This window comes from Pangasianodon hypophthalmus, chromosome 27 (genome assembly GCF_027358585.1).
Source record: "Pangasianodon hypophthalmus isolate fPanHyp1 chromosome 27, fPanHyp1.pri, whole genome shotgun sequence".
Lineage (NCBI taxonomy): Eukaryota > Metazoa > Chordata > Actinopteri > Siluriformes > Pangasiidae > Pangasianodon > Pangasianodon hypophthalmus.
The window spans coordinates 4,748,097-4,875,282 of NC_069736.1; the positions used below are offsets into that span (position 1 = coordinate 4,748,097).

Consider the following 127,186-nt stretch of genomic DNA (forward strand, 5'->3'; position numbering starts at 1 on the left):
ACACACACACACACACACACACAGTCACAACAAGGAGATATGCTATCTCGACAATGTTCTAGCATTGAAATGCGAAAGCACTGCCTAACACTAAAACAGTGCAATAAAAGAGGCTCATCATATGACCAAATGACAACAGAGTCTCAGTTTAATAATTATACACACATCTCAGTGTGGAAAGAACACAATATAATGGTATCTTGTTTAGAGGCAGAAGTAATTGCACCCCAGATTCCTGCTAAATGCAGATGACAGCCAAAGAGCAAATTAATCTAAATGAAATATCAGTCAGCTAGGAGTGTGTGTGTGTGTTTTTAGTCTTTTGTGAGGACCAAATTGTCCTCAGAGGAATACATGAGACTTTTGAAGGTTGTGGGGACATTTGATTGGTTCTCGCAAAGCAAAATTAGTTTGTGCATTATTTAGCTACAGTAATACTGAAATCATTGGAAGGCCCTTAAATAGAAAATAAAACCTGTGTGTGTGTGTGTGTGTGTTTTCAGTTACTTTTTGGCTTCCTGTTGCCATGCAGATGAAAAAAAAAATGCAGATTTCTGCTAGAGATGAATATTCATCACAAGTTAAAAAAAAATGGTGAAAGCATAAAAGCATTCTGCTTCAACTAAATGGATTAATGCTCTATAGTAGATCCAGATTGGTACGAAAACAGCTCTGATAGTGGGTATGGCTGTAAATCACAGTTTTATATTAATACACTTAAACTAATGCTATTGTTTCTAAGTAACAGCTCATTTGCAGGGACTTGTATGGCAGACGCTCTACACAGATGGAAAAACATATGTAATTGTTGATATGTTGATTTGTTTCTGTAAGGAGATGTTTATTTAACATTGATAGAAGGAGTCTACAGTGTCAGAGCATTGTAACAATCAGAGGTAAAGCTGTAATCTTAAGTTTAGCAATCATGGATCATAAGACTCGGAAGGTAGAAGTAGTAGTAGTTGGCAAGACTTCACGATATCTGAATGTTCGAGTGTGCTTTAGAGTTTTCAGACATAGGAAAATCATCGGGACCTTTCAGGTTTCTCTGTAACATGACAAGCTGCATTTGTCATATGTAAAGCTCTACTACATTTTCTTACATGAGAAAGTCTTCAAGACAGAGGGCTTTGTGGTTTCTTGCGAACAAGCTGACAAGAACGTGTTTACCATAAGGGCAAATTTGAAAATAGCACAGCACGGGTTGATTTTTTTCACATCCTTTTTGCAGCACTACGTGCAGGTGAGCTCATATGCAACCAAATTAATAATATTCCAATTCTATTGTTTTGTTCTATTAGTTTCAATGATGCTTACGTCATACCTATTACAAAGCAATTGAACATTAATTGCTGTGGTTGACTAAATTGGGAAAGGCAGTACATTAGGCAAGTAAAAGTAATACAATCTTATGAAATCTTTAATCTGAATAAGTCAGCCAGGTTTTTCTAAAAAGAAATGCACACATTTGAAGGAAGGAAGGCAACATAGCTGGATTCTGTTAGATTTCCTATGAATGATGTCATAAGAAAAGGTATAAATGCTAACCCCGGCCACCTAAACCTAACGCTAACCCTAACCTTAACCTTCATTGCTATTAATACCAGTTAAGGTGAGTTTGCATCTGTTAAGCCATATTGGGCTTTGTTGTGTTTTCTGGAGTATTGTTTTCAATGGACCAGTTGAACACAGTTACAATGCCGTGTTACGTAGACAGCAGGAGGAATTTCACTGGACATTTAAAACCAGTCCTATTTAATAGAATCATCAATGATCTTCACTGTACTAAGCCTTTAAATGCTGCCCGTACAAACTCATCACATCATTCTCTTCAGAAAAACTTTCCCCCCCCAAACTATATCCTAACTATATCTTAGAATCGACAGAAAAGGCATTAGAAAGAAAAATCAGATACACGTGGCTCCCTGTGATCACGCACTGCGCATTAAGATTAGATTTTTTCCCCCAATATAATCCCAGCTTTTTAACATAATCATTAACTTAATCATTGCAGGAACAGCCGTATATTTGCGTGCTCTTTAATCAGCGAGTGGTCCATCAGCGGAACATGGAGGACTCTTCTGTGGCGTCTTTAGGAAAAAGAGCTTCAGTATGTTAGTGTGTGTATGTGTGTGTGTGCTCGTGTTTGTGTGTGGGAGGGCTTTTCATTATCAAAACAACGTTGCTTGGGAACATTTGGTCCATTCCATGTTCTTGTGATCTACTGGCAGTGTGGCAGGTTGAGTCATCGCAATAAGGCATGGTTCTTCAGAAAGGTCTCTTAAAGTGCTGTAAGAGAAAATAAACACTGAGAACAAGCAGACTTGTGAAGAACCTTGCAGATTCACTATGCATTATGGGATACCTGCTCCATCTTGTTTGTTTTAAAACAGTTCATGTTATTGATGGTATTCAAAGAGATCTTTTCAACTACCTCGTTGTTTAATTGTTTAATTGACCTCTATTTGTTTAATTGCAGTTACTCAATAATATACTTTAAGATGAACAACGGAACAATAAGGGTTAAAGAAGAAAGAAAACACCTGGGGGTGTGAAGTTAAAGGAAAATAATCAATCATGGGGTGGTGTGATGTGGCCTACTGTTACCACCCACAGCTGCGTTATTCAAAGTGTGTTTTTCCTCTTATGCCATTCTGCAATTTGCCAACTATTACAATATTTTATCAATTAAAGAATGAACTACTTTTTTATACATTTATAGTTACATTCAGTGTTGTGGGACATCCTGTAATCACTCACTTTATAGCAGCTATAAATATTCCCTCGCTAGCCACTCTTTCTCTCTCGCTTTTTAGGTTAATATGACAAAAAAAATGTAGCTTGTCATGTTGCAGAGAAACTGGAAAGCATAAACTCTTCTTTCCAGAAGAATTTCTCCACGTCAGAAAACGTTTTTAAAAGTTGCAGTTTTACTGTACCGCTGACTGTTCTAAGGTCTGACACTGGAGACTCCTTCCAAAAAGGAAACCTTCAACATATGAACAATTACACATTTGTAAAATTAGTTTATTTGGAAAATCCACCATACTGTGTAAGTCGCTACTATAGAACTACTTACGTCTTAGAATCGAGCACTCAACAACGCTGAGGTATGACTTTGTTTAATAATTAATGAAGAGTGTGAAATTAATATTCACGCCCTTTAAGGTTGGCTGTAATAAGTGTAAGAGATACATATTCAGCAAGAAGCCTTTTTAAGATCAGAAAAATGTCAGAGACTGAAAATGCTCAAAAGACGTAGCATGCTACATTAGGCACCAAAGATGGTAATCTGATTTCATGTATCCCATTTTGTCTACTTTCAAAACGGAAAACATATCCAGTAAGTTAAACAACGGTACAAAGACTACGCTTGTTGTTCTTGGAATAACATTCCTTCAAACATGATGTCATCAGCGTGACAACTATTCCTCTGAAGCTGCATGGCTAAGTTTAGTATTTTGTAAGCATAGCTAGCTTTAGATTAGAAAGTTTGATAGATACCAGTACAAACTACTCAGTTAACTTAATGGAAGAAGAGGTGTATCTGTAATATTTTTAATGTCTGCAAGTTTTTCATTTTTTTAATGAACTGAAATAAAGAGCTACGTAATGCTTCGAGAAGAAAGAACGTTTTGGAGTGGATAAAAATTTAAATGGCTCAGGTCATGTTAGCTAGCTACATGTACAGTCTGATATATATTTGTTATGGCTTAAAAGGTCACCTGCAGTTTTTATTTAATTTTATGCAATTTTATGTAATTTTATATAATTTTATAAACCAGAATGCAAAATCACACAGCTCTCTTGTCTAGAAAAGATGTCTCTGGAGGAGTAGGAGGTGCACAATGACATCAGATGGTTTAAATTGGTTAGAGGGAATGTTGCATCAGGAGTAAATTTGGTCGTACTTGAAGAAATCACATTCACAGTTTACTTTATTAATGTTACACTTTTTTTATCACTCATTCTTGCCTGTATTCACCGAAATGCCAATGTGAGTGCGTTAGTGCAATGTTGTGAATTAGATAATCACACACTCGCTAATATAGTAAAGATGAGGCCTGCAGGTCACAGAAGTTTAGCAGCTGTTTTTCTTATTAGATCATGCAGTTATTTCCCCTCAGACACATAAGCAATTACCCACAGTGGCCATGTCCCCCAGTGCTACACACACACACATACACACACATACACACACACACACACACACTCTTCACAAACCGACTACTAACTCCAAAAATATCAGCGATGCCTTTAGCAGTTTAGTGTAGCCAACATGTCTCTTGGCCCATGTTAAAACTTTAGCTCAGACTTTCCTCAAGTGCACAGTCTCAGATTTATTGCAATAAGCAATTGGATTTTAATTTCATGCCATATTCTGAGCTGTCTATTTATACTCAGAGGTACAGCTTGTACTTCTCCATCACAGCAGTGAATGGGTGCCAAAACTCTGAAGCCATGACTCCTGACTATCTCAAACTGGTTTCGTATGAATCTAAAGTAGCCAACTCATCTCAGGCTAATAAGTTACAGGCTGTGAGTTTTTATATGATGATAAGTACTTATAAGTACTCTCTTTAATAGGAACACCCGTACTTATGCTCATTCATGCAATTATCCAATCAGCCAATCATGTGGCAGTGGCAATGCAGTGCACATAATCATGCAGCTTCAGGTCAAGAGCTTCAGTTAATATTCAAATCAAATATCAGAAACCCTAGAGATACACAACAGACCCTAGAGTTTTCACAGAATTGTGCAGAAAATAAAAAACATCCAGCGAGTAGCAATTCTATGAGTAGTTTTTGTTTTCTGCACCATTCTGTGTAAACTCTCAAGCCTGAAAACATTTTATGAGCAATTCTATGAGTAGAAATGGCGTTTTGATGAGAGAGGCCAGAGGCCAAACTGCACTGAGCTGGTAATTCAAATAACCACTCTGTACACCCGTGGTAAGTAGAAATGCATCTCAGAACACACAAAATGTCGAACGTTGAGATGGATAGGCTACAATAGCAGAAAGATCACAGGAAGATCCACTCCTGTCAGCCAAGAACAGGAATCTGAGGCTACCGTGGACACAGGTTCACCCAAACTGGACAGCTGAAGATTGGAAAGAACGTCACCTGGCAGGTACACAGGTGTTCCTAATAAAGTGCTCAGTGACTTTACATAGTATAAAAAAGAATATCTAGCTTGATATTACTTTGGTTATAAAGAACTTGGGATTAATGTGGGAGGTACATTAGAAATAATTATGATGTAATGGTGCCTTTGTGTCATGCTTTCATTCAACCCATAATGTGTTAGATCTTCCCAATATGCAGCTTCCCTATATTAAATATCCACCAGCCATAAACATTTCAGCATATCAGTGATAAATAAACAACCAGGGAAATATCATACGCGTGTCAGTGTGGGAAAGTCCACGAACAGGAGAAGGAGCAGGAACAGGAGCAGGGTTTGGCTGGTCAAACACTATAAATCCATCACACTGGCAAGCAGCGTGTTTTTCCATTAACTTCCATTCAAATGTAACCGATTTGTCTGATGACAACAAAATAAAAATTAGCCCGTATTTGTTTCCTTCATTCTTTTATTCATTTTGAGAGGCATGTAACCATCAGGAAAATTTATTTCTTCCTAGTCTCCAGGCTTTTAGGTCACCGTAAATGCATGAGCAATTTGTTAGCGCGCCATTTGGTGATTCATGTAGCGTTTAAGGTCATCAGCTCAAATATTTAAAGGAAGTAAATCCTCATGAATTCAAGATGGCAGCACTCAAGACATATAAATAAATAATGGAAAATAATACTACAATAGGTCTTAGAATACAACCTTGAGGTACACCTGTTGGAATAATACTGTGTACTTGTGTAATAATTTGTTATTTCTTGTCAAAACATCATGAAAAGTTGTTGTTGTTGTCATTAACTAACAGATTTCTGTTAGACAAATTAGCCATTACACTTGCCTTTTGCTAACAATCTATCCTGTGTCCTAGCTAGTTCTATTCAACAGCTACCATGGGAGAAAAATACCCCAATTTGACAAATCAAGGTCCTTTGGATTTCAGTACATGAAGTTCAAATTATACCATGTGGAGGATTTTCCTAGCCTGCTAGTCATTGGCTCAGATGTTCCTAGGTAGTACGTCTTCATGACAACATATATTTCCATGGTACATGCATCCTTGAGGAAATCTTACTGAAATTAAATAACGGAAAAGAAATAATGTTATAATGTATCTTTATCATACTTACTTGGTGAAGTGATGTCGCCATTCAGAAATTTTGTAAACTAGCCAAACTAGCTGATGTCAGGTGGTAACAGTTACTGGGGAACTGCTGTAGTAATCATGAGTGGTGTATCTTTTCGATATCTGACCGATACCAGCGTTAAGGAGAACTTTTTCTTGCTCCTGTGTCACATGTAATTCTGCAAATTATATTTAAATCAGAATTTGAACCGAAAGTTCCTGCAAAAGAGGAATAAGTATTCAGGGAACATAAAGGATGAGATAAGATTCATTGTTTCCCTGATCACTGTCAGAGATCAGAATGAAGAGATCTCTAGTCATGTGGTTGGTTCTAAAGTCTCAAAACAAAAAGCAGGCATGTTTCCATTTCCATCGGTCGCTGAGTAACGCAAGAGAAGTGAAATATAAACTAACTGGTCGAGAGGTTATAGTATTGTCCACGTGTGTGGTACCAAGTCTGTTTAATGTTCACAGTGCTTCTCTGGATTTCTTCTATACACAACTATTCGCTTTATTTAGGGCTGATGTTTGCTGATTTATGGTTTTGCGACTTGAAGAGGAGCTGCCAAGGAAAATATTCAAAGCGGCAAATGATAACAAATGTCCCCATGCCTGTTTTAGAAAATGCTGAAACTTTTTTTTTTGCTTTAAGAGCGTTCTTGAGAGAGATCCTGTGACAAAAAGAGACATGCTTTTGCATTTCACACTTTAAATGCCGTTACCCAAACATATTGAAAAGAGGAAGGTGGAAGAGGCTAGTTTAATTCCTTTCCATGTTTTATGTTCTTTGTAAAATGATCAGATTTTTTTGGAGCGCTTCCTGAAAAGCATCATCGTCCTCTGTCAGGTAAATGATGTCTATATATAATGGAAATGTTTTGGCACAGCGATCTGTGGGTATCACGCTCCAGCTAAGTGAAACGTCCAACAATATTTATGTCTCCTAAATATAACCTTTCCAAGTAATGAGTTCAGAACCTGAAGGTCAAGGCAAAAGAAACCTTCTTATTGCAGGCTATGAAAAGAAATACTGGAAAGTGAGAGAAAGTGATAAGCTTTTAAAATTTCTGGCTGCAAAGATCGTGAAATCAACACCAAACAATTAGGACAATTAGCCTAATGCTAGGCAGACTGCAACTTTGCCTAGCTACGTACTAACATCAAATGCTACATTTGACTAAAGCTCATAACGTGAAATTTTCAACCTAGGAAAAAAAATAACGAAAATGCCCCCTCGACTTGGAATTCTACTCAGAAAGTCAGGGAGGCATCCTCAACCCCGAGTTTAGCATATCAATATGGCTGTTCACACTTCCAACAGTAAATAAAGTAGTATTTCTTTATATCAGTGAATGTATAGTACAAACAAATTAGTTTGTTTAATCTATAACATTGACTATACAATTAGCTTTTTTTGAAAAGGTAAAAGAAAGTAATCACTCCTATCACTAAAGTTAGCGGCGAGTTGTTGCTAACAAAAGACAAGCATTCATGGAGGCGCGGTTCAAGATTAGCACAGTGTTGTGTTTAGGTACATGGCTAGCTTAGTTAGTCTGTAAGTAATAAAACACACTTGCCAACATATACTAGCTTCATTGCCAAATGAAGAACATGTCATACTTTTTATTTGTTTAGAGTTGAGATGAATAACAATTAGTTCCTGTTATTTCTTATGTCATATCAGCTAAAACAGCCTCTCTTTTTTCCTTCTCTTGAAGTCTACAAACAAATGCAGCTTATGTTACAGAAATGATTACGTCCCTGTGTCTGAAAACTATAAAGCACACTCAAACATTCAGATATCGCGAAGTCTTGCCAACTACTACTACATGTAAGTTCCAAGCCTTATAAACCATAATCGCTAAACTTAAAATTACAGCTTTACCTCTGACTGTTACTAAGTGCTGACACTGGAAACTCTTTCCATCAATGTTAAATAAACATCTCCTTACGGAAAAACCTCACAACGTCAACAAGGTGTACAAACATTTTTACAAGTCCCTTTGTAAGCTGTTACTATAGAAACTATAATGTATTAGAATTAGCGCAGTAATATAAACCATGTCGAGCGCAGTCAAAGCTCAGACTCTTGTTGGTTTTTTCCATAACTCCAAAAGACAGTAGAGGCCATTGAATACACACATTTTCATGCGGAGACGTTGAGTTTATGCCCACCGCTGCAGAGGATGTTTAAGTTTGGGTCGGCTGCCAAGCATTACTTTGTCCCCAGGATAATATTCAACCCTTCAGAGGCTTTCTTCCTCATCCAGAGAAAGAGAAGTGGCCTGAACCCTGAATGAACCCTTTGTGCTATGATAGCCATCAGTTCGGGCGAGGGAACACAAAACAAATGTATTATTAAAAGACCATCTGTTTAGCTTCACACTATCTGATATCCTGTAGCCCAATTTCACCCTGTGTGTCCAAACAGTGTACCATCACAACGTGCCTAGGACTCCAACATATAACAGACCTGCTTTGTATTCACTTCCATGTCAAACAAGATTAGTCCTTGTGATTACACTCTCTGGTGTTTTAAATCATCTAAATATAAAAATCTGTCCAAATACCATCATCAAGTATGCTAAATTGGTCATGCATGACTCATTAAACATTAAAATGCACATAGTATATATATGCTGCCATACTTCACTTTCTTTCTAGTGTGAAAAACAGTTCGAAGCCATTTAGGGGCCTCTGTAGTCTCTAGGCAACAGTGAGAGAAAGAATAAGAGCTGTGTGCTGTTGGTGTGGGTGGCTTATTCATTAGACCAAGCTTTTTTTTTTTCTTATCGGAGCGCACTGGAGCCAGAGAAATTAACATCTTATTCAGGAACAGGCGAGCTATAATCTCCAAAGCATGTGCAGTTTCAAAGGGGGGCGGGGCCACTTCACGCAAGCTTGCGTGTCAGGGAGTAAGTGGGAGAAATCTGAGCAGCTGGAAAGCATGCAGGCGCTTTTCAGCTCAAGTCTGAACCTCGCCGCCACTGCTGTCGGCTCTTAGGACATAAATAAACACGAAAGCCCTGCTGGCACACGGGACAGTATACTGTATACTATACACTATGGAGGGGGGTCGTTAATGGGAGGGAACAGTCTATTGAGTGCATAGTTAAGTGTGTGGCCTTAGGAAAAAAGACCAAAAACAAAGAAATGTAATTAAAAGACATTTACGTGTTGGCTTTCACAGATGTCCCTGCATTATAACATAATCATAGCAGATTGCAGCTGTCTTTCTGAATGTGACATAATGTGATATTCTATAAGAACTTCACCTTTCACATCCTTCACCTTTAGAATTGCATCTCCACATTTACATTCCTGACTTTGTCTTTCGAACTAACTTTCTGTTGATTTTGCTTTATGTTTTGCCTGGTCGCACTTTTAACATTATTTATTACATTATCTATTTATAACATTATCTATTATTTGTAGATAAACTGAAGAATGGAGGTACACTTCCCTATTTTTCCACACAGAAACAAAGGGGGATGCAAACTTTTGCACTATATGTATGTCATGCACATTGACATGCATACTGTGGTGGCATGTTTGTGCTCATTGTTCATTTTCTTTTGACAAAACTTTCTCTTTAAATTGGAGTAACTGTTTAGTTGTGATTTATAGATTTGAGCTCATCTGACTCTGACTAAAATAGTTTAAGTAAAAAAAATATTAGTAAATAAAGTTTTTCCCCTGTGTTTAAGGTTTTCATAGTCACTACAGCCTTTATAAACTATTTATTCAACACAGCATTACACATTCCTATAACAACACATCCTAAAGTGTTTTATTCCCCTCATACCACAGCAATTTGCCAATGATTACAATTTTTTAAAGTTAACTACAGAATGACACTTACTTGTTTTCCTTTTATAGTTACGTGTAATGTTGTAGCACTTCCACAAAATACGTTAGTTCATGCTAACCTTTATTTATAGCAGCTATAAACAGTCTTTCCTTCACCAGACGCTCTTTTTCTCTGTCTTGAAGTTAATCAGACTAAAAAAATTGCAGCTTGTCATTGTTGTCATTACTTAGAAACAGGAAAACTTCTTGTTACAAAGCGCTGACACTGGAGACTCCTTCCACAAATGGTAAATAAACTTCTCCTCAGAGAAACTTTCACCATATCAATTATTATAACATCTTTCTTTGATTAAAAAAAAAACAGCTTTTGTTAAATTCGTTCAATATTAATTCTAGATTTTGTGGAACATCTACTATACAAGTCCCTGTGAATGAGTTGTTACTATTAGAATGTGAATTGCGATTAAATAATATGTTGTTCAGTCTTGATTTGTGTCATAATTATCCCTGGTTTTTGCAAGTTTATTATCTGTAATGTCATGCAACACTGCAACAAAGTCTAGATCACACCCAGAGCCCAGTTTCCCAAACACATCGTAAAGATAACTGGTAGAGAGAAAGTTTGCTTTGATGCTGGCCTTAATGTTTATGCTGAATGATACGGCAATGTTTTTGGGAAACTCAGCCCTGTTTGCTTCGTCTTTGTTGTCAGGAGAATTTATTTTGTTATTTTTAACAATTTGCGCTGATAGGTTTATTTATAAACCTTCACAAACTGTTTTTTCTGGGTTTTTAGTGCATCAGAATTGTCGTCATGATGTATTTTCATTTCATCCTATTTTCAGCATGATGAAACTAAAACACTTGATTTTGCTTTTGCCACACTGCAGATTTTTGTCTCGTTCTCATATCGTTTGCAGACTTAACTGTGCTGTTCGGAAAAATGATATGATCTCTCGATCTCGACTTTTTTTAAACGATTCTTCTGTGCGAAAAAATTCAGCGCGTGTTTGTGCAGGACTTGTGATAAAGTCTGTCGTTCCAGTCATTCTTTAAACAAAGAACGTACAGAGAAACTTGAACAGTTGGAAGTATTTCAGATAAAACATTGCTTGTAGATTAGTGCATCTGGGAGGATATTTTGGCAGTGTTTCTCTCTCTCAAACCACTCAGATGATGGTGATTCATGGCTTCCTGTGTGCCGTTTTCACCCCTGATCCATATCTGAATGAGGGAAAGCTGACACAACCTCAGAGGAGAGGAACTCTTTCTACAACCCGATTTTATCAAGGAATTTTGATTTGTAGGCTTAAGTTCAGGTCTTTAATTCATTATTTACTCTCACCCTGAGATTACTGCAAAGCTATAATTTGTGAGAGATAAAGTTAGATAACATACAACAGCACATCTTTCTTTTTTCCACTATTAAGGCTCAGAGCTTTTCAGCTTGCATGTGGCAAAACCATGACCTCCGTATTACACTCTAGGTTATTATACTCAACCCAGATAGTACCATATAATACTGTCAAGAAACGCTACAATCATCATTCATTTGTTGTTATACCACAAATGCTCCTGAATTCTCAATTCTGATTGGTCTTAAGGTGTTGATTAATCTTCTATGATAGCTGATCTGACAGTAGCACAGCTGCAAATCACAGGTTTATATGAATGCACTCGTTCTAACACGTTATCATTTCTATAGCAACAGCTCATTCACAGACTTGTATGGTGAATGCCTACATAAACCTATTAAAACTTTTGCATAATTGTTGATATGGATTTCTGCAATGAGACGTTTATGCAACATTTATGGAAGAAGTCTCCAGTGTCATTGGTATTTGACTATAACACACACTATTTTGTCTCTATCATAGCCCCCAAAAGGCTCTGTTTATGGACTGCGTTGAAGTTTGTATGTCCAGAGTAAACCAAATGGTTTTGACCAAATGTCTGTCAAAAGCCGATGCACTGATGGAGAAGAAACTTATGGATGAGATACTTTTCTGATAACAGAAACCCCATAGACAACTTTAACTAACCAAAAATCATCTAAGAATACAATTTACAAATAATAATACGCATTGATCACTAAGGAATAATAATCACACAATCAAGTAGCCATAAGAATCAAAATATGAGACAAATTTAGCACAAACATCTGCATAACCTACACTCAAAATTCTTAAGGGGTACTTTCAGTTTTTATTAGAACTGCTATTTGAGTCAAGTTCAGGAGTTATTGAACTTTAGTTTAAACCCCTTCCATTCAAGTGTCATTTAATTAGTCTTAGAATTTAGAGAAAAAATGGTTCCTCAACTTAACTTACCCTAAACATAGCAATCATGGAATGTAAGAGTGACGTAGTAGTTGGCAAGACTTCACAATATCTGAATGTTTAAGTATTTTTTAGATAGTCTGTAACTGTAAACAGGAAGTTGGGCTGTTAGTAGAAGTCATTAGTTCTCAGAGGAGAGGGCCCTTTGCAGGCATGGAGGTGGATGTGACACAAAGAACTTTTTAGACAGAACTGAGTGTAACTGATAAGTATGCTTTGTGCAAGACTGGATCTCTAAAAATCCAGGTGCTTGACAAACAACGAAAGTAATGAACCATTTGCAGTTCCAGTCTTTGCTAATAAGAAAATCCTAGTAAACAATACCAACAAGAAAATCCTAGACAAAATATAGTGTATGTCTGTGAACAAGACTGCTTTTTTCCCAGACTCATTAACTAGAGGATCCTCCATTTTTAACAACCAAATAGACCACAGTCCTACTCACTTGTTTTCTATTGGTTCCCATAACTAAGGCTTATGGATTCACCAGTCAGAGTTCACCCAGAAAAATTTGGAATGAAGTAACCACTACCAGAAGCAAATGCTTCTTTCACATCCTACATCATTTTCCCTTCAGTGAATTGACCTTTCTATCTACACTGATATGGAAGACACCTCTGTCTTTAGATGTCTCTAGATGTCCCCAATATTAGTCCATCAGATAAACATACAACTTCTTCCTGTTCTTCTTGATCAATTGAAGAATTTGCAACGTAATGCTGAGCAAAGTCATAATAAAGCCATACTAGTGCGCTTTCATGTGCAGTTCAATGCCCCGTCCTCACAGATGCTGCATGTGATAGTAATTGACACTTGAAGTACTACGCAGAGGGAAATAGACTGATACCACCTGTTGTTTTCCATCACAACGTCTGTTGGTACTTTCATTTAAGCCAGGAGGTCATAAAGCTCTCAGAGTATACAAGAGAATTTCAGGTTTGCTATCTAGGACATGTCCAGTCTATTTATAAAGGTACAAAACAACCACTAGCTTTTATTTCAGGTCACAACATTGCAAGTTGGATGATGAACGTGTCATCAATACTGCCCTGTTTAAACTTGCGTGCAAAGGTTTGCACCTCCATGTCACCCTAAATCTTGCAGTCCAGAATGTAAGGCAAACAAAAATCTTGGAAAGGGAAAATTTGCCATGAGTCACGTGAGTTTCCAGATATGATTTGAATCAGGTATAACAAATTAGTTATAACAAAAATACCATGAAAAATTGATGGGTAAAAGTTTGCCATACAATCTGTTAGAACAACACTAAACTTATTGCTGCTATAAATGACATTTATTTGTCTTAATTATTTTGTCCTAAGGGTATGCAAACTTTTGCACTAGAATGTATAGTCAAGTTTTTTTTCTGAGAATGGTACGAGCCATTTGTCAAGGAGATGACACTTTTTTTCAAATGATTTGATTTAAGTATAACACACTGAGGTAATTAAACTTTGTTTGTATTTAGCAATTTTCTTTAGTCAAATAGTCTTTATATACACAATATACTTTAGGTAATTCTGGTTACTCTGTGGAAAACCTTGATATGAATACTCATTATAAATATGCAAATATGAAAGCATAGTCTGAAGGATTTGGGCAGAAAATTATGCAGCGATTTCTCTAGAAGAATGATATCATGTGAAACCTCTCAGATTTTTCTCAGTTTCAACATTCTGATTATATCATTACTTGGAACAGGAGTTCTCAGACTTTGTGGAGCAAAAGTACTAAAAAGCCAAAGTGTTGTTATTTCATGAGTATAATCCAACTGCATGAATATAAGACAGAATAGTCAAACATGTATCATATTTATTTATTGGTGCCATTAGAACTTTTTATTCCTGAACTTTCCACACACCAAAACAAAACCAGTTACAAAAAAGTCAGAAGAGTTAGCATGTGACTGTGGTAGCTGTCTCGGTGCAGTGGTTGAGCTGCATTACTGGAAGATTTATCATACACCATGCTTTGGACACACTCTTTCACCATTTAGTCATCATTTTGCCATTTTCAGCTCTCTGCGAGCTTTGCCTTTTATGGAGGTTTGTGGGCGTGGCTAAATGTAAATCAGCTGTGCCTTGAACATACTTGATAATTTATGACTGATTGACATTTATCAACAGACACAAAATCAGCGTCATTGAAACTTTTGTTGGGAATTTTTAGCCCAGTTTGGCCTATGAAATACATTTACACACAACTTTACTACAAGACTGATTGATAAGTAAAACCCGCTGTTGCTTGTGTTTATCTTTCCAGGAAGCCTGTAGGTCAAACAAGGGATTGGTGTTTGATTTTGGTTTGACTTACAAAACATGTGATCCAAAGGTCGTTGAGACAAGATGGAAATAATGAGCATCTTACACTAATGATGCTCATTGGTGGCATTTCAGTGAAGCCCACACATCCATTTACCTACTCACTACAACAAACAGAAAACTTTGAGAACAGCACTCCACAGGAGCTTAGAACACGACCTTCTTTAAAAAGAAACTGCTCTTTTATTCAACATGAATAGTACCTTTTTGTCACTATGTCGTGAGGTCGATCATAATTGCTGATGCTCTGAGCAAGGCCACACGCTTGGCAGTTTCCATTTAACAATGGCTCATTAATGCCAAAGCTTTCAAAGCCTCTTTTACTAATGGCCAAGGCATGCTATCTCAGCCTCTGATGAAAGACGCAGCTGTGACCCACATGTCTTAATGTCAACCCATCTATGTAGGTTGGACTTTCTGTTAAACCAAATGCATTGTCCATTGCACTGGAATCCACTGTAGAAAAACTTTACAATTCTGCTAGAACCCTGCTGACCAGACTGATGGTCAGTGAGTGGCAGTAGGTGTATTAGCTATGATAAATTGCCCCTGTGTGTGAATGTGTGTGTGCATGGTGCCTCATCCAGGTGTATTCCCACCTCATGTCCAATGTTCCTGTCATAGACCTCAGATCCACCACAACCCTGATAAGTGATATATCTTTCAATTACAGCCAAATCTTTGAAATCTAAATTGTTTTTTAGGCATGTTTTGCTTGAGATATTAAAAAAAAGATGTCAACCAGAAAGAGCAGAACCGATCATTTCCATCCTCGCATTCCAGTCCAGACCTAAATCTTACTTTTAATACGTTTCTTTAAGACTATGTCTTGTCCCAAATATATAAGAATAGTATTTTGGAAAGCTATTAGACCTCTATAATGGGCTGGGAAGCATTAATTGGTTGAGATGGTTTCTTTTTTTTGTCCTCTCTCACAATTGCATGGAGAGTTTACAGAAATCCACAGTGGCCTGCTCCATCACTGATCATTTCTGGTGTGTGGTTGAAGAAACAGAAGGCTGAGGCTGAACTGGATCTGACCAGATGAAATCCTGCTGCTGTTATGTAACACAGGCTAGCTGAGGCCACTGATTATAAGGATCTGGCTTTACGTAATGGGCCGCCGTCTTTCTCTCTCTAAGTACAGGTTAGCGAACAGGGAGGGAGAATAAGCAGGAGGGAGAAAAGTGCACAGAAAAATGTTGTTGATGTGACTTAGTTGTTGTTGGGTGCTATTTTATATTATATATGACAGGAATGAATCTCTGAAGCACATTCTTTCACATTGTTTCATTTCTAATCGCTGAATTCAGGTAATTTCTTGTCTCTTATTTACTTGAACGGCTAACTGCCAACGATAATATATGCTGGCAGGCTTGAGAAAGCATAATTTGCAGCAGCTTTTACCGTGAAAATAAATCACCATAAATTGAGCTCTAATGCTGCATTTCAGGATCAGCAACTCAGCACAGAATTGATTGAATTTATTCATGTATTGAAGGGGATTATAGGAGTGCAACACTACACTGTGACATGATGAATGAAAATGGCAAATGCATTCATTTCCTCCTGTTCAATCAGAATAGTTTCCACTCACAACCTTAGCACAGTTCTGCACATGTCATGGTGCGGCTTTAACCTCTTAAACCCTATTCAGATTGGATTAGTTTCACACAAGGAGGTGGGGTAATGCCATTATTACTGAACATATCTCTGGGATTCTATGAGCTTTTTTATGATTTTTTTTCAACTTGGAAAGTTAAATGAATGACATCATTTTTCGGAATTCCGAATGACATCATTTTTCGACCTTTGTCCTTTCAAGCTAAAAAACCATGCATGCCCCCATGTTCATCTTTTTTTAGCAACAAGCTAGCCATGCAACTCTGATGAGTGATGTATATAGTATTTACCTCCTCAAAACTAGGCAATGTTATAAAATTGACAAGCGAATATATCAGTATGTTGACTGATCTAAAAGAAATACAGTTTAAGTCATTTGAAGATAAGAAGTGCTGCTTTGTTTACTGTTGATACTGTGGGCAGCCATGTTGATTTGACGTCACTTGCTGAACTTGGAGTTGAGGAGACTGTCCTGAGTTCTTGATGTTTTTTTTTTTTTACTAGTCGGAGGTAGGGTTCAATGTACAAGCTATAGTCGAATGCAGTATTAGTTCCGTCCAAAACTGTAATGTTAGCATTTTTTTTTACACACTGCGTTTTCATGCATCTGGAAAGATTATGCAATCTTTTGTAGGAGAAATAAACTCAAGTAACATATATCCTGTCCAAATTGACATGTTGGTAAAGATTACATTATATCCCATGGGAAAATTACATCCAATGGGTTTTTTACCAGGAAATGGTCTCTTCTCTCGTCTCCCAATTATTGACAGATTTTAAAATGCAGAACGATAAAAAAAAGCATTTAAAAGCACTTCTCAGAGAAGCGACACTTCCAGGGGTTTTAGGTAAGTTATTGAGTTCTTGGCACAGGTATAGCCAAATCCTCTGGACTGACCCTAATGTCATGCTCAGAGTCTTCCCCAGTGTCACGGCCTCAGAAGTATTGCAGTCAGGGAAGTGTTGCATGATCTGCACTAAGCCATGGGTCTTAATCCTGCTCAGCTTCCCACTAATACCTGCTGTGGGTCTACACTGGACCTTCTAACCTGAAAGCCTCATCTTCTTTGTCCTCTACATACTCCATCCTGTTTTGCTGTCTTCTCCCTGTGTCCTCTCCCTGTGTCCTCTTTCCCACCGCTGGTCCTAGGCATCTTCTGTATTACAGGAAGCTGAGATTCTGCTAGCATGACTGTAAAAAAAAAAAAAAAACAGGCTCATTCAGGGAAAAAATATCTGAAATATGATTATTAAGATTTGGATGTGCTTCACATCTGCCTGGGGTAAAAAACTTAAAAGATGCTTTAATTCAGTTCAAGTGATTCACTATGTCACTTAACTCAGGTGCTTTGTCATTTTGACACCAAAATTTGTTTACGTAGGTTTGTGTCAGTTGTCATAAAGTGCTTATAAAGGGGTCATGTAGCCTAATGAATTTTTATGAAAATTGAATATGAATAATTTTGTCATTATGGTGTCATGACATTGTCATACATTTACATACTAATATTATAAACTCACTTTGCTTATAGACCAGAGAAATTTTAACTTACAGTTTAATGACATTGACATTAGTTGTTATAACAATCTTATTAATAGCTAAATTTAACTAAAAGTGAATAAAATGTCATGGCATTGTTGAAGGTACTCATAGTGTCATGACATTCTATTGAAGATCATGCCATAAAGTGATATAATACAATAATTTTGTCAAACAAAACCCTATATCACTTATGATACCTTGACAACACAGTTGACAGAAAGGTCTTATGTGTTTGTCATTAAGCCTTATGAACACTTTTCTTCAGTAAATCTGTCCATAAAATGACATAAGACACCCTTATGTCAACAAAAATCTGTCACTTGACTAAGCCATATGTTCTTAGGTAAAAAAGTGACGTAACAATTTTATGTCAACAAACATCTGGTGTTAAGGTGTTATGACAACTTGACATCAGATAAATATATAGCAACTAACACATTCCTTAATGCTCAAGTAGGCTTATGTCAGTTGTCATGAAGGGCTTAGGTAGGTGTCATGAAGCCTTATGAACACTGTTCTTAAGTGAATCAGTCCATAAAGTGACTTAAGACAACTTTATGTTAAAACAAAAATCTGTTACTTGACTCGTGTTATGTCAACTTGACATCAGAATTGAAAAATATGTCTTTATGACAGCTGACAGTTCTTTATGTAGGTTTCTGTCAGCTGTAGTGGAGGGCTTAGGTGGTAGTCATGAAGCATTATGAGCACTGCTCTTAAGTAAATCAATCCATAAAGTGACATAAGACAATTTTATAGCAACAAAATTCTGTGTCACTTGAATCAGTGACATCATATATGTCTTTATGACAGTGGATGCACATGATACATGATATGTTTATGTAAGTTTATGTCAATTGTCATAAAGGGCTCATGTAAGCATTATGAAGCCTTATGAACACTGATCTAGCTGAAAATTGCTAGTAATATCCTTTGGTTAACTGGTTTATAATTATCAGCACTGAAGCGAAGGCACTGTCCTTATGGATGAATTATAATGATGTGTAGCCTTCTATTACCTTTCATTACTATACAAAAATCTACCTACTAGCTACTTGTTATAATTGGAGATTGGAGTTTCTGAGCTGATCCTGCAATTGCAGTTGCATAAAAATAATCAACGAAATACATTTTTGGATTTTAAAAAGACTGCCTAGAGCTTTTCTTATTATTACCTGTCAGGCCAGAGTGTGTTTTGAAAGAGTGAGTCGGATTTTTCGTTTTTGCAGAGCTCTGGCATGCTTATATTACTGTAGCCAAATACTCATGCCATGCTTTCATTAAAGTTTCTCTGCTTCCCAGGAAAGAGCAAGTCACTGGAAGGTCACTGTATGGCTTCCAAAGCTTAGATAAACAGGTTTTATTATGGTTTTATTTGGTCCATGGTACTTGAGACTGTAGAGGTCTCTATATACAGCTAATTTAGAACAGACATGGAGCAGAGGGTGGACTGATGTGGTTACGGCAGCACAGCTTTCCTCTACCTGCCCCTAAGGTGCTCCCACTTTTTAAAATTCCACCCACCAACAAAAGCAATTATGTTTTCCACACTCACGCAATTCACTTAGAATAGAGTTTTATAGGCGCTATCTAGGCAGTTACTAGGCAGCAAAGTATGTACGGAGGCTTTTGCAGAGGGTGAAACATTATTGCTGGCGGCTTTGGGTTGCTTCCAGTCAGGGAGGAAAATCGAGACGAGCTATTTTTTGGCGTGAGGGCAAAACCGGGCAAAACTCCAGACTTTTCACTGGCTGGACTGGTTTATCACAGTGATTCCAAGAAATCAGATGTTGGAAATAAGGTACTGCTGTGTAGAATCAGTGAGGTTTGTAGTGTAGTATGTGCAGTAAAGGGAATATGATAAAACATGCCAGTTTAGTCTTTCAGGATGATATCTGAGCTTCCATGCATATGGACGTGATACGCTCTGGAGGAAACTCAAGCCCCAACATGACCACTTTGATCTCTTTAGCATAGCGACACGCCACATGGAGTGCATGCTGATTTCAAAAGCAGTCAAAGATTTGCTGGAGTTTACATCTTCAAAGATATTTAATGATCAGAAATTTTAAAAGGCTTGGAAATGCAATATCCAGAAGCCAGTTCTAAATATTTCGAGAGCTTTGAATTACTTTCCACTAGGTACAGAAGCACATCTTTCTCGATTCTGACTGGTCAGAAGGTGTTGATTAGCTTTCTATAACAGCAGCTCCAAGAGCAGTTTTATCCCCAAGGCAGATCACAGTGCACTTGCTTTAATACATTATCGTTTGATTAATAACAAATTACACAAGGACTTGTATGGTGGACACTCAACATAGACTGATTTTAAAAAAGTGCGTAATCATGGATCTATAAGGAGATGTTTATTTAGCATTGTTGGAAGGAGTCTCCAGTTTCAGTGCTTTGAAACAGTCCGTGGTACAGCAGTAAATTTAAGTTCAGACACAGTCTTCAGGACAGAGGACTTTGGAGTTTGACGAGCTTCTTTTTTTGTCTTATTAACTTCAAGGCATATCTTCGCTAGTCACAAATCACAGGATGAAAGTAACATCTAATAAACAGAGAGGCCATGAGTAAGGCAAAAAAAAAAAGTTCTGCTGCTCTGAATCCTAAGATAAACAGTGGATGAGGGGGCGGGAGGGAGGTTTGGAGAATTCAGCCTCTGGAGAAATGTTGGGTGTTTATGTGTGTGTGTGTGTGTGTGAGTGTGTTTACCTCTTTATATGGACCAAATATTCAATAATGTTAATTATAGGAATATGTGACAGGGACACTTTGCCCATCCAGAAACTACAACTTTTATTTTTTAAAAAAAGCATCTGTAATGTTTTCATGTTGTCAGCACTCTCTGAGCACTCGGGCAAACCAAACACACACACACACACACACACACACACACACACACACACACACACACACACACACACACACAGCTTTAATCAGCCCTTTTCTTCTTCACTTCTTATTTCAAACAAAGTGTTAACTCAAGTTCACTTTCCTTTTTTCCCCACAACTTGCTACGTTTGTTCTTTTTCCATTCGTGTCAACTGGCCAGAGGTTTAACATTCAGAGCCCAGGCTTTGATAATTAATTGCAACATAGTGCTCAGGGGGCTCAGGGGCTGAGGTCTGGCCCTTGCACAAGTCACAAAATGTACTTGAACTAATTGCAACTGAAGTTAAAGCAGGCCAGAGAGGATTTATGCGCTTCTCAGATTGCCGAGCGTTCAACAGAACTGTGTCAGGAGGAAGTGCTGCAAGATTCCTCTGTTAAACCGTTCACTGTCTGAGAACTGCCTTTATACACAAATACCACAGTGAAGTGATCAGTTTTTTTTTTTTTTTTTGAGATTCTGCCTTAACAGCATATGAAATTCCAAAAGTGAAAGGGTGTTGCGCAATGTAAACATTTAGAGTACCTGATAAAGCTGATAAACTGATGAATCACCTTTTTTAGATAATAAACATTAATTCATGACCTGTATTATATATCAGTGTAATTAGTGTTTAATATATATCAGTGTAATAAGTGTTTATTATATGATAATAAAAGTCATGAATTATTATATTACAACACATCATTCATTCTATCCCAGGAACACTGGACGTGAGGCAGGAATACACCGCAACTCCAAACACACACACATTCATGCCTGGGGCAATTTAGAGTCGCTAACACACATTTTGGGGAGGTGGGAGAAAACCACAGAACCCACACACAGAGAGTAACCCAAGCCCAAGACTGAACCAGGGAGCTTACTGAAGACAATGTAGACCAATAAAACATGTTTATTGTGTTTTCCTAACCCATTTCATATTTTCTTCACTGACACCTATTTGTTCATATTATTTTAATCAAACTACTATCATAGCATCAGTGGACCTTCTGAAGGGCGTGGCCTAATAAAATATCACGTTTCTGTATTGGTGGGTGTGGTCTCTTCCAGGATAACTCCGCCCCCATCTGCATGGCATAAGGACTCACTGAATGGTTTGATGAGGCTAAATAATGATGTAAATCTTATGCTGTGGCCTCCACAGTCAACGGATCTCCACCGAATTGAACACCTATGGGAGATTTTAGAGTGATCACAGTAACTGAGGGAATATTTTTTGAAAAGATGGGGTTCATCGCTCCAGTACAGTTCCACAGACTTGTAGAATCTGAGCCAACAGCAAAGAAGCTGTTTTGGCAGGTCGTGGTGCTGTGACACATTACTAACACACTATACATTGTATTTTCCTTTAATCTGTCACATGAGCTAGATAGATAGATAGATAGATAGATAGATAGATAGATAGATTCGATAGATAGATAGATGATAATGAATGTGAAGGACATGAAATGGACAAATACTGAAGCTCAATTTAATAGAAGAGGTGATGGACCCATGTAGTTTTCTTTTTTATCGGCTGCTGCACGGAATTCGTTTCTGAATAACAGTATGTTCGAGGCTCCATAATATTATATTCATCCTTTTACATTCATCTTCAGTAACTGCTTTATCCTGGCCAGGGTCATGGTTGATCCAGAGCTAATGCCAGGGAACACTCAGCACAAGGTGGGCGAATGGGACGCTAGTCCATCAACACAACACCATGGACACACGCATTCATACCTAGGGGTAATTTAGCCAGTCCACCTACAGGCATGTTTTTAGAGAAAAAGACCTGGACGAAACGCACATGGACATGGGGAGAACATGCAAAACCCATCACAGACACTAACCTGAGCTCAGGACTGAACCAGGGACCCTGGAGCTGTGAGGTGAATACAGGAAATAAACTTTGTGTATTCGCTAATGTTTTCAGTCAAAGATTTCTGAGCACACACTAAAAAACACGTCTATCTCTGAAGCGTCCTTGGAGCTTAACCCAAACAGTCGCCTCAGGCCTGTGGGAAACGATTTTCTCCGGCAAAGTCACTCCTAATTGTATCTGGGGAACCAGGCCAGACTAGCTGATGCCACATAATGTTTATTATGGTCATGTTTATTATCTTTTCAATGGGTCAGCTTAACCAGCTTACCCCGATATGAGTGCGTGAGTGTGTTTTGGGTGTATAGAGGAGGGGCTGATGTATGTACGTTAAAACAGGAGAAAGGGTGAATTATGTGTATTTCATTCTGAGCATTCCGGACTGTAATGAAAAGAAGTGTGAGAATGATTTATGTTGGGTGGTGTGGTGGTGGCGGGGGAAAAGAGGGGCTCGCCAGAGGGGGTTCCTTTTTTTAGCAATGCGGGTTAGAAGATGCCTGCTGTCTGTCTTTGTTCATACCAGAGACCTTGGCCTCACACAGCCGCCGGTTAAACTGTAAGAAGTTTTTAAGCAGGGAAGATGGGGGGTCCACCAGTCTCATCCTGGAGGAAAACAAAAACACACACATGACCTAGTTATTCAGCTTGTTAGTATGACTAGATCTCATGGATGGAATTACAGGGCCTTCATAGTGAAAATCAACTTGTTGCTGTTTTTTGGACTATAACACTGAGATGTTTTTTTAGTATCTCTTCTGTTCATTTGAGTATCTCACTGTGATCAGCTCATGCACCACAATGGCACAAAGGCTGCTTCTGAAACTGTGTACTATCATTCTTAATAGAGCAATATAAAGAAACAGCACATGAAGCACTCTTTAGCGTGCTTAGCATGCAATTTGGGATGATACACACAGCTCTTTAGTTCGAGCAAGTGATGACATGAACTAAAAATGAGGAGTGAAAAGAGCCTGGAGAAATGAACCATTCCTGCTGCAAAGCTTCAAATAAATCTCCAACAATGATTTGTTACCCAAGCATAAATCTCTCCCTAATCAATGGTGTATCTCAAGTCATATAATGACATTTATACCACAGCACTATTAAATTCTCAAATCTGATTCATTTTTTATAACAGCAGCTTTGACAGTGATTCAAACAGTTGTCATTTGTATAGCAATAAATTACACAGGGACTTGCATAGCAGACGCTTTATGATAAAAAGTGTGTGTAAACACTGATAGGGAGGATTTTTCTGTAAGAATATGTTTATTTTATTTATGGAAGGAGTCTCCAGTGTCAGCGCTTTGTAACAGTCAGAGATAAAGCTGCAATTTTAGTTTAGCTGCAAGTTGTCCAATACAGGAAAGTCTTCAGTGTCTGTCGGGATGCATATTTTTTGTCGTATTAACTTTAAGTGAGAGAGAGGGGAAAAAAAGAGAGGCTGATAAAGGGATGACTATTTATAGCTGACAGAAGGAACTACCTTGTTCCTGGACAATCCACAACATTAAACATAAGTGTAAAATGATAAATAGTACAAAATGACATTCTTTAAATAAAACACTAAACACTAACATGTTATTATAGGAAAATAATCAACTTTGAAGTGGTAATAGTAAATCTGCTTCATCACGCCACACTGTTGTTGATTTGTTTCCTATAAGAGCACAGGAAAAGGTGTTTTATTCCTTACTAAGACAATAAGGATTGAAAAGTGGATTGCAGTTTTACTAATGAGGTGTTCATTGTTCATCGGTTTTGAATGGCATCGTCGTGCATCCTGCTCAAAATTATCCCTGAAAAAAACATAACACTTGTACTTAAATAGATCGCTTTTCTGCCCCACTTCATTTAGTGAAAAGAGAGAGGATGAGAGAGAGAGAGAGATTATACTTACTAACATGGTAAGTACAAGTGGGCTGGAGTGTATCTGCACGATCACGACTGTAGCGTACGTGGGCGCCTGGCTGTAGGGTGAACATGTTTTCTGAGTCACGACAAAAGGTGGGATGTTGTTACACTAAACTACTTAGAGGACAGTGGATAGATATCGTGACTGCGTGTTTTACAGGAAGAGCGAATAGGTGCATCTGTTTCTGATCATGTACTATGGAGAAATGATAACAAGGAAAAAGAAAATAAAGGTAAATGTTAACACAGATTTAACAGCTGTAATGAAGCACTTGAGTCATTTGCCCAGATGCAGTGGATACTGATGTATGATATTTATATATTAGACGTGTCACCAGCGGTGTTTCTACAGACAGCGGGGGCCTCAAGCAGGAGAAAACAAGAGGTCCTGCATTTTGTCTTCTTTACTGCCATTATGTTATCCAGATGCCTTTATAAAGAATCAGGAGAACTGTCTGAAGGTGTTAGGTGATAATCTGCAGGCTAGATGTAGTGCTAGATCAAGCTTCCCAATTAGATAAACCATTGTTATATCAGAACACCTTTGGTAAAGTATACTACTTTTAAAAAGACCAAGCTGTCAAACCTATTTGCGCAAAATGACAAATTCTACCAAGAAAGCTAGAAAGAAATCACCTTTCATTTTTAAGAACTAAGAACTAATTTTTTTAAAAATGTACCTCTTACTCTGTCTTTTCTCTCTCTCTACTCTTTTCTTCTTTTTGGAGAAACAGGCTGCATTTGTGTTAATGAAGAATTGCATGCTGTATAATAAAAATAGACTGAATCATGCTTAAACTAAATGTGCATAAATCACACGAAATACACACACCTTCTAGAGAAAAACATTGTAATGCAAATATATGAAGCCCTATTTACATTTGGTGAAGGGAATGATTAATGAAATGTATGCACAATATATCACACACAGCCATTAACTCCAGCGGCGTTAATACATAAAGCTGTTAAATCTCACGTCACATTCCCTGTATTAATCATTTAGCTGCAGTAAATATGCTCCCTTGCCTGATCTCCTGAAAAGTTTCGCTTTATTCATATGCAAAAGATCACGTCTGGCCTTTTTATCTGTCAGCTCAAAGGAATGTGGGACTGAGACGATCTCTCAGCTCACAGCCTGTACAGGATCGGAGTAAAGATGATGTGATCGTGCCCCCTGTTGGTAGATTGGTCTACAGCAGAGCGAGACATGAAGCCACACACACACACACACACACACACAGTTGTTCTACACTGCAGTTGTTCTACTGCATTTTGTGTGTGTGTGTGTGTGTGTGTGTGGAATGAAATCAGCCATTATGTCACCCAGCTTGTAGCATTTACATTCATCATCCACTCTGAAACACAACTTCATTAAATGACACCTAACCATTTTATTTCAGGAAGCGACACTGAAGAAGTGTTTCCTCTTACTTAAAACTCAGCTTTAAAATGTCCAAACAATAAACTTCCTTTTTTGTGTGTGTGTGGTGAGACACACAAGGGAAGCTAGTTGATTTTCATTGGGAATGATTTTAGTTTCAGGTTCTGCAATTCATCTCTGCAACATCTGTGAACAGCTCAAATACAAGGTGTTGTACAATTATTACTCGTTGAAGCACAATGGGAAGAGCATTATATATCTGCGTTGGAATTGGAATTTACTTCATATCGTGTATTGAGACGATACCTTGGATGAAGAAGCAATGCATACAGGTAAGCTTGCTTTATCTTCTTTAAGCTGCTGAAGTGCCATAAGCTTGTCTTAAATCTGGTTACATTTTCTGGTGAAAACACACACACACACACACACACACACATAAATTCATATCCTTGTGAGGAGCTTTCAGTGACATATTTATTAAGACAGTGATTTAATGCTATCTCTAAACCTGGATCTAGCACTAACCTTAACTACAGTAACTGTAAATGAATGAATGAATGAATGAATGAATGAGCAAGCAAGCGAACAGTTTTCCTTGTGACCTTGTGAGGACCAGCCAAATGTCCTCACAAGGTCAAAACTGTCAGATATTCCTATCCTTGTGAGGATATTTGGTCCACACCAAGATATAAAAACATGCACACACACAAACACACACATTAAAAAACCTTCAGGTTGTGTAGGTATATTACAAAAAAGTCGATGTAAGTATACTTTTATATAGGTATAGTAAATATAAGTTAATACTTGTACTTATTTTAGTAATACCATACTCAAAGTTATTATGGGCTGTTTCGTAGCTACATGTTGGAGCAAAATCAGTAAAATTCCTGGTAATTCCAGTAAAATATTTCATTTTTTTGCTAACTAGTATAGGATAGTATAGTATAGTATAGTATATATCATTATGTTGAAGCTGAAACACAATGGAAAAGGAAATGGTAAAATACAGGTTCTGCTTTTCTGTATTCCTTTTCTTCACCCTGCTTCTATCATTCCCTTTTGACTATTGAAACACTGACTTTAAATGGTCAAACTATAGAATATTCAGTTTTCCCACCATGTTTTAGAAACATAGCAGAATGTTAGCTAATTTTTTCACACTAATATTTTAAGAACATTAATTTAAAACATTAAAAGAAAAAAATTCTTAATGTTCCAATCACAGAATACTCATTTGCATGTTAAGAGAATGTTAAAATGACAGTTTTCGTGTTTTTTTTTTTGTTTTTTTTTGTAAATTAGCAGATTGTTTTGTAAAATGGTCCTGATTTCTGGTATTTTGAAAGTATTTTGCATAAGTAATAATAAATACATAGAGCCGCCTCTTTATTGGGTTGTGGATTGGAGTACGTAATAAACTCGGTGTGTAATATTGTGTGTAACTAACAGTTAGCACATAAAAATGAGAGAAAGTCAATGCTAACAGTATGGAAGACTTTTTTCTTTATTTATTAACAGTATGCTTATAATATACCTACAGTTTAGTGTCCAAGTATTCATTAGTATACTTGAACATACAGTATGTTATTATTCTACACTTTGATGAAAAATGGTGCTATTTCTGTCCTTTTTTTGGTTCCTTAGACTGCAGATAGTTCTGACTGCAGTGGTTTGGCCCTGCAGCTTGTACCAGACGAGATCCCAGATTCCATCAAAACTCTCGATTTCAGCTTCAACTACCTCCCAACGCTATACAACTCAACTTTCCAAAGACTGAGGAGTCTGGTTTCACTGGATTTAACAAGGTTAGAGGAAATGTTACCTCCTGAATCATGAAGTTTAGTGTACTGATTAAGATTTGACAAAATCACTTTTTTATTTGCATTTGTTTTTATTTGCACAGGTGCAGCATTAATTTCATATACGAGGACGTCTTTCAGTATCAGTTCAACCTCAAGAGTCTCATTTTGGTAGCAAACCCACTGAACTTCATATCAGACAGTGCTTTCTCAGGACTGCTGGCCCTAAAATACCTCAGTCTAGCTGGGTCAATGATACGCAGTCTCATGGAGATCCCGACAGCCCATCTTGAATTCTTGGAGATTCTGGATCTTAGAGGAAGTGACATTTACAGCTTAGATGGTCTGGAGAATTTCCCGTTGCACCAGATGAAGAAGCTTCTTCTAGATATGAATTTGATTGAGAAGATAAAAATGGCTGACATGGAGAAACTTCAGAGAACAAGCGGGCTGGAGATCAGCTTTAAGGGAAATGATCTCGTTGATGTCGAACCGAATGCTTTTCAGAACTTAGCCATGGGCAGCTTGGATTTTAGTGGTTGCTTCAAAAAAATGAACATTTCCGTACTGCTGAAGGGGTTAGAGGGAGTGAAAACTAACAAGCTTTACTTAGGGGTATATGAGGACAGCCCTAAGACCTACATCAAGCTGGCCGAGCTTCAGTCTTTCTGTAACATATCAGTGGTTGATGTAGATTTTCAGCTGCTACACTTTCGTGATCTCACAAACACAAGCTTTAGATGTTTCTCAGAAATTCAGAAGTTAGATTTAACCAGAGCACACCTTTCAGCATTTCCACCCAGCTTGTCCAACCTGTCCATGCTGTCTCACTTGGTACTAGATGAGAATTATTTTCATAACATGTGTGACATTAAAGCTGCAAGCTTCCCCATGGTGACGTATTTGTCCATGAGTGGAAACGGAAAATTTCTTAACTTCAATGAAAACTGTTTAGAACCTCTGTCCTATCTGGAGGAGCTACATCTTAGCCATAATAGCATGGGGACAGGACATTTCTGCTGCAACAAACAACTGACTGGTCTCAGAGAACTAAAATTCCTAAATCTCAGCTATAATTTTGTCATGAATTGGGAGCCACTGCCATTTAACACCACTCCAAACCTGAAGCATCTTGACTGCACCCACACCAAATACGTCCTCAACAGCAGCTCTCCATTTATCAATCTAGAAAATCTTCAAACTCTTAATCTTTCATTCACAAACTTAAAACTATTGGACAATGCTCACATACTGAAAGGCCTGACAAAGCTACGAGTGCTAAACCTAAAAGGGAACACTATACAGGGTGGCGTTCTTGCAAAAACAAAGAGCTTTGATTATGTTCCTCTTCTGGAGATCCTGGTTCTCTCTTCATGTGGCATCACAGAAATCCATGAAAATGTCTTTAAAAATCTTGCTAATCTCAAAAATGTAGATCTCAGCGAAAATCAGCTAGTTAAACTCAGCCTCACTGATTTCTACTCACTAAACCAGATCCAACTCAACTTTGCCAGCAATAAAATTACAGTCGTGGATGTTAAAATTGTTGAAGACTTAGGGACAAGCAGTAGCATTGATCTGAGCTCCAACCCACTGGCCTGCAATTGTACTAATTATCAGTTTATTCTGTGGGTTAAAGAAAATGTTAGCAAAATGAAACACATAGAAAAGACATGTTGTGATGCCACAAATGAGAAGATTATAGACGTAGATCTGCAGTGCATCTTTTCAAACAGAACATTGGGGATTGTCCTCGGAATTGCAATAGTGATCGTGATTATAATATCTCTGTTGTATTGTGTGAAGAAAATTCAGGCACGATACAGACCCTACTCAAGACTGTAGAAAAAATATGGTAGTAAATATACAGTATATCATGCCGTTATCACACTGGTGAAAAAGTTATTTGCAAATTTATGTTATTATACAAAATATATGTAAACTGATAATCCCTACCATGTAATCAAGCTTGCTAGTACCTGGTTTTAATTAAATTAAATGATACTTAGACTTAAATTAGCTAGCTTGCTAGTACCTTTTTTTAGTTAAATGATGCTTAGACTTAAATTAGCTAGCTTGCTAGTACCTTTTTTTAGTTAAATGATGCTTAGACTTAAATTAGCTAGCTTACTAGTACCTGATTTTAGTTAAATGTACTCACTTACATTAGCTTGCTTGCTAGATTTACATTCGCTAGCTTGCTAGTACCTGTTTTTCTTGAAATGATACTTAGACTTACATTAGCTAGCTTTTTAGCAAACTTGGCTAGCCACTAAAGTCAAATAGTTAATACTGGAGAGTTAATATTAGCTATGCTAAAATTTTTAGCTGACTATCCAGTGCTGTGTTTAGCTATCTGGCTAGGTATTAGGCATCTCTCAAAAAATTTAAATTAATTAATTAATTAATACTGATGAGATGGTGAAGTTAGCTTTTGCCAGTGTTTACCCTGGAATATATTTTTATATTCTTTCCAAGATTGTGCTACTAATAAACACACACTAAACCATCTTTTATATTACTGTAGCGAACATACAGTATCCCAATATTATATTAGTCCTTTCAATAAACTGTTCTGAAAAGTTTGTTTGTATATATTTTAAAGAAAATCTAAAAATTAAAAATGAAACATGCTGATTGTAGAATTATTTAAACCCCATACATAAATATACAGTAGACATTTTACTGTTACTTTGGTGTGTCCTGTCCTTGATCACTATTTTTCTTTAACAGCGCGTAAGTTATTGTTTTATTTTATACATTTGTTTTTATTACTATACATTTGAACTATGTATAACTGGTTTGGGGTTCTGTGTGTGGAATAAGAAACTCTAATGGCTCCAATAAATAAATATGGTAGCACAGATCTGCCTAATACTTGGCTGATTTTTATTTTTGCCCCGCCATCAAATATTTTAAATATTTTGAAAAAAATGTTCCCATTTTGAGTGATTAGAAATGATAAAATCATGTAGGGATAATAGGTAAGAGTTGATAGACATGTCATTTATGTATGTTTTTAAATAAACACTTATTTTTAAATAAACAATTATTTAAGCAGAAATGAGCAGTAATGATGGTTTATACCGCACTTCAAGGAAGACAGAAGCGTAATGTCATGCCTGTTTATTTTCAGAATTATACAATTTTTAGAAGTATAAATATTTGTATAGAATACAACATCTATGACATCCAAAGAGCTTCCATTGGGTGAAATACAAAACTCAAAACCACATTTCTTATTGCACAGATTCTAAAGACAGACAATGATGAAGACGATGAAGCAGGGCCATTTATACAAACACTAGCTTCACAGAATGGATGACAGAAAAGAAAATTTCAGAAAATATGCTGGACGCTTAAGACCCAACAGATTCACGATGGATAGATTGACTATACCATAGACTGACAATCTTAGACTGCACAACCTGCTGGAGAAGGACGCCATGCAAACACTACGATCGCAATGTCCTGTGACGTGGAACACAAATTTGGCAAATTAATAACACAATATTCAAAATATACATCCAGGAATTCGCTGTAAACAAAGAAATGTGCTTAATTAAGGATTTTACATTAGTCATCTGAATAAAAAGGCAAGGGGACTGAAAGACAATCTACTGAATAAACGTTTGTAGTTTGACCATATTTATGCCCTGTTAAACATTCACATTCCTTTAATGGTCTTGTCCTTCATTATTCGTTATCTTTTCGTCCAAATGCAAAGTAACATTAACGATAAGGTGCGTTTTGTCTCCTCATGCTACAAACACTACATTTGCGAAGCTTCATGAGGACTTCTGATTTTGCTAATACCGCTTAAAATCTCTCAAATTCATTAGTTTTTCTTAACATTAATCACTTTATAATTATAATTTCTTGACTTGTTTGACTTCACATTCAACTCCTAAGCATTGTATAGTTTTTGCAATCTACAGATAACTAGAATATCACTTTAATATAATAGATTAGACTATTTTACGGCAACGTCACTAAAATATCTTGTCAGTTAAGTTTATATGACATAAAGGACTGATTACTGTAGTCATTTCAGAGCACATATCACACACAAAAATGATCAAATAGCATCTTATTTAATGTTTCATGTCATTACTGTGCATGTGAAAGTGTTACAAAATGACTCAGGTGACTCAGAGACGATACACACATTACAGTCACATTTTAAACAGATGAATTTGACAGTATATTTCAGTCATGGACTTAAAGGTACAGCTAACGGACAGTGCAAAAACACTAGATTATTATTACACGTCCCACTTTTATAAGTATTATACATTGTACTTGACTGACTGCGCAACTTATGGGCAGTAAACGAGACAGGACACAGGAACACTAGCTGAACATCATGACTGTGAAAGTCCACCCTGACTGATCATAAACGTGGCCACCGTTTAACCCTCGAGATGTGGTTTACAGTTGCAGGTGGCCAAATGGAAAAAATAGCCCTAAAATCCTTACGTGAAAAATGTGTTGAAAAGGGGAAAATAATCATAATTATAATACACAGGGTTGCAAACTTTTTAACATTCACTTCTTTTTTTTTTTTTTTTTTTAAAAATAGAGCTTTTGCACTATTTAACATTCCTCTGTTCTATCATTTAGTTAATCAGCAACAATCAGAGGACATCTGAGGTGTTTTTAGCCTTTGCCTAAAACACAATTGCGTATGAGTGCGATTACTGCTTTTAGTGCCTGTGTAATTTCAAGTATAGATCATATCAGAGGCCAAGATCTTGCCTTTTTCTATATTTTGACTAGCTTATTTCAGATGGCATCGTGAAAATTTCGCTGAGCAACAAACATTACCGTATACAAACATATATGACATAGCAAAATATATACATATAAAACACACAACACTCATATTCAGAATCAAAGTCCTGATCTGACAGATCAGCGTTTGTACAATTAACATTGCTTTATGTACAGTACATTGCATAAAAATGAGTATTTAGTAAATGCATGTGAAAGGAATGTGAATTTTGACACAACCTGCTAAGAACAGCAAGCTGGACTGCCCAAAAATACTTTAAGGCCCCTTCCACTAGATATGAAACCAGAACCCTAAGATGATTCCATTATAAAATAGTTCTAGGTGAGAAGCACGGGATAAATGTGCATTCCCTCGGCCCAAAACAAACTTTGCCTTTAAGTAGGTCAAAGAAAACAAGAACGAGAATAACAACAATGAGACGAAAACAATGGGTGGCATTTTTTTTCTACTTGAAGAGTGAAGAGTGTGTGCTGATAGATCAGCACCATTGCTACAAATACTTCGTCTGTGGCTTTTTAAGTGTGAACAAAACCGTTGCAATTTACTTAACCTTCATATGGATTGAGAAATGCTTCTTATTTTTTAATGAATCGAAATGCAGTGTGATTCCAACGACTCCTAAACAATACGTAGAGTTCTTGTTTGGTATCTAAATTGGCACAGTTCATTTATGACTCAAAGGCATCAAATCCCTCGATGTCAAATGGATTGCACACATCTTTTCTATATACCTCATGTCCTCTTTTCCTGTGATGCACAAAACTACAAAATGATAATCAGCAGCAAATCAGGTACATTCAAACTTAGAATTTTTCAGAAACATACTATAGACTAGCATACACACTAGCACTCATTGCTCTCGCCCTCCACGATACACTGAAGTAACAGCTTCATCGGTCCTCAGAATGGAAGGTGCTATAATACAATGCATGGGGGAAAAAAAAGATTGCCTTGCAGTCTTTCCTACAAAAGGTGATTTGGCAACCATCGACATCCCACCGTCACTTTTTATTATTCGAACCTCGGGGCAGATCTTTGGACTGCTTGGCGTGAGGTGAATCTTGCTCTGGTGCTGCGCCATCCTTCACCAATGCTGTGGATTTCTGCAAGTCTTTACGGTTAACTTTCTGCGAGGAGTCTGATGACTTTGAGGTCTCCACTGTGGCCCCAGTGCCCTTGCATGTAGGAGATCCACTTGGTGTGTGAACCTTAACAGTAGGTACAGGTACAGAACCAACTCGAGGGCCTGTCTGAGGCAAGTTCTCTCTCTGTGGTTGAGCTTTTGATGTAAGAAGTGTGGACTCTCTCTGCTCCTTTGGTTTTAGTTCGGCATTGTCTTTGATGATCTGCACTGTTGCTTTGCTTTCTTGCGTTCCTCTTTCTTCAGTGGCTTTCCCACTCTGGTGTGTAACAGGAGGGGGTTCTAACTTGGTTTTGTTCTTGGAGTTCGACAGGCCTTGTTTTCCAGTGGAACTAGTACCTGATTGTTGCGGTTGTTTTTTAGTTGCATTAACAACCTCCTTCTTCTGACTGGCTACATCTGGAGTACTCTTGACTTTCAGCTTTTCTTCAAACATGTTTGCTGACTGAACTTGCACAGTATTGCTAGTTTTTTCACTGCCTTTGGCACCAGAATCCTGATTTGACTTTTTGCTGGGGAGCGACTGAGTAGTAGCTAGGACACACTTTACGCTGTCATTTTTGACCTCTGCAGTATTATTAGTCTCATTTGGCATAGTGCATTTTGCATCTTCTTTCGAAACTGCTATGTTTTGTGGCATTTTATCATTAGATGATGTAGTTTTGGACTCATCACTTGACCCTTCTGGAACCATCCAAGTCTTATGATCCTTGTCCTTGATTTGAGTTTTGACTGCACATGGCTCCTGACATTGAGAACTGTACGTTTTGCCATCTTCCACCCTAGCACTTTGTGTTTTGACACTGCCATCTTCTTTGGAGAGAGGATCTAAGCTTTTCTGTCTGTTTCCTGAGACAGAATTGGTTAGTGTTGTCGATGTTATTTGCTGAGATTGTTTAACTGCAGTGCTGTCTGATTTGACTTCAACAGGTGGCTGTGGGCTTTTGTGTACACGCTGTGGTGACTGGAGAACCACAGCAGAAGTGGTCTTAAGAGGAGCACCTTTGGTAGATGCATTGTTTTTATTCTGTTTGGTTTGAAGAGGTGGATCTGGAGGTAACTTGATATCTGGTGCTGGTGAAGCTGCTGTAGAAGAAGTGGTTGACATGGAGGTTAAAATTGAACTCTGTGGAACAGATACTTTTTCTTTTACTGAACTCTGTGAGTGAATCTGTTCTGATTTCACATTTAACACTGGTGTGCTACTTGCTGTTGTCTGTTCTTGTATCGTCTCTGAAATCTTACGTATGTTTTGAGCTGTGCTTTCTGGTTTCTTCTCATCACTTGCGCCAATCCCGCCTTTTGAATCCAATCCTGACTTTTGTGCACTAAATGTTCTGTCTGGTTTTGGAGGCAAAGTCTGCGCCAAAGCTGTTGTTGAGCTCCGAGCTCCTGTGGCATTGTCTCTGACGGTTTTAGACTGATGAACCTCCTGTGGAACCACAGTTAAGCCCAGTGTATTCAGTGCTCTGTCCTTCTCCATGGTTATTTGGCTGTTATTTACAACAGCCTGCTCCAACTTCTGTGGACTGACAAGGATCTCTCTCACATTTTTATCTTTATCAACACCACAGAGATCTGAGGGTATGGATGGGTTTTGCTTAATGACCTGGTCACGGGTCACTGGCATCTTTGTTTCTACAGTGTTGTTTTGCAGGGTAGGCTTTTCCTCTGGATTTTCCATCTCATCATCTTGGTCTTCATTGCTGACCTCCCTTATTGAGGGTGTTTTCCCACAAGCAAAATGAGTACTGTGTCGAGCAGGCCTCATCTCCTGAACTGTTTTCAACTTAGTCTCTGGTTTTCCACCTGCTGACAAATCTATTGGCTCCATTTTACTGGATATGGCCTGTAACTTGATTCCTTCACCCTGCTTATTTTTGTCATGAGTGCCTTCATGGCTAACTGAACCAACAACACTGTCTCTATTGCATGTGGGTTCTTCTTTTCCTGCATTTTTGCTGCTCAAAGCACCAAGACTTTCCATCTCTACAGCAGTCTGTGTCTGTTTATTTGTGGGGATCTGGGGCTGCTTTTCACTCTGGTTTTGCAGAGCTCCGACCAGACCACCACTGTCACCTTGGCTGCTGGCTATTCTTGAGAGACATGTATCAGTTTTGGAGATCCTGGGTCCAGAGAGCAGTCCTATGTCCAGTGTTCCCTTCAGTGGTTTCAGGGAAGACACAAGTCGTGCCTCTAATTTGTACTCAGATGAAGTCTTTCTGATAGACCCCTCAGTGGACGAGATAATTTGAAGCTTCTCTACAGCACTCTCCCCTCGCCCACTGAATAGCTTAGGGCTCAAGGAATCTGTGTTGATTCCAGATGTGGTGATTCCAGCAGAATCCAGCTGGAGACTTTTGGACCTAGTGGTATTAAAGTGAAGGCTTTCATGAACACCAGGGGTGATTCGACACATACAGTCCTCACGCTCCTCAAAGGACTGCCTTTTTCGAGCAAATTCCATATTGGGAGCTTTGAAATCAAGCCTGTCTGGTTTACTGCTCTCTTTAATCTGCCAAGCCAGCTGTCGGTCTGACTGGGTTGGGGCTGACCTTATACCCTCATTTAAGGCAGAGTCCCCAGTGCTGCTCATGGAGTCTGCAATGCTTTCACATGCTCGTGTGTTTAGTTTTTTATATAGAACATCTTTTACTGTAGCATTGGCAGCTTTGTTATCAACAGTGCAACACCCAGTGGTGCTTTGGGTAGATTCACCCTCTTGAATAGCATCTTGCTTTTGCAGAGATTCTCGTCTCTCATGCCAGTCCTGTCTTTTTGCTACCACTTTGGCCTTCAATTTCTCTTTATCAAGGTCCTCCACCATTTCTTGGCGACCAACCTTACGAGTCACAGGCCGTTTCAGGCAGCCCTGCTCGGCAGGTCTTACTCGGGTGATGGCGGGAAGTTCACAAAAGCTCTCCTCCACACACTGAAGTGTGTGCTCACCTCCGGATCCAACCCCAGCCTGAACTTCCTCTTGGGTCACCTCCAGACTGTGTTTCCTGGAGCAAAGGTGCTTTTTGTCCCCTGTGTAGGATGGTGAGAGCTTTTCCTCTGACTGAACCCTCTTAAGAAGTGGGGACCGAGGGGGTTCAGCACTTTTAGGGCGCACCATGTGCCTGACAATTGTAGGAGGCGAGTGCATCTTGGCTGAGAAGGTCTGAGTAGTTTTGGAGCTTCCCACTGAGTGAGAGAGCAAGGGGGAAGGAGATCGCTGAGGGGAGGTGGGCTGAGGGGTTGGGGAAGGTGTTCGAGCCAGCGGGGACAGTGGGATGCTCCCTGCTGATTTCCGGCGACTCTGACGAAGCCGCTGCCCAGGCAACTTGGGGCCCAAACCGTGCAAAGTGTTAGGACGGACATGGCCAGAGCCGGCGGGAGAATTTGGTGCACTGGAGCTGGGGGAACTGCTCTGAGAGGATGTGCCACCTGGGAATGAAAAATAACATTGCTGTGTAAACAAAAAGCAACTCAAACAAACCAACTTGGTAATATGTAGACTCTCAAAAGGTATGGCCCTGACCTGATTGATTGAAGTCCGGCGTGGGCCGGAAGGAGGTAGTGGGGGAGTGAGGAGACAGGCTGTGTGTGGGGGATCCTGGCAGACTCTCCCCTGAGGACAGTGATCGGTTTAAGGAGGTAAAGCTGCGGCTGGTGTGGAGCAGTGGAGAGGGCTGCATGGCAAAGCGCCTGAATACTGACCGTCGTCTGGGAACGCAAAGGTTTTGAAAGTGTTTTGAGCTATGTTAAGAGTACATGTAATATAAATAAAGCTAGTGGTGAAATAAGCAACAGCCCCACGGATAAATTAAACAAAATAATTACATTAGAATGTATAATATAGCATTACACTGAATGAATTTTCAATATGCAAAAGAAAAAGCTGTACCTTTCTTGAGTCTTCTCCTTCTTGGGCTTCTTGGTTCTCCTTATCATTTTGCTTCGATAACTATTCCTTCTAGCTGGACCCGTTTTGATTGAAGTATTCTCAAAAGGAGTAGTGGATATGGCAACCTTGCTTCCACTCTAAAAACAAAGAGAGGTTTTACTTGATTGTTTTTATACTTGTGTCTACCTATAGAGATACAGATATTCTAGAGTCATGGCCAACAGCTGACACTAGAGCCATGGCCGACACTAGAGCCATGGGGCCTAGACCTTGGCAATTTCAGAAGGTTTTTTTTTTTTTTCCGATAAACCTCCTATGTGGCATTTCCAGTTGTCAAATATGGATACAGATGACATCCTGACAACTTACTGGAAGACTGTAGCCAACTATGTGGAAAACATTGTAAACCAAAATATTTAACTCTGATTTTAAGTCTGACTTGAGCTAGAACAGTTTATCTAAGAATGGAATCATACCGTAAAAGAGAATTCAGAAATGAGCCTTCGCTTATTTCTGTTTGTACCCTTGTGTAATATTTTTTTTAATGGTCAGTGCATCTGGGCTGAGAAGGCCTGAGTAGTTTTGGAGCTTGCCTCCGAGAAAGTGCACAAGGGGGAAGGTGACCGCTGAGGGTCTGGCATAGTTTCCAGTAGCTAGTAATTTTGTTTTGCGTCTAGGTGAACTTTAATCCTGCAAATTTGTAACCCTTGAAACAGTGAACTAGTAGATGATACAAGGGTAGGTTGTAAGCCATCTTCTTTCTTAGAAAAAATATGGAGGAACGTGTAAGTAGCTGGTGACACCAGCTATGTTGTGGCAGCAGGAGTGTGGTTGAGTGTTAGCTGCGAACAGAAAAGAAGGGTTCAACGGGCAGGTAACGCATGATTCTCGCCTGTGTGTCCTGGAGCATGAGCTTGGGAAGTATTAGTGAACTTGAGCAAGGCAAAAGCCCTGAAATATTGGTACTGTGTTTTATTTTGCTTTTTCTATTGAGTTGTTGAAAGCACGCTGAAAAGCGCTAGTTAGGGGGAAAAAATGAGAGCCCCGAAGCTCTGTCAAAGTCCACCTGCCTCCCGAGCCCTTCGTACACACTGGGTTCTACATATGTGCTCTGCATTTCAACCACCATTTTTTTTTTTTTTAATGTCCTGTAGTCCCAGGAGCCCAGTTCTGATGTACACCACCAGGGTTAGATTAGGATTAAACTACCATTACTCTTAAAGGTGATAATGTAGCAAGGGCAGTCTTCTCACCTTCAGCAACAGTTCTACCACCTCAGTGTGGACCAGTCCATGGACTGTTTCCCCATTGACATGAGTGATCAAGTCTCCAGCTTTGAGGCCAGCCTTCTGAGCAGGTCCATTGTCTTCCACATTCTGACAAACAAAATTACAGTTAAGACAAAGTACTGACAGGTAAAGAAGGACAGTGTAGTAAATATGTATAGTAAAAATAGTCTAATACTGAACTGCTCTGATTAGCTTATAATAGCTGAACAAGCTCTTACCCAGACCATGTGATAGACAGTGTAAACATCACTGTCACAAGCGTAGACTCGAATAGCTCGGAGTGTGAAGCCAAACTTCTTCCCTGAACTGTGAATGATGATTGGCTGGCGTGAGCTGGCAGCAGAGAGAGAGGAGTCTCGGCTTGGGGAGGAGTCCCTAGAGGAGGGGTTTGATGACAAGGAGTGTGGAGACATGGGACTGGCCAGTGGGGATGTGCCGAAAACATCTGCAGGAAGAATACAAGTGCACTGGTGAATGTACAATTAACAGTACGATCCTCTATGTGTGTCTTCCAATATAATCATTTTGTTCTTTATTCTATTAACAATGACAAAAAGTGTTTAACTAATGGTTGTTCCACATCCTTTTTCTGCACACCGAGCTCTCTATACTTGTCTAGCCACAAGCTATGAGCAAAATGGAAAACTCACAGCTGGAGATAAGGTATGGTAATTTAAAAGATCTTTCATCTCTCTCTGACAAATCTTCAACCCACTCTGCAGGGAAAAGGTATATGCTTACTCCCCTCACACACACACACACACACACACACACACACACACACACACACACTCACACTCACACACTCACACACTCACACACACACACACTCACACACTCACACACTCACACACACACACACTCACACACACACACACACACACACACACACACACACACACACACACACACACACTCACCTGCAGGGATCATGAGAGACAGAGCGCTGGTGGACGATGATTTAGGTATGCTGGGCTCTGGTCTCGGGGAGGTCAAATGGCTGATCGCGTCAGTGGATGGCTTGCTAGCAGTGTCTGGACTGTCCACTCCCTCTGGCCGTGATATCAGCTGGTCCAGGTGTTCAGAGAAACTGCCTGTTCAAACACAGAAAAAAACCTTTATAAACTTTAAATTGTTACATTAAGAACTAAATCTGTTTGGCTACGAAGGCAGTACCTGACAGGGTGGCATTGCTGACTGGGCTGGAGGGGGTGGTGGCGTCAGGCTCGTCCTCAGGAAGCTCTCCGACAGAGAAGGACACTTTACCGGGCTTGTCCAGGGAAAGCGAACTCTCGCAGCTCTCCACCTCTGCTGAAATGGCAAACTTCGGCAGGAGTCCTGAGTGTCGGCCCGTGCTGGTGCTCTCCATGTCAGACGAGTGGGACAGGGACGGTCTGGCCACAAAAACGTGACTGGATGTAACATCACAGTTATCACCAGTGCAACACATAGATAAATATAAAAGCTGAAGAAACTACTTGAATATAGTCAAGCTGACTTGGGATAAGGTCTATTGTTAATTTAAGCAGAATATAAAAAAATTCTTCTCCTCTTTTCATTATGAATTATGAAGCCCTACATTTTCAAAAAGTCCATTCAGATCCAATATATCAAGAATTCTTAGTGAAAATCTTTCCAGCATTATAAATTCAGGATCAGGTTCTGGGGAGGTATCTTATTTCACAGTGCAGTAATTACTTATTGTACCAGCTATAATGTAAGTGATTAACATAGCCAGCTTGTTTCACAGATGTTTCACAATGTTAAATGTAACTATAAAACAGATAAATATATGATTCATTATTTAATGAATAAAAATTGGAATCGTTGGCAAATTAATGTGGTGTAACTATAGGACATGCTGATATTGGAAAATAATCAACTTCAGGGCTGCATCACACCACCCAGTTGTTGATTATTTTCCTATAATTCCTACTATTATACATTTGGTGCCTGGACTTTCCTACTGTTTTCAGTCAGATATGTATATATTTACTGAAGCACTTTGGTATTACTTACTATATTATTAACTACTAAACTGTGAATAATTATTGAATTGTAACACTAAGCACAGTTTCCCAAACCTGATAGATATCACACAAGTTATTAAGTACTTTAAAATTCACTTTGCAAACTATGTACCACAAATGACTTGTTGTTAACACATACTTAATTATCAAATACTGGGTCCCCATTGTAAAATACAGTGCAACCATTTCCGTTGAATTTGATTTACCTCCAGAGTATAACTTACATTTCAGTGAAGTCTGGAGTCCAGCTGAGCGAGTCGACAGTGAGGGGGCTCTCACTCTTCTTCTCCGGTTGCTCTCCCTTTTCCTCCAGCTGCCCACGGGACAGATCCAGACTGCTGTATACCTATAGGAAGTAATTTAATTCATAACACATGCACACGAAAGGACTTTTGAATCATTCACCATACCAGATATGGAAAAAAAAATTAACGACATGTTTGGAATAATTGCTAATGTATTAAATGAAGCCTTAAAACCAACTGCAACATTTGTATAATGTACATGACACAGCATATAGGCAGAAGATATGAATCTAAGAATATTGTCAGCTTTTTCTGACACACTGACAAATCTGCACTGCACATGTGACAGTGTTCTTGGATCAGTACTGCGCTGCTCCAAAAAAAAACAAAAAAAAAACACTCGTCTACAAGCCAGAATATCCTGGAATGTTTGTTGTGCTTGTGTTTCTAAACCGTCTGAGAAGGAAAGGCTGTGTGAAAATGCTGTGTTCAATGACAAGAGGTGATGCTGAGATTCAGAGACAGATGACTTAGATTATGTCTTTAGTCCTACAGATATTACACATTAAGAGCACTGAAGTACAATGTAATTATGCTGTTTGTTACCTGACGTGTGTGTGTGTGTAGTGGGTCATATGACAAAAATTACATTACATGGAAAAGGAGGGGAAATAAAAGATTCGGTACAAAATTGATTCATATTTTAATGTCCAGGCTCATACTTTCGTTGTCAGGTTACATTATATGGTCATGTGTCCCAGTCGTATTTGTGTGCTGAATGCTGCTGCCTGGGAGGAAACTCACTTTAGAAAATCGGTGTGAGGAAGAGGAAAACTGGCGCAGCTCCACATTGAAGTCTTCATCATTTGTGTCCTCTTCTTCCTCAGTTTCCAAGTGATGGTACCTTTCAGATCGGGCTAAAAAACAAACATAAAGAGCTTTAATTGTAATTCACTGCTTTGTTACTTAAATATAAGAAATTCAGAAATGTATGAGTAGAAGTATGAGTGAGTTTGAGTGGAAACATGGAATCGTTGTGTGTAATCATTTTTGCTTATTGTCTTGTGTGCCAATAATTCTGGATTTTGACTGTAGCACATTCTAATTATAAATATGCACAAAAAAACAGATCTAAAGATGTTTCTATATCAGGAATGTGCAGTAAAGATCACAAATAAACCAGACACTGTTCACATTCATGCAGACACATTGTGACATTTTCTGTTCCTCATGCATCAATGACTCAGAAATACACACACACACACACACACAAGAATGCATAGACACAATAATGCACACACAGGAAGACACACAAGAACACAGACAAGTGTATAAAGGTGCACGCACACACGCACACACGCACACACGCACACACGCACACACGCACACACGCACACACGCACACACACACTGACTGTCAAAGTAGCTGGTATCATCCTCGGACTCAAGCTGGGGGATAAATTCAGCCTTCTGCCTGAGCAGACTGTTCCAGTCCAGACTGTGGAAGAACTGGTGGTGCTTGACCTCATAAGCTCCTCCTGCTGATACACAGTACACACACACACACACACAAACACACACACACACACACACACACACACACACAAACACACAGGATAAACACTCAAGAACCTGTAAATTTACAGCTAATTAAAATATATAACCAGTATAAAAGTATAAATGTGTTTGTCCATACAGTTTTAAGAAAAGATGCAAATGCTTGTACTAAATGAAATTTCGGGAACATAGCTTAAGTTAGCTTAAATTTTTAATGGGAGGTGGAGCCGACTGCTAGGTGTGTCTTTTAGTGGCACAAACGGTCTGTGACTCCACATATTCAAACATTTCTGAGTAGGTATAGTTTATAACTGCACTTAAACAGATTATCTGAAATATTCTGTCAAGTTGGCTTATGGTAACCATCTGCCTAGCATTAACCCTGAAGATAAAATGTATAAAACTTATGAATAACCTTTTAGAAATCATGTCACCTTAATTTACATGAGCTAATAGAGATTATAAACATTTAAGAATATGACTTTAGGAATCTGATTCTTCCTACAGATCTACTCATGTTGTGCTCATCTTAGGAACGTTGTGAATTCTATGAAAATACATGCACATATATGAATAATAATGCCTCAAAATACACCCACATATCTATACATCTGTATCTATAGTCTTAAAGGCTCTCCCTTCCATATATGGATTTAATGAAATGCATATATCTTCGTATATGAACTCAAAGGCATGCCTTCTGTGGTCTGTGATCTGCAAATAAACCTTATTGAAGTCAAAAGATGCCTCTCGATCCTGTTTGGTTGGATGTTGTTGGATCACATAGATTGTTTTTTCTCTTCTGTTTACAGAGTCTGAGTCCCACAGAGACTGGGGTGCAGATATTTTATTGAAGCTGCCACACTGTGTTTGTACTTCAGCAAATCTTACAAACACTGTTCTGCCTTGAAAATCACAGACTGCACCTTTAATTACTGCATGTGTACTGAAACCACATAAACGAAATGCCGGAACACCAGAAAGCCAGAAAGCTTCAACTTTTTTTGTGCGATTTGTTCTGTACAGCACATGTTACTTTTTATTCTGACAACAATCTCTCTACAGCTTTCTTGTAGCCATAAATTATGCAATGCAATTTCCTGTGAGGTCTAGCTGAATGTCACGCTAGTCTCGATTTGTTTTGATTGAATCAGCAGGAGGGAAGATCAGCAGCGATTTTGTTCAGACGTCTGCAGAAGGTTCTTTGCGGTGCAAAACCATAAGCAAAGACTTAGGTGGCTGAAACTAGCATGAAGATGTGTCATTTCACTTCTCTTTACATTTCTCAAGAACAGAAACGGAATTATTTATTATGTAATTAAATATACAGCCACCAATAACATGGTGGAACCCTTGTAAAAGTTACTGCACGACTGCAGTGATCAGTATCCTACCAGTTCCCAGGCGCTCCAGTGGGTTCTGCCTGAGCAGCAGTGTGATGAGCTCCTGAGCATCAGCTGGAGGTGCGTCCTCCCCTTCAGGCCAGTTTATCTCATCTGGACAGAAAGAGAAGCAAAAACACACCCCTCAACACACTGTAGCACTATGATAGAAACGGAGCAGAAGAGCAGAATGATACTGACCACTAATAACCTGACCAAACAGCTCTTCTGGAGTGTCTCCGAAGAAAGGCACACATCCTACCAAGAACTCATAGAGAATGATCCCCATTGCCCACCAATCCACAGGCTTCCCGTATCCCTGCCTCAGGATTACCTCTGGCGCGATGTATTCAGGGGTGCCACACACCTATAACAGTACAGATATGATAAGAAAAAGCTACATTCACATAAGAATTGTAGTAGAATTAAATAGCCAGGTGCAGAATTATTGGTACGCCTCAAAAGAATGGGCAAAATGATTGTACAAAACAAACATTACACACAATTATTCTAGGGAAACTCCACCAAACCTTAATTGCTGGGGCACTGATAATTTTGGAATCTGTATTTTGTGGAAAAATTTAACTACATAAAACAATGTACCCAGTGTTTATTCATGATTGGTGCCAATAATTCTGGAGTGGACTGTCTAACTGGTACATGTAAGCCAGTAGAAGAAGGTGAGGTGTATAGTTATACCTGTTTATCTGAGAACTCTCTGGCATCCTTCTCTATGTGGCCCTCATAGAGGTTAGTGGTCATGTTCATCAGGCCCACCTTAGACAAGCCAAAGTCGGTCAGCTTGATGTGTCCCATTGAAGTGACCAGCAAACTGAAATGATTCAACATGACACAGTACAAATAAACATCACAGAGACAATACACACACACACTGAACATTTCAGAGCAGACACAGAGTCTAAACAAGACAGGTAAAGGGTCAGCAGATGGTTTGAGACACTCACTTGTCTGGTTTCAGGTCTCGGTGGACGATGCCATAATTATGGAGGTATTCCAAAGCAAGGAGTGTCTCAGCAAAGTACATTCTGGCCATGTCCACTGGCAAAGGACCCATGTTCTTCAGCAAAGTGGCACAGTCCCCACCTGCCAAGAGCCCACAATTCCTACTTACTTTGTGCATCAACACATTTCTCATTCATTGTTTAAGACAGGAACATACTATATGTATGGTGGTCAGGGGGAAGAGTGATACATTTTCACTATAGTCCTTTCACAAACTGCTTGTCTAATGTAGAAAATGCAGTCTGCGTATATACAGAGTCATACGGTAACCATCGGCTTGTCTCTTTTAGTTAAGAGGTAGACACTATAAATGTCTACATTCAGAAAAAAGAGGAAAGTTTACTTTCTTTCAGTGAAAAAGTGCAGGGTTTTTTACACTACTTAACCAAAAAACCTTGGCGGAAAGTCATTAAAAATGTCATTTTTTTGGCGTGCACACACACGCACACACATTCCCGCCCAGGTCCACAAAGCTCCGCTCTCTACGTTCTACATAGAGTAGAGTGTATATAAATGACTAACAGGAGGCCCATTCAAACACAAACAAGCATCCCAGGCCAAGTCAGTTTTCCGGTTGTCTCAGCCATATAATACTTTTGTATTAAAACATTATTTGGTATTAAACTAATAATTTAGTATTACTTAAAACATTATTATTTTTTTTAATTATGTTCCACATATTTTGCAGATTATTTGTACAAGCAAGAAAGAAAAAAAAGACTAGTGCACATTTAACTATATGCTTGTCTAATGTTAGATAAACATGTATTGATATATTTTATTTCACATTACCTAACTCAAAACATTCTCCATTTGCGTTGACTGAGAGAATCGCATCTTTCATGCGGGAAAATGCGAGAGGAGACAAGAGATGAAATGGAGGAAGGGGACCGGGCTTCCAAGGGTTCCAGTTAGTATCAGAGAGTTCAAAACGCCTACAGAACTGCTATCTGTAGCTGGGTTTCCATTCAAACTTGTTACAATTTTAAAGCAAATTTCCAAATAGTAGGCAAAATGAATCTGTGAGTCTGTGACCAGGGTTACGGTGATGTTTCTTCGTAAGCATCAGAAAGTGTTTACATACTCTATATCTACAATATAGCATATATAGCGACCTGCTATATGACCCCTATGTCATAATTTCTTCAGAAAACGCATTTCCTTTTCTGCATCTCTCATTTATCCATACACAAACTTGTCCACATCAGGCATGTGTTAGAACATTTTTTTGCAATAAATTTTTTCCCCAAATTTCCATTTCTAATTTCCATTCAGGTTCCATTCAAGAGCTGAATGGAAAACCCCATAGTGTGTGTACGGATAAAATCACTTACCTTCGACGTACTCCATGACCATGCACAGGTGTCTGCGTGTCTCAAAGGAACAGTACATGCTGACCACAAATGGGTTCTCAGCGAAGGTCAAGATGTCCCTCTCTACAAACGCCTGCTGGATCTGGTTCCTCAGCATCAGGTTCTGCTTGTTGATCTTCTTCATCGCAAAGCGCTGATTGGTCTCTTTGTGTCGCACCAGATAGACAGCACTGGGAGACAAAGGAAGAATGAGTATCTCTCTAGTCACAGATTAACGGCCGAGGTTAACAGAAAATAGGTTATTCTAAACATATCATTTCTAAACTATACACACACACACACACACACACACATCCATGTATATATATATATATATATATATATATATATATATATATATATATATATATATATATATATATATATATATATATATATATATATATACATTTTTATCCTACATATAATATAAATTTCATTTCTTTCAGGTTTTTAGGGAGAGGTTTATCTTTCAGTTAAAAAGCTCTCCATAGTAAATCATAAATCGTTGGATAGATTCTGAAACACTTCCTAATGATATAATGATTAATGCTGAAATAGCAAGAGTTTCCTGGATTGTTGCGATTAGCGATATTATAGATAACCATCAAATGAGTGAAATTAACATTTATTCACATATATACACTACATATACGTAGGTCCTACATACAGACAAGTTCTTCTTAATATCTCGAACAATTTTGACTTTCATAAAAGAATGCAAAAATATGCACATATACATAAATAGTGTTTAAAATAAGTCTATGTAATATTTTCATAAAATGAAAAAGATTTAGTGTTATCACAATAAAATTCTAAATAAATAAAAAAATGCTTAATAAAATTATATACAAATTGTGATATAGAAGTTCATATTTAATCTGTTATTATCTATCTATTGCCTCAAATGTAATACAAAAATTATCATACTGATGCATATTTTTAACAGGTAAATAAATTCAGTCTGATATGAGTAAATGAAATAAGTCAGAGTGAAGGACCTGGCCTTAAGGAAATAACAGAAGGTGACCGAGTTTACCCGTAAGCTCCGTTACTGATGAGTTTGATCATTTCGAAGTCTATCTCACAGGGTTTACGGCGGGGTCGCAGTGGTGCACTCAGACTCTGTGACTGAAAGAGAAACAAGAAAAGTGTCATGAAATATCAAAATCAAACAACAAGAGAAATTTGCCAGTGGGTTTTTACAGTCAGTTACACAGGCTTTCACTTTTGTGCATTAACAGAAAAAGAAAAAGAAAAAAAAAAAAAAAAAAGAAAAAAATTGCAGATTCAAGCAGATTTCAGCACAAGCCATATATATTTTTCCTTGAAAATATCTAAATTAGAATGCTGAGGTGCACACGTGTTTTTTTTTTTTTTTTTTTTTTTTAAACATCTCTGCCACTAGGTGGTGGAGGCATTATTTGTCTCGGTTGTCCGTGCATCTGTTCCGGATTCTCGTGGTTAGTGTGATATCTCAGGAACTAATACTTGAATGTTTGTTGGATTTATGTAGAATTATCATTAGTATTAAAAAGAACTAAGCAGATGACATTTTCTAATGAACTTACTTGGGTCTATTTCCCCCAAAAATATAAATGGATATGTAATTTAAACACAGCAACAACTAATCAGGATAAAATGGTCATTGAAGATTAATAGATGTGTGTTCATTTTACTTTAACACATATATTATAGATAGACCTTAGTTTTCCTTGCCATCTGAAATTTTAAAAAAATGCTGAAAATATAGTCCAAATTTCCATTGCACCCATCTTTTTACCGACCACTCAGAGAGTGGGACCAATTTTGCTCTCTTGGGCTCCCGGCCACGGATGTCTGAGGCATCGCCGGGTTTTGAACTTGCAATCATCTGATCATACAGCAAACGCTTTTCTACTGAGCCACTCAAGAACCCTGAGCCCTAGGACTTTTTGTGTTGTGTTCCACAGGATCCCAGTCTTGATGTATATCTCTACTTGAATGTACTGAAAACACAATATGTACTTATTGAACTTTAAATCATATTAATCCTATTACTGTTTTTATATTATGTTACTATTTCACAGTTAACATCAAAACTACTTACACTCACAGACTCATCAGTGTCAGGAGTTTCTGCAATTCCACTGTCGTAGCTGGTTAACTGGGCTATTTCTGCAAAATGAAAAAAGAAAAGAAAGCAATAAAACACAGAACAAAAAAAGTAAAAAGAAAAACAACAAAATCCCTTTTAAAAGTATGAACTTGATTACATCAGCACCATCTCTTTTTGATCGGTGTTTGGAAGTAAATTAAAACAAAAGGACCCCATTTTTCCACATAATAAGACTGATGAGCTGACTCATGTGGTTTCCTAAATGGGTTAAATGAAGTCGAAATCCAGGGAACGGATCTTAACACGTGTCAAGAGACATTTGTGGAAAACTGCAGTGCCAAACAAACCCCAGAGCTCATTCCCAGCACATCAGGCCCCACAGCTAACCTGCAAACAGCAGGAGGTAATGAACCAGAGGGCGGATTTGGGAGTCCCAAAAGAGACTCAAGCACAGCAAAAAGACTTCAAAACAGCTGCCCCTCTCCACTTTAAACCCTTACAAGCACTGTACTGGGAGACCTCTGAGGATTAGAGAGCCTTGAAGGGCTTTGGATGCAATCCAGATTTGGCCAAGGGAGCTGAGAAGCTTCCAGGTTTATGGAGGGGGAAAAAGATGGTGAGCTACATGTGGGTCTAATTACTGGTAATGACGATCTTGGATGTGGTATTACAGGATCATTAAAGAAGGTCTGTCTCATAGATCGAGAACACACTTAATACAGACTTCCTTCTATGATCCTTCCTTCTAAGCCTCCTGATTTAAAGGAAAAATCCACCCTGTATGACTAATATGATCTTTAATGGCGTTTGAGATTTATTCTGTTTTTAGTTTAAACTTCTTTCATCGATATGGTGGTCTATTTTCACTTTGCTTAACGGTTTCCAGCATTACCCACAATGTCGTTCGACTGCCTGCCAATAGTGGCGCGGTAGGATTTAACCCTTGCTTCATTTCTACCTAAAGAGAGCGGTGCAGCAGTTTAGTCTGTCCCTCTATCTCGCCTCCTCATCTGCCCAAACTGATCAGCATCCAAAGCTTCAAATTTCATGCTAATACCACCACCTCACTAGTCATATTGTAGATAGCTAACTAGCTAAGCAGAGTATCTGCTGTGATTTAGAGCAACTGCATTGAATAGCTGCATTGCGTTCTGGAACTTCTGCACCAATATCTCCACTATTTCTACATTGGAGTGCTCATTAATATGATGTTGATCACCAATGGAAGATGGTGAGTGAGAGAAGCTCTTGCTCTTTTGAACCCTTGCCATCAACCAACAGTTTAGCACCAGAATTGCTGAACACATCACAAATATCACAAAGAACACATAATGTCTGTGTTTACAAAATTTAATTCCATCTTACCTTCCAAAGGGTCGCGTGTCAGACCGAGTTGGCTTATAATGTAGCGTGGAATGTCCGTCTTGATGCCTTGCCCCTCTTTGGCGTGACCCTCAGCCGCCTCCAACAGGTGATAGAACTCCTCTGGGTCAAACTCCTGTGGATACACATCACACTTCAGTTTTTCCTTTTTTTTTTTAAAAAAAAATTTTTATTCATTTTTTCAATGTATAAACCTTACTCTGGAGACTTACAATTTACGGTTAAAATAAATAAATAAATAAACAAAGTTAACCTGCTTATGTATATTTATCTCAAAAATGGTTCCACAATTTATAAAGACCTTAGTACAGCCTGAACAAGAATTTTATTTTCTCTACTCTGAGGAACATCATTAATCTGAGGCATATCTTGTCGTCTATTTACACTGTAACTTTTCTTAATTTGCACTACATGTTATATAGTGATTATCACGTACCAAACAATTGTCATTTCTCTATACTAAACTCACTGGCCACTTTATTAGGAACACCCTGACACCTACTCATTCATGCAATGTATTGTTGTCACACCACTCTGCGTAAATGCTTTAAAATGTGTGAAAATCAAAGTCACCGAGATCACATTTTTCCCCATTCTGATGTTCGATGTGAAATTAACTGAAGCTCTTGACCTGTATTTGCATGATTTTATGCATTGCATTCCTGCCATCAAATGAATGGCTGATTGGATAATTGCACTAATGAGCCTGGGTACCGTTGTTCCTAAAGTGGCCAGTGAGAGTATACACCCAGGAAATAGATTAAAATGTGTGCATTGCAACAGATGCTTGTAGTGTTACCATCCCTTAAATATCTTGTCACTTTTGCTCAAATTAATACTCCCATCACAGACTCAAGGAGTCTCTATTCACACGACCGTTTATAAAATGGTAACTAATATATTCTTGTTCTTTGAAGCTAAATGTCTGGAAAAGTGATGCGGCAGCAAATAAACGAACTTACGAGACACTCCAAAAGGCGCGCCGGTCTGGCAATGACAATGAGGATCTTCTTCACCAGTTCCTTAATGAAAGTCACCTCAGCACTCTCGGATCTCTCAGTGGACTGTGCACATGGTAACACAATTAGCAATGGGTAATTTGGGAATACACACACACACACACACACAGATACCTAAAAGCTTTTCACATGGGATCATTCTCCTCTCCATCTGTCTCTCTACGCTTTTCGTATAACTTTTTATATGGCAGGAAAAAAAATCCTTTGTGTCTCTAGAACAGCAATGCTAAGCACAGCTAGCACTTGTCCATAGGATATATTGATATACTTGACTATAAATGAAATAAAATTATCTTTTGGCCATTTTTTCATGTATATATCAGCAAAATATAAAGATATCTAGAAATGTGAGCGACTGACTCAGACATATTAATCAGTCAAACCTGCACCTGAGGTACTTTAGCTAGCTAGTTACCTCACTCTATGCTTCTATACTCTACTTTTTGCTAGCAAACCTACATATAAACAGAAATAAGAGCTGGCTATTTAATAACTGACTATTTTCCAGGCTGTATCATAATTTAATTACTGTTTGACAGACATTTTCTTCTTCTCTGTCAATTAAGTTTTTAAGCCAAAGTTAGCTAGCTAGCGAAAGCTGCTTCTGGCATTGTCATACTCGTAGCAGTGACAAATTGGTAATAAAACGCCACAATAACGGTAACAAGTTGTATTGATCCATTTTAATTTATTTTAATTTCATAATTGTTACTAAAAATGAAGTCGGTAATTGTAGAAGTAACAGGTTGTTAATAAAAAAGATACTGGAAAGTCAGACTTAATGATTCACAAATATGTTCATTTTCCTGGTGTTATAAATTAGTAATTCTTGGTAATGGCTATTTGTTGTGGTAATACTAAACAATACTAAACAATTAATCATTGTTTTATAGTTTTTTAAGACAAATCTGCCAATCAACATATCACATGATTTCTTTATTAATTCTTTCAATTGCCCACGCAGGGTATAAAACACTTGGGGTGATTATATGATTATTTTGTGAGTGTTTTATTCATCTTATATCACGGCAATTTGCCAGTGCTAAAGTTTAAAGAGCAACACATCATACTGCTTATCTGTTTACAGATACGATTAATGTTGTGAAATGTCGGCAAATCGATTAGTCCCTGTTATCTCTTACGTTATAAGCAGCGATAAACAGTCATTACCTCACCAGCCTCTCTTTTAAATAAGTTAATAAGACAAAAAAAACCAAAAAAAAACCCACACACAACTTGTCATCTTACTGCGAAAACACAAAGCCCTCTGTCTAGAAGACTGTTAAAATGCTCTGACACTGGAGACTCCTTCCAAAAATGCTTACATTTACTTCCTCAAAATAATGAAGTGTGAATTATCAGAAGAAAACACATTTGGTCTACAAACAGATTAGACTAAACATAAGAGCTCCTCACCTCTTGAAAAAGTCGTTCGAGTTTGTCAGTGAGCTCGCAGAAGTAGCGAGAAGTGATGAGGCCGAGGCGAGATTTCTCCAGGCAGTCGCGTGCCAGTTCGATGATCTGGTGATGGGCAAAGCTAAGCACTCCATCCGCCAAAGGCAGCACGTTCTCTGGGGAGCTGCTGCTGATGATCTCCTGAATGCGCTCCTCCATCTGTGCCGTGGCCTGAAGAACATGCCAGAGAGCTCAGAACACACACTGCAAAACTCGTGAGTTTTTGAATACAAACCAGGGCTTGTTGCTTACCTTAGGAAAGCGTTCTTTGTACACATGATTCATCATAATAATCTCATGATCGCAGCACGATGGAGATCTTCCAGGGCTGAAAACCACAGAAAAAAACAACAGAATTGGTAAATCGTTTTATTTCAAAAGGGACAAATGAAACCACAAGCATTAAGACACAACGTTTTGTTGTACCTGAGGCTACGTGAGCGCGGGCGCATGGGCGTGGCCCTGCGGTGGTCATCACCAGCAATGCTCTCAGTGCAGAAGTGCTTGGACAGGAAATGGAGCTCGTCGGCAGTGGGCTGGAAGGGCAGCTGATGGAGCTTCTCCTGTGATGAACAGGATGACTAGAAATGACAAGGAGGCACATTAGGAAGGGACTTTACTGGTTTTTTACCCAATAATAAGCTCTGATGACTGTTAACATTCAAATGAGCATTATATATCAGCTAATATTCGGGTGACAGTAATAATCATAGTATTATAAGATAATATTGCAATCCCCAGAAAACCGAGATTTTGCAAGAAATGTATATACGTGTGCAAAAGTTTTCACCCCCTTTAGTTGTTGGATATTAACAAAAATACCATATTTTATAGCTGAGGTTCTTTAACATACAGCCTTCATATTACAAGAACTGAGTCTATGTCAGTGGTTGCCTTATGTTATCTGTCTTATCTGTCTAGTTATTTTATTTGCCATGATTCACATTTCCTTTTCTGTATTTTTTTTTTTTAAGATATAAAAAGTTCACAGGCTAGAACTTAAGGTGTTAAGAGTCAGTGTGAATCAGGAAACAGCTATGTGAACCTTTAAATTTTAATTCTGGTATTAATTAACAGGGACAGACGTAATCTACATTTCAGTTGCATTAAAAAAATGCACACAAAGCAAAAAATAAATAAAAAAAAAAGCTGACTGGATGCTCCACTGACTGGCATGATCAGTTTTGCAAAGTTACACCACATTAGTTTGGGTAAACTGTCCCATGTCTCCCCTTAAATGTCTTGCCTAAATGGCATCTGTGCCTGTTATTCTCTGGCTCCATTTGTTGGCTCTATCTTGTGAGCTCATCGCCGGTTGGCTGGGATGATTCTACCAGACTGTTTGCCATTTCATCCCCAGGTGGGCGTGTGCTGAAATAGTGTCAGTAAACACAGCCACAGCCAGTGAGTGAGTGAACGAGTGGGTTTTCTGGCAAAGATTCAGGCACATATTTACCAGGAAACAAATCTGCTCGGAGCCATGTTAGTCAGAGCGACAGCATCTGTTATTTATCGCAAAACAGCATGCGTTGCTTTGCACTCAGTTGGAGTCCAAATCTAACTTATAGTACGTAAAATTTGTGGATTTGAATCTCTCTCAGGTAGAAAAAATTCTGTTGTGGAAGAGTATCTGTATCTTTGAGGTTATGTTTTAGGTCATTGTGCAATATTTGCAAATATTTTTCTCAGAATGGCTAAGACTCCTCAAGACTTCTTTTTTGAGATCTGAGGATTTAATCCTGCTCATGCAGAATTTATTTTCCCTATATATATATATATGTATATATATGTATGTATATGTATATGTAACTATTAGCCTAATAGACCCTGACCAGGCAGTTACTAAGGATGAATTAATAAACACTGTAAGAGCCTCATTATAAAACTTAATGAATGTGGTCTTTTTTTGTCCGGCAAGCTTCATATCCAACATCTCACTCACAGCCACGAGCTTGATATATGACCTCTCGCGCGCATGAAATTAAAAACCTCCCGCTCACATGACGTTTTTGTCTAGACTCAACCAGAAGCCCTGTGAACTGCTCTGGCAAACCCTCATATATGTATCTGTATTTGCATTATTTGTTCATTCTGAATAATGTATTTATATTAATACAGGTATATTCCTGTTAAGATCTGTTTAGACAATTGACAAACTTTCTGAGACAAACTCATCCAACACAAATTCTTTCACTAATAAGCTATTCGTCATGTTCGCAGAAGATCATTTCATTTGCACAGATTAATCTGACGATCTCTAGCGACAATGTTGCCAGGTCCACTAGCTAAAACACAAAGGGAAAGGGGTCACGCAGCATTGCGGATTAACAGAAGAGCTTTGTGCGGCTTTGAGGCTGATGGTGGTGAGCCAGCCGGCTAACTTCATGTATTTTGTTCTCCGATTTGATTTTTGTTTTCTAGCTAGCTATGTTTAGCTGGCTAGCACTATCTGGTGCCACCCAGAAAAGAACGTGCTTCCTATTGAGTCACATCGTTTCTGACTAGGGATCTAAATCTACATTCAAATTTCTGAAAGCTGCTTTGTGACAATGTCTATTGTAAAAAGTGCTATATAACTAAAAATAAACTAAACTGAATAGCTGCTATTAGCTCTGTGTGAAGTTTTTTTTTTTGCCCTGATGGCCAAATCCGACCTGAAAGCTCTGAATATGTATTAATATTACATGTTTTTCAGGGTGACTCAGAGCAGCTTAGAAACATCAGGCATTAAAACAATTTTCCTGTAATGTAGAGGGTGCTTACAGAAATAGTGGAACTGGGGGTGTTGGTTCCATATCCGGATGATGGGAGGGATGCCAGGGACCAGCGGCGGCCGTCAGTCCTACACACAAACACACACATCACTATAACGGCTTAGAAGTATGTGAATGAAACCTGTAGCATGTAACACACAGGGTTAAACCACGGTCGATGAGTGGAACACCAGAGGGAAGGGAAGGGAAACGCTGAATGACTCATTGATTCTCAGAGTGAGAGTGAGAGGGGATGAATGCTGATTACAAAGCAGCTCTGGCTGAGCACAAGTGTTTTTACAGAATGGCATTTAGTGCGCTATTTCCTGTAGACCCCTTTGCCAGACTGATAGCAATAGCAAATGAACACAACAACAGAAACTAGTTGTGTGAAAACACAGTGACAGTGAGGGGACCAAGAAATTAATTAGTGTACTCGGAGGGAAACAAATGGGAAAAGCAACTGTAACAGACATTATTTTAATTACCTGTCTACTCTGCAGCCAGGGCTGAATTATAAGTAGTGAAAAAGGGCATAAAATACTTTAATTTCCAACAAAGAACATTTTCTTTATTTTATTTTACTAAGATCGTTCAGGAGTATTCTGGATTTCCAAAAGGCTTTCTGTTTTAAAAGTCTCAGGCTGTAATGAGCCTCTTAGCTCCATTACTGAAACATGAACGTGTTTCTGTTTGTAGAAATGTACCCTGCCTGATAGCACTGATAGCACCGATACTTGGAGGATGCATCATTTACCTGCGAGCGAAGGAGAAGTGGGCTGAGGCACTGGGGGAGAAGTTTCTAGGGCTGTCCTGAGGACTCGTGCCTGGAGGAAATAATCCAGCACACAAGAAGCTCAACACACACAGGCATTTTAGCGAACAACTGCCATACAAGAAATCGCATTTAATGATTGTTTTTTTTTTTTCATTTAATCCCATTATTATAGTATTAAAGCACACTATAAAGCATTTATACTGTAATTTTCTATATACCACAGTGTTGCTGAATTCTCAATTTTCTATAGTAATCTAAAACTAAAAAAAAAAAAACTGTGTAAAAACTGTGCTTTCTCAATCATTATTTCACAAACAAAAACAAAACTTGTATCTGTTTTCTTTCAGGAGATGAGTTCAGATACACCCTGACGATTACATAATAATCGTGACAAGGCCCAGTGTTCAAACACATTTTGTAACTGCACACACAAAAGGACAAAGCATGAAAGAACATCTAGAAAAAGGTTTGAGTGAATCACGCTTCGGTAATACAAATCTTTTGCATTTGAATGAATTGATGGTGGATGGCCTTCGATGTACTAAATAAATGACTGCAATAAAGTAGATAAAACCAGAGAAGAACACTTGAGATCTTTAAAAGCACATTAGAAATCCACAAATCTGAAAAACATAGCTGTTAAGCACAAGCTGGAAATGTAGGGATGCATTGATACCATTTTTTTACCTAAATGTGCAAATGTTTTTGGTATTTGTCAATACTGATACTGAAGTAAGTAACCTAAGTAGTATTAATCGACCAGGGGCATCATGTTATGTTGTATTTAGCTCTGGTTATGTTGGATGTTGTCGTGAGTTGCAAGCAACTAACTCCTCGTACTGCGTTTTAGGTTTAAGATGTTATTGTGTTTAAATATTTCTTATATAGTTCTTTAATAGAGAGTGGAAGAAAGGCCGACCTGAGCAGGCAAAGTGTTATCAGCAAGCATGAATTGCACCTTGACTTGTGAGCAAGGTATCTCCGGTGGAGCGTAAGAAAGGGTGCACGTCTCCGTGTGCTCAGTGCTCGCAGAAGTGAAGTGCTCTCAGGTGAGAATTTGTGCGAGTGCACACGGCGTCTTCTCGCTAATACTGCTCTGAGCACTCAGGTAGGCAATCCTCACACTCTTGATTAAAGATAAAACCTCTATCAGGCTACTTGTATTATAGGAAGATGCTGTAGTTCCTCCTCTTGATTTTTTTTTTTTTTTAACAGAGCACAGTTTGTACTCTGCATTGCTTCAATTGCCATCATTAATCATTAAAAAATCGTTAGATATGGAGCTTGTTTGACTTTCAGGCTCCCACTGTGCGGCCCGAAGTATCTCCACATCCACAGCTGATCTCCCCCAGAGGCATTAAAAACATATGGGCCCCATCTAGTTATCCACAACCCCACTGTTTCTGTGCACTGCTTCTGGGTATAAGGGTCAGTCAGAGAGAAAAGTGTGCGTGTCCCCAGTGAAGTAACAACACATGGCTACGGCCCTCTGACCAATATTAATCACACATCATTCGCACCATTGATTAAAGGAGGGGGTTCAGAGTTAATTAACAATGACAAAATGGAGCTGAGTGAAAACGGGGCTTGTGTTAATGGTTGAAAGTTGTTCATTAAGGGCTTCATTCATAAGGCAAGAAAGCCATTTGTTTTGTTCCCAGTCCTCCGTGCCAGTGGAATGACAGGCTTGACCCAAATTATAGCCATTTTCTATTTAGAGACTAAACTTTAATTGAACAATGGAGCTGAACAATCTAATGTAAATTATTTAAAAAATTTATCTAATACCTTTGGAACTAGAATTTTAAATTTTAAACCATACAATATTTACAAAGAATGTTAATATTTAAGCTAACCCTTGCAAAGAAAACATTGTGGTATGTCTATCTGCACCAGCTCCCATCTTAAACTTGATTGCAAAAGTTTACACACCCTTAAGACAAAATGACTATAAAATTTTATTTACATCAACAAGACATTGACCGTGTGCTCCTTCATTATACAAGAAACAAATTCTCAAATAGTTTGTCGATGTTAATAACGAGGAAAACAAAAATATTTTGCTTCACTCCACCCTGCCTCCAATCAGTTTTCATATCTTCTAATAAATAATTTATTAACTCAACCATCTTATGTAATGGCTTTATCCTAGTCAGGGTCACGATGGATCTGGAGCCTATTCCAGGAACACACCCTGGATGGGAGGTTAGTCCATTCACACCCGGGGCAATTTAGAGTTGCTAATCCATCAATTAGCATGTTTTTGGGATGGAGGAGGAAAACCAACACGGACACGAGGAGAATTCTGTAGAGACAGGATCGAACCCTAGAGCTGTGACGTGCCAAGTAATAATAACATTTTATTATCTTATTACTGTTATTATTTTTTTGTTGATTTTTGTATTTTTGCTGCAGGATACAACACATTTTAATTTTATCGTCCAACAATTGAAACAATATGAGTAAATTTTGCACTCAGAAACCATGGGGTGTGCAAACTTTTGCATTGTATATTCTTACTACAACTGCACAAAAAAAATGATTAAAACAGACATGAGCAGCTGCTGGACAGACGGACATTGAGAAACAGTGAGACAGACAGAGACAGACAGAGTATATTACCTGTGTGTGAAGAAAAGGGGGAGTGTGGTCGAGGAAGGCCTGATGATTGTCCACTTCCTATAAGACTCTTCCTGTTACCTGTCCTACAGCTGAAAAAACAAACAGCACAACTAAGCTGTGTTCTTTGGCTGGTTAAGGGTTCTAGTTTCCTAAAGAAGTTCTGCTTGGAACTCTTTCTGAAAGGGAACCTGTTTGTTGCAGGGTTAAACACAGAACCTCTCCCAGTGATGATCTCTATGTATTGTATCTTATACTGATGGAAAATTTGGTTTCTAATGCATAATGTTATGGAGTTCATTTATAGACACTGGCTTAGATGGCGTAATGCTGCAAAATCAATAATTTCCTGGGATCTTTTTGCTTATGGACATTATGTTTTTCAGATGTTTTGTCAAAATGATGCTTTTTCTGCACCAAGTAATTTTTCTCAGCCTTGAAAAAGAAAAAACAGCCACAATTTCACACACTAGTACATAAACCCTATGATATGTTATTTTTCTTAACGACTTGTGTGGTTTTGACTTTAAATGACAGTTAATCCATAAAACTATTCAAATTCTGCAATAAAATTGTATTATATAAAGTTTCTTTTATCAAGTAGAACTCTCCATACTCCATCTTTTATTGATAGAAAACACTGTTATACTACAGTACATGTACAGACATGAAAAATCAATAGTTTCCAGGGATTTTTATGTTTATCAGCTGTCAAAATTAACTATTTTCCACACCATGCCTGTGAAGCCATCACAACAAAACACAAAAGAAGGTACAAGGAAATCCATTTGTTGACAATGTATTTTTGTGATATGAAAATCAATGCATATTGCATCAACTACTGCATCACTTTATGCTTTTTTAGTGAAGAAAAAAAAAAATCCTGGAGTAAAGGAAGAGTTTGCGCTAGGCTGTTAATTTTTTTTTATTATGATAAAAATAACAATAAAAAATAATGACACTCATTAATGTTTCAGTAGGTGAACATCATTTTGCAGGAGCCAGTAAAGAGAAGCAAGGCTTAACTAATACATGCAGTCTACCTGGAAATTTCTAAACTCATCCAACTTCCATAATCTACATAATAACCACAAAATGTTAAATAGACCCTTCAGCAGCCTAAGTTCTGACTGAAAAAAAGGAAAAAGCTTGAACAGCTTAAATATGTCTAGGCTTAATTCATGGGGGAAAAGGGCATAATACCGTCTTCTTGATTTTCTCCACAAGCTGTACCACTTGGCCCTGTTGAGATAGTTCATCAAAGTAGTGATGTACACATCCTCAAGGCTAGTCCACATTCGTCCTGATGTTTACACTGAAACGCAGTTAAAAGCACCAGACCACTGCCATTCCCGCAGCCTTTCCCGCAGCCACACTGACTGTACTGAGCGCTTCACAAACAGGACGATTAGAGGTCATTATGTAGATCCTATTAGCTCACTGGCTTAATCATCCCACAGTGCCCTCCATACAGACGAGTGAGGGCACAGATGCTCTCATGACTTATTCGGATCTCTGTATCGATAATGGGTAAGTTATTAAATAAAACTGAGATTCTATAGTTACTGATGCAGAAAAAAAAAAATTTAAACCAACACATTGACAACACGTAGATACAAACTGACATGAATAGTTTGGCAAAGGTGAAAATCAGAGTGCAGAATATTTGTACCTAGCTGTTGGCAATTTAATAGCTTATTTTCAATTAGCTAGCTTTCAAGCATCCACTGAATGCATCTCATTCTGACATGGACATTTTTTTTTTTAGCAGGACGTGATACCTGGAAACATCTAGCAGCAGAGCCTGCATGCTAGCTTAGTTAATGATGAACAAAGTTTTGATTATTATAGTAACATCATATTTTAACAGGTTTATCTACTGTTAAATAAATCACAGAGTATACGATGTTGGGATTTCGAAAAATATGAGCTAGTTAACTAGCCTGGATAGCTATAATGAAAGGGAGGTGGGCAGGAGGACATGAGGACATTTTCAAACAATATACTTATGTGTATTCGTAGATGCTGGCATTTAAATAAGGGTAAAGGTGTAGAGGTGTTTCTATATTATGATATAGATAAACAGATCTTTTTAAAAACATATATGTAATAATTGATACGGTGATTCTTTCTGCAAGAAGATGTTTATTTAGTATTTTTGGAAGGAGTCGCCATTGTCAGTGCTTTGTAACGATCAGAGGTAAAGCTCCAAGTTTACGTTATGGGTTTTCACAAACACAGGAAAGTCTTTAGGACAGAGCTTTCTCTGCCGTGTCTTACTTTGTCTTAACATCAAAAGAAAGGAAAAGAAAGAGAGGTTGGTGAATTGTTGAGAGAATTACTGTTTACAGCCGATATATAAACAAGAGGCATTAACTTGTTTTGTGGACATTCCCCAACATCAAATGTAACTATAAACAGATAAAAAGTACACTCTCATTTTTTTAATAAATTAAAAAAAAAATTGTAATAGTTGGCAATGTACTCTGGTATAAAAGGAATAAAACACTTTGGGGTGGTAACGGTAAATGGCTACATCACACCACCAGGTCGTTGATTATTTTCCTCTAACAGCACACCCCCAAGTGCTATTTCTTACTTGATGAATGACATCTTCATGGCTACAAATGGCAAACATTGTTTAAACCAAACAGTTATGATATTTGGGGTTTAATAATTTGTTAAATTAGAATAAGGGCATTTCCATTCTGTGCTTTTTTGTTTTCTGCCACCCTTAGTTGAATGAAACAAGAAAAATTACTATGCAGAATATGAAGCATGCATTACTACTATGTCATATCAGGGCTTTCCATCTCGGGTTTTCTCTTCATTGACATTCTGTATCCATAAAAAGAAAAACCCAACAAAATAAATGTTTGTAGTTTCAGAGAGGTTTGAGTGTATTCCTGGCCAGATCTAACTATGTTCCTGGAGGCATACATTAATTATTCATTTACTATATATCTAAGCTACCAAACTCACAAAAAAAAAACATACACTACTTTAAAACAATATAATCCTAAAATGAATAATTTAGCATTTAGCAGGTCATCCTGACGAGGATGAAAAGTCCAGTAAAGGCATAAAACATTCATCATTCCAGCAGGTATGTAAAATGTAGTTCACAGGTGCTCAGTGAAAGAGGATCAGATGTACCAAAGCTATTTATACAGCCTCCGCACACAGGCAGATTAAACTCCATCAGTCCTGAGCATTTGCTCCTAGATGCCTCCTACAGTTTAGTAGTGAAATGACAACTTGTACTACTGATAAAATGCTAACATTATAAAAAATAAATAATAAAAAACACCCGAGATTTCAAGAGACAGCTATACTTGAAAAAAAGGTTCAAACCAAGAAAACATAATAACCACAGGCTGCCTTTAATTCTCTTCACTGGCTCCCGAGTCATGTTACTGTACTAAAACAACACACCGTTGTCATCGCTGAAGCAGGCAGATGGGCATCTAACAACAGACTGAAGTTGTCACAAATACATGAATTAATCCATGCTGACTTCATCTGTATTTTATACAGTGTAAATCTCACCAGAAAAAGCATTGTTGGCACCAACATATTTAACTCCCCACCACGCCATTATGTAAATACAGCCTTTTTTTTTTTTTTTTTTTAAACATCCATATTGAATCATGTCAAGTAGTTTACAAGAAGTCACATTCTTTCCACACATTTCAACTAGCTGGGTCTGCACAGGATCTTTCCAAAATGAAGTTGGTTTAAATCAAACTTTAACAAAGGACCAATTTTTAGAAAAACAAGTGGGTTGGTCAGTGATGCCACAACACCAGAAAGCAGGAAGAAGGAACAGCTTATAGATATTACTGCGAAATTCTGGTACAGCGAGAGAAAAATACGTTTTTAATGGCAATGAATCAGTAAGGGGTTAAGAGTGAATGCAATGTTCATTAATTAGGGTACTATGTCCCACAGTTACTCAATAAAAAAAAAAGAACCTTGCTTTGCATCTATATAACAAAGGCTAGTTTATAGTGTTCAGACTGTTCAGACTTATGCATTTGATCTCTTATTTGCACATACGCAGTACAAATAAATCCCATGTAAAAAACAATTTGAACTCTCCACAGATTAAAGCCAAAAAAAAAAAACAAAAACAAAAAAAAAACAGCAACACAAACCCTGTAGTTGTGCTTGTCACAAACACAAGGATGTACTATCCAATAAGTCTGATTGTCTGTTATGGGTAAAGATTGAAAGATGTTATCACACAACTTCATTGGTCTCTTAAAACCAGAGAATTCAATCAATGTCCTTTTAAATAAAACTAACTTGTCAAACAGATCTGCTACAGACAGCCTTTATTACTTTCAGTCTAACTAGAGATGTAAGGTACTGCAATCAATGTCTTTTTGATGCCTTGGGCCATTTTCTAACTTACAGTTTTTTTCCGGGACACAAAATTGTTGGAGCCAAGAGTTTACATTTTGTTGAGAGTGAAAGCTGCTTTTGGACTAGGGAAGTGACCTCTGGTTCACTTCAACACAGTGGTTTGGAATTCGTCTCAAACAAACTCCAGCTTCAAGTGAACCCAAACTTCAAGAAAATCTGAGCTTCACATGAACCTTAGCATCAAGCAAACCTGAGCTTCACGTGAACCTGAGCTTCAAGTGAATCTGAGCTTCACATGAACCCAAGCTTCAAGCGAACCTGAGCTTTATGTGAACCTGAGCTTCAAGCCAACCTGAACATGAACCTGAGATTCGAACAACCTAGCAACAGGGAAGAATACTGACAATATTTCAAATTTCACAATAGTCGATAAAGGCATCTTGTAGCCTCCAGAGCATGTGATGACTTCTCGATATAAGGAGCAAAGCTAGCATTTATACTCGAGTGACAACAACTCAAAACAACCAAATTATTTTGGCACATGAAAGCGAGATGCTTTGACTGAAAGTCTTTACACAAACCATTGATTAGTGTTGATAATGAGTAAAAAACACTAATATTTTTTAGTAAGAACAATAAATGGGTGTACCTGTTATCTACTATTTTGGAAAAGCATTGTATACACAAAATAAAGTAGACAATTATCTAATCAATCTGTGGCTCAAAAGGAATCCAACAATGACCGTCAATTGAGCCAAGAACTGACCGGGGTATGGACTTGAGCGTTTGGATCTAGAATACAATCGAAAAGCGCCTCATATTGTGCATACAGGTAAAATTCAACGTAAAGAGTACTTCCCATTTGACAGCACTGCTCTTGTTAATGGTCTCAACTTAAGCTAGCTTTGCTGTAATCCTCAATGCAAGCATCAAGCCCCATTCCCTTGATTACCTTTGTAACCGTTGTAGATTGTATCCATTACGAAAGTGAGGCATAGAGAAGCTTGAGCTGGACATGGTCTCACCGTCATGCCACTAAAAAAATGCTGGTCAGCTACAGAAAACTGAGTGAAGATAAGTGTCAGGAGTCCACTGCTAGAGTTCCAGTTAGCCCTTTCAACGTAACTCCACCACTCGCAGAGATCTGTCCAGGCACATCTCGACTCAGCTGAGGAATTTGTTTGCCATAAGGCAGATGGCCCGTCCTTCAAAATGAATGTTCAGAGAAGAGACAGGAAAGGTTTGCTTGCCTTTATACGCAGTTTGCCTCGCCAAAAAGAAGGTAAGACCATGTACAGTGGATGCATTTGCGTTCCACACCAAAGTGCTTGCTGCTTATCCTCCACACACTCAATGAGCACAAAAACGCTGTCCATATCAAGTAACAGAGATCTACCACTTCACATCCTGGTAGGGAGTGAGGAGACAGCAGAGAATGGGAGGAGTGGCAAATGAGTCAGGGCAGGACTGCATCATCATCTGTATTCCCCATCTGGCCCTGCTCAGCCTATCAAGCTGCTGCTTTGAAGCTTGTCTGAAATGGAAATTCACTGTTTTTCAATGGTTACCTCCAGGTCCAAATCCTCTGTTATCTGCCTACCTTCTCTCGTCCTGGAAATGTGAACACCACCACCTCTATTCCATATCACATGGTACACTATACAGCCAAAAGTATGTGGACACCTGATCAATCACAACCTTATGTACTTGGTGAACATGGCATTCCAGATTTAGTCCCCCTTTGCTGCTATAATAACCTCCACTCTTCTAGAAAGGCTTTCCAGTAGATTTTGAAAGTGGATGGGGGAATGTCTGCCCGTTCAGCCACAAGAGCATTAGTGAGGTCAGGCACTGATGTCAGGCAAGGAGGCCTGGCACTCAGTCACCATTCCAATTCATCCTAAATGCATTTAATGGGGTTAAGGTCAGGACTCTGTGCAGGACACTAAAGTTCTTCCACCAGTGAAATATCAAGGATATAACCAGTCAGATATCAAAGACTATCTGATACCTATTGTACACTTATCTGGTTATGAGCTTCAGAATATTGAAGGTTGCAATCTGATTGGCACTTCCACCAATTTCCAACAGGACCACTGTGACATTATGAGATATCATCACAAGATCATGTATTCTCATGTTTCAAGGTTACTTGAGATATCTGATTAAAGCAATTAGTGGTGATTAAGCCAGACGTCATTATGTGATAAACTACCAGGATAAAAGTGTCAACCAAACGAATTAATGTAAATGTTCTCTTCCACATCCATCGCCACATTTAGTGATGAAATGTACCGAACACTCTAAGGACAGCTAGGTATCTTTAACCTAAAAATCTGACAGACACCCAACACTGAACACAATCGCTGAGCATTTTCAAAGGAGTTCCAGGTAATATTGACATGTGACATCACACACAGATTACTAGTCATAAAACGGCCAGTCTCCCAACGTGGAGACCAAAGTCCATTAGCCAGTCCGGGTTCCTTTATCTCTTCCAGCTGAGCTTTGCTGATTTTAGCAACAACATCTGGCCTAATCTCCTTCATGGTTGCCATGTCCCAAAGGGTCCTATGTAGCAGCTTGTGCTCTAGATAGGAGTGCACTGTTTCTGTGCCCCCATTACGAGAGGATGAATTAAAGGCACCCACAGAGACCTGAATCAGGAGAGTTGCTAACTCACTTTACTTCTGGTTAGAGCCATTAATTTCTATGATGACTTTGTTCAAGGAAGCCACCAAACGTCAATAAAATACAAGTCCTGCTTTTAGTTGTAGATAGTCCAAGGTAGATTTAGTGGTGGACGATATTACAAAAATATTTCAATATTCTCCAAGACATCTGCATGATTCACAACATGCATCATGTTACATAGGTTTTCCAAGAAACTTCCATCAAAACAGTCATGCTCTATTTAAAAAAAAAAAACTGTGGAAAAGTGATATATTTATTTAGTATCATCCTTATTGTCATTTATTTATTTATCTCTAGCCTGGTAGCTATCCTGAAACAAGGACTAGCTATGTGATGACCCAAATGTAAGTAGTATTGACATACTGTTTATTTTTATGACTCCTCCTTTGCAAACATATTTTAATTATTCTGCAGTTATAATCATGAACAGAAATGATGGTTACTGCTAAAGCTGCTGCACAAATCTCAGATAAGGAGTGATTAAACAAGAGCACAGTAATCACTGCTGCTGGTTGGACTCTCATCTATTCATCACTAAAATCCCACCATACTTGTTGATTAAAGGAGGCCTTAATTATGTACATGTCACAGCTTAACCTCAGACAAGCTTGGTTTGTGATATTCCAAGGCCGATCAATCGAGGTTCACATTAGTACAGAAATGTACACAATCTCAGGAGCTCTCATAGGATATGAACATTTTTCCAATATTTTCAATAATCATGAATTAATCAGAACAGTTTGAACATAAAATGGCATAACGTCTCATTTCACTTGCCAGTCCAGATACACGCTAGCAGAATTAACACTGATTGGTGGACGTCATTTTCTGTTTCAGTCGTCATTAAGCAGTGTGGGATTCTGGGGCAGGAAACGAAACAGCACGTCAACTGAACTGATCAAACACTGTCTGATAATACAGACACAAAGCAATCAGATTGTTAATGATGAATCCACAATGATTTCAAATGTCTGTACTGAAAATTTGCCAACACATCAAAAGCAGTAACATTTGATCTTGCAAGAAAGCAGGAAATCCACTGCAGTTATGCTTTTTATATATATGTTTTCCATTTTAATTAAACTCAAACATCTAGTTTCTTTACTATTCCAAAAACATCATCTTTTAAAACACAATTTTCCCCAGAATGGCTTACTTTTTCTTAAGATTTGGACTGACCTCATTTCCTCCATACGCCATTCAATTCAGCTACAAATCCTATTTTGCACATGAAAGAGGCCCGACACAAAAGCTCAGCGCATTATATAAGCCCGCCATCCTTTTCTATGAAATTATATAAAAGCTTTTGAAAAATAAAATGAGCAAAACTTATCATTAATGGAGACCGTTTGGCCTTTTCACTTTTACTGTTGCTGTTGAAAATCAACCCAAGTAACATCAGAGCGTGAAACCTCGCTCAACCCTTTCGGCTCCTGAAAAACAAAATGTCGAAGAAGCGTGCTCTTACCTCCAAAAATGGAAGGCGTGCAGCGGGCTGCATGGGCTGCAAGGGCTTGTGGGAGTCGGGCTCAAGCTTCTTGGAGTGAGGCTGTAAGTCAAATCACGGTTCATAAATGCTGACCCAAAGTGCGGCCTTACGTAGTTCGGACTACACTATATACTCTGTTTGTATCTTTATTATGTATATTATACCTCAGAAGGTGCATGTAGTGTACTCTAAAGTGACTTATGGTCCAATTATAAACCTTAAATCATTATATCCACATTTCCAAGTGAAATATACATATAAAAGGTACCAAAGATAAGAGTACTGTCCCAGCGACAACAAAAGGTACAGTTTAGTACTATTCTTTCCAAGAATGTATACAATCTCTGAAAAAATAAAGTTCTATTCTTTGGATAGTTAAAGGTTCTTAACTTCATAAAGAGGCTTTATTTAGAAACCTCTTCAAACCATCTGTTATAGGGTTCTAGATGGAATCTTTAATGGTTTTCACAGAGGGACAAACAAATGCACAAATCAAACAGCATCAATCCAAGCCTCGAAGTACATTAACATACAATGTCTCATGTCTCTGTCCCTATTATATATAAAATAGAGTCCAAAAATCTGAGGCCACAATGAAAATCTGAGAATCTGGAAGTTTGTAAATTTGTATCAATTTAAAACAATGAAAAGAAATATTCAATATTCATGATTCAGCACTATTTCTAGGTCATTTTTATTTATTTATTTTTTTTATTTTTTGATATTAGCTCCATGATGTTTGCTCCTTTGTACAAAAGGTCAGATTTTCCTCGAGTCTCATCTCTTCCATTGACGAAGTATGATCCATCGACACTCCGACAGACACTCTGATTATACAAAAACTTGTGGAGTCCATGGCAAAGTGCACACTGTCATTCAAGCAAAAGGGAGACATACGAAATACTAAGAAATACAGAAATTTATGAAAATATTTCTAAGATTCTACTTTTCACCTAAGTTGTTATAATATAAGACGTTTACATTCAGTTAGAAAAGAACGCAAAACAGAAACATTTTCACTACTGGTCTCGGAATTTTGGACCCCGCCGTACATTAATAATTCTGAAGAAGAATCCAGGAAGGAACTGCAGTGTAGATGTAGTGAAAATTGAGAGTAGTACACAAAGTTTCTAGGGAAACAGGATGTTTTGGACAGAAGTCCTGCAACATGCTTCTGAGGTTGTTGGAGGTGAAACCAGTGGATAGGCCACCATTTCGAGATAATCAACCATTTCAAATATCTATTTGCGTCTGAAACATGCTTATTCTCTGGAAAATTTATGTACTATGCTCAATTTTTACTATACAGAATTACAGACATTACCACAGAGCAGCACCATAGCAATGATTGAAATTTTTTTTTTTTTTTTTTTTTAGAAAATTGTTCACATCTGAAAAGAGCTTAAAGAATGAACACTGACAGAATTCTACACGTAAGAGAAATGCTGCTCAAATTTTAATCAACAAGAATCTTATAATGTCAGCAATCAGCTCCCAGTATGCCACCCATATCAAATTCTATTAGTATTAGTCCTAGCTTTTTGTATTTAGAACCTACAAATGGAACCTACACATGCTACATGCTGCTTAAAACAAACACTGCAATATGACCTCCAAATTTCCTCGCCCCAGGCTCTTTATCAAAGGCCTTCAAGTGCATAAATGCGTTGCTGGTGGTGCAGAAGACCATTGATAAGCTAAACCAATCACGTCACCTGAAAGTGCTGAACTGACGTGTCAGGAGATAAGCATGCATGGTGTGCTTAGCAACACCAGCAGTGATGCAACACGCATCTACAGCAGATGTAAACATGTGCTTGCCGTGACCTCTGTGAACAAAATGAGATTTTATTACGACAACAAATCTCCGAGGTGTGAATGAGGAATGAGAGCACATGGTAAACATGAGATGGGACCGATAATACATGGTACTGATCAGGTCTCTACAAGGGTAATTCGGACGTTTGGGCTACGCAGCATCACCATCATCATCATCATCGAGTGAATTACAGCAAGGGGAACAGGAGCCATATCTTTATACGTCACCTCATCCAAACAGACAGGCAAGCTGGCAGGTTCTACAGCTGCAGATCTCTAATGTCCATTTGGAAACACTGATCAAGCTTCAATTTTCACCGATCCAAGATCAGATCCGTTTACACACACCCTATTACAAGAGCGAATCCTAAAACTGATCTGAGATCAGTTTCAACACAGCAAACCTTGACTAGCTTTATGATGTTTCTCTTTTCTTAGGGCATACTGCAGAAGCTGCTGCTGTGGTAATGCTGCACCTCTCAATGATTCTCCACATAAATGAAGACGACGCAAAGCACAAAAGAGAGGAAATACTCACTCGAGTGTCAGCCCCGGAATCCTTAACCTCTCCCGCTGGGCTTTCATGGCTGTGCTAGACTGGATTGATCTATTGTGCACATGATATTTTTTCGCAGAACCTCACGTCAAGTCAAACAGGGACGGAAAACGGCTGATCCTGATTTTTTTCCCTCTGTCCTTATACTTCTACGTCTAGCTGTCAGACCGTCGGTCGCCTGTGGAGAACTAAGAGGCTGGACAATGGCTCTCTTTCTCCTCCCATCCCTCTGCCGCTCACACTTTCTCTCTCTCGCTCTCTCCCATACACAAACATGCATGCCTGGGATCCAGCCCGCCCCTCCTCCACCGGTGGAAGACCCTTACGTCAGCAGAGCCAAACACAGAGTATGGATTTTTATCATCTTTACACTAGACTACACTAGACCTCGTCAATGAAGCCTCACAGAACACTGGGTTTTTAGATTTCGTCCCAGTGTCCTCTGTTATCAAAATGTCTTTTTTTTTTTTTAGTATATTATTTTCATCCTGCACTAATAGACATGTGGATTATTCAGACTGCAGTGTCCTCCAAAACATTCATTTGCATTTCAATGACATCATTTGTGCAAGAAACATCATGGCAAGACCTCAACAGAACAATTATAACCCTCTACCATATGTCCTCAAGCTCAGGACCAAAATAAAATGAAATGAGATCACATGGGTTTATTGGATATTTGCTTTTATATAAGACCACACTTCAGCAGGGCAAAGGTGATTGGAGTGATCCGGTGGCTTAATCCCAATGGATTAGGGGATTTAGTGAGTAGAAAATTCTAGAAAACCCTTCAGGAAACAAGTTTGGTTCAACATTATAATGCTAAGCAATTATCTTGCTTGCTATGTCAGCTAGATGTATTAGCACTAATGTCAGTGTACTCGCTACATTGTGATGGAAAACAGAATTAATGACACTAATTGTGCATTTTATTCTTTTATTTCTCTCGTTCATCACTACAGATACTTAACAAAGCAAGCAAAATATTTGCTTAGCAAACAACAAGATTTGGATATTGGATATAGATATGGATATTTACTATTAATGGTAAGCTAGTTGTGCAATCTAGGCTAGCTATATGAACTAAACAAAATATTACTGCCAAGTAGGCGGACAAGCCAGACAACTGAATACACATTTTTCAGTTTAAATGGATATTACGAGGGAAATCAAACCAACCATCTAAAGTCAAACACCACTGGAGTCACGGGGAGGCACAATTATAAATGTCAACAAACATCATGTAAAGGAAATAAACCTAAAACAAGAAACTCTAAAAAAGTGCTCTACATTTCTTTTACATAAGCGCACACATGCACAATGACCCCTTTTCACTTTTACACACTTATTTGGATTACCATAACAGACTTTATGGAGTACTCAAGAAAAATAGACTTGAGTACTAAATAAATTGTGGACTTTTCCATTACTGCGAAACAGTTCTGCTTGTTCTGAGGCAGGTCTTCCTACAACCCTGACATTACTCACTTCCAGTTCTCTCTCATGCTTATGAAATTTATTCAGTAATTTTTACAGTACAAGCTGAATAAACACTGCTCCCGTCTTTCCATTAAATTCTTTCAAGTTTCTGTGTTGTCTTGCGTTGACATTTTTAAAAGGACATAGTTTAGTATTTGGGACAGTTACGGGTGCCTTGGGACAATTAAAACTGCCATCTGAGACCATTTCTGGGACGGTCATGGGGAAAAAATAAGTTAAATTCCGAGCTCTGTCTATAATGAAGTGAGTCAGTCAACACTTTTAGCTTAAACAGACTGAAAACCACATGAAATGCATTTCTGCCTCCAAAACACATCACTTATGGGTTGCCATTTTCTAACAATTCAGAGAAGTTTATACTTTTGGATTCTTCTTTTTGTCTGATTTTTGATGTTTTCTTACATCCGAAATGTCTGCTGACCCTACGTCCTGCCCACTGAATGAACCATGGCATTTTAGGCAACATGGTGGATCTAGGTCTTCTTCTAGATCTTTTTCACAACATGACTCCAAGTGAGTGGTGCCATAAAAATAGACAGACATAAATACTAATTATACAACAGGTGAAAACAAACCTGTGTGACCCAGTTCACATGCACACTACAAAATAATACACGTCCACCAAAGGGAAAAGTCCATATAACAACCTAAAAATGACATTATGTAAAGAGGAACATTTAAAGGAACCCAAATAATGATTAATTGATTAAAGTGGTATCAATAGTGAAATAAAATAAAGGTAAACATCTATGTATGTCACCAGATGGATTCAACATGTTTTAACTCCCTCAAGCTGCCAATATCCAGTAATAAACATGTTTGGAAGCTCTCTCAGGTCCTGGTGTGGCATTTCTGTGACTAATCTCCCCACAGTAATAGATCCCATTGGCGTGAAGTGGCTTTTGCTCCAACAGGTGTGGAGCTCACGACTACTGAGTGGAGAAAGTTTCTATTTAAGGCTCACTATCAGCCTGTAGTAACAAGTTCAGGATCTTCATAAAGAACGATGAATTCTTTCACACAAACACTGATTAAGAGTTCAGAGAATGGAAACTATCCCACACCCACACCAGTACAACCACAAAGACTTTCTCATAGTTAGGAAGCTATTAAGCTCAAGCAATGCCTTGCTTGTATATCATGATCATTTTTATTTCTCTGAAAGACATTAAAAACGCTCTTGTACTTTTAACAGTGACTGGTTGTCCTTATCACTGTATTCTCCTCTGGCTAAGCCATACCTGTAGCCAATATTAAAATATGCAACAGCTCATGTTCATGTTTATTTATAACTGTCATTCAAGTAAGGAATAAAACCTGTTGGGGCATGCTGTTATAGGAAAATAATCAAAAACAAGGTAGTGTGATGTGAGCCCAAACAAAGGGGCGCTACTGTTACCACCTTTAAGTTAATTATTTTCCTATAACAGTATGTTCTCAAGTGTTTTATTCCTCTTATACTACAACACCTTATTACACTTATTACAAATTTTATATATTAATGAATGACAGTTGTAGTTTTTATCCATTTATACTTATGTTTAATGTTGTGAAACTTCCACAAAACAAGTTATTTCCTGTTATCACTAGCTTCTTTTATTTTTGAAGTTACTAAGAATGAAAAAAATGCAGCTTGTCGTGTTACTGAGAATCCAGAAAGCTGTCTGTCCTTGAAGACTTTCCCATGTCAGAAATCTTAAAGATACAGTTTTACTTCCGACTGTTAAAGAGTTGACATTAGAAACTCCTTTCATAAATGTTAATGAAGTTAATAAACATCTTCTTGTTATTACAGAAATGATAACATATTAAAACAAGTTTTATGTTATATTAGCACCTGATGAACAGATATGATACAAGATATTTTCTTCTCTGTTTTTCGAGGTCTTGTCTAAAATTTGAGTTGAGCAGATGCAATATTACGCATTCAAGTGAGATAAAAAAAAAAAAGTAAGTTGCTTGGTTGAACTCACAATTTTAACTAAATTTAACAAACCTAATTTTCATACTGAATTTTTTTACTTTATTTACTAACCATTGGATTATATTTTAAGTGTGTATGCTTTATTAAATTTCATTCATAACAGCCTCCAGACTAGAGAGGGATGAAAATAGAAAGTAACTTTAGCACTCTGGTATTACCACAAAAAAAAAAAAAGTGACTTTTTGACAGATGATTGACTGTTCGCACCATTTCCAGGTCTATCTATAAAGCTTGGCTCATCTCGCATGCCATCTGGATGGTAGACAGCTGTAGTGCTGTATGTCAGTGAATAAACCATGTATGATTGAACATTTCCTCAAATAAATAGGAGAAAAATATATAATTGGAACAATCATCACAGTCATCATCATGGTGTCATAAGCAGAATCATGTTCCAATCTTCCCAAGCAGGTTCTGATTTATAAAAAATTTATTTAGCTCATTTGAGACACCATATTCTGCATATAGAAGGCCATAGTTTTAGTGAACTACACAGGAAATCATGTAGGCTCTTAGTTGATCAAAACCCCACAACCAAACAGTTAAGGCTAAATGAACCATGAACGGAAATGCGATATTGTTTACATGAGATCTGTTGTCAGCAACATGTGTTTATAAAGCCTGCCAATCATCCCCTGGATCTTATCCTCTCAGTCATTCCCTCATTTTTTGGACCACTTCCCAGACAACTACAAGCCAAACTCCCTCCTAAAGAGGTTAAAGCTCCATTTTAAAACCCTCTGTATAAACACTGCTTTAAAAGAGGCTGTTTTCTTACACGTCCCATAACAGCCGGGCATAAATATGATTCAGGATTGAGCATCGCGTGTGTGTGGGAGCTTTTTATTAGCAGTCATCAATTATAAGCCAGGCAGCTCTTCCAGATGGCAGGCCGCAGGCTGGAATCTCATATGCGCTAACGGAAGAAATGGACAGAGGCTGCCAAAATCCAAGGCTAGGTGTCATGACAGAGCTGGAGCGCCTTGAATGCTAAAGCTAGAGCGGAGAAGGGGAGCAATGCCAACTTTAGCGAGTGATGGGTTGACACAAACCCTGCAAATTCTCCACAGGAAAATCAACACGGCTCACAATAGGACAGATACAGATGGGGAAAAAGGCAAACTGGGTGAAATGTTGTACGAATGTAACAAAGCTGAAGATATGCACAAGTAACTTTGAGAAATAGTTTTCAATTCCTGGAGTATGTGGTGAGTTCTCAAAATATTTTTATGGCAAACAGAAAAAGAAAACTGCAGAAAATAACAATTTGATGCATCATGTGATCAATATCTGTTAAAAGCACTGTAAAAAAAAAAATTAATTCAATTATTGAATTGAATCGTTAGCCAAGTTTTACTTCCAGTTGTAAAAAGAAGAACAGCACTTTCTAGCCAACTCACATGCCTGAGGCTACAATGTAGCATAAATTGATAGAACACAATGTGAACAAACTGTTTAAATCACCCTTGAACTCAAAAACTGTGACCTTTTTAAATGATTTAATTGACTGAAAGTTGAAAGGCTGATTCTGATTACATATTTGGAATGTGTTTGTGTCAAATTACCTGGCACAATTCAAAGAGACACATTTTTCAGAAACTTTTACCTCAGAAGTCACATGCTAACCTAGCAGCCCTGTTAGCGATCCTACTCTATTGCTAATAATAACAACAAAATAGTGTTAGGTTATATTGAGGACAAGACACACACTGAGAGTCAGATACAAAAGTCTCTCTCATGTCAACCTGTGACAAAAGTGCGTTAGTTTACTTCAAATTAGCAGGACTAGCTAACACAGCATTTGTTGTTATGGTTTATTTTGGCAAGTTTTTCAACTGTCAGTTATATCACTGAGAATATGGTGATCAAAATCAAGACAAGATACTGAGGTCTCACAAGTGTTGACCTGGCACGAATATAAGCTAGTTTACTATCGCTAGCTTGGCAGCTACTATTAGTGATGAGTTTTATGGTAATGTTTTGACATGTTTAGCTATGTTGAAATAAATCACTGAGAATATGACAAGGCTAATTAAGACTCAGATAGTGAAACACCACTTGTGTGAAAAATCAGGCTACTGTACTAGCAGCTAGTCAGCTGACTAGCTAAGTTAGCCAATGCTAGTCAGAGTAGGCTATTTGGCATACAAAGACATGTTTTCCAATTGCTTTTTAATGAAGTACAATCAATGCACCAAAGCCATTTTGGTCATTAGGCATTCAAAAAACAATTAAACAATGAATTTTTGTACATAGATTATTTTTAACTATATCTAATTACATGTTCAGGAGGACTTTAATATTTACACCAACAAAATCAGAATAAATCTGAATACGTTCTTTTCTGTTTTTCTAAACATTCCATATAAAATGCTAAAAATAACTTAAAGCAAACAGGCACAACAGGATGCCGATTAAACCAGATGCGATAAAGGAAAAACAGAAAAGCCCATCTATCAAGAAACTCAAAAATGATGTTTTTTCTTTCTTATAATTGGTGAAGTTATTTCCATACAGCTGAGGACATGGGTCTAGAAATTTAATTCATAATCCCAGAAAATATTGAAAATCAGTTTTGGAGCTACAGTCACAATCAGGGTTGCCAGATCTGTGGTTTTCCCACAATTCTAGGATTGGCCTTTTTTACGTAACATTAGATTAATTGTATCTACATATTAAAACATCCACTATAACTATATATAGCTATATGATTTATATATAAATCATCACAAATCACACCCATAAACCTCTTAGAGGATTATTTACTTATTCTCATAGCTACATTTTATTTATGACAATATTATATTTTATAGAAACTGTATTTAATAGTACTTCATTAAGATGTATTTTATGCCATTAGTATGAAATATTACATTTTGCAATAACAGTCATAATGTAGCACTGGAAAACAGTCTTACGGTTTGGTACTGGACTGATGCTTTTGTAGCTCTGACCTCTCAACTCTGGTGACAACACTAATGAGATGGATGAGATTCGCATATCAATAGGAATTGACACCAAACATTTCCACAGTATAATGAAAAGAAACTGTGCACATGAACTGCATATAACCCGGTTTATGGTTATGGCATAACGAGCGCTAGGAATCAATGAGAGCGTTTACTTACAAGCTCCCTCTCCTGGGCAAACTGAGCTCCTTCTGTAAAAGAGAGGAAAAACAGAAAGTTTTGAGTTGAAAGGTATGATTATTCCACAGTTCAAGCACATTTAAGGAGCATTAGAGGAAGTGCAGTTAACTATATACAACGTTGAGGTCTTTTTCACCAGCTTTGCCTTACTGGGTTGTTGAAAGCGTGGGAAGTTCCCTAATTCTGGCTTCTCTCAATGGAGAGAGACGCTGACCCGAATAATTACAATGAGCTAGCTTCTTAACCCTGAGCTCTAACCGTGAATACAACCTAGACACACACACACACACACACACAGCTAGTCTGGCTATTCACAGCCTGCTATGACTTCACCCATTTTCCCAGCGCTCCAGATTTAAATAAATAAATAAATAAAAGAGAGAAAGACACAAAGTCATGAATAATGAACTTAACAAGTCATGCCATGACTAACACTGTGTTTCTGTGTGTGTGTGTGTGTGGAGATATGTATATATATATATATATATATATATATATATATATATATATATATATATATATATATATATATATATATATATATATATATCCACACACACACACACACACACACACACACACACACACACACACACACACACAATCCTGGGCAAAAAAAAGGCAAATATTATGTTTTTAATGGTCTTAACAACAAATCATTAACTTCCTTTATCCTGTAATTGCTTAATTCTTGCTAATTTCCTGACCAATGATTTGTTGTTAATATTTTGCCATTTTGCCTTTTTTTTGCCCAGGAGTGTGTGTGTGTACACACAAGAGAGATATCATGTCTTTTTTTTTTTTTTAAATCCAAATTCTATTTATTTTGTCTTTGTCAACCTGTACATATAGATTGAAATGTAATTTTTAGAAATCTCCAGCAGAGGGCACTTTTGTAATGAAGTCATAAAGCAGCATCTAGGACTTGATTCTAGTGAAACTGATTTTGTAATGTTCTTGCTTATAACGTTCAATCAACAGCCCCCTGAGGCAATCGGAAATGCAGAAAGCTGTTAAATTACACAGTGACGAAGAGAAAGAAAAATAGATGTTCTAAGATGATTACATGACAGGAAATATTAGATAACAGGCACCTCAATTTCATCACCATTCTAAATCAACTGACTGTCACAGACATAGCCTGTACAAAAAGAAGTGAAAGAGACAGAATCATAAGCAGATGGAGTATCAGTTTTACCCAAATGTTCCTGGAGCGAGTGTGTAGTGAGAAAGTGCAACACTCCTGCATGTTGCTACAGTTCCTAACAAGCGCTGAAAAAGTCCTGATGCATGCTTTCTACCTCCAGCTACTCCATATGGTGGCATAACATAACTGCGCAGTGAGCAGACTAGCACAATTTAAATGTAATGAGACAGAACGAGTGGAAGAGCGCAGCAGGATGGAGGGTGAGATGGTGTGATCGAGATAACAGACTTGAGCAGGGCTGCTTAATGTGAATAAACATCCAACCACTGTGACAAAGCTATGTGCAGAGAAAACATCAAGACTGAACAAATTACTCCAACTGGTTTTACTTTACTAGTCACTAGCACACCATCTTTGCCTTTATGTGCAAGAGCAGTATTCATAAGGTTATGTGACAGCTACATAGGCCCTTCATAACAATTGTCAAACCTACATAAACGTTAATGATGGTTTATTCCATCAGGCATTAGCTTTCTTAGACAGCCTTTGCCAATTCTGGTGACAAATTGCCAAGTGACTTTAGAATGTCATAACAACTGATTTTGTATTACGCTTTACTTATGGGAAGTATTCATAAGGCGACATGACAACTACATAAGCCTTTTATGACAACTGACATAAACCTATATAAAAATTTATGACAGCTTATTCTATCAGGCATCAGCTTTTGTAAATGCTGTCTTTGTCAATGTTCGGGTCAAGCTAACATAACATAACACTCCTGACTGAGTCAGGTGACATACGAATGTCATAACACCTGACTCTGTATTCCAAAATTTATAAATATGAATTCTTGCCTTTAAATATATGGGCAGTATTCATAAGGTAATATGACAACTACATAAGCCCTTTATGACAACTGCAATCTACATTTATGATGGCTTATTCCATCAGGCAGCAGCTTCCATAAAGCCTTTATCAAATTTGGTGTCAAGTTCACATAACACTCCTGACTGAGTCAAGTGACATTAGAATGTCATGACAACTGACTTAGCTTAGTGCACTTATCTTACGACAGAATCTCATAATGGCGATGATGTGACCAATCAAGTATTCCCTCATACGCAGGGTCAGAGAAAATATTTATAAGTCTGTCATAACAATGCCATGATTTTGTCATAGGCATTCATAACAAACTTATAAGCAGAAAAATCAAATTCACTTTAGTTAAGGGCCAGAGAAAATATACATAACTGTGTCATAATGGTATTACATATGGCATTCATAACAATCTTATAAGCAGAAGTATGAACTACCTAAGTGTCAGAGAAAATATACATAACTCTGTCATGACAGTGTCATAACATCTCTATACTTATTAATAAAAATGTTATGAGCAGAAATTTAAAATTCACTTTATTTAAGAGTCAGTGAATTTTAAAGATATAAATGCTGATGTTCTACCAAGTATCGATTTCACAGAATATTCTGGTAACGCTTAAACTTTTCCTATTAACTTCACTTAGCATGCTATGGTGACATTACCAAGTCAGTAGACATAGTGTTGTAACGGAAATCAGCCTGTAAAGTGTTATAACAACATTATGTCAACAAGACTCAGGTGTTGTTGACTTGATATCAAAACTGATCAAAACTGAATCAAAACTGAACCATTATGAATGTTTATGTAGGTTCACATCAGCAGTCATGAAGGGCTAATGTAGGTGTTATGTCACTCTGAACACTTGAAATGTTGAAATGTTACCAAGCTGTATATCAATAGCAGCTCCCAGTTTTTAAACACTTCAGTAGGCATCTTTTGTGAAAGGCTTCTATAACAGAAATGCTGCTGTGAATCTGTGATGAGACAAATGAAACCCTGAATGAACATCGAGCTGTTTGGCGATCTCCCTCCAGTGTGATTACTCAGTGCAATACTGCAACATGCCAAGCCCGAAGCTCATTCTACATTTATAGCTAAGCCCAAATGACTTAATGAGCCCGCTGAATGATGGGTATAAATCTGGCTTGCCTGTGATTGGCTTCCCATCGTGCTGTTTTGGAGGTTAGAATGGAGAAGTTGATAAGGAGTACATTGACGTCCTTACTTGATTCATGTGATGTTTAAATGCAAATAATAAGTCTGGCAGATGAGAGCATATAGAGGAGAATGGAGGTGATGGAGAAACTACATAAGAAATAAAGGCAGACTTTATCGTAGATGAATCAAGCAAGACACACTTTCAAAGCAAAGATTCCCAAACCCAGTCACTTTTTAATTCAAAGTAAAGAGTTTCAATCAAGCTATGCAAGTGTCCACTGACACTCACATAGTGATTTATCTTTTTATATTCTGAGCTGCAGGAGAAAACAAGGCTGTTCAGGTTTAAAAAAAAAAAAAAAAAGAGCCCTGAGAGGAGAGGAGGATCTGCACAGTGATGGTAAATATATATTAGAACTAAGATGACTATCCATGAACTGCTTCTGGTGTAATAATTCTAGGATTTTATGACAACAATGCAGGAGTACCATATGATGCCGGTCATTATGTCGCCTTATTCAAGTAGGTCTTTAATTGTAAATGACCACTAGATATCACTGATATCTATTTTTTTTTCCCTGGACCTGTAGTCCTTCAGATTTCTTTTGCTGGGTATTCGTTTTCATTTTCCACGATCTGTCTTAATTATCCAAACTTCAGACTCGGGAAGCCCATTTCTGCCATTTGAAGAAGAAGAAAAAAAAAAAAAAAAAAAAAAAAAAAAAAAAAAAAAAAAAAGAAAAGAAAATGAGAAAGTTTCTCAAAATTCAGACTTCAAAGAGAGCATGGGATTTGGTTTTCATTTACATATACCATATGCATCTAGTGTTCATATTGTATTTGGATCAGATTTTTGATGCGTCTCATCGCATTTAATCAGGTGCCAAATAGCTCTGCCTGTAAACTAGCAAGGGATCATCATCAAAGTGAGCATCAATAAATGCATAATTTGTGCAAATGCTAAACAAACTGATTTAATGGTGTATTTGTTCCATATTGACACATTTGAAATCTGCGCTAACCTACAAAACGACGGACCAAAGCGAACAACGCTGAAACATGCATCTGATGATGCACACTTTAATGACGACCCCTTGCTAGTTAACAAGCAAAGCTGCTCTGTTCTATTGCAGGATTAAACGTGTGAAGTGCTGTCTTGATATGCATGATATCCCTATGAGCTGCTTAAATGATTAGCTCAGACTGCTGTAAGATAGAGAACAGACCAGCATCAGTGTATTGACAGCATCTTCCATTTGTGAGATGCCTCCAAGGACAGAGCAGTGACCATGTGGGCAGGGGGTAGTCATGTCTACATTAAGATGACTGATAAGACCTTTGTGTCCTTCTGCTGCCAACACAAAGCTATCAGGGGAGTGACAGACTCTTGGTTCAATAAAAACAAAACAACTCAGAATTAGAAATGACAGAACCAATTCATATGAATTAACTAATTTATATTATATAGTGGTTTTTAAATAGTGATTTTAATAGCAAGACACGAGAGACAACAAGTCGATAAAATTAAAGAACAAAAAAAGAAAGAACAATAAATCCAAAAATAAAACTGGAATTTGGAGATTCTTGTGTTTTAGGTGTTTAGGGCATAGGTTAAATAAACAAAATACTGCATTCAGCTAAAATAACTGCAATCAGCTCAAATAACCGCAATCAGCTCAAATAAATACGATCAGCTCAAATAATCATGATCAGCCCAAACAACCTCAGTCAGGTCGAATAAACATGATCAGCTCAAATAAAGAAGGAGATCACCTCAAACGTGATCAGCTCGAATAACTGGTCAGAGCAAACAATCGTGATCAGCTCGAATAAAGGCAATCAGCTTAATTACATATTGTCAGCTCAAATAGTCATGTTCATCCAAAATAAACAAAATCAGCTGAAATAATTGCTATCAGTTCAAATAAACTGCAAAAGTTCAAATAAACTGGACCATCTCAAACACAATCAGCTCAAATAATTGCAGTCAGTTCAAACAATCGTGATCAGCTCGAATACATGCAATCAGCTTAATTACTGATATGATCAGCTCGTGTTCATCTAAAATAAACAAAATAAACAAAATCAGCTGAAATAATTGCTATCAGTTCAAATAAAAATAAAACGATCGAGATCAGCTCAAAACCTTTTTTTAGCTGATTGTATTTACTGTATTTAAACTGATCGTGTTTATTTGAACTGATCACATTTATTTGAACTGATCGTGTTTATTTGAGCTGATCACATTTATTTGAACTGATCGTGTTTATTTGAGCTGACTGAGATCACTTGAAATTACTGTTTGCACCCCAATTATCTCAATTAAATGCAATCAGGTCAAAAAATTGTAATCAGATCAAATTACAATCACCTCAAATAATCATGATCAGCTCAAATAATTATAATTAACCTGTCATGTAATGAACATTAATATGTACGTTATGTCAACAAGTATGTATAATCCTACACAGATTAATCCACTGTGATTTGTTACACCATGTAGGCAATTTACTGGACCCTTCAGCTAAGATGATAAAATTGTCTAAGCTTCTTACAGCTAAGCTTTGAAAAGCAAAATGCCCAGTTATATGAAGGATTTGTTAAAGACCACTGACAGCAGTGAAAATGCGAAAGTGTGAACTCTTTGGCGTGGGAAACTGAGCTATATGACACCTTCCCCTCATTTTCTATGTTTTTTTTCCCTCAAGAGAGGCAAAGATAGGGAACGATAGCATAGTCTCCAGTCCATTAAAAGGCCAAAGTGTACTTGAAAGCTATTCAACAGGCATTTTTCCACTTTACTGTTTCTCATTTTATAGTTATTATAAAGAGATAAAGACATCCGACTAATAAAACTGACGATATGACTTCCATGATTGCTATTTTAGGCCAAATGTAGTTTCAAGAACAATCTACAATTAATCTGAGTATTACTGATGCAATAACATAGCCAGATTTCAAACAGGGATCCTGGATGAAACACAAATAAAAGAAATTAGAAACTGTGCTGCTTTCGGGCCATTATATTATAGCACACTATCTTGATTCATGTCAGGATGGAAATATATGCTGTTTTTTTTTCAGCATCCTTTCTTCTCGATGTTGTAATTGCGACCTGCTTTGCGTTTCCTTTCAAAGTGATGAGAGACAGGAAAGAAAGGACCATGATGCCTCTACTGTCTCTCTTTGTATGAACTCACACAAAGAGAGAAAATTGCATGGGAAAGAAAAAAGATCTGTTCATTTCCAAAGGCTTGAAGAACTAAAGAATGGTAAGATTTTGATTTTATTCTGTAAGCATCAACGACTCTATAGACAACTCTGTCTAGTGCACATTTCTAGAATCTGTGAAGGGAATCAGTCAAATCTAACGCTGTCGTGACACGGCAGGATCATTCTGACCTACAGCATGATGCTTCGCCATCTCGAAGACTATGACATTTCTGCCTGGAAAAGGTCAAGCCATGTTCCTTTATCACTGTAATAAAATGATGTCACTATTCCAAAATGTTTGGGTAGCTGGTGATAACAGATTAATATATTTGTTTTTTATTCTGTATACGCTGATACCATCATAATCCTGATCAGAAACAACAGATTACTTTGCACTAATCTGAAATCAGCCTTAAACTACCAAACTAATCCTAGATACTAAATTTTGGAACCACTGCCATACACTATATGGCCAAAAGTTTGTGGACACCTGATCACACATTTGTATAGTATGTCTCTGTATGCTGGAGCATTGAAAGTTCCCTTCACTGGAGCTAAGAGGCTCAAACCTGTTCCAGCATGACAGTTCCCTAGTTCAAGGTTGCCAAGGTTGGAGTGGAAGACCACAAGTGTCCTGCACATAACCCTGACCTCAACACCACTGAACACCTTTGGGATGAACTGGAACGCTGAATGCACCCCAGGCCTCCTCACCCAACATCAGCGCCTGAGCGCACTAATGCTCTTGTAGCTGAATGAGCACAAATCCCCACACCCACACTCCAAAATCTAGTAGAAAGCCTTCCCAGAAGAGTGGAGGTTAAATCTGGAATGGGATGTTCAACAAGCACATATGGATGTGATGGCTAGGTGTCCACAAACTTTTGGCCATATAGTGTATCTATCTTATTGCTCAATAGATCAGAAAATACGATGTGCATATATGTGTAAATAGGCGTTGCTACATCCCATTTCCTTCTTTGATTCTTCCTTTTGGGGAACCTTTAAAATTCTTAAGTTTCCCTGTCAGAGAGGGTCAGAGAGGGTTCCAAGTAGAAGGTCTTTAGGAAGCTAACAACCCTTAACTACCCAAAGAACCACTGAGAAACCTAAGCAATTCAGGATTATAATTGCACAAGTTATTGAAATTATATATAGATATACATTTCATTCAAACAAGAACAGGAATCTGAGGCACAGATTAACCTAACCCGGACAGATGAAATTTGGAAATCATCATCTAGTCTTTTTGCAATCTTCAGTTGTTCAGTTTTGGTGAGCCTGTGCCCTCAGTAGGCTCAGATTCCAGTTGTAGGCTGACAGAAGTGGAACTGATGTGATCTTCATCAGTCTGTTGTGCTTTCTGACATGCTTTTCTGATCGCCCCAATTGTAAAGAGTGGTTCCTTAGTCATATTTAAGTTCTTCATATTTAGGTTCTTATTGAATAAAAAAAATAAAAAAAAATATAATAAGTTCCTGTGTAAGCCACACCCACATCAGGTTTAAATCTGAATACAGATGCAGATACTGATATTTGGAGCACTAAACAAATACAGGTAGTGGCATAGCATGTGCATTTGTGTGAGTTTATGCGTGTATACTGGCCAAGGACTGAAACTCCCACCGCAACACAACCCCTGTGCCAACCAAGCAGATATCCGGCGCATGACATGAGGCGCATACAAATACAACTTACACACTGCTACAATCCAACGGAGAAACTCCACTATGATAGATTGGAGTCTTTTGTTGGGAGATAACAGGAGCATACTGTGAAGGCTGCATTCAGCACTTCACTTAAAGAATGTAAACACAGCAAAAACAAACTATAACTGACGAAAGGACTTTGCTGATATAGATGATAAATGAGAATTGATTCCCCTCTCTGCTTTCATTAGACCGCAATCACTGCTATTGAACCATTATTGAATAGTGATCCATTGCTGTACATCATGTATGTAGATGAACATAAACTCTGTGTACTGCATGATATGTCAGGTTTCTCCATCATAAGCGCATCAGCACAATCTTGGGCTTGCTAGCAGAGTAATTACCAGTATGGGGAATGGCAAAAAAAAAAAAAAAAAAAAACCACACACACACACACACACACACACACACACACACACACACACAAACAGAAAGCAATTTCATGTTCACACCTCATTACAACATGTTTTTCACCTCTGTTTGGATACATGTGATTTGAATCTAAATGCACCGAAGCCAGCGCAGGCGAGGGTCTCAGGAGAGCCCAGTTACTGCAATTGTAATTGCAAAGCTAATACAGGGCACTTCTGTTTATTCAGTCGAATCACAGGACACATTAACTGTCACCCATTTCAATAAGATTTTAACCAAGCTTGCAGGGTTTCAATCATGGAACCATCCATTTTACAAGCACTTCATAGCAAGAGTGCAAGCTTCCAGGCACCTCATGATTTAATTTCATTTCTATTCAGGGCGCCAATGTGCTTATAAATGGATTCTTCATACAACTTGATGCATCTCGATTTTTTTTTTATTTCCATAGCCTACATTATATATATATTTTTTTCTATTGTAAACACTTTTGTTTCGTTTAAAGCATTATATAGTTTACATTCATCATGAACAATAATGTATTTCTATAAGGTCATTCAGAATGAAGGTCTCTAACAATTCCATAATATTTCTATAACTGGGGAAAAAAAAATACATATTTGAAATTTCAAGATCCCGTGTTCTACTTTTAGCCACCTAAAAGTCTTTTCCTAAACTTTTTGGCTAAACGGTCCTTTGGAAATGGGCCCTAAATAAATGCAAATTGTTGAACCATACAATCTCATTAGAAAACTTGAACTTTAAAAACCCTCGAGGGACGTTATTTTCAATTTTCTATTGAACTAGGCACTACCTAGGTTCTAATGCACTTTTTAAATCACACCGTATGTCATGAGCACCTATAATGAACAGGAAGTCTTAATAATTTAAGAATTATTTCCTGTGTGAAGTCATGTTAACAAATAATGGCAGATGTTTACTTGGATACTGGTTGCCAAAAAATTTTTAAAATCTACCTAAATAATATCTAAAACTTTGATTTTATGCAACACAAACAAAGTATAGTGATGTTGAAATCGTAAACTCTGACCTTCTGGTCAGAAGGTGTTGATTAATTTCCTAGAACGGCAGCTCTGGCAGTAGTTTAGCTGCAAATCACAGGTTTATATTAATGCACACGTTACTGTTTCTATAGCAACAACCTACACAAGGACTTGTATGGTGAACACGCCACATACAGATTAAACACTGTATGTAATTGCTGATATGAAGCACTTACGAAAGGAGTCTCCAGTGTCAGTGCTTTGTAATAGTCGCAACCATTTTTCCAACACAGGAAAGTCAGAAGACTTTGTGCTTTTCTCTATAACATGACAAGCTGTGTTTTTGTTTTTTTGTCTAATTATCTTCAAATGAAAGATAAAAAAAAAAAAACGGAGGCTGGTGAGAGAACAACTGTTTGTCACAGCTATAACGCAATGATAAACAGCAACATTAAATGTTACTATACATGGAGAAAAAGAATGAATAGTCATTCATTAATAAATAAAGGATTTGTGGTTTACGAGGAATAAAACACTTCAGAAAATGATTCAGGATTCGTAACAGTCGCGTTGTTGTTGATTTTCCCATAACAGCACACCCCCCAAGTGTTTTATTCCAAACATAGTACACTGTTAATGCTAATGTTCACTTATTAATATTAAAATCCATTTAAATACTTAAGCATTTGAAACTCATTTACTCAATTTTGTTTTATGCGTTAATGCAGAATCATTTCAAGAAACAAATCTGATTCATTGAAAAGAATTGGTTTCCTTACTTCCTCATTAAATGTCTACGAATGCACACCAGTGCACACAACTTACTATAGCAGGGGTGACCTATAATACTGACACTTTGCTCAGTGATCTTGTTTCCTTTCAGTTCAGCGTGAAAAAAAGCATGAAAACCTCATCACAGGCTGTGCAAGTAGCAAAGCGAGGCTCAGCTCATACTTTCCTAGAGCACCTTGACATATGCAGCCACATATCCACTCCACACTGGAATGAGCATAACGCAATTTCTAAATGTAACAGCATCACCCACTCATTTCCTGTGTGGTGGTGAAATTAAGGAGTGGAACAAACTTAGACACACAGACACACACACACACACAGATATGCAGTTCACCAACCACAGCACAACAAAACAGAGGAAGTTGTTTTGTACATTCGAGCTTCTACACTGTACTAGTGCTATAAACATTATGCAAAATGGGGAGCATGCTTTACAGTGTTGATGTTAAGTACTGCAGATGTAAACACACACGTCGCAGATTTATGAGCTCCGGCTATGAGGGTATAACGAAAAGTTAAACAGTAAGCAACTATAAAATACATTTGAATGGAAAATGAGACTTTGGAGCAGTATATATCGCTACTCAGACATCAAGAGTGTGGGTCTAAATCGAAAACACTACTACAAGTGTTACTTAAAAAATTAAACATAATATTTACATTCGTCATTTAAAAAAAGTCTACTGTTAATCTGTCCCTTTGGAAGGACCCTTAAAGGCCCATAGATCAGAACTTTTACCTCATTCTATTGGGTATTATGTAAGTTGCACAGCGCAGTTGTTTTATACTCTATGTAGTGAGCACATTAGGTGAATAGGAAGTCATTTACAATTATTTGAGGAGTTACGAGGTTGGGTTAAAGGTGGTGGATGCTTATATTCATCCTGGGTTGCCTATAAGATTTAAAATCAAGCTAAATAAATTTAAAAAAAGAAATGTAAGTCTTTGTTTTTTTTGTTTTTTTTTACTGCTTTTGAGTTAGTGTAAGACAAAAAGAAAGCTGAGATTAACACTCGAGGACCATTACGCCTTTTTACACATGCTGCAATTAATCCAAATGTTAATAAACCAAAAAAAAATCATTGAGATCAAAATGAAATTAATCAAATTCACAAAAGTTTCATTCTGATTTATGAGCGAATGTTTCATTTGAGGCTTGTTGCCGTTTCAAATCTTTAATCAAGCAACTTTGATCAAAAAATACAAAACAAATCACAAATGTTTTATGTTCTGTAGCAATCTCATATTCGTTTAGCCAATCCATGCATCTGAGATTTATTTAAAGCTCTCACGCTAAAAGTACCAAAGCGAGGCACTGAAGAAAGAAACGTCTCTGATGTGCTTCTGTAGCTTCACACCAGGAGCGCGAGATATTAACCCTGTGGTATGTACAGGAAGTTGCCGAGATCAGAAGAGAGCGTTGAGAAAGTCACCAGAAGGCTGTTCTGTTCTGCCTCATCTCCTACTGTACATTTAGGTTAATGTACATGAAAGAAAAGATGTGGCGCTGGGAAAAGCATTCAGTTCGTACTGCAGCATATTGACAAAAGGGAAGAAAATGAAAAAGAAATTACAAAACTATCTTCTCCTGTCGCTGGTGTGCTACTCTCAAGTGTACATCATTTGTACCTTTATGATCTTTGTGTTAAAGATACAGAAAAAACAAAGGAACAAAAAATGCTTCAGGGAGAAAAAAAAAAAAAGCACCGTTAGTGTCATTCAGTTGTTAAAGCTGAATGCTTATTATCCGTTCCGTTCTTCTAGATCAACAGTTCTGCCAGTCACTGACCTCAGATCTCAGTGATATGACAACGTAGTATCGATATCATGATAAACTACGTGAGAATACTCTTTTCCTGAGGCAGGGACTTTTACTTTTGTTAAATAATAAATTAAAAATGTTCACCAAGCACAATATTTAGCAAACCTAAATACTGTGTATCATGAAAACGTCTTCAAGCCCCCAGACATGATACAGTATTTTCCCCTAAAGTCAAAGTCACATGACAAAAATAAAGAGCAGCCATTTTGCAATGTGACAATCAGTTCTTGTCATCTGTCATGAAATTTAACAGATATGATATTGCTAGTGTGTGGACGACGAAGCTGCCTAATAGGTAAGAGATATTCCTGTGATAAAGTTTGTCCAATTCACAAGGTGATGTGAGTACAGATGCGTTCTTGTGTTCGGGGCAAAACGATCGTTTCAAAACGATTGAAACGATTGCTTTATGGGCAATCCCTTGAATAGCAAGAAAGTTCCAGGAAAGTCGGGAAAAACATAGCAGAATGAGGAGTAAAGCCTCAGTAGTACATGGTTTCTGTTCTTCCTTGACCTTCTTTATAAGACTTTTTACCCCAGAGTTGCTATTAAATAATTCCAGAGTTGCGAGTAACTAACTGCAGCATAAAAACAACCAATTTACAACCTTGTTCTCTTCAGTTCTTCTAAAACTTTTCACACATTTCCATACTGTAAATTTGCCTTTAAATGTAATACTTTCCCAGGCTTTCACACACCTGTGCAAGAACCCTGTAGTAGAGTTTTTTCAATGCAACAGCATGACAGTATCGTTGTGGAAAAAAATGCAAAACAAATATTGCAATGTAAGAATCGAATGCCTTCATTCATATTAGTCAAGTTGAGAAAGTTGAAAAAAATTGGTCTTCGGCTATAGAGATGCAGAAACTGAAATCTACCGAGCGCTTGCATGTTTCTTATCTTTCCTGTATCTCTTTCTGTTCTGCAACTCCATCAACCTACCAGCTCACGACACGACTGGATTACTATTCATGCAGCACCTCCAAGTGTTAACAGGAAAGCTGTGAAAACTCCAGGCTGAGGATCACACAGTCCCATGCACATTCACTCACACACACACACACACACACACACACACACACACACACACACACACAGTTTAACATCTCCTACCTGTAGCCCTCGTCTCCTCAGAATGCTGGACTCATCCATGCTGGAGAGGAACTATGCTCGTCCTCTCCGTCTCTCTCTCTCTCTCTCTCTCTCTCTCTCTCTCACACACATACATTCACTCTGTCTCTCAGCGAGCCATGCTGCACTCACTGCCTGCGCTACTGAAGCACAAGTCCTCCGGGCACGCCAATCCTATCTTAGCAGCTGCTAAACACTTACATCAGGACTTATCTGATTGGAGGAGGATAGTCAGCTGACACCACCCCCTTTCTCTTGTGCCAGCCGTCCTTGCCTGGAAGTTCAGAGCAATGTGGAAGAAGCATGTGTGTGAGAACGGGAGGAAGTAAACACGATAAAAGGAGATGTTAGTAATTCAAAAAAAAAAAAAAAAAGCTTCAGTGATTCATGTCCTCAGCGTGCATGCAGTAATGGTGGAGAAGAAGGGAGGGTGGGTTTCAGGCAGACAGAAAAGACAGGAAATCCTGTGCTGCATTGTTCTGCCACTGCTAGACAATGCAGCTGGCATCCTGTCCACGCAGCCACGATTTGTCAATAGAGCTAGTGAGGCGCGCTCGGGCCGTATTGAACCAGCGGCTGTTTGTCCTCCTGTCCTGCTCTGGGCCTCACAGATAAGTGGCATAGTGCGAAGGTCAGAGGAGAGAAAGTAGCCATGAACTGAGAAATGCAATCCCTGAGAGCTGGCCCTCCAGCACTGAGCCTGAGAAACAACAAGGAACTGGGGAGCAATTTGATTTCCGTTGTTCTAATATTAACAAGGTCAACGACCTTGACTGTAAAAATACAACATGCAAAGAAATGCTTGTCTTCTAACTTTAAGGAGTATGTCAGCAAATTTGCTATTATTAACACTATTTATTACATGTGTGTGATTCCCACAGATAAGAATTTCAATAAGTTTCCATGTTAATAAATAAACCAGTTTACAAAAACTCATTTTTTATAAAGTCTAGGGAAAAAAAACATTTCAAATATGTGACTAGTTAATGCTAATTCAACTGTGACATTTTCACATGAATGATAAATGTTGTATCATGAGAGAGCTATGAGAGAAAGTTTTAGCAACGCAGGAAAAAAAACATTTAATTCTAGTTTCTTTGGTTTTCCGGAAGTTTTTCACGATGACCATGTACCATCAGACGCACACAATTGTACACGATTGTAACATCAGCATAACCACAAACGCTTCCCTCTGAAATGGTCGTCTCAAGTCTTAAAAGATATATTATAGATTTAGAGCTTCATTTACAAACACTTCAGACTGAAGAAAGTATGTGGCAGCCTGGGAAATCCCTTCACACGGTGAAACTGATACCTTGGTTGCTGGTTTAGGTATTTCAGAAACCGCTGATCTCCTGGAATTTTCTACGAGTTTACACAGAATGGTGAGAAAAACAAAAAACAACCAGTAAGTGGCAGTTTTGCGGGAGGAAACGCCTTGTTGATGAGAGAGGTCAGGAAAGCTATATTAGCGCAATCGCTCTCTACAACCGTGGTGAGCAGAAAAGCATCGCAGAATACATACCATGTCAAACCTTGAGGTGGATGTGCTACAACTGCAGATGATCACATCAGGTTTCACTCCTGTCAGCCATGAACAGGAAGAAGATTGGAAAAAGACTAGGCAACATTTTTGCTTGAGCTCTTTTCAATCTCTATCCACTGCATCTGAAGCTACTACAAAGAAACATTTCAAGGTTTCCCTGCTTTTGAATGCAATGCTGTCAGTAAGCAGTCATGAAAATGTGTATCATTTCATTCAGGAAAAATAAGTAAGAAATTTCCGTCCACCAATTTCACACACGACTTGAGTCTGCCTTCTCTTCTCTTTATTCGCCGTCTCTCTCTATAACACACAATCGCTCATGCTCTCACTTCAGCAGCCTGTAAATATTAAGCAGCTCCAACATCCATTCTCTCCGTCTCACTAGGCAGGCTTGAACGATCCTGCTTATTGAACAGCTATTTCAAGGTCAAGCTGGTCTCTTGTCTTTTTTCATAGACTGACCCAAAGCGCATAGCTGATTTCCATAATCAGATTAAGACAAGTCACTACAGGTGAATAAGGTCCTTTTTTTTTTTTTTTTTTTTTTTTTTAAAAACGATTGATTGCTGATATTCTTGCGAGTGAATTTTTATTGGAACTTCTTCAAAAATCTGCATTTATGTGTGCAAATAAGCATCCGTCTAATTAAATATATGTAAATTTGCATACTTAATAAAACCATCAAGTCTTTGGAATTCTACCATAAACATACTCTTTCACAGAATCGTTTGTTAGAAAATCATTTATTTATCGTTTAATCAAGAACATCCTATGCATTGTTATACAAAAAATTGTTTTTATGCCATTTTCAAAACCATCAATTGTCAGCATTTTAAGAAATTCCCCTACTGCTAAATAGGGATGTAAATTGACATGGAACATTTCATGCATACAGGTCATAAAGAAAGTGAGCTTTTTGGTTCTGAACAAAGATAAATAAATAAATAAATGTGATGTCATGCATTTCCAAACTAGTAAGTGTGATTTACTAAAGAAACTGACGTAAATGGAATATTGACTCATAACTTGACTGCAGGGTTTCAGAAATATATGGCACCAAGGGGGTGGAGATTAAAGCCTTCTTCAATGTTGCTAAGTTTTATGTAATGTGGTGCGTGGGAGGGAAAAAAACAGTCAGATAAACATATTACTGCTGAGTTAGAGATTTAGCAATTTATCCAATAATCTGAAAAATTACACAGCTAACTGTAGTGTCTTGGCTTAAGGATGTAAGCTAACTGTAGTGTCTTGGCTTAAGGATGTAAGCTGGAATAGTTACATTACTTAAAGATTTACAACCTGACACATAAAGATTTGAATTATTAGCCCTGTTCAGACTTGGTATGATCATAAATCTCGGGTGATCTGATCACAAGTGGACAGTCAATGGACAGGCGAAAACTCAAACAAAGTGTTTTTGTTTATTTTGCCATCTTATTTCCTAATGAAGTCGTGCACTTGGATTGGTTGATAACATTTTTAGGGTGCTTTCACATATACAGCGTTTAGTCCATTTGAATCAAACCCTGGCACCTTTTCCTCTTAGTTTGAAGTTGAGTGGGGTTCGACTGCAGTGAGAAAGCGATCTGACTGAATGAACCCAAGCGCAGGAAATGAACCATGTCATGTATTTTTCTTGCGTACATCATTTTCCTATAAATGTGAACTGCTAAACTGAGCCATAGTTGTAGTGCTGCCATAATGCAAGAAAAAGAAAATAAGCAGTTATAAAAAGAAAATGGACAGTGGCTACATCCACAAAACACTGTGCGTCAGCTCCATGTTCAGGTGATTTTTTTTAGATTGGTTCGCGTACTTCGGAAACCTTTGTTTACCTTTATTCATTGCTGTATTTCTGACCAATGAATTGTTTTACAAGGATGTTTTCAGCTCTATTCTCTGCTTTTTGATTTGTTTAATTATGTGTAACTAAACCAGTGAACCAAAGGCATTAATTTCGCTCTGATTTGACTCTGCAAACTAATAGGTGTGAAAGCACTCTTATTCAAACGGTCATCTGGCTGTTCTGCATTTTTTATGATAATGCTGAAATAATGCTGTTTACCTGAATAACGAAGGATGCTATTTACTGCTGTTATTCTATTTTTTTTTTTTCAATGTTAATATCAATTCAAAGTTTTTATTATGGTGTTTGAGCGCTTTGGTTTTCGTATCAACTATCTAACAACCATTATTTGTGTTTGTACACAAATATCCCAGCAAGACTTAAAGCCATCTGTTCCTATTCACCTCAGCAGGATGAACATGGGATGTGTTTTGAAATCGAGAAGAACAAAAGAGGAAAAAAATAAAATAAAATAAGTCACACACCGTGATAGAGGTCATTTGTTTCATTTGCCGTCGGAAACGCTCCCTGAGTTGAGGTATGAATGCAAAACACAGAAGGACTCGGGGCTGCCTCATGAATGAGTACGTTTTTAGGAAATGGCGGACAGTGCAGGGATTTTGGGAAACATATTCTGGAAATGACTTCATTGGTAAAAAGCGATAATTTCCCTCTTTCCTTGTGTTTTGTGCAGATCTGCAGGAAACACACACTGGGAAACTCATTCGAGGCACGTGTCCGGTCCCTAAAGTGGTCAAAATAACAAGCAGAGCCGGAAAAGCTGCAGGAGGGATATTATGAACTGGTCGAATTGGGCCATGGGCTCAGACTACTAATCTTAAAGGGATATGTGAAGGTTTAGCAGTGGGGAAGAAGAAAGAAAAATGAAAAAGTGAAAAAGGGAGAGAGGTCAAGTGCAAAAAGAGCTTAGAGGAGCAAAGATGCCCTGCGGTGAGGGTTGATTGAGTGTCTTTGGGATGGAGCGCACACAATCTGACCACATCTGACCACCTTACCTTTCTCGTCGTATGAAATATAAGGATAAACCTGATGTGCCGCACAGCATGTGTGCAAGATAACTGAATCAGAGCAGAAATCAGGAGAATTTCACCTTCTGAAATGAAACCGCATTGTGCTGTGTCTCAGATGGTGTACTGGTATTGAATATCCTTCCAATACCATGCTCATTTACTTGGACTAAAAAAAAAAAAAAAAACATACAAAAATCTGATACTAGAAGTGCATTGCTAGCAACACATGGCAGTAATCAATCACTGCAGCAAATGCTAGCTAGGCAAGAAGAAAAAAAAAACGCTAGCTGAGTGAAAATAATTGAAGAAGACGATTAGCCATTAGTTATCGGTCATAATCAAGAGATTCTGGCGCAATGAAAACTAAAACATACTTTACATACAGCTGTACAGAAGCCCTACATGAAACAAAACTCATTCTTCTCAGTTGCAATGCAAGGTAAGTCATATAGCTAGCTAATTAATTTAAAAATCAGTTACACAACATTATATAGAACGAGCCTAGTAGTCACTTTCATGGCTACTATTCAAACCAGAAACAGAACTAAATGAAATGTTCTTTGACATCCCTAATTGATTAATACTTAGTAGGTTACTCATTTCATTATTGGTATTGGAAAACCTGAGTACCAAAATACATGTATTTGTTTGGAAAAAAACCTGCGTCTCCCTCGTCTCAAACTATACAGCCTGGCATTTTATTTTGTTAAATGTACACTGTAGCTGATATTCTTGTGCCCGTTTTCAAGTAGGAAAGAAAAACAGCGTCACATATGACGTTAACATGTCCCAACAGAAAACGGTGAGACAAGAGTGCAACGTCCCCCAAGTGCTCCCACTTCATCAGACTGACAGGTCCTATTTAACTCCGTCTGTGAACGCTAACATGCAGTGCACTTCACCGTGTCAACTCCTTCATATGACCCCTTTATGGAGATTCTAAAGGCTGACTTTTTTTGCGTCAGCCTTTTAAAAGGAAATATCAAAAGCAATTTCGGTTTGATCCCTTTCAATTGGCAGTACTAGGACACTGGAAAAGTCACAGACATGGATATAATTTATGCTGAGGACACTGGAAACCTTACTTTTTAAAATGTCTGTTTCTGTCCCCACCACTTTTTGAAGGTATAGGTTGATAAAACAAACTTTCATGTAACAGCTTGTAACAACGTGATAGAAGTCACAGGATTGAAGGGTATTGTAAGACTATCTTGCAAAGGACATGCTTTTGGAGACAGGAGAATAAAGAATGGAGATGTTCTTCAGCCTAATGGAAGGAGTTGAAGAAGCTCCTTCTGCCTCTGTACAAGAGAAACAGCGCCAACCCATGACTGAACCTGTCAAGGCAAAGACAAGTTGGACAGCTACCCACAGCTCTTTGAAAGTTTTGCTGTGGTTGCAGGTTTGACTAGAACTGGATGTGCAACCAAGCTCTGTTGACAGAAAAAGTTCTCAGAGTTTTTCAAGCCTCCCCAAGAGGGAGCAGTGGGTTCCAACAAGCAGAGGGATGCCATAATGAAGCTACAACTGATGGCTACACAAAGAGGTTTAGTGGAGAACACCCGAAAGACGAGAGGCACCGAGCAGTATGTTGTAAGGATCAAGAATCGTCCAAGAATGCTTGATGGCCTAGTGGATGTTTCAGTCAAACTGGCACCTAGAAGAGCTTGAAAAGTGGGTATCATATTCATGTTGGGTAATGAAAGAATTGCAAGTGGTACTGAGATGCAAATCTGAAATACACATGTATAGGTCAAATCCTGTATTGTTGGAATGTACTATGTTGGCCATGTACTCAGAAACTAAAAAAAAAAAAACAGCCAGGTCAGTCATGGTGGTCATGCTGAAGATTCTGCTTTAAAGCCAAGAGTGCAAACACTTATCAAGGACAACTCTGACCACAGTAATAAAGGAGGGCTCTCAGGATTAAGACTTTTTTTTATCTCCATATCAGCCCAGGGGAAACTGTATTGATTTTCTACCAAAGCTAATCATGCTCATGAAGGACGAGGCAGCTACAGAAACTCTGTTTTTTGCTTTTTTTTTTTTTTACTCCAAGCTGATCTGAGATCAGATTTATGGTTCCTCTTAGAATACTTGGGATTTGTGTGTGGGGGTAGAACTGATTATGTGAGGATAAAATGTCACAAGAATCATCTCCTTGCAGTTCATCATGCTCACTCGGGGGGGGATGAGATCATGGTCAGGGGACGGGAAGAGGACAAAGGGGCTTTGAGAAGAGGACTGAGAGGGTGGCTACAAGGAGACAGAAGATGTGTGTTTATGAAATATTTAGAGCATTTGCTCCATGGCTCAGTGTGTGGTGCAAAAGAAATGAAGAGGCTCGAGTTGAGGGTAGAAAACATCTGTAGAAGATGGAAAACCATAAGAAAAGACAGAGCTGAGCATATCAGCATGTTGTTTCAGTACGAGGAACAATCTGGACTAAGTCATTTAATTATTTTCATTCATTCATTCATTCATTTTCTTTCCACTTTTCATGGTGGGGGTTGTGGTGGCAACAGGCTGAGAAGGCCCAGTCCAGAGTTTTATCACCAGCCACAGACTGGTAGATCCTCAGACGTTCCCAAGCCAAATATGAGACATAATCTCTCCAGACACAATCTCTACTACAAACCGAATTCCGGCTTCACCACCACAGACCGGTACAGCGACTGTAATAAAGATCCTTGTGAATAAGATCCCAAGATACTTAAACACATCTGAAATTACTAGCAAAGAGTGAGTGCACTATTTATGTAATAAACAGTTGGCTTACTCTGTGTCCTGGAAAACTTGTACTTTCCATTTCCATTTGCAGTCTATACTCGAACCAGAAAACACAGTCGCACACAGATTTGGGTTATATGTGAATGTCATCATAAACTCCTGATCATACTGGAAACTCTATTGTTTCTAATGTTTCTGCCCCACTGAAGGCAAGCTAAGGGTACAAAAACTCAAAAACAAATCTCAGAAAGGGACCCATCACAAGAACAAGCTTTGTCCGAAGTCAGAATCAGTACTTGAAATGAACTTCATAGCTAGCCAGTGTTAGCCAAAAAATAACTGTATATATTTTTTAATTTATAAAATAAAAATACAAAATCTTCTTCAGCAAGTGCTGTATCCTGGTCAAAGTCATAGTGAAAGCAAAGCCTATGCCAGGAACACTGGGCACGAAGCCAATCCACCTACTATCATGTTTTTGGGAGGAGGGAGGAAACCAAAGAACCCAGTGGAAACCCACACAAACATATGGAAGGCCAACAAGTCCACACAAACTGTAACCTGAGCTCAGGATCAAACTGGAGATCCTGAAGCTTTTAATATGATTATAAGAGTCCTTACGGGAAAAAAGACAGATAGTCAGACAGACAGACAGGTAATCAGATAGACAACCAGACAGAAAGAGAGCTACATAGCCAGGCAAATATAGATATATTAACATGTAGGGTCAGCTTGAAAAACAGACAGACAGCAGGGCAGATGGACAGATAAACAAACAAACAAAAAAAAAACATATTTATATTGATTCTTCAAAGAAAATATGGTAGGACAAAATCTTTGGAATGTTTGGAATCCAAAAGGTATCTTAGCTGATCAGATTCTGGCTGAGAGAAAGACCCCTGCAGTGGGTTTTCTTCTAGACGTCATAGAGTTTCAAAAATCCTGTGTGCCTGAGCTACACAACATATTCAAAGATAATGATCAGCTTCCTATGGGTACACATGTGGAACATCATTCCAAGGTAACACACAAATCAGTGCTCTATCCGAAGTTTCTTTTCTGGAAATCACTAATATTCCCTGCACATCTTCTGCTCTTTGTGTTCCTCAGAAACCACAGGAAACGAGGTTGTGGGGACGCATTAGTGATTCAGGGGCAGGCCATATAAAGCTGCACGGCCTAGTGAGACTACACTGACTTTCACTGAGCCTGGTTTAGATGCAGGGACATGCAACGGACAGATAAAGCCAAACACATGCGCACACGCACACACACACACACACACACACACACACACACACACTCACCAAGAACAAAGACAAAGATAGAATGGCAAAATGACTGAACAAACAACCAAAAAGAAGAAAGAAAAAGAAAGAAAGAAAGAAAGAAAGAAAGGTTTAACAGAGTGAGAGAAGCAGACAGTGTACACAAGAAATTTCTAAAAACTTTAGTTGCATTGATTGCCATATTAACTGTCTTCACAATATAACAATTAATTCTATATAAACTCTTTTAAACCATATTAAAGTTAGTCAATCAACTGACAGACGAACAGATGAATAGACAGATATATAGATAAATAGAAAGGAAAGCAAGCAGACAGATAAGATAAGATAAGATAAGATAAGATAAGATAAGATAAGATAAGATAAGATAAGAGGGTTAGGCCACAGCGCTCTCACCACTGCGGCCAGGGTTTGATTCCCGGCCAGGGAACCAACTCCAGCCACTGGGGTTGCGTGCAGCAGTGCTCTCTCAGTGTCGGTCCCAAGCCCAGATAAAAACTGGGGAGGGTTTCATTAGGAAGGGCATCCAGTGTAAAAACTGTGCCAAATCAAATGCGCGGACCAATGATCCGCGGTGGCAACCCCTAACGGGAGCAGCCGAAAGAGGAACAACAACAGGATAAGATAAAAAAAAAAGGCAAGAGGTCAGGTAAACAGTCAAACAGGTGATCAGATGGTCAGCTAGACAGACAGAGATACATCTAGATAGATATCTAGACATAAGACTAGATATATATTTATAAGGATCATTATAAAGTCTAAGTATAAATACATAAGGCATCTAGATAGACTTTATAATGATCGGTTGAGAGTGAGACAAGTAAAGTCAAACGGAGAAATGGGCATTAAATGAACAGTAAGCGTTAGTTTTCCCAAAAAAATAATAAAATCACAGATTGACCTCAACAACAGTTTTCTGAATGGCCTAAAATAAAACTGTTGGTACTAACAGAAAAAATATATCTTTTATAGAAACAGAAATTAAGTAAAGTTGATGGAAATGGAAATGACTAGACCACCTCCTAAGATGAATGTGTGTTATTCAGATATTTCTGTTTTCTTTCTCTGCCTCACTTGCGATGTGGTTCTTGATTTAGAGACGGACAGAAATGTCTGCTTTATTGACAGATGAATATGGTTTCAGCAGCATCCCATGTGTTCATTGTATCGTAGTGAAAGAACACCTTGTTTTCCATCACAGCAGTGAGTCCATCAAAAAGAGGCAATGTGGAGCACACAATGCTGCATTGTTCAGTTTAGACAACAGCGCCTCCTTGTGAGTAACCATACAATCTACAGTTTAGAAAAAGAGATTGTTGAGAAAAATCAAAAGCTTAAGTGTTTTGAAACATACCAGACTGGCAGTGAGGGATGGAGCTGACTTGCCAAGGCTTTGGGAGCGCATGCGCACCAGGTTGGAGCTCTCAGTCCCCGAGGCTGGCCACGCCTGCTGAGCCGACATGTACGGCAACAGGTACTTCCCTAAAAACAGTATCAACACTAGCATTACACAGCATGTCATGGAGGTCGTTTGAGGCTGGTTACCCTTCAACAGAAGTCATAAACATGAGCTAAAAATAGATTTTCTAGCTTAAGGGACTGGAGGTTGTTAGTTAACAAGGTCTGAAAAGGTTAATATGCCTCAATCCATTTGAAAAGAACAAGTGAGCTGTGGGATTTCCACAGAATCCAGATTTACAAGAAATTCCAAGTTAAAAAATCACTGAGGACCCCTAGCTCGCTAGCTGACATTAGGCAAGAGATTGAACCGTCAACTAGTAGGCAAGGCTGCTAGCTAGCTAGATATCATTAGGCTAGAGATTAAATTATGTCAACCATTAGGCAGGTTTGTTAGCTACCTAGCTAACTTTAGGCTAGAAATTAAATTGTGTCAACCATTAGGCAGGTTTGCTAGCAAGCTAGCTAACATTAGGCAAGAGACTGAATTATGTCAACTAGTAGGCAAGGTTGCTAGCTAGCTAGCTAACAGTAGGCTAGAAATTAAATTGTGTCAACCACTAGGCAGATAGCTAGCTAGCTAACATTAGGCTAGAGATTAAATTGTGTCAACCATTCGGCAGGTTTGCTAGCAAGCTAGCTAAAATTAGGCAAGAGATTGAATTATGTCTATTAGTAGGCAAGGTTGCTAGGCAGCTAATATTAGGCTAGAGATTAAATTGTGTCAACCATTACACAAGTTTGCTAGCAAGCTAGCTACCATTAGGCTAACTATGATATTGTGTAAACCAGTAGCTTCAATGCCACCTTTCTCCACTCATTTATTCGGACTATGGTTTAATTTACATCTGAATCTAAATATTATTCCAATTAACTGAATTCATGTCCCTCCATAACAAACAGTCACCACACGAAATAAAAAAAAAATGTTCTTTGTGTTTAAATGATAATGTTTTTCCCTTTATACATGCTTTATTCAATTCCCTCCACACAGTGCATCTTAAATGAGTGTTGTCCTGCCGTTAGACCGTTTTTACATATCAATCAGCACCTGTTTGGCCTTTCAACCTGACTAAAGCACCATTTTCTTCCTAGCAACTAGCGCACTTCAGTGGAGTGTTATTAACAAAACACAGCACATGTTTGTGTGTTGATACGCTGATTAACACGGGTCACGGTCACACCTTTCTGAAATGTGTTTATCACATTTCATCTCTTTCTTTTGTACGGCCAAACAGAAACTGGCACAAATGCAACGCTTACAGTTTATATATATATATATATATATATATATATATATATATATATATATATATATATATATATATATATAAAAATCATACTAGCATTGCTAACATAGCGTGCGGGGATATGCTGTTTTTCCCAGAAGAAAAACTTTGGGACACATGCTATCTTACAGCATGTACTGTGTGTGTGTGTGTGTGTGTGTGTGTGTGTGTGTGTGTGTGTGTGTCTGCCAGGCTACCCATATAGGTAATAGGGTGAAAACAGGATATAAGGAAGGAAAGCTGTGTGTGGAGGAGTTTCCTCACAGTCATTTGTCAAAGTAGCATGAAATATCTATTAATCATCTCACACACACACACACACACACACACACACACACACACACACACACACAAAGACGTTGGCGATGTTTCAGCTCAGTGCAATACAGGTTCCAACAGGCTGTGATTTAAAACCAAAAATGATGCCTCTGCGTTATTGTGAACAAGACTCATGGTGCTATAGACACAAATAAGACTGTATATATATTTTCTAAAAATAACAAAAAAGTGTTTTGTAGATATTCATATTTTAACTGTACCGTTTATGGGTGAAACTGTGAAAAATCTTTTGATGATTCATCCTGTACTTGTCCGATTTGCATCCAATCAAATGCTCATTAGAACACATTTGTCCCACCCCTGTAAACAAACTGCACAGGACGAGTCAAGCTTGGCTATTTGTTTACACAAAATACGTTAGTATAATGGTACCTAGATTGAAAGTGAACAAGATTACTTGTTTAAATTACATAATAACTTTAGCTATTTGTTGACAAAATATAATAGTCTCACTTGAATAATGGTTTTAATTATAAACAACAAACACCATTTTGTTTGTTTGACAGAAACCTTGCCTACTGGATTTAATCACATAATACCTAATGAGGGATTGGTTTTAATTGTGTATAATTACATTTAATTAAGTATTTTTAGTTGAATTTAATATTACCTATCCATTACAGTGCTGTTTATGTGTCGCGTTGATGTCAGTGGCGTAACGCTCTGAGTAACAGTCATGCAGTTACCTGTTAGCGCTCCACCCAGACTCCCTCGACGGAGCTGTCTCCCATCTTCGCTCAGCTGACGGTTGAATTTGAGCGCCAGGCTAGAGCTAGTGCACACCTCGGGGTTACTCGTCTTGCAGAAAGGCAGTGAGGGTGGAGACAGGATGTTATCCAGCTGGAGGATGGAAACGGTAACATGGAGTGTAAAGTAAGAAACAGAACCTTGTATTACACAGAATATACAGTAACTGTGATAATATGACAGACAGTAAATATTGTTGGAGATATTACTAGTAAAATAACAGGACTTAAGTGTACATAGGGTGGAGATTTCCTCATGAGACACTCATCACAAGGTGTGTAAAGCTAATACAAAGGGATTGTGTGTATTTTTGTATGTTGAGTTTTCTAGCCGGATATGCCTCCATTATATTACTGAATAAAATGCTGACGCTACATTCTGCTAAAGATCTCCCTGAAAACTGGACTGTTAAAAAAGACAATTCATCAAGTCATAATTTTAGGTGTATTTATATCTGCCTTTTCAACATGTTCTGTTTTGAAATGAAATGTTTTACCAAGCTCATTTAAAAGAATTAACTCCTCCACAGTGATAATACTACTTCAGTGTATTGTTCACCTTTTTTGCCACATTGAAGTACCGAAGTTGCTGCATGACCTACAAACAGCAAGGGTGACTGAATGATAAGTATTACAAAACCAGGAGCATAACTAGGAAAGAATTACAAGATAGCTCATCTGAAGATAAGCAGACAATCTTCAAAAGGTTTGATTTTTTTCATGGCTGTGTTAACGAAGGAGGCTTAAATAAATTGGACTGAATTCAAACAACATCTACATGGCATTTCACTGGCACAACTGGCAATCAAACGCTGTGTGAATCTACAGTCTGGGCTAGAAAGAAATCAGCCTCACATCACATAAATCTATGCATTTCCACTAACAAAAATTGGTGGTGCTGTTCCACAAAAGTCAAATATAATCCACTTTTAGCCTTTTGTTAACAACAAATGAGGCAATGTTGATGCAAAAAATGGAGCCTTATTGTTTTTTTTATACCAGCCAGCCCTGACTGCACATTTCTTCAAAAAGACATCTTGATCTAGACAAAAATAGCAATTCAGGCAAAAATGCAACATCTCATTTTCCTGAGAACACAACGTTCCAAATGCCAAAATTCACCACTCAGTTCTTACAGCTACACGCATGCGCCACATTCAGGCTTAAAGCTCCACAATAGAAGGAAACACCCTTTCAATTTGGATTCAAAGCAAACTTGCCTCTGGGCCAGAACAACTCTCCTATTGTCCCTGATGCTGCTCCACATGATGCGACATAACAGACCATTATTAATTGTATTGTTTGGACAAGTTGAAAGGAATCCATGTCCTGATGAGAAAAGACTCTCAGTGGGATAACAGGAGCGGAAATCTTCCACCAGACGAGCATAAACGTGACTGGAACAGGGAACACCCAAAAGTCTTTTCAGGGCTCTTTTCAACATGCTGGCATTAACTTGCCCTCGCCGTTTCCCCTTTGGGGACTCCTGGCCGCCATTAGTTCATTTGTTCAACTGAAGTTTGTTGAGAACATGAATCTGACCAATTGTGTTGGAAAAAAAAAAAAGGGGAAAGCTTAAGCAAGAGTGGAAGTTTCCTACATTCAAATTTCTCAAACCGGGGACTGCCAGGGGCCCATGAAGCATAGCCTGATGGTCTGTGATCTTCCAATTTTATTACAGTTTTGTAAACAACAAGCCACCATTATCGAAGTTATTATGCCTGGAAATAATGTCAACTGGTATCTAATGACAATTTTAATAATATGGACAAACAGATAAATGAATAAAAAAGGGTTCTAAGTCCAGAAATAAAAAATAAATAAATAAAAACTCCAGGGCTCCAACAAATAAACAAAATATTATTGTACATATTAAAATATGTACAATAATGAGATTAATTTTATTTAATTATTTAATTATTCATTTAATTTCATTCAATTATTCATCATTTATTTGATTAATATTTTGTTCGTAAAATAAATCTATGCTGAGGCAGTCAGTGACTTTTTTTATTTATTATTTAATTATTTTTTTTACATTTAAAGAGATCCCTGACTGTAAAAAATTTTGAGAACCCCTGACATAGTCAACTACTCCAGTGACAGTAATAGAAGTTCTAAAGATAACGTAGCTAAAGATAGCTAACGAGGTTTTTTGTTTGCAAGTTAGCAAGCTGATGATGCTTTGGACATGTACAAAAATGAGATGTACAAAAATGTACAAAAATGGTTTCTTGGTGAAAAGGAAAATATACAATTTATCTACACAAAAAATAAATAAATAAAATCCATAAAATCTTAAATGTGGGTGTGTCCTGCAACAAAACAGCAACGCAAAATCCAAAAATAAGACAAAACAGAAAAGATTTTTTGAAAATAACTACAATAACGAGGTCAGGGTTTTGACTTGTCTTGTTACACAAAATATTTTTAAAAAATCTTTAAACAAATTTACACCCCCTTGTTTTTTTTTGTTTTTTTTGGTGAAAAAGAATATATATGTTTTATAATTTATATAATTTTCTTTTAATGAAACATAGATGTGTTCTGTACCATCAGGAAAATATTTTGAAAGAGTCAAATGGGTCAACAGTCAAAAGTTTTGCCATTAGCCTCTTGGTCTCCAGATCTGACGAGATGAAGTCAGTATATGACATCTGAGTTATAGCAGATTAAAACAAACAGTTATAGCAGGAAGTAATGAGCGAGAGAGAGAATCCGAAAGCTTCCCAGAGGATATAAAAGCGGACGAAGGCAGTTACAAAGGCAAAAAAAAAAGTTTAAACAGATAATATACTGGTTTCTCACTATTAATATTTTACCCTGACATTTTTTTTTTACTTGTAATTTTCAAAGAACATCTACTATAATGAAACTTAACGGACTAACGGCACGTCACCTTCCTTAGAATGCACAACTAAAGTACACAAAATATAATCAAAAATAGTACTTCCTGCAAGTAAACAAAGTACGGAGATTATCAACAAATAAAAAAGCCATTACATAAATAAACATTAAAATTTTTTTTTTAAAAGTGTATTAAATGTGTATTTTGTCTTGTTTTGCAGTATGTTGTAGATTCTGGCACAAATGAGTTTGCTAAAGACTTCAGGAAAACAGGTCAAGGTGTGAACCAGCTGCTGATTTCTTTTTGAAAGAGGAAATGCATCTCACTGCCAACTTTCCACTAAAAAACTGTTATACTCGGAGCTAATGCTTTCATCATCAAAGTGCTGCCAGGATTCGATGCCCCACTGTTTCAGCTCCTGTCATTCCACACACTAATCAGATGGAGAATGAATATTTAATCTGCAGGGAATACGGTTCGGCATGACAATTATTTAACCAACAGTGCCTGAGTAAGGAATTTAATTTAAAAGTGAGTATCATCTATAAAGCTAATTTATACAGCAGTACAGCAGCTTGCAAATGAAGCACAAATCCTTTGAATAGTACTTCAGGAAATCCACAGAGGAATAACAATAATATTTTACAGAACTGTTACAGAACTTTTACAGAATTTAACAGATGGCTAATGAACGAAATGATGAGCTACACTCAACCCTTCCATCTGGAGGGAATTTTGAAGTAGGAAAGAAGCGAAAGAAGTATAAAGCACATCATTTACCTTTTTCTTTTCATTTTGCAAACACTTTTATCCAAAGAACTGAGAGAGGATACACTTCCAGCTCAAAGGCTCAACCGTTTCAACTTGATGGTGCTTTGGAGATTTGACCTTGACTGGATTTTCTCATAGTGACTGAATTTACTGATAAAACAGTTCATAGCTGCAGCATATAATCACACTATATATTCCAATACAGCTCTGAACTTCTGCAGATGTACAGTATTGTGCAAAAAAAATCTGCAAAGAAATGCTGTAGAGTAACGACGCCTTCAAAAATAATGAAATTAAATGTTTCTGTATTTAAAAAACTACTATAAAGAGCAGTAAACAGTAATAAATGAAAAAATAGTAGTCTCAGGTACAATTTGTGCAGTTTTATAAGGAAATGGGCTGCAAGTGTTACTGAGCATCTTGCAGAAGCAGCCACAGTTCTGCTGTGAGTCAAGTGTTGACTGTCATACTTGTTTTTCATTTTTGCAGAAAAACCCAGCAGCTTTCGTTGTGTTTCTTTGTCTGAAAAGTGTCTCTTGTGTAATATGCTGCTTTCTTTCCTGACATACAAACATCTTTCTGTAAGATTTCATTTTGTGCTGCAAAACTAATGTTTGGAAATCTAAAATGTTTCTGTACTGAATCAATAATGTAGACGTCATCAAATAAAAATCTATAACAAAGTTTGTACTTTAAAAAAAATTAGGGTGCTAAGACTTTTGCACAGTATTGTATCTGAAAGCTGATGGTATAAGCTGTTAAATAATTGACAAGGACAGGAAATAGAGAGAGCTGACTCCTATAAGAGGATTAGAGATGTGTAAAGGGAACTCTATCACTCTGAGAGAATGCTGAGGATTAGAGAGAGCTGAGGGCAAGAAAAACCCACAGATTACTACACAACATGTACCTGCTGTAGTGCTACACAAACAAGAAGTAAAGAATAAAACGCTTCGGGGGGAGGGGGGGTGTTAAGAAAATAACTGTTGTCACAATGTGGGGTTACTGTTAGATGATTATTTTATTATTTTCAATAACAGCACATCCCAAAATGCTTTATTCCTCTTATAACACGGCAACTTTCATTTACTAAAGAATGACACATTTATATTTAATGTTGTGAATATCAGCGAACCAAGCTAGTTCCTGTTATCGTTTACGTTATAGCAGCTATAAAGAGTCGTTCCCTCAAAAGACTTCAAAAGACTTCTGACCACCTCAGATTATTTTTTTTAAAAAAAAATAGGTTTTTTTTTTTACTTGTTTGTTTTAAAGGGGGATGGATTTTTTTTTTTTACTTCTTTGCATCATGTACTAGACCCAAACTATGTAAATTTTATATGATCAGAAATTGTATTTTCTTAAAAAATGTTGTCTACAATTACATATTTTAGACCTGAATGTTACAAATGTAACTTTTTTATTTGATATTTCAACAGAATCAAAATCCATTTTAAGTTAAAAAAAAAAAAAAAAAAAAAAGGGAAAATTTTTTAAAGAATCTGGATATGCATAGCCAGACCATAATTTTGGTTTTTTTTATCCCCATCAGAAATGGGACCAGTGGAACAAGAGACAGGAAACTGGTGTAAACAATAAAACGTCTCTGGAGAGGAAATGGCCATTTCTGGTGTCAACCCTGCAAAGTGCATGGAGACAGAGTCACTTCCAATGAAGAAGAACATATACTCTCAGACAGGGTGTGACTCCATGCTCACACTCGAAAGCCATCCTTAAACACAGAACTCTCTCTCACACACACACACACACACACACACACACACACACACACACACACACACACCACTGGAACAGCCAAATCCTTTAATGCATCTTTCTGCCATGATGGCAGCGTCTTTTATAAACACCTTTCTCTTCCATTACATCATGTAGCTTCATCTCGAGAGGTTGTCATCTTCATCCATCTTCACATACAACAGAGTTTCCTCTTCTGCACAGACATACTGCGTTGTATACAATCTATTTCTTTTATTTTCAGAATGTCCTTCTAATCTGAAAGATCTACATAGTAAAATAACATAGTAACATGGAAATCTGATGCTTTCTAGCTAAAGCTGGGAGTCTGGCTCATGAGACGGGGACCCAAGGGGATAAATCAAACATCAGGCTAGAACAGCAGGCAATCGAAAGCACCGTGTGCAGCAACGACCTTCCCGACAAGAGCATGTGTGTGTGTGTGTATGTTTACTTTATATTGATTTCTCAAGTGACCTTGAGTGTAAGGAAGGCACTATATAAACCAAACATTATTATCATCTTCGCTATGAATTTGTCAGCAAAACAAAAGCTCTTATTCAGCTCTTACTGTCAGTGCAATACAATAAACAAATCTCACCTAAAAAGCACAGAATGCAATTACAGTAATGCATTTCCACAGTGATTAAGTGCGGTGTTATGTAAGCCGTTATATATAAAAGCTAAATTATGCCCAACCTGTGTATGATCATCCCGACTGAAAGGCTCGTCTGAATTATTCATGTTATTTCGAATTGTTTTGTTTCTGAAAGGCTGCTTTGGCATTTTATTCTCATGTACAAACACCCACATTTTTACTGGTTAGCAGAGAAGCTTCACTGGGTAATAATAAAAAGTGTAAAACAACATGTTTTAATTTGAAATATAAATTCGTCTTTTTTTCTTTTTTTCAAGATTAGGTTAACAGTTAGGTGTGTTCAACATCTGAATGATTCCCGCCCATGTTCACGAAGCTCCGCCCCCTGTCTGTGAAATGACTGACAGGAGGCACATACAAACACACAGTTTTCCAGACGGGTTTTCTCAGCGACTTATTAAACTTTTGCTAAGTCCGCGGTTTAACCCGGTGTTTTTATCATGTTCTACATAGCTCCCAGGTTATCTGTACAGGAATAAAAAAATAAATTAAAAAAAAATCTAACTATTGAAGCTTTAACAACAGAATGAAAAAATTCCAGTTATTCAAATCTGAGTCAAGAACAACAATGTTTACTCAATGTAGTGGTTGAAGCTACATATCTACATATTAGCCATGTTTTCATCCAAATGTTTCATAAATGCTAACAGGATTTCCAAAAAATGTTTTCTAAAAACTACTGCTTGAAATGCAACATGTTCTGAAGAGAAAGCAAGACTATATTATTATAAAAGTGTTAAAAGTGTCATCCATATACACACACAGAGGCTATGTCATAAATTATTCCCACAGGTCAACCAAACAGGAAAGCTAATTCATTAATTTATTAGTAGTTATTTACTCTGAGGTAAACCACAGAGTAGCTCTGCATTTCTTTTAATTAAAAACTGAAAGAATGAACAGGAATCATTTATTGGAAATATCGAACTCGCACCATTTATTTGAATAAGAACTAGCATGCTGAGCTAGCTAACACAGTGCCTAGCACTGCTATCATTAGCTAGCACCTGCATGTTAACAAACTACTACAAGTGTGTGTTTGGGCTTAAACGCTTCACTGCTGTTATATACAGTCGACTAGTAAAATCTTTTTCTGAACTGAAATTCATCAGTAACGTCTAGTTTTCTTAATATTTAGATAAATAATAATAATAATAATAATAATAATAATAATAATAATAATGGAGAATAAAAGCTGTAGCCTATGGTTGAAAGTAAACGCTTCGAAATTAGAACTGCTTTCTGGTTTGAGGGAGTTTTTGTCTTTCCGTTTTCGAACTGTTCTGAACTAAAACTTGAAGTAAAATTTCAAACGCCATTATTTAGCCCTACAATGATTGTATTTTACTGGTCCAAACCATCAAATTCATCTATATGCTAACGTAGCAGAACTAGCTTTCTGAACAGCTGTAGACACGCATTGCTCATACAACTGCAGCCTTGTTCTGGCGTTGAAACTCCTGTGAGGGTTATAATTTACAACCATACTGATATCAAGAACACAGATGTCATGTTTAATGTTTAAATAGGATCTAGGGCTAGTTCCGTTTTCATAGTTAACCTCACAGAGTCAGTAATGGTGTTAACAAATTATGACCTTTGTAACCCAACACCCTCACTAAGTATGAACATGATTTTCCTACAGTTAGCATGCTAAAGATATTGTTAGCCAGCTAAGCCGTTATCAGCACCTCAACTCCTACGACCACAAGGTGTTTCACGGGTCCTGTATAGCAGTTCTCCTCCGTCTCAGTCATAAATCATTCAGTTGACACCCATGCACCCGTCAGCTTCATTTGCCTAAATATAGCATCAAAAATAGCCTCAGCATGAGAGACGGTGTGGTAACTTGAGAGACAGAAGCTGTGAGTCGTTCGTTAGCAGCCATCAACTCAGCAAAATTCAGAACATAGGGTTTAGAGCTTGGGGCTAGAAAGTATGAGTCAATTTTACTCAAATCTAAAATTTGAATAGTAAATAAGCCATTTTTGCATTTTTGGGAATTAATCACTAGTAACCAAATTAGTTGCTCTCTAAGCATAAGCAACAGAAGCTAAGCAACAGAAGTACTGACTCGAGAAATGGTTGCTGTTAATCCTCAGCAGTCAACATTTGATGTAGACCAGTTCATAAAAAGTTATTAATTAAATGTTAGCCTAAACACTTAGTCCCTGTTGTGTCAACATTTCCCACAGACGCATAAGGCATGTTCGGTGACAAAATTATTCTTATCTGCTTATATGTCTGCTAAAGTATCCATGAACAGGTCGATTTTAACCATTCATAACATTAAAACTGGGTTTTTTCCCCATCCCCAGAGACTAAAAATGGCCTGTAGCCATATCTACCTTCTTTACCCTCATTATAACTGGCAGAATTTATGACTACACGTACAAAGATGCGATTGGAAAAACCCCAATGTCCTCCTGCCACCCCACCTAATAGCACTTACATTAGTGAAGCCTCTGGCTAGATAACTTCAAGTAAAGCTAATAATTAAAATAATATAAAGGTAAGGTTAAAAAAAAAAAAAAACTTAGTTATGTTAGTTAGTAAATGCTAAAATTTATGTGTGTGTGTGTTTTATTTTTAATCAGTGATATATAGAGCCTGAAGCATGCATATTGTAATTGTGTTCCAGATCTTTGGTACATAAAAACAAAAAGCTGCTTCACCACTATTTTTAACTTTCATAGATGGAATGTGGAAAAGGCTCACGCTACATGACCTTAAGACACAAATTCTGCCTTTAGAAACTCAGATAATAATTTTGCCGGATCCTGATATTCCAGTCTCTACTATCTAGCCGAAACAATCTGTTGAAGTGCTACCAAAGGAACAAATTTCCTAATTTTTTTTTTATATATATAAAGGTCAAAAGAATGGCCCATAGCTCCTTTGCATGTTGGCTGCTTTTACTGCCTTTTCTGTTCACGGTCTGCAGGAAAAGCTTGCCCATCACTCTTCTTGGAAACCATTCAATAACAGGGCATTGTTTTAACTTTCAACGTGCTGACCACAGAATGTATCACACAAATTCAAACCCAGATCCTTTCACTATGAACCATTTCAGTCTTCAGCCAAACAAAATAATACAATCATGTAATTAACTGAAAAAATAAAGTAACATGATCTCACAAGTATTGTGAGAAATGTAACGCAGTGTATCTAATTACACACTATGACTATCTGGCTGTGAAAATGCCATATCACAGTACTGCAATGTTGCCAACTTAGTGACCCTGTCACTAGATTTGGTGACTTTTTAGACCCCTTTAGTAACTTCAGCAACTAAAAGAGTCTCCACCTCACATCACAGTTGCTGATTATAGGAGTTGAGAGAGCAGGTTCAGTCGACTCACCACCAAAAGCCTCGAGTGAGTTGCATTTGCATAAGTTCCCAATAACCAACTGCTGATCACCATTGTTCCCGACAACCAATTGCTGATCACCATTGTTCCCAACGACCAATCGCTGATCACCATTGTTCCCAACGACCAATCGCTGATCACCATTGTTCACAATGACCAATCAGTGATCACCGTTTTTCCCAATGACCAATCAGTGATCACCATTGTTTGTCTACCAACACATTTCTTTGTTCTTCATGTTAATCTCCCTTCTTGGCAATGTTTACTGTAATAAAAGTCAGCTTTTTGTCTACTACAAATACTTTTTCTGTAAGAAATGTTATAATGTATTATTTTCTATTCTGTTAAAACTCTATTTTTTGCCAAGTGTCTTTTAAGAAAAGAAAAAAAGAAAAAAAAAAAAAAAAAAAAAAAAAAAACTTCTTTGTTCACACAACATATGCAAATGACCATGACGATTCAATGAATATGCACATTAGCCATGTATGCAAATGACCACGACGTTTCAACGAATATGCAAATTAGCCGATGACTTCATCTGGCAACGTCTAGTGACTTTTTACGCACGCGCTAGCTACTTTCTCCTGAAAAGAGTTGTTCGCTACTAAGCAATTCATTAAGTTCAAACATTAAATTAAACATTATTTTAAAATTACATAAACAAATACGACCATTGCTGTGCAATTTATTGGTCTTTACTTCAGTAATGTCTGAAAAAGGCAACACCAACAAATACAAACAGGGAAAACGTCTGTATTTTATGTTCATATCTCCATTCTAGAGGAACCATGACTCCGACGGAGGGGAGCATCAGACATCTGGGTGACCTCATCCATCACCTCCGCTCCATTCCCAGCTAAATCGCGCTCCTCTAAAGGTCACAGCAGTTCAAATTACAGACCTCCACTGATGAACTCAACCCCATCTCCAATCTCCCATCTCCTGTGACCTACAGCATGAGTGGTGCTCAACACTGCTGAGCTGAGCTTGTGCAGCTCAGCAAACTCTCATGAGAGAGAAGCTTCCTGTGTGCCCCAGTTCCGTGTGACTCTGAGCGTAAATGTTAGATATGCTTTGCTTATCTGTGAGAAGATCATGCAGCGATGTCTGTAAAAAAAAAAAAAAAAAAAAAAAATCCCTTTCTGCATGATTTTGGTTTTAGAATTGAACTTTAAATACATCATAAACCTATGTACTGCCTCACAAAAGTCACAAGCACAAGCCAAAGTTAATATTTGCAGATCCAAGAACAAATCACGAAAATAATAATATCATGAGATATTAATTTTTTTTTCCTTTAGCTGCCTTAGGACCACCGACAAAAATGGAAAAATACAGGAGACATCACTATAATCACTTTGTCTGCTAATTAGTCCAGTTTTCGAACCGAGTGAACCAGAGTGATATTGATTTGCAGATTTTTTAAAATCATTTTCAGAAAGCATATAATTCAATGGCCCAAAAAGCAAAGAAACCTTTACTAAACAGAGTGCTGGAAGGGGCGGGGCTGAAAAGGTAGCTGTAAACCGTTAACTTTGGCAAGTGTGCACAGAAAATACAGAAATAAACCGAGAAGGAGTTAGTGCTAAATAAATGTCTTAGAATATTAGAAATCATTAGTTTAAAATATTTAGCTTTTTTTGGTTGTTTCCTCTATTTTTTTCCTTCACTGCATTTTGAAATCACTCCTGTCCCTTAGGCTTGGTTTGCCTCTCATGTGGAAATTGAGCAGCTCATAAAAAAAAAAAAAAAAGAAAAAAGCCAAAGGCAACCCAAAATACACAGCATGTTTTGTTCACTATGTGCATTTGGGTTAAATCGGGGTAAAATCTGTGCTCATTGAGGTAGGATTCACTAAGAGAGCCTTCACATTTGCAGCGTTTAGTCTGAATTTGGTTCTTTTAGGCAGGCAAGGACACAGCAACAGCACTCGCGTGCAGACCAAAACAACTAATCCAAGACTGTCTGCACGTCCAGTTTCAGGTGAACTATAGCATGGTTCGATCGCAGTATCTCGGAAACATGACAGGCTTTTTGTCTTACTAACAGAGAGAGAGAGAGAGAGAGAGAGAGAAGAGAGGCTGGTGAGGGAACGAATGTTTCTAGCTGCTCTAACGCAAGTGATAACATGAACTAACTTGTTTTTGCGGACTTTGCACAACATTAAACACAACACTAAACAAATAAAACGTAGGAAATGACTTTATTTAATTAACAAAAAATAGTTAGCGTTGGCAAATTGCTGTGGTACAAGAAGAATAAAACATGTTGGGACGTGCCACTACAGGGCAAAAACCTCACGTGTGCCTTACGTTAACAGGCAGAGTTCATAAAATAACCACACATCTAATTTCCTTGCAGCAAAAGTTTAAATACAGAAAGCAAACACAGACCATGTTAATGTTTTCTTACCTGCAAATTCCTCCTCCGAGTCTCCGTTAAGACAGAGCGAGATACACACTAGTCACATTTCGAATACACAGACTGTAAGCCAGATCAAAAGCACACATCATGCTGGGATTGACCATCCTGATGGACGATGAAGAGCTTTAAGGAGATTATAGATGAATCCTCTTAACATGCAAGCTGTACACCGACTGAGCAGAATCTCTTCCCAGCCAAAAGCAAAGAGAAAATACAAGCTGGTTTATTTATAAAGATGGAAATAGCATCTTAGCTGCCAAGCTCTGGAAAACCGAACAGGCAAATGGGCACAGTGCTACGGTCTGATATGAGCCCTGGTGTCACTATTTAACTGAGTCAGGAATAGTAAAGAGGTCATGATCATTAAATACAATACAGTGAGATTTATTGGAGGGACAATCTAACAGTCAGTGGAATATTTAATATTTATGTTTATATTTGTATACTGAAACTGGATATAAAGGGTTTTCATGTTGGGACTACATGAAATCCAATACCAAGATAATGATACTACATTTTCAATTGCAATTTTTCTTTTCTATTTTTTTTTTTATTTACAGCCTCCTTTTCATATTTTCAGTTACAAGTTTTTACATTTTTACTGCCATTTAAAATGTTAAAATCTATTTCAATTCTTCCAATAAAAAAAATGCTACTTTTCAAATGCAATTTTTAATTTAATTTATTTAATTTTTATTTATTTATTTAATTATAATTAAATTTTTAATTACAATTTTTCAATTTTTCAAATACAAAATACAATTTTCAATTACAATTTTTTTATTTTTACATTTTTATATTGCAAGTCACATTTTTTGCTACGCGTGTAATTTTTCACCTACAAACTGCTATTTTTAATTACAATTCTTACTTTTCACATTTTTCAAATTAAATTGACATTCTTTGCCATTTTTATTTTTCAAACACAAAATATAATTTTCAATTACAAACTTAAAATGTTTACATTTTTTAGATCATTATTTTGTATTATTATTTTAATATATTATTTTATATATATTAGTTATACATTTAGTTTTTTGAAATTTGTCAGCTACAATGTGCAATTTTCAGTTACTTTTTTACATTTTTCAATTTAAATTAAGTTTTTGCAATTTTTTCATTACAAAATAGAATTTTTAATTACAATTAAATTTTTTATCTAACTGTATTTTTTTTTTATCTCATTTTGTTACGAATCACAACTTTTCATGTTCAAATTTTAATTAGAATTTTTATTCAGTTTGTTTTAAATTACAAATTACAAGTAACACTTTAGTCCCAGTATTACAGTACAAAATCAGTATTAAAGACAAAGCTTCGGCATCATGACAACATTACTTCTCCACATACTTGTCCATTCATAAAGTCTGTGGAAAAACTGCAATCATTCCAAACTTCTTTAGGTGGAACTAGATGCCTTAAAATCCACTATGAAATTATTATGAAATAAGAAAAACGAGTTAATAATGTCAAATAATCACTTGAGCAAAGTGAACCTTTACTGGGCTCGAGGAAGGAAGAAGAAGCAGTGTCTCTGCTCTGTCCTACAATGTCCTCTACTATTTAGATCATCATTCAGGAGGGAGAAGAGAAAAGTGAGGGGAACTATTTAAAAACAGGGCCAACAAACTCACGTAAAGGCGGTCAGGGGGAAGAAACTCGACCCACTGTTTAAACAAGTCATAACATGGCAAATAACCAGCTCTAAAAAACAGTCAGTGTATCAATAGGCAAATAGTAATACACCATGTGGCTAGATTTACATGCAGCCTAGTAATCTGTTAATAATCTGACTGATAGCTGCATCACAATAATAAACCTTCATGCATACTCCTCAACAGACCTGAAAAGAGTGAACCGATTGAGGCCAATCTGAATTAAATTCCTGTCTGATTGAATGAGGTGTGCAATCCTTTTAATCCATTAAATAGAAGAATAATGGCCGTGTACACCTTTGTGTCGAATTATTTTTACTATCAGAATGTGCGTTCTCTGCATATCTGTCTGGGTCACGATGCTAAACAGTGTTTCAGATTTTAAGCTACTGAAAATAATTGTTAGGTTAGAAATAATTGTTAGAGGTTGGATGGGCATCAAACGTACATTTTCAGGCAAATACAGAATGAGAATTGACCTCAATATATTCAGTGTGTTATTTGGCAAAAAAAAAAAAAGGTGAAAACTAGTGCAGTTATTCCTAATGTCCTTCTATTCTTGGTAACATTAGAAGATAAATAAAGGCTTTATCCCCATAGATAACGTGCATTTTATGTTATTTTCAAAAAGCAGAGCATCCTGGGTCCTGAATCTCAGGAACATACGAAATGATGAGCAATTTTGCTGTGATCACAAAGTCTTCTTCTCACTGTTCGTTTAAAATCACACTTGGATGATGTTTTGCAGTGACAGAAAAAAATTATTCGTTATTATGGTAACACTGGTAAGACCTCACTCCACATGTGCGCATAACTTTAGATTGCATTACATGGAACATGCATATACATGAAGATTATCTACAGAGTTTGCAGTTTAGGATAGGTATAAACCATTCACTCGGAATCTGCAATCAGAATGAATTCATTCGGATTGGTGAAAATGTTGCATGTAAACATAACCATCGAAGCATAATTTTTAATTATGTTACTCATTTTTATAGTTTGACATTAATATGTAGTACAGACACACACACTAATATATTATATATATATATATATATATATATATATATATATATATATATATATATATATATATATATATATATAAAAATCAAGACAGTAATTGAACAGTTACCCAAGTTTTGCTATTACCCAATCAATCTTCAGTGCCCCCCCCCCCCCCCCCCCCCCCCGCCCCCCTTCTTTTAAGAAAGAAAGAAAGATGTGTATGACATCTGGCAGAGTTATATGAGATACAGTATGTCAAGAATAATCAGAGGCAACATTATAAATAAGACGTGCTATATAAAAGTCTGTAAAAGACTTCCAGTAATAATAATAATGGAATAATGGAATTATCATGAGTAACCGCTTTTTCCTGGTCAGGGTCACGTTGGTTCCGGAGCCTATCCCGGGAACACTGTGTGGGAATACACTCTAGATGAGACGTGTCTTTTTTAATAAATTAAAAGAAATAAATGTCTTTGTCTCTGCATTCAAAAAGCTTGGATACTTTCTGATAATAATGCAAGATAATAGCACTAATATGTGATACAGTGACACAAAAAAGGCACTAACTATAAAAATTGCACAATCTATAGCAAAATTGCTAAGATCTGGTGATGGAGATGCATCACAGAGGATCATAACCAGCTAAAGTACTAATCAGCCATGATGAGGTTGTAGGAGCTGGAGGAGGATGTCTGTAGTAATTATGATCGATTCTCACAGGATAAGTGACCGCTGTATAAATCACAGAAATGGGAGTGTCTTCATGATTTGCTCACTGTTGTCCATGCATACTACATACACCTCATCTTAATACAAACAGCTTTGACCTTTATTATAAGGGCTTGTTGTTGGTCTTGTGACCTTGCAAGTTTAATCATTAGCAGGTCACGTGACCATAACATGTATGTAGACGGTACCTGTGCCTCGAATCCAACAACTTAACCTGAAACCCCGCCCACTAAATCATCGCTTCTGTGTTATCATATTAGTTACTGTTCTGTGTTTTTAAACTTGACTTGGTTTCGTTGTGGTTTTGCAGAGAGAGTAGGAAAGAGTGAGTGCTTCCTGAGAGCGTCTTTACCGAAAGGTCAGTTAGATAGATGATAAAATATGGTGTAATCTTTACAGAAATTTCCAAAAAGTACTACCCCACTTCCTAATGTAAAACAAATCCAATCCAAACAGGGCTTAAGACACATCCTCAGGAGCAGGAGACCAGTTCTGAACGTCACTAGCTTCCATTTTATTTTCCCAAGCATCGCATGGTGTGTTGCAAATAAATGGACTATTGAAATGCCTCAGGTGTGATGTAGCGCAAGCCAAACGTGAGACAACATTCACAGTCCAATTCCAATTCTCAGCAGGTAGGTTTCACCTGAAAGGACGCAGTAGCATTGTGCTTAAGATCTTAATTACTCAGCACAACTAGACAGACTGGTCTAAACTGGAACGGTGACAAATAAGGTTACAATGATGCTGTAACACATTCTGTCATGCAGACCAAACACAAACATATCATTAAATCATTAAATCATTAAAACAGTCAGGCAATGCTTTCCATCTGATACACTTATGTCACGTCATACTTTTTTTTTTTTACTGTATATATTGCAGCTAACACAGCAATAGTCACGATAAGGAAAAAAAAACTGTAAGTCTAATCTTGTTTTTATGCAAAAATACCATTGCGTGCAAAAGTCTTTACCTCTAATTTACAATTTTTAAATAAGAAATAGCTTGAAAAGGAGTTTTTCCCCCCATTATCCTCCCAGACTCTAGACCTGTTCAGAAGAAGGAGTCTGGCTGGGTTACAACTGATAACTCAAGAAGAAAGGGCAAAGATTGGCCAAGCAGTCTGCCAAAGTTACAGCAGTCTTCAGAGGCAAAGACGTTAGAGGCATTTAGCCAAACTCTGGTAATATGCTGAAGCTAATGCTAAACCAAACACCCAAAATGTCCTCTGGCTACATTATGCCTTAAAAGGCATGCAAACTTTTGAACTAAACTACAGTTCAAAAAAATTAAACAATTAAAAAAGGAAGAAGAGTAGATCATCACCTATTTGTTACTCCACTGAGTAACACTGGAGCTGGTCATTGCTGTAGAAGTGCTGGAGATAGCTAGAATACTCCCAGAAGTTGTATTTCACAATCATAACACTATCACAACAAGATCACTTAGCCATGGCTCCAAAGCTTCCACCTTCATGCTGATACCACTTTCAACGCCGGCGCACTCATCATCTCATAGATCACTATCTAGCCTGGTCTCTGCCGTAACTCAACACAAATGCGTTTGTTGTCTCCAAGATTTCTACACTGGATTTCTCTTTAATAAGATAGAGACTAAGAAAAAGGTCTGTTTTTGTTTTTAGGAGCCAACATTGAAACCTGACTGTTATCCCTTATGTTTGAGATTGCTGAAATTTTCTCCTATTAAACGCCACTGGAACTGCGCTAACAGTAACATTGTCCCCCTGTGACATCACCACACCAACATCAACACCAACGCCAACCAACAAATTAGCACCAGAATCACTAAACACACCACAAATGTTTGAATATAAACAAATGTAATGTGTTTCACGGTGGAGTTTTCCTTTAAGTCTATTAAATCACCATTAACCCACAGCCCATTCCCATAAGATCGGAGCGCACCAGATTCCTGAAGGACCTATTTAAACACCATTAAAGGCACCTCATCAGTCACGAGTCACTTGTTAAACCATTAGGACCATTTCTATTCTTAAAAACAAAAAGTGTTCAACACAAAAGACCATTAGTAGCATTACAACACCAACAGAAACCTGTAGTGGATTCTACAGTTTTTATCAGCTTTCACAAGTTTTTTCTTCATTTATTTTCCAAATGCAAATATTTATGAACAACTTATTTAAAATATATAAAATGAGAAGTAAAACATTTTAGGAAAAGGGGCGGAAAGTTTTGGTTTGCTTTTTTTTTTTTTTTTTGCAAAGCTATTTATGTAAATGGTAATTGCGATTCATATACACTATATGGCCGAAAGTATGTAGACACCTAACCATCACAATCCTATGGACTTGTTTGTCCCCTCTTTCCTGCTATAACATCCTCCACTCTTCTGGAAAGGCTTTACGGTAGATTTTGGAACATGGCTGTGGGAATTTGTGTTCGTTCAGCCAAAAGACCATTAATAAAGTCAGGTATTGATGTTGGGCAAGAAGGCCTAAGGTGCAGTCAGCATTCCAGTTCATCCTGAAGGTGTTCGGTGGGGTTGAGGTCGGGGTAGGGGGTTATGTAGGCTACTCCAGTTCTTCCACTCCAAACTTGGTAATCCATGTCTTCATGGAGCTGGCTTTGTGCACAGGGGTACTGTCATACTGGAACATGTTTGGGCCTCTTAGTTCTAAGGGAAATCTTAACTCTACAGCCTACAAAGACATTCTAGACAATTATATACTTCTAACTTTGTGGCAACAGTTTGGGGAAGACACACATATGGGTGTGATGGTCAGGTGTCCACATACTTTTGGCCATATTGTGTAGATGGTGGTGTCGAGTCATATAGATAGTGGTGTCGAGTCAGATGGTAAAGTCGATTCATATATTGATAGTAGTGTTGATTCATATACTAACAGTGAAGTCGATACACAGAAATTGTGGTGTTAATTCATATAAATAGTAGTGTTGATTCATATACTAACAGTGAAGTCAATTCACAGAGACTGTGGTGTCGGTTCATATAGACGGCGGTGTCGATTCATATACTGATAGTGAAATTGATCCACAGAGATTGTGGTGTCGGTTCATATAGACAGCGGTGTCGATTCATATACTAACAGTGAAGTCAATTCACAGAGACTGTGGTGTCGGTTCATATAGACGGCGGTGTCGATTCATATACTGATAGTGAAATTGATCCACAGAGATTGTGGTGTCGATTCATATACTGATAGTGAAATTGATCCACAGAGATTGTGGTGTCGGTTCATATAGACAGCGGTGTCGATTCATATACTAACAGTGAAGTCGATTCACAGAGACTGTGGTGTCGGTTCATATAGACAGCGGTGTCGATTCATATACTGATAGTGAAATTGATCCACAGAGATTGTGGTGTCGGTTCATACAGACAGCGGTGTCGATTCATATACTGATAGTGAAGTCGATTCACAGAGATTGTGGTGTCGGTTCATATAGACAGCGGTGTTGATTCATACACTAACAGTGAAGTCGATTCATACAGGTAACTGCAAGTTATTAAGTTTATGCAGAGTGATTGGGTTATGATTGAGCACAAAACTTTTGACACCTATATTCTGCAGGTATTTACAGGAACTCGGAAACACACCTGTCCTCCCAGTTTGTAGACCCAGAAACGCTGAGTAAAACGCGTTAAACACGTCAGTGTGTTGTTTCATTTAAACCACTAGTGACTTTACCATTTCGTCTTCTTCCTCGTCGCTTTCGTGGTCATCTTTATTCCTCATTTTCTCCTCTTTGCAGTCGTTTTCGTTTTCCTGCTCGCCGCCCTGCTTCCCTTTTCGCTCGAGACAGGCGGTGTGTGATGTCAGGAAAGCTCCACAGCGCTGAGTCTCCAAATGCTCCGGTTCAGATTCAGTAGCTTCAGTGGAATGGCAGCAGGAATCCGGCTCGGACACGGTGTCGGAGTCGGTATCGGTGTCGGTATCGGTATCGGAACTGGATGAAGCTCGGCTCCCGGATCGTTCAGCCTGCTCCTTCTCCATTGCAATGCGCCAAACTCGACAACTTGATCAGCCTTAAATATTACTCTGTGTTTGCAGAGGTCATCGTGTTGAAGTTTTCATGGAGCTCCTTCTGAGAATTTAGGCACAGCAAAGCACCAGTCTGAATAAATTCCAACACGCTCCATCCATCACGCTGCTTCTAAAAATGCCAACGCGGGTCTAGGTAGTTTAATGTAAACTCCGCCCAACACTGATTTAGACACGCCCCCTTTTGGACGTAGCTCACGCTGTTGACCTTTGTGCGTTGTAAAAGTTTACACACTGACAATCAATAAGCGTGTCACAGCACCAAGATCATGAAATATGGTTTTGTTTTGTTTTTTCGTGTCCAGATCATAAAGTTTCTCTTTGTTTTGGTGCGTATAAAGTAAATATGCATTTTATTTTTAACTAAAAGCCTTTCCTATCATAATATGTAGCAGGCTATTGAATGTTTATTTTTGTTTTTGTTTTAAAAATAAGATATATATATATATATATATATGTGTGTGTCTTATTATCTTTATATATATATATATATATATATATATATATATATATATATATATATATATAAAGATAATAAGACACACACACACACACACACACACACACACATATATATATATATATATATATATATATATATATATATATATATATATATGTATATATATATATATATGTATATATGTATATATATATACACTATATTGCCAAAAGTTTTGGGACGTCTGCCTTTACATGCACATGAACTTTAATGACATCCCATTATTAATCCATAGAGTTTAATATGGAGTTGTCCCACCCTTTGCATCTATAACAGCTTCAACTCTTCTGGGAAGGTGTTCCACAAGGTTTAGGAGTGTGTTTATGGGAATTTTTGACCATTCTTCAACTGACGTTGGTCAAGAAGGCTTGGCTCTCAGTCTCCGCTCTAATTCATCCCAAAGGTGTTCCATCGGGTTGAGGTCAGGATTCTGTGCAGGCCAGTCAAGTTCCTCCACACCACACTCGCTCATCCATGTCTTTATGGACCTTGCTTTGTGCACTGGTGCGCAGTCATGTCAGAACAGGAAGGGGCCATCCCCAAACTGTTCCCACAAAGTTGGGAGCATGAAATTGTCCAAAATGTCTTGGTATGCTGAAGCATTAAGAGTTCCTTTCACTGGAACTAAGGGGCCAAGCCCAACTCCTGAAAAACAACCCCACACCATAATTCCTCCTCCACCAAATTTCACACTCGGCACAATGCAGTCAGGCAAGTACCGTTCTCCTGGCAACCACCAAACCCAGACTCGTCCATCAGATTGCCAGACAGAGAAGCGTGATTCGTCACTCCAGAGAACACGTCTCCGCTGCTCTAGAGTCCAGTGGCGGCGTGCTTTACACCACTGCATCCGACGCTTTGCATTGCACTTTGTGATGTAAGGCTTGGATGCAGCTGCTCGGCCATGGAAACCCATTCCATGAAGCTCTCTACGCACTGTTCTTGAGCTAATCTGAAGGCCACACGAAGTTTGGAGGTCTGTAGCTGTTGACTCTGCAGAAAGTTGGCTGCCTCAGCTGACCCCGCTCTGTGATTTTACATGGCCTACCACTTCATGGCTGAGTTGCTGTTGTTCCCTATTGCTTCCACTTTGTTATAATATCACTAACAGTTGACCGTGGAATATTTAGTAGTGAGGAAATTTCACGAACGGACTTATTGCACAGGTGGCAACCTATCACAGTACCACGCTTGAATTCACTGAGCTCCTGAGAGCGACCTATTCTTTCACAAATGTTTGTAGAAGCAGTCTGCATGCCTAGGTGCTTGATTTTATACACTTGTGGTAATGGAAGTGTTTGGAACACCCGAATTCATTCATGATTTGGAGGGGTGTCCCAATACTTTTGGCAATATAGTGTGTATGTATGTATATATATATATATATATATATATATATATATATATATATATATATATATATATACACACATGCTTCAAAGTCTAGTGTGCACACTAGCAGGGGAGGTTGCTATAAATTAGCTACCTAAGGGCTTTCTAAGATAAAAAGATATCAGTATAATATTTTCTATCCACAACATACACATCAGAAAGTTTTTCACTGTGAAGATTTCCATTAAGTCCATTACATCACCATCAATCCACAGCCCATTCCCATTTCCAAGGTTTTATAGTGGATTATTTTTGGACTTTTGTGGAACCAAGCAACACAGATTGATCTCCATTTGGGCTGATCGCTTTCACACCCCTCCCTAACATGTCATCAGCAGTGATTGAGAAGGTGCATGTGAAATGCAGTTGTGGGTGTAATGAACGCGAACAAGGTGGATTATTTATTCCGTCATCCTTTTTTCCAAAACTAAAAATCAACAGACTAAGCAAATATTGTCGAAACAAGGTTCAAATGACAGAACCATATTTGGTATTCAGAGGAAACTTGGCATGAAGCCAATAGAGCATTAAAGACTTGAGTCACGTAAAAATTTCTTAAATCATAAATACAGCTGCCTATCTGCCTTTATGTTTGTGTGTAATAGTTTGTTGTACCTCATTTGTGTTGTGTCATCGAGGAATCCTTGTGACATAATGCATTGCTCAACACTAATTGTTTAAAGGTCAAGTCTTTATAGTCATGGGTATTTTTACTTTTGATTGTAATACTTGTTATTTTGGTATATTAAAGTGCTGTCACAGCATAACAAAATCATATTCCGGTTACGTTACAGAGCCCAGAGAGTCAGAACACAGCCTAAATGTTGAAAAGTTGTGTGCATGGACTTGCAGTGTTACAATTCATCGTGTTTCTCAGAATGGCCTGGAGCCACAAAGCTCTTCGTTCTGGATCCTTATCTCCAGTTGGATGTGCCGTCTCCTGAGCATTGGATGGTCAGTGTTTTCCTCTGCAGGGCCGTGAGAACGTCAGACACTTACAATTTACATTTATGGACATGTTTTGTACTGTAGTGGATTTTAGAAATGAGGACCTCAAGGAATTAAGAATTATTTAGTGAACCATTTAGCTTATGTGTATGTGTGTATGTGTTAATTGTGTGGGAATCATTAAGGAAGAGAAACTTATTGATGTATTACAACCATAACAGTGATATGGGCAGCTGAGACAGAACTCTAAAACAATAAAACTGTTTTAATGATTAGTTATTATGGTCAGTCCGGCTGATAAATACCACCCTCTTCCCTTCTACACAGACTGTGATGGATTTAACAGATGGAATGAATGAGGGATCCTTGAACGCCATCTGCTGTCGAGAAGCACAAAGTTTCTTAGAACAGTTACGGGGAAACCACAAAAACACAGAGAATTACAACAAAATAATGAACAAGAGCCAAAAGTTGTTTAAAATCTGATTTTAATTTATTACATTATTTATATGTATTTATATCTATTTGTAGAAATGCAGATCTGTTTATAAAAAACATTAACATTATGTTGCATTTGTAAAATGTACGTGGTCATTAAGTACACTCTTAGAAAAAAAAAAGCATTCCTCAAGAGTTATTTATTTCACTCTCCACACACACACACACACACACAAAATCACTCTCATGTCCCATCCTCTATCAACTGCACTAATAGTCTCATACCTAAGTCAAGAAAAATAAAATCAAAATCTAGCACCTCAATGTAGCGTTCTTCAGTATGTTCTTCCAGGAGGGAATATTTAAACATTCTATGAGGAGTTCTACAAAATAAAGATTTCATTCTTTTAAAAAGCCAGAACCATTAACCATTTAATAATAAAGAACCCTTTTTTCTAAGCGTATACTTCTTCAAATCTCTTAATGTCCTTCCACTCAAACCCTGAACATGCTTCTTCATCTACATACCCATATACATGTGTAGAAAATAAGGGTTTTTTGGATGGTTCTAGCTTTTTAAAGGGGTTCTACTACTTTGGAATTGTGTTCCTCATATGAGGTTATACTGTAAGATATGGATGTAATGATCTCTTTTATTAGTGCAGTTGGTAATAAATGGATGTAGTTGATACAGGATGGGTTTGAACAAAAGATTCAAAGTAGAACTAAAAAAAAACTAGAACCATTAACCATCCAAAGAACCATTTTTGCTACGAGGATACATACTTCTTCAAATGTTCTTCCCCTTGAAAACAGAACATATTCTTCTCTATTTATATACTCATTCTTGCATACACTGCTAGAAAAAGAGTTTCTCAGTATTTCTTTGGAAAGTTAATGAGTTCTTCTGCTTTCTGATAGGAAAACGCTCTGTTGTAGGGTTTTGCACAGAACCTTCAGGAGTTTTCCAGAGGGACAACAGAAGCCTATTTAAAGGGTTCCATATTTAAAAGGAATCTTTTATTCTAACAGTGTTTGAATTAGAATTAGACAACATAATCAGGAAAAAAATAATCCTAATAAATAATGTGTAAATGAGTTATTATCTTGTTTTCTTTTCGCTTATTTAATCTTGAACAAAAAGAAATTTGATCAAGTATGGATTCTTGTGTAGATATGTTTGGAGTGAGCAGATGGCCCACAAGAAGTATGTCACTCAGAGGCTTTCATGCACAGCAAGAAGTCAGCTCTACAGCTTAAGACCTTGGAGCCCTGGTGTATCTTCACACAGACACACCTTCAGGAGAATGAGTGGAGCCACTTGTGCCTCTTGGTGGTGCTATAGCACAATTTTAACTTTCATTTTCTAACATTCCACATGTCACATCCTTCCTCTTAAAATGTCAACCTGTTCTGTCTGACCTAGTTTTACTAACCAATTCAAAACATTATCAAAACAAATTTGTTTACATTTGAACTATTTACAGTATGTTAGAGATCTGGTATCCCATATGTATGCATAGTATGTAAGTTTCAGGAACATGGTGGAACATACACAACAAAACTGGGTGTAATGTACACAGGGCTATAATAATACAGAAAATAAAACATACAACACTATACAAAAGTACAGTTTCAGTAGTGTGAAAAAGAAATATGAAAAATTGTGGGAACTTCGGAACTTAGTTCTGAAATTCTGTCTTTTGTCTGTCTTCTGTATACAAAATGTAATTATTAATCACAACTGATTCCCTCTATTACTAATATAATTTTATTATATGAAATATTCTAGAAATATAATTCATGCCTCAGTTGAGTAAAGTACTCAAGAGGGATTATACTGTTTCAGGAGATCAGCAAGATACACCACAGCTAGAGTTGAATATGTCATAAGCAAGACTTTGTAGTCGATGTCTTATAAGGGCATAAAACACAACCTTGTGGGACAACGTACTGAATTTACAGCATTTACATCAGTGGATCTCGTAGACACGCTTTACCAAAGCAACATGCAAATGTACTTTGTAGGCTTACTCAAAACCATATCCTCAACCATACGCTAGTACAAATAGATCAGAATACTATAGATCAGAATACTATCAAACTAAAATGCTGTCAGCAAGGACAGCCAGTTAGTACAGCAAACAAAATAAACAAGTACATTCCTCAGGTACTTGAGGATTGTGTTTGTTATTCCTACTTTAAATTGAAAAAGAGCCGTTTGGCAAGAACTTTCTGCAAAATCGTAGATAGGCAAGGTGTGCTGGGGCATTAATTTAAGTCATTAAAGAGTGGTGTACGTATATGCAAGTGCTGTTGTAGGAATTTAATCAATGATGGGGGCTGGAGTTAGTATTTCAACTCTGAAGTTAATTATTTTCCAACAACAGCATGATGTCCTGAAGTCTTCTATTCCACTTGTACAATGGCAATTCACCAATGACTACAATTTTTTTTTTTTTTAACAATTTTTTCTTACAATCATACTATTGATCTATTTATGGTCACATTTAAAGTTGTGGAACATTTGAGAAACAAGTTAGTTCCTGTAATTGCTTACATTGTAGCATCTATAAACAGATTCACACACTTTGTCATAAAGATGACAGAACATGCAGCATGTTACCCAAAAAAACCACAACATGCAAAGTCCTCCATCATGATGAACGTTGGTGTCTGTCTGGTGTCTGAAAACTTGCAGCTTTAACTCTGACAGTTACAAAGTGCTGACACTGAAGATGCTTTCCAAAAAAATGCCACATAAAGTCTCCTTACAGAAAACTACACCATATCAATGATTGTAGTTATAGTTTTCCTTTTAAATAACAGCTTTTTTAATCATACATCATACAAGTCCCTGTGAATGAGCTGTTACTATAGAAACGATAAAGTGTTACAACAAGCATATTGATATAAACCTTGCAGACAAACTACTTTCAGAACTGCTGTTGTAGAAGATTTAGCACTGCAATCTATATATATATATATATATATATATATA

At 37.7% G+C, this 127,186-nt stretch overlaps 2 protein-coding genes across 17 annotated transcripts; one reads left to right on the forward strand and one right to left on the reverse strand.

The window, feature by feature from the left end:
* The first annotated feature begins 26,082 nt into the window (after nt 1-26,082).
* Nucleotides 26,083-30,726, forward strand: cd180 (CD180 molecule). Its single transcript, XM_026922323.3, has 3 exons — nt 26,083-26,285; nt 27,601-27,761; nt 27,860-30,726. The coding sequence occupies exons 1-3, from the start codon at nt 26,193-26,195 to the stop codon at nt 29,598-29,600; spliced, it is 1,995 nt and encodes a 664-aa protein (XP_026778124.2). The 5' UTR covers nt 26,083-26,192; the 3' UTR covers nt 29,601-30,726.
* Nucleotides 30,727-30,866: 140 nt separating this feature from the next.
* Nucleotides 30,867-121,032, reverse strand: mast4 (microtubule associated serine/threonine kinase family member 4). 16 transcript variants are annotated; one of them, XM_034300842.2, is made up of 30 exons: nt 120,552-121,032; nt 101,573-101,726; nt 99,155-99,282; nt 76,101-76,132; nt 75,891-75,947; nt 58,567-58,655; nt 55,924-55,993; nt 55,177-55,255; nt 52,840-52,976; nt 52,666-52,741; nt 52,375-52,584; nt 50,902-51,003; nt 49,922-50,054; nt 48,548-48,615; nt 47,498-47,589; nt 46,441-46,649; nt 45,049-45,187; nt 44,783-44,915; nt 44,285-44,450; nt 44,096-44,197; nt 42,560-42,685; nt 41,949-42,061; nt 41,124-41,245; nt 40,046-40,263; nt 39,790-39,963; nt 39,088-39,314; nt 38,834-38,956; nt 37,581-37,717; nt 37,215-37,399; nt 30,867-37,120 (listed from the first exon to the last, which is right to left on the reverse strand). In XM_034300842.2, exons 1-30 carry the CDS (start codon nt 120,855-120,857, stop codon nt 33,552-33,554), a joined length of 7,476 nt encoding a protein of 2,491 aa, XP_034156733.2. In that variant the 5' UTR covers nt 120,858-121,032; the 3' UTR covers nt 30,867-33,551. The 16 variants fall into 16 exon arrangements, with proteins under 16 accessions (XP_034156733.2, XP_034156732.2, XP_034156731.2 ...); XM_034300841.2 differs by having other exon boundaries at nt 42,560-42,682; nt 48,554-48,615; nt 52,840-52,994; XM_034300840.2 differs by having other exon boundaries at nt 48,554-48,615; nt 52,840-52,994.
* Nucleotides 121,033-127,186: the final 6,154 nt, after the last annotated feature.

Coding starts and splice junctions, on each gene's coding strand:
- cd180 (XM_026922323.3), top strand. CDS start 26,193: ATGGGAAGAGCATTATATATCTGCGTTGGAATTGGAATTTACTTCATA. Junction 26,286..27,600: donor TGAAGAAGCAATGCATACAG/GTAAGCTTGCTT, acceptor TTGGTTCCTTAG/ACTGCAGATAGTTCTGACTG. Junction 27,762..27,859: donor GTTTCACTGGATTTAACAAG/GTTAGAGGAAAT, acceptor TTATTTGCACAG/GTGCAGCATTAATTTCATAT.
- mast4 (XM_034300838.2), bottom strand. CDS start 120,857: ATGGAGAAGGAGCAGGCTGAACGATCCGGGAGCCGAGCTTCATCCAGT. Junction 52,585..52,665: donor ACAAAGAACGCTTTCCTAAG/GTAAGCAACAAG, acceptor CATGTTCTTCAG/GCCACGGCACAGATGGAGGA. Junction 37,121..37,214: donor GCCGGACTTCAATCAATCAG/GTCAGGGCCATA, acceptor TTTCATTCCCAG/GTGGCACATCCTCTCAGAGC.